Source organism: Homalodisca vitripennis, chromosome 2 (genome assembly GCF_021130785.1).
Source record: "Homalodisca vitripennis isolate AUS2020 chromosome 2, UT_GWSS_2.1, whole genome shotgun sequence".
Lineage (NCBI taxonomy): Eukaryota > Metazoa > Arthropoda > Insecta > Hemiptera > Cicadellidae > Homalodisca > Homalodisca vitripennis.
The window spans coordinates 56,241,193-56,360,719 of NC_060208.1; the positions used below are offsets into that span (position 1 = coordinate 56,241,193).

The 119,527-nt window shown below is 33.0% G+C and overlaps 4 protein-coding genes across 7 annotated transcripts; 2 read left to right on the forward strand and 2 right to left on the reverse strand.

Annotated features, from left to right (window-relative positions):
• The first annotated feature begins 17,882 nt into the window (after positions 1-17,882).
• On the forward strand, positions 17,883-69,942 carry LOC124353991 (putative inorganic phosphate cotransporter). 3 transcript variants are annotated; one of them, XM_046804099.1, is made up of 10 exons: positions 17,883-18,078; positions 41,231-41,268; positions 53,334-53,524; positions 54,851-55,084; positions 61,550-61,637; positions 61,808-62,025; positions 63,084-63,236; positions 66,373-66,505; positions 67,667-67,905; positions 68,951-69,942. In XM_046804099.1, the coding sequence occupies exons 2-10, from the start codon at positions 41,232-41,234 to the stop codon at positions 69,164-69,166; spliced, it is 1,509 nt and encodes a 502-aa protein (XP_046660055.1). In that variant the 5' UTR covers positions 17,883-18,078; position 41,231; the 3' UTR covers positions 69,167-69,942. The 3 variants fall into 3 exon arrangements, with proteins under 3 accessions (XP_046660055.1, XP_046660054.1, XP_046660053.1); XM_046804098.1 differs by lacking the exons at positions 17,883-18,078; positions 41,231-41,268 and adding an exon at positions 44,330-44,454; XM_046804097.1 differs by lacking the exons at positions 17,883-18,078; positions 41,231-41,268 and adding an exon at positions 51,705-51,810.
• Positions 57,682-58,716, reverse strand: LOC124353992 (tetratricopeptide repeat protein 12-like). Its single transcript, XM_046804100.1, has one exon. The coding sequence runs from the start codon at positions 58,616-58,618 to the stop codon at positions 57,866-57,868; it is 753 nt and encodes a 250-aa protein (XP_046660056.1). The 5' UTR covers positions 58,619-58,716; the 3' UTR covers positions 57,682-57,865.
• A 9,250-nt stretch (positions 69,943-79,192) lies between the features above and the next one.
• Positions 79,193-98,936, reverse strand: LOC124353993 (cyclin-dependent kinase 4). 2 transcript variants are annotated; one of them, XM_046804102.1, is made up of 3 exons: positions 98,330-98,936; positions 88,153-88,238; positions 79,193-82,064 (listed from the first exon to the last, which is right to left on the reverse strand). In XM_046804102.1, the coding sequence occupies exon 3, from the start codon at positions 82,022-82,024 to the stop codon at positions 81,053-81,055; it is 972 nt and encodes a 323-aa protein (XP_046660058.1). In that variant the 5' UTR covers positions 82,025-82,064; positions 88,153-88,238; positions 98,330-98,936; the 3' UTR covers positions 79,193-81,052. The 2 variants fall into 2 exon arrangements, with proteins under 2 accessions (XP_046660058.1, XP_046660057.1); XM_046804101.1 differs by lacking the exon at positions 88,153-88,238 and having other exon boundaries at positions 98,330-98,935.
• A 14,359-nt stretch (positions 98,937-113,295) lies between these two features.
• On the forward strand, positions 113,296-115,561 carry LOC124353994 (complex I assembly factor ACAD9, mitochondrial-like). Its single transcript, XM_046804103.1, has one exon. It carries the CDS (start codon positions 113,575-113,577, stop codon positions 115,471-115,473), a length of 1,899 nt encoding a protein of 632 aa, XP_046660059.1. The 5' UTR covers positions 113,296-113,574; the 3' UTR covers positions 115,474-115,561.
• The last annotated feature ends 3,966 nt before the right edge of the window (positions 115,562-119,527 follow it).

Below are 119,527 nucleotides of genomic sequence, written 5' to 3' on the forward strand. Positions count from 1 at the left end.
TGTGTGTGTGTGTGTGTGTGTGTGTGTGTGTGTGTGTGTGTGTGTGTGTGTGTGTGTGTGTGTGTGTGTGTGTGTGTGTGTGTGTGTGTGTGTGTGTGTGTGTGTGTGTGTGTGTGTGTGTGTGTGTGTGTGTGTGTGTGTGTGTGTGTGTGTGTGTGTGTGTGGTGTGTGTGTGTGTGTGTGTGTGTGTGTGTGTGTGTGTGTGTGTGTGTGTGTGTGTGTGTGTGTGTGTGTGTGTGTGTGTGTGTGTGTGTGTGTGTGTGTGTGTGTGAAACTTGAGAGATTAGAACAATATTGCAGTTTGTAACGGTGAATAACAATATCTATGTTCAATAATTCATTGAATGAAACATCTTCAGGTGACAATTTAATGACAGATTAACTTTGAGAATTATCTCAGGAGTCAACAGTTTTTTGCAAAATGAACACTTAACAGTATCTAATCATTCCCCATTGTCTCATTTCAAGTATTTACAATCTCTAGTCAGGTATCCACTTATAACATCTGGGGAAATGTACTGAAAAATACTCATGAAAGTACTAACACAGCATTTTAACTATTATAAGGGAATCCAGTAGGTCAAAAATTTAAAACAATATTTTTAAAATTGTACTAGGTATTGTTGTAATAAGTCAGCTAAGGTGGGTTTATTTTAGCACAAAATATCTACTGATAAGAACCCCGAGCATGGATATTGTCTAAAGACCAAAGGAGCTTGTTCCAAGTTCTAAAGAGTTATAGATCAAACACTGACAAACATAAGAACTATACTTATCATGGAGTTCATCAAATCAAACATCTATCTGATATTGAACTGAATGAAGAGTTTTGGAGCATTGGAAAAGTTTCAATGAAGCGCTGGCAAATGAATACAAATTTTCCAATATTAATTTTATTATTGCAAGGCCTTCCGGAATCAATGATTCCATCATTAGGCAGCTTTCTGATATAGAACTGTTAAAAAATTGTTACATTAACAAATTTAAAATGAAAATTAAATTGTGAATAGTGTTATTTGGGCCAGGATGCCAAAAAATCTGAATTAAAGGTATTAATAGGCCTACGTATCATAACAATTCAGGGCTTAAGAAGCAATTTTTGCATTTAACATAGACCAAATCACTAAGTGCAAGGTTCTAAAATATTCAGGAATATCTGTAGAAAAAACGAGTTTTGGTTAACTGAGACTGGTATATTATGTCAATAAATAAATAATATAATTTTTGTTCTCTGTGTAGATCTGGAGTTGCGTACGAAGTTAGCAGCATCTAGCACATGGCGGTATGTAAACACAGTGGTGAGGTTTTAACGAATGTTGGTCGGAGCATGATTTAGGAGGAGTTGTTAAGTCTCAGAGTCGCAGTTAAGACTGAGGGCTCACCTGTACAGCAGTGTGCTCGTGTGCCGTGGACAGGTGGTATGAGGAGTGCCCATGAAGAGTGGTGTGCGTGCCGCGCAGATGACAAAGAATCGAGATAACTAACGCTAGCTCAATATTACAATATCGTTGCTAGTAACAGCCCCTTCTCATCGTGCACGATAACATCGTGGCACGGAGTCTGGTCGTCTATGGGTGCCTGAGATATCAGCTGATTGAGACAGAATTGCAAATAGTCTTCAACAAGACAGAAATGTTCACTTTCAATAAGTGGAGTAATGTGATTACCACATACATAAGTGGTACGTTCACATGTGAACCACGTTTTGTGAATTAAAATAAATCAGTATTGTTAGAACTAGCGATAATCCTATCAGCCCTTTTGTATATATATATATATATATATATATATATATATATATATATATATATATATATATATATATATATATATACTGTACGTATTCTTCTTCAACTATTTATGTTGACGTCAGTGTGTAAAATTCATGCAAACGTTTCAAATTTGTTAGCTTTGACTTTTGTAGATTATATACTAACAACGCTTTACACCTTACAGATAAGTACTTCTAAATGAAGTTGTCAACAAAGTGAAAAATTCTAAACAAACATACAAACGTTTCTACTATATACTAATTGATGTATTGAATTAACATTACTAAAATTTGGAAAATTGTATTTTTTGTAAACTCGAGATATCTTCGTAAACTATAATAAAACCTTGCACTGAGGTGACGTTTTAGAAGCTTTCTGATGACCGCAAAATAGGGTGGTCGTCTAGGACGTTTCTTTTTACTTTTAGGGCCTAAGTAAACAATTTAATTTTTTTATATTTAGTACAAATTGTTGCTATATTTATTTTTTATGTTGTCGGTGCATTAGGGACGAATAAAGGATTATGGTTATTGTATACAGAAGCAATGATGAAGTGTAAGTTTGCCACACGACCGAGTGTGTTCTGTACGACTCGACCGTCTCGAGGGCCAAAATTCCATACAACCCGCAAAGCCTGCTTCTGATCATATAACACTCAATACAACCCGCAAAGCCTGCTTCTGATCATATAAAACTCAATACAACCCGCAAAGCCTGCTTCTGATCATATAAAACTCAATACAACCCGCAAAGCCTGCTTCTGATCATATAAAACTCAATACAACCCGCAAAGCCTGCTTCTGATCATATAAAACTCAATACAACCCGCAAAGCCTGCTTCTGATCATATAAAACTCAATACAACCCGCAAAGCCTGCTTCTGATCATATAAAACTCAATACAACCCGCAAAGCCTGCTTCTGATCATATAAAACTCAATACAACCCGCAAAGCCTGCTTCTGATCATATAAAACTCAATACAACCCGCAAAGCCTGCTTCTGATCATATAAAACTCAATACAACCCGCAAAGCCTGCTTTTGATCATATAAAACTCAATACAGCACAGCGTTATGGGAGTCTCCTCACTATGGACTTCAAAATTATACCTTGCAATTTTCCTGATGGAAGGAATTTAATAATTTATATAAATGAGTTATATGTGTTTTCCATATTAAGTTACAATCTATATTCTTCAAAAGGAAAACACGAATTCGGAGTTTTCACCTTATATAACGAAAAATGCTGATCTTAATCATAGCTTATAATTTTAAACGAAACCAAACACATCAGTTAAAACACAACGGGTTATAAAGCATAAAAAAAGAAACTGCTCATATTTATACCAAAACATTTTCATACGTAAAGAAATGTTATTTTAAGGAATTATAAATTAATAATTAGTAATGGTATTTTGCTTCGGGTAAAAAATATCCTTAGTTTAGTTATATTTAAAATAAGCTTATTTTCTTCGGTCCATTCCTGAAAGAAATATCGAAACTACTCGATAAAATAGAAGGATTATAATGATAAAATAGCAAGCTTCAAATAAGTTTATTGATAAGTTATTTTGAAATACGTCGACTTGGACTGAAGAGAAGAAAGCAAGTTGTTGATGGAAAAAGTTTTTGGAAATCGAGAATGAAACCATAATATATTCCTATTTGTATAGTTTAAAACGATGGATGATCTATGGATTTTACCATTTTGTGTGGTTTTGAGTAATTAGATTCGATTAAATAAATATGACTGAAATCAATTCAATATGATACTGTAATGATAAAGTTTGTTCGGTTGGAAGTATGTAATAAAATAAGGACCTACAGTGCGGTTGCTACATTCAACGAAAGCTATACATTTTCTAAAAAAGATGAAATTGTTGTAATTGTAGTGGAATTGAATTACAAGCAAAACAACTAATGACAATTACTTTCCTTTGTTTTGCAATCAGGTAATTGGTCTGTAATTGTTAAGGGTACAATGAGACGATTAATAGTACTCATTCAATATATAGGAAAAGAATATCAGCGACAAAAACGTCTGTGGGGAAAAATTTGAAGTTGAATAGTCAACAAGAACAACACTTACTAGCTACTGATAACAAGCCCTTATTTAATCAGCTTTTTTATGAAAATTTGAAGATGAAAGTATTGAAGTGTTTGTCACTGATGCCGACTAAGATTATACAACGTGTGATCGAGAAAACTAACTACAGTTGCTGTTTGGAAAATATATTGATCTGCCGTATTTTTTATACCATTAATACTTAAAGATAAGAATATTTTCTTCAATAACCTACTAAAAAAGTTTAAATACAAATATTTTTGCTTTCCAGTTATTTTTACAATGTCATCTACCATCCTTTTTCTGCAGAGTTTCATTATAAATTCTGCTGTACAATTACAATACAATAAGGGCAAAGATCATCAAGCTATACGAACAGCATATTTCAATCAACCAGATAGCTACTGTTTTGAGAACCCATTATTGTTACTCACGATATAGCATAAAAAAAATATGGGATGAGAAAATCCTCATTCTACGCACGCTCCATCTTATCAGACCGACCTCAACAAATTTCGGTACTCCAAAGATGAAATTGACTTTCAAAATTAAAACAAAGAAGCAGCAAAGCAGCTCTTCTTACAGAGCATACCGTCAGATACAGAAGTAGCTGAAAAACCAATTGCCCCCTTGTAAATGGAGCGGGAAATGTATAAGTAGTGGGAATTTAGAACCTATTTACCACCCTGTCAGCTCTAGCTCCTGACACTGTGCTGCTACATTTTTGATACTGGGATGTTCTGCAAACTAGTTTTTATCAGCTATTAAGGTGCGTGTACCAATGGCACTCTTGAAAATCTTGATCCACAAATATTAATTGTACAAAACGTATGCATACATCTTTTTTGTTCGAAATGATATTTTCTTGAATTACTGAACGGATTTGGACTAAACTTAGTAGTTGTATTTAGATATTTGAGAAAAAATAAAAACTAACAGTAAACTTTGAACCCACTTCTCTTACCTTACTACTCTCCACCAGAGGCATTTGTATTGTTTATTATACCCTTCAAGATGCCTATGTACCAATTTTCAAAACTATTAGAATTTAAGAACTAACAACTTTCCCTTCTATTCTGGATAATTTAACTGGACTTATGTACCACTGAATTCCGTGGGACCATTAGTCAAAAAGAAATCTTGAAGCCCCTTCTTGCTCTCTTTTATCTCAATATTTAGCCACCATGGCCCATTCGGTTAAATGTTGTCCTGTTTCCTTGTGAGAGAGAATAAGGTTCCTGCCTAATAATACCGGTAATGTCAAAGAAACTTTCAAATTGTTCCTCTACAGACTTTTCATATCACTTCAATTCTCTACACTTTCGGGCTAAAAGCATGTTTCTTTATTCGTTGCATCAGCTGTATATTGATAAAATATATGTCTCCTCCATGATCTTTAGTTAAGTTTGAACAAATATTGTCAACACAAGAACTCCCCCTCACCGATATTCCAGTTATTGCATTCTTTGTTGGTTTTAAGTGAAAACTAGACATTACATTCAATAAAGCAGCACATTTAACTGTGCAAAATACTGACGCCAAAGTCCCCCAATATTAAAATTATTGAATTCTTCTCTTTTGCAAATATTAAAAGTACTGTGTCTAAATATTTACAACCATTCGTACTACCTGTGGATACAAAGGTAGTATGAATGATTAAAAAATAATGTTTCTAACTATTTTAAAGATCTAGGGAAAACCATTAAAAATGAGCACTTTAATTATCTTGTTTTTTTTTCAATACTTAAGAAAGAAATTATTCAGACGATATCGCACTTATGCATGATATATTTCTCATTCATAAACTTGTAAAGCCAGATAACAGTATTCATCGCTTTACGTCACTAAAGGACCTCTCAAAATGTTTATTGGAAAAATATTTTACCTGTCAAAGAAAATAAGATGAATAATTGTCTTGTCTTCCAATAATTAGTTATTATCACACTACCTATTCACCTTAAAGATAAATAGAACTTTCAATATCCGCTAAAGGAGTTATCAAATATCAAGAGTTTAAGACCTTGAGTTGATAAGAAATTCTTGACCGTAGTAAATTTATCTCAAACACATAATTACATGTTGCTTAAAGTGGTTTGATTATCTGATATTGTAAAGTTGGGATTCTCTCAAAACTGCCTTAATTTTTTAAATGCAGTTCATTTATATTTCACGCAGAATTAACAGGTATAAATTTACGTCCAACTATTTCCTAGGTTTAAATTGAAACTGTAAAACATGTGCGCTCTGCTGAAGTGCCGTGATCACGTCTCTCAAAATCATCGATTTAACAAATTTGTCTTTTCCACATCCACGGTATTGAAGTAAGTTTGGATTCAAAACATAACAGTTTGTAAATTGTGCCATCCATAAGAAAAGATGATACAGTGAAGTATATGTTATTGCTTCGCAATCCAAGTTCTCTATATCATACTATTTCCTCGGTCCAGTCTAGACATTATATCAGAATTTATATACATAATCATTATCGTAGGACTATACCTCATCAGTGAGAAATGGGTGCGATGTCCCCTCTACGAGACACTGAATACAATTTTTATGACATATCATAAAAATTGCGTGACTTTGTTATTCTACTTATTATAGTCACGGAACAAATGTTTTGTTGAATAAAGCTAATGCGCATTCTCTACGTTTTTGTGTTTTTTGTTTTTTTTTTTTTCCTTTAGCTAATATAAATATGCTGTCCCACAATGTATGGAATCAAATTCAATACGCTACATGTACACATTCTCATTAAGTAAAATCCAGAATATATTAATGGGTTTAACTTGTTGCTACGATTTTGAAATAAGAGGTGTAATGTTTTATAATTTGAGTATTTGTATTTTGTGTAAGGTTTTCACTTAACCCAGCAAGGATCACTTCTGGCTGGTTTATACCTTCCAGTCGAACCTACCACTGGGCACAGCAAAAACCGATGTATCACTTAAATCTGGGCAACCTTATGGATGTCCAGGAGCGACACATCACTAAACGCAATTGTCGAGATTCTGGGGATCAAGGTTAATTCGATAGGTCTAATCTACTGCAGGAGATGACTGTTAGAGTTAGTGGGGTTCGATCCCTAAATATCAGAGGTTCTCGATAGCCTCGACAAGGGTGTGCAACCCCCTGCCTGCTTTGACTGGAGAAGCTGTTTGAGAGCTGTCCTCCTTTTCTTCCGGGGAGACATGACTGAGATTAGAGCTCTAATGTTTCATAATGTATCTCGTAGGAGGCGATACGTGTAGTTGTAAATAATGGAAACAAGCATATTAAAGCACTTACAATACTATCGTAAATTCATTCCAAATTTTGTAACTACAATAATGAATGGAAGGTCAACCAAGTGAGTAAGGATGGGCAGTAGTACGTAGCTGCAACTGACGCAATATTTCACGAGCAGTATCTTCTGACACGGTACCTGTCAACTATAGGGAGGGGCAGTTTAATTAATTACCAACTGATAAACTTTGAAAACTACATACAGTGAGAAATACGGCATGTTTGTGGTAATTTAATTAATGATTGTGTGTGATCTTCATATTTAATGCCACAATTTGTATAATTAAGACAGAGCAGGGAAGTCACTGTCACTCATTCATTCTTCGCCAGTAGCCCGACTTACACTCGCAACAGTTGTGTAACGTGTAACGTGGTAAGTCATTTTTATAAATGCAATACTTATACTAATATAATTATAAAAATCATTTTTATTACTGACACTATTAAATCTTAATCATTCCTAAGAGAACACAATGCACTAAAGTTCTCCTTATGACTTCTGACGTATTTCTTCAATTCTTCAATGAGCTCTTAATTTTCGAGTTTAGTTCAGATTATGAATAATCAGAATCAGAATCATCTATTGGCCACATAAATATTTCATACAAAAATACATAGGCAAGTCACAAATTTTATCATAACTTAAATTCACAGTTATATCTTAAAAGTCTAAGATTGTCCGCTGTCCATTCATGAACTCCTGGATAGAGTAAAAAGTATTTTTTAACAAAAATTCCTCAACTCTTATCTTAAAACTAGCATTGTTAAGCAGTCTTATCTCTAGAGGAATTTTATTAAGGCATTTACTAGACATAATCAATGGGCTCTTATCACTCTTATGGAGTCTAGTTTGAGGCATGTCGACATAATGCTTAAATCTCATATGCATGGATCTCACCTCTTTGTTGTACCCTGTCTCCATTTTTCTGTACATAAATCAGACATTGGAAAATATACAATGAGAACAAGGTTAGTAATCCAAGATCTTTAAATAAATTTCTACAATATTCAAACCTGCCAACTCCAGCTATAGTACGAATTACTTTTTTTAACAAGAAATACATCCTGTGCATGGACAGAGCTACCCCATGCTATCAACCCATTACATCATATGACACTGGAACAGGCCACAGTAAGCTTGGCGGAGGCCATCCTGATCCAACTCACCATACAAACGCTTCAGAGCATAAATACTGCTGCTCAGTTTCTTTTTGAGGCCAGTTATTTGCGGTGACCAGTTAAGTGTGGGATCCAAAGTGAATCCCAGAAATTTTGGAAGACTATCAACCGGGCCAGATTTTTCTTTAATTCCAAAAAGAACTGTGGAAGTTTTTTCTTCATTTAAAACCAATTCATTAGCAGTCAACCAATTTTGAACAAAATTTTGATTGAATTTTGCTAATGCCAATGCTCGACTGCCAATCTTCTGTGTGTTGATGACGGTGGTATCATGAGCATATAGGATGACCTCCGTTGGAACACATGCGCTATGGTCATTTATCATTACTAAAAAGAGTAGAGGTCCAAGGACAGACCCCTGGGGCACTCCACAATTTACAGGTAAAAGGCAAGAATACTTATTACTTAAGGAGACATATTGCACTCTATTTTCTAAGATTTAAAGGATTCAAGGATCTAAGGATTCAAAAAGCTTAAGTGATACATTTTTTATATTTAAATATTTTAACTTATGAAGAAGAAGCTCATGTGACACACAATCAAAGGCCTTGCTGAGATCACAGAACGTTACTGCAGCATAGGCTTTGTTTTCAAAATGACTCCATAACTTAGTCAACTAAACTAATTAAGGCATCAGTGGTGGAGAGCCCTTGCCTAAAACCAAATTGCGAATTGATGATCAGCTTGTTTGATTCAAGGTAATTCATTAGTTGCTTACCTATTATTATTTCCATAACCTTAGATAGAACAGGGACAAGTGCAATTGGTCTATAGTTGCTCAACTGATCTATTTTTTCCTTCTTAAAGATAGGAAGGATTTTTGTTATTTTTAAAACATCAGGGAAAATGCCTTGAGATAATCTATTAACTAAAACAGTGAAAGGATTTACAAAGTAAGCAATGCTGTCTTTAACCAGGGTGTTAGATAAGCCAAAGTGGTCTCTACCTTTTTTCACTTTAAACTGCCTAACTACTTCCAAAACACATTTCTCAGTTACTCATTTAAAACCAAACTCCTGTACATTGTCTGGAATCTTAAAATTAGTCTACAATGGGTTAAAACTTAATCCTATATTTACACTAGCTGACCCGGCGAACTTCGTACCGCCTTAAAAGGTCCACAGCATCCACATTGGTGCTTGAAATGTGCAGAATAAAAGACAAAGTAAAATATAAATCAAATTAGGTCCTATGTGATTTTTTTCCTTCACAACTAATCTGAAATTTAAATAGGAAAACAAAATAAAAAACACAATTCGTAAGTTATCTAAAATAATTTAATTCGCAATAAGCAGCAAAGCCACAGATACATTAATTTATTAATATTGATTCTCTTTCTTCAGTCGAGTACCTTGTGATATACAACATTTTTGTCTTGTTATTAGGTGCAAGAATGAATAAAGCAGATGGTTTGCCGACACGTGAACATGCCACATATAGTTGTCCATGAGAAAAACATGGATTTTCTAAATTTAGTCCACAAACACTCAAAGATTGGCCTTGTGATTTATTGATCGTCATGGCAAATGCAAGACGAATCGGAAACTGAGTTCGTTTAAATTCAAAAGGCATATCGGTAGGAATCATCGGAATCCTTGGAATAAGAACTTCCTCACCTTTAAATTTTCCTTTAAGAATCGTCGCGTGAATCACGTTTATCATTAATTTTTTTACAACCAAACGCGTTCCATTGCATAATTTTGGTGCGAAGCATTATGACTACTGCACCAACCTTCAAAAGTAAATTATGGGGTGGTAAGCCGGGCACATCCAAAGAGTTTAAAAATTCAGTTGGATAGTTAGTGGCCTCATCTTCATTTGTTACGCAATCAATAGATTTGAATGTTTGCAGAGTACCATCAATTTGACTCTGAATTAAAAAGTTTAAGTCATCCACATCCTTGTTCTTAGCTGCCAAGATTGCTCGCTCACTCAACCAATTGTTATTTTTGTGATTAGTGATGGATCAAGAGGGGGAGTCAGTATTGGCAATTTTACTTTGCCATTAAGACAACACAATCCAAGCGACTCTCCAACAAACTTCAATGCACTACAATGCCCACAAACAACATCCATTGGACCAATAAGTACAGATACATGCGAACTGTAATCATAAGTGCAATCATGACTAAATGATGCTCTATTCAAATCAACAGCTGATGTATTCCTTCTTGCGTGTCGAACTTGATCTATTTGTTGATCAGTACGATTAGCTCGCCGATTTCGCATAGCCAAGCGAGCTGTTTCACGGGCTTCCTCTCTTTGCTCTTGAGATTGAGAAGCACGAAGTCGGGCCATACCAACACGACGCTCTTGTCGTCCGATTTCACGTTCTTCTTCAGTAGAATTGTTCACAACGTTACGAAGCCTTCTTGCATTACGGCTTTGTTGAGACAGATTTGATCTTCTGGGTCGCGGCATCTTTATAATAATCCTCTCAATGTTCACAAACACTCGCAAATCGTTTAATTTCGTGCGAAACAAAGTTATCCGAACCGAAAGCAATCGAAGTAATAAGTTGTTTGTCTTTTTTTAAAACCAACAGATTATTGCAAAGGTAAAAAAAAATCACTACATGATTGACTGATTATTAAGTAAAACTGAAAGGACAATCTATATGTCAGTAGCCATGATTTCATTTTGTTTGACTGAGTAACCCAGAAAAATGACACAGGCAGCTGTCAAAGTGTCAATCAAATTTACAGTTGTTTGTTTACATTTTGGAATTCAGGCAATTGTTTTTTTCAAGATACAGTTTTTTTACTCTATGATTTCAAGCTATAGGTGTAAAGAAATTTAAAAATAGTAATTAAATTATATAAACATATATTTCTTTTCTCGCATTATATAATGTTTATAAAGAACAGCTGATTAAATTTGAACAGGCTCTTTCACTTAATAACATATGTTTGCTGCAATGCATTTCTTACGGGTATTTTTGTAACTTTTAGAGACCAGTGGGGCGGAATCCTGAATCGGGAACGGGATAAAAAGTATTCTATGTCCTTCTCCCAGTTCTTAGCGACCTCCCTACCAATTTTCAGCCAAATCGGTTCAGCCGTTCTTGAGTTATAAATAGTGTAACTAACACGACTTTCTTTTATATATATAGATTACTTGATTTTTACTTGGCTTCACTTGCCACATTTACAAAAAAAAGTATTTACATCATCAGGTGTAACAGCATTTAGGCCTACATTACCGTTAGATTTGTTTTTATTTACAATATTCCACAAGGCTCGAGTCTGATTACAAGATTCCTCAATATAGCTTCTGTTTGCTTTCTTTTTAGCTTCCTTATTCTTGTAACGATACAGTGCTTTTTGCCACTAACAAGTACATAAGTTTGTAAGTGTTAGTTGATTTAGCCCTGATTTGGATAACATATATAACAAGTCTAGCCTATTTTTAATATTGTTTATTTAATCAGTGTACCACTTTGTACTGTTACTTTGATTTCTACGTTTGTGCAATGGTAAGTTTGCTTTAGTTTTATTTCGGTTTTTAACAAAGCTCAAATTAAAATAATAAATTACAGTATCTAGAAATAAATTAAAACTAGTATTTGAGTCATTAGATAAAATTACATCTCTCCAATTTTCTTTATTTAAATAGTGTTTAAATATCCTAATGGAGTCGTCATTTATATTTACTAAAACATTATTTACATAACCTAGTTCTGGTTCAGATTTAGGTTTGGCAGTCTCAAGTTCAGGGCTGACGGAAACAAGTTGTCCTAAATGGTCACTGACGTGGAAGTTCTCAACCGAGACAGCAATGTTGTCTTGGAGAGAAGTGAAGACATCATCCAGACAGTTAACCCCTCTAGTTGGCTCAAAAATTTTCATTTTTAGACCAAACATTCCACACAGATTTATAAAAAATTCAGAATTTTTATCCTGACTGGTAAAATGAAGGTTAAAGTCTCCACAGATAATCGAGTCCTTGTTCATCTGTTTAAGTAACTTAAAACTTGTTCCATAACTTTAAGAAAAGATTCAAAATTGTCACTTGGACTTCTATAAACAGTCAAAAGCACTATGTTAAAATCTAAAAGTTCTACACAAGCAATTACAGTTCTATTACTAATTTGTTAAAATTATGCATTACCTTCAAATGAGACGGGCGGTACTTCGTGTAAATGGCCACACCACCATGTTTAGAAGAAGATCTACAAAAGCTAATGGCCAATTTAAGGTTGTTAATATACAAATACTGCTTCAGCTCTTCTTCTGCCATCCAATGCTCAGTGAGGCATAAAAAGTCAAGATTCAATTCTACAGATAATTTTATTAGACAGGCACTGTACATTTTGGTGATGTAAATTTAACGTGTTAGAGTTTACATTTATAATATCCTGTTTTACACTAGATAGGCCGAATGAAGGATTTAAGCCTTGGTCATTTCTTAAGCTAGTTAATTGATAGTGTTTGAACCTTCTCCTTTCACTAAAAAATGTCCAGAAGCACCACTGGACCTAGGCCTATTTTCACTTTGAATTGAAAAGTTAAATTTAGTAACATAGGCTCCATCAGGCCAGAAGTTTTGTGAATAGACTTTGTCCCACAGAGAGAGGGGAATATCTACTTTAAATGATCTGTAACCCGGGTATCTGTTTTTAATTTGGCTTACCTCATAGGAACCTTTAACCTTACAGTTCATGTAGTCCTTGAGAGATTCACAAACAACGTCTTCACCTAGCCTAGAGACGAAAAGGAATTCTTCTTTTCAACTATAGTCAGTTTCCTATCATTTGTCGCAGATCCTATAATAAAATTAACTGATTTTTTACTTTTCGAGTTTATTTGTCGGTCAAACCTAGGTTTAAGGGGTTTCTTAATTTTAACCTCTAAATAATTATCATTTCTAATCTCATTGTTTTGGTTCAAGTTACTATTACCAACTAGGTTATCGCACTTATCGCCGATGACCACTTTCTGATTCTTAGAACTGATCTTCAGTTTTCTGTTTTTCTTGGCAACCACAGTATTCCACCTATTATTACGATTTAGGCCGTCCAATGTAACAGCCGAGTCAAATCCATGAAAGTCGCCGGAGTCGGTAGAAGACAACTCAGCACACGGAGCTGATGCAGTTCTGCTTTGGGATGACGTGGCTTGTACTGTACCATCCGATACATACCGGGTCGGAAGTGGAGAACTACTCCCTCCCACGGAACCGTTCACGAGCACAGAACAATACGATTCAACTGGTCTACTCTCCTTACTGATTTGTTGGTTACAGTTTTGAACAACTTCATTCAACTGTATTTTCATAACCTCACTTTCACTTGCCAATTGAGCAGTGGTTATATACTTTCAGATATAACCAAATTTCAGATATAATCAAATCAAATAACGAGTGTATGATTGGCTTTATAATAATTTTCACTGCCAAATATTCTTATTAATTATTCTTTAAAATAAGTGTGATATTACCCCTTTAAAATTTGGTTTTTGAGTTGTAATGTCTCAAATTAGCAGATAATATCGGTTTAATTGAATCATGACTACCTGTTTATTCCACTACTAAATTAACCGTGGGAACATGCGGAAAGGTTCTTTAGTACATTTTTCAGTGAAGTTGATATAATCTGTTGATTAGGAATTGTGTTCCAACTAAACTCAAATGCCCAGCGTAAGTCTTTTTAGGAATCATTTGAATTACTTTTTCAGAGCAAATATTTGCTAACTGTACAATGAGGGGTGGAGATTTTAGATTGCATACAGCGATTAAATCACGAAAACTAACGGTTTATTCATTATATGAATTAAACGTAAACACCATACCAGGTATTTATGGGTATAAAATGGACAATATGTAATACCTTGAATCGCAACTGTCGGCAGTGAATCAGAACAGTGTAGCCTTTGGTGCGAATTATTAGACCGACAGTGTACACGGTGAAGTTTAAAGTAAAAGTAAGCGAGTACTTTTCAGGCCATCTATTAATTAAGTGAACGTCTTCTTTGTAAATAAAACTCATGATCCTAGTGTGTTACTATGCATTCGGTTCTATAAAATATTCGAATTATTCATATTTTTAAATAACGCCATCTTGGCTTTGACAGCATATTGGGAGTGCCACGCATTTATGGCGAAAAACACATCTCGAGACAGAACCTGTCACACACAAAAACCAACATTCTAGAGGGTCTGTATCACGAATGCCTGAGAGAGCTAACAAAAATAATTTTAGTCTCACTTAACCATAACTTCCTAAAATATATTGTTGTTTCTGGAGCATATGTGTGTGTGTGAGCACGCTGTTTTTAGAGTAAAATATTTTTTTTTAAGATATAATACATGTTACACTTAAAGATACACTTTATATTTATGTCTTAACTCAGTTTTGATCGTTCTTTACTAGTTACTTTAGGCAATGTTCCACTGAAAATGTTAACCCATTCACTACCCAAAAACGCCCCTGATGCAAAATTTAAGGCGTTTCAGTAACGGTAAGAACTTCTTTTACCATAAGAATAAACTAATATCAATATCATATCACCAAACCTCGCCTAGTTGTGTGTATATGCCTCTTGTGAGCTTTAACTTAATGCATGTGTACTTACAATCAAAGCGTGGTAAACAAGCCTGTTATTTGTAAACTCAAGAACTATTTTTTATAATTTAATCCAACAGTAGTATAAAAAAGTCGAAAATACCATTTCTAATTACAATTTACTTTCACAATTTCACTTTAGAGAAAATATTGCAAGTCAAACCCTTCAACTACTAAGCTCTAACGTTTAAGTGATATGGGGCTAATGAAATGACGGGATATACTGCGTCGAATCGTCACTTTCGTTTGAATTCCTCCGTGGTGCCACCCTGTAGCGGTTATTTCACCAGCTGACTGACGACTGAAGTGTCGCCAGTTCCATCTTGCCGGGTGCTTTCTCTCGTATAGGTAAACCATTAATTGGATAATGGGTGAGCGAGGGTAATGTAAAGTAATTACAGTAGTTGTCGAAACATTTGTGCAATTGCGATTTCTAATCCACAACATAAAAGTACCTAACATGTTTTCAAACAACGTTATATTTGACACGTATTTTGAGCAGTTTATTAAAATTAAAGTTGAAACTATAATTAACTCTATTTTAAATTTAATATCGAATTATATACTTGCAAGGTGTAGAAAAGGCGATACCACACGTAATAGGCTGCGCTGAAGGCGCTTGCACAATTCAAGTATATATCTCAAATCATTCCCTAGACTGACAGGCAATCAGACATAAAAAAAATACAACCTCAAGGCAGACATTTACAAGTCTACTAAATGACAGGCTTCAATAACGAACGCTCGGTCAAATCACATGAATGGACATGCACCGTTCTTGTCCATGCAGCACGGAGAACTATTCATGTGTGAGTAAAAATTAAGTTTCGTGCAAAATTAAAAAGGAAAGATGAACAAATTTTCTCGAGATATATTTTGAACTATGCAAAATTCTCAGCCAAATCCCATAGAATAAAAAAGTCAAGGAATGTCTTATTTTAACAGGCGAAGTTAGGTCTAATAAGAACTCTCTAACACTTATCCTGGGGACCAACAGATTGTGACTTCCGAACCACCCCCAACGGCTGGGCAGGCGGGCTGCTTGTAAGGACAACGACCTAACAACTCAGCCATCATCATACACACCTATCATCAAACACGATCTTAGCTATATAGATATGAAGTTACATGCAAAATTCCAAATCCATAGCTGAGTTCGTGCTTGAGATATCCAGCGGAAAAACAGAGACACAATCATCTGTCAGACACAGACAGGAGTTTTTGCCAGAACCCTCCATCTTGCTATCACTGTAGCCAAGCAAAATATGCAGCACTTCAAGTTTATAGCTTAATTACTTCTCGAGATATCACCCTGAGATACGTCCCACTGGTCTTTAAAACTCACTTAATCAGCAGATAGTAAATGTGTTTTTGTAATCAACTGTTCTTCGTAAACAACAAGAACACACACTGATGTGACAACACAATTATATGTTTAATTAAGCTGTAAGCTTAAAAGTAACAGCACGTCGTATCACTATTTAACCTTTTCTGTAATCACTATTGAGTAGAGAGGTCATTCAGATAGTAATACTGGAAGTTTTACAGTACCCTTTTAACGAAAGTTTAGAAAATATTAACTATCCAGTTTCTCGTTCAGTAGTGCAATGCAGATATCAAGACAAAATTACTATCTTACTTTTCCTACAAATTTAAAGAACGTTATAAAACCCATCTTAGTTGTTTTTTTTTTTTTTTTTTTTTTTTTTTTTTTTTTTTTTTTTTTTTTTTTTTTTTTTTTTTTTTTTTACAGAATTATGGTTCTCAAAACTGCATATGTATAAATTTTATAGATCAGGGCAACAAGGCCAACTTTATCATGATGTCAGAAATGTAATTTATTCTTAACAGAACTGCTTATATAGGTATACACAACACTTAGAAATAAAAAGGACAACGAATTTTGTTTAACATCTAAAACTATTACCCACTGCAATAATATGTACCTAAAGTATGCCTACTCCTGTTTAAAAATTACAAAGAGACCCACCGTTCATGACATCATAAGTGCTTTGAATTGAAAACTAAGTTACTTTGACTTTTAGGTTCCTCTAAACTGGGCTAAAATAGTTTAATTATTACTGAAATTGTTGGAACTAATCGATAAAAAGTCATAGAATATTAAAGAGAAACTTAAGTTATTTTATAGGCACTTCTTAAAATTCCTTCACTCTGTGAATAAGAGATAGTCCCAAAAACTGCTCTTTCACGTTTAATCTAAAATAGATTAAAATAGGTTTGAATATCTTTCAGGGACCATCACTTATCTCCGGATGTTTGGAATCTCCGGATGTTTGGAATGTCACTCAAAAAGAATCTTTTCTTGATGTCCCTGAAAATGAAATTGCGTGCGGAACCGCTGGTAACTGGTAGTTACTAAATCGTCCGTTTATTTTAAAACGACGTTACATTTCTTATTTATTCTTTAATTTTCTATTATTATTTGTTCAAGGTTTATTAAAACAATTTTACAAAAACGATATCATGTTATTTTAACTATTAACATTGTAATCTTATTGGAAACTTTTCAATATGAATTAAGTCTACAAATCACCACTATAATTAACGGCCCAAAAGTTACAGATTGGCTATCCTTCATCGAACCTGATATATAGAACCACAGTGTGAACCATATGCATGGTTAGACACAGCCTTCATCGAACCTGATATATAGAACCACAGTGTGAACCATGCATAGAAAATATAAACTCGATTCTCCAGGTGAACTTGAACCAAAACGTGTAATATCCTCCTCTCTTCCACTATCAGTGACATTGATCCTAGGCAATCACGAGATCGTTCATTCATCGAACCTGATATATAGAACCACAGTGTGAACCATGCATAGAAAATATAAACTCGATTCTCCAGGTGAACTTGAACCAAAACGTGTAATATCCTCCTCTCTTCCACTATCAGTGACATTGATCCTAGGCAATCACGAGATCGTTCATTCATCGCCTCCGACCACCTTATCTACGGCGCGGCGTGACACAGACAATCAGACCGTCACGGGTGGGAGCCTCAGTACAGAGGTAGTAAAGCAGGGACAATCTGTCAGTAGTCGGTTTGAGGCCGCCGGCACAACGACACGTCCCCGCGAACCTTCCACTCCGTCTACATCGTTGTGTCGTTCGATAAACTATCATCTCATTAAGTATCAGGGCAGCAGGAGAGAGGTGCGAGGACTTGAGAGGTCGGGCCTCCTTACACTAAGTGAGTAATATTGTACTTCACACTTGCTACTTGGCTAGTCAGCAAGATATTCGTTAAACATCTCATACAGGAGTTAATTAATTATTGAAATCTACTTTCGGATATGTTTCTAATATATTTTACAGAAAATTTACAAAAAAGCTACCTCTGGAGGGTTTTCCTGAAATGCTTATTTCCATCTAACTCCACAAAATTTTGTTGCAAATTTATACCTTAATAATAGTTGAGTCTGAAAACCATAAATCCCAAGCTCTTTCTATTGCATTACGTGAAATGATAAAATTACTTATTTTAGTTCCTTCTTCACCTTTAAAAGGTGATAATTGTTAATATGGCCAATAGCTGGTTAATTATGTCAAAGGTTTTCAATTTTAAAAACATATACATAAGAATGTGTATGATATACATGGTTGGGTAAAATCAGATCGTAACTATCAAACATATACATGTTTCTAGAGGTCATAGAACTATTTCAGTTATCATTATTATTTGATTATTTTGCTATTTCACTATGAGAAGGAAAGTGCCAAAAGTATTAAAATTTAAATCACAAGTTATTCTGTACTAATGGTCTTATTACAAAATTGTTTGATTCAAACATTTGAAATAACAGCCACGTTTAGAAACAAATAAATATTATTATATTTTCCGCTTTTGATATACAAGTTTAAACGACAATTAATACTTCTACGCCGTGAATGTTATTAAAGTATTAGTTATTTACAATACATGAACACATTAAACTCTTGCAAACAGACAAAAGAATAGAGAACTTCAGGTCTTTTCAGACAATTTCTGCTTCATTTTAGTACAATAAGGAGATATCCACAATGTGGATATGATTACAGAAACTTCATTTGACATTAAAAAGAAAACTTTTAAAATCACACAAAGTTACAATGAAGAATGATAAATTGATTCCTTCCACTACCTACTCAACATTGATACCGCTCTTGCGTGGGTATCTCTTTTTATGTTTATGACCAGTGTTTGATCAGTGTTTGATTGACATTATTGGTGCGAAGAAGGTCTCAATAAGAATTAAAATTAGGTGTGTAACAATTTCAATCATACCAACATACCTGTCCGACTACCAATAACAGTAACCATTTTTACATTTAATTATTATGCTATATTAGGGCTTAATTAACGTCTTTCAGTAAACGTATGGACATATGTATTTAAGATTCACCGGAATATATCTCAGCAGTAGGGATAAAATGAATTTAACAAAGATTAGTGTGGAGTGAATTCTTTAAGATTCTGTTTAACAGTTCTGTTAAAATGGGTTTAGAAATTTTCTTCAACTTTGCCTAGATGGCATTGTAGTATTTTGATTTAATAATATAGTATTTTTGAATGATTCACAGCCCTTTTCCTTTCCGTGGATTTTAAACTCCTTTCCATATTTATTTTAGAGCGAACATTTTTTAATAAATCTTATTATTAACTAACATAAAATGTGTTTAGACATTTTCGTCACTTTGCTTGGATTGTAATAGTTAAATCATTACTTCATTTAATTTTTAGGTATAATTTTATTTCATAATTATTTTTATTTACTTGTATTAAGATTTTTAAGACAATAAACATAATAGCCACGATGATAATCTTGGATGTCACAGGTGTTTTATGTAGATTTTGTATAAAAATCAGCCTATTGCAATCGCCCTCGTGGAAGCACTTAAGGACAATTTCTACTTAACTTCACCAATCATGATCCACAGAACCGAAAACCGCTCCCCGTTCAAAATGTGTTATATATAAAATAAGTTGAATCTTAGGACAAAAATTGATCTTATACGTGTCTCGGCTAAGTTCGTTGGCCAGCTTGCTACGTATTTCGTTTCAATATAGCGGCCGATTAAACTTTAAAAAATTCTTAACTTTGGAGAAATTACGTTTAATTGGTTGTAAATAATCCAAAATCTCGCTAAGTTTTTAAGCAATTAATATTTTTCTCAACTCGTAATTCAAACGCCAAGACTAAAATATAAATCGCAGAACACATCAATCAGAAGACAAGAGTTAGTTCTTTTCGGGAATATCCAAATAGCAAATCGAAATATTGCAGTGGTTAATATTGGGTGACAAATTGCTTTACTACCTATGTTAAAAAATTGATAGAATCTTACATGGCTTGTGTCATTCTGATTAAACTGAAGATAATTAAACATTACTACGCTGTTGAAACTGGAAATAAAGTGAGACTAAATTATTTCAAGAAGTTAATTGTGCTTGGAAAGTTGTTTTGAGGAAGGAAATCCTTACGTTTTAAGTTTATTTAAAACATGAAACTATAATTTCAACTTCCCCACACACTCGTGTTTTACATAAAAACCAAGATAAGAAAATCAGTAACGATAAGAAAATAGTCAATGGAGGATACAGATTAGTTTAACAATGTAATTGATACATGAATGTACAGCGTAAAGGCTAAATTTGACCCATATCTACTGATATTATCTGCTTTTCAGAAAAGTCCACGGGTTAAAACTATTTACAAGGACATTGTATATGACTCAAGTGGGAAGCTCAAAAGTAGATCTTAAGACGTAGTAAACAAGGTATCAATAATCAAGTCGACAGACTCGAAACATCAATAATCTTATCAGCTGTCAGACATCCGTAACAATTTTGTACACTGATTTATGAGTACTTTTCGGTATATGTGTTGCGTATTGAACAATAATTCAGATTTGGTCACCAAAAGACAGTTCAGTTCTAGAAATGTATTCTTTATTCAGTGATCTCTATTATGATATCCAGTTTTGAGAACAACAGATTAATAAGCAATTTATATCACCAAAAACCCGAGCTGTTGATCATTTTAACCTAAGTTAACATGGCTGCCTCGAAGAATCGAAGTCATTAAGAACCCATGTTATTGATCAAGTTTGCTGCCACGTTGCTGCCAAATTAGGGTAATAATGAACTTAAATGATATCTTGGGGGCGGGCTTAATGGTTTCGATGTTCATTGGAATTTTGCCTACCAACTTAATCACTTACTAAAAATTTAAAATTAACTTCCCTTTACGTCAATGTACCGTACACATCGGAGGCTCGAAGTGTGATTTCCTCGAGCAGACCAATATCATCTTAACTGAAGTTCGTGTGTCTGCCTTATAAAGGTTCAAAGTCGTGATTCCCTCCCGAGTTATTGATCATCTTAACTACTACGGTTCACAAGGCTGCCTCGGAAGCTCGAAGTCGTGATTTCCTCGAGCAGATCAATGTCATCTTAACTGAAGTTCGTGTGTCTGCCTTATAAAGGTTTAAAGTCGTAATTATTTCCCGAGTTATTGATCATTTTAACTACGGTTCACAAGGCTGCCTCGAAGGCTCGAAGTCGTGATTTCGTCGAGCAGGTCATCAAGAACCCGAGCTATTAAAACTGAAGTTCATGTGTCTGCCTTAAAGGTTCAAAGTCGTGATTCCCTCGTTAAGGCCATCAGGAACCCGAGTTATTGATCATCTTAACTACGGTTCATGTGGCTGCATCGGAGGATCGAAAACGTGATTCTTTCGAGCAGGCCATTAAGGGAAATTAAGACATTACGTTTTTAGGTTTATTTAAAAATTTGACAACTATAATTTCATAAATATGTATAAAGTATGTATATGTATATAAAAAATGTATATAAACATGTCAGACCACTCGACATTATTCAACCAAACGTAGGATTTCTTTGAACGTTATCTCGAACCGAAAGTCTTAGTGAGCATCTTCCGTCGGAACGTTCAGTTTGATGAGGCAGTTAGTCATCTTGATCGCTCGAAAAGGAATCTATAACAAGTATTACTCCGAACATCTTTACACAGTCTGTAACATCCCAGGAACAACATTAATAAGATTCTGATTAAAAAATAAATATATTTCTGTATAGTAAAATTGCTTTCACAAAAAATAAGTAATTCACACTTGTCTTGTTTTTACTTATTATGATAATGCGTTATAAAAAAAACAGATAGACAAGACCTATGAGGTAAAATTTCAAATCTGTGAACATATTGTTTTTATCAGCAAGTTATGAAATCTATTAAATACACAAACACTCAATACATTTTTTCCATGCCACATAGTAATATTACTGTATAACGTTAAACCTTTTAAAGAAGCCGTTTTTTCCTATTACAGAAAACAGAGAGACAAACTGAAATTTAAACAAGATATAAATAGTAAAAATACTGTCATTTTTGTAATCTAGCGGATTTTCATAGAATAGTTTTGGATATCCCGTATATATTTAAAGGTCCTTGAATGTTAAGTTTAAACGTAGTACACCTGATGTTTAATACAATAAATACATAAAAAATACAGTGAAAAGTTCAATAGAACAACATAATGCGATTATGGAATAATAACGGTTTTTAATATAAAAATACAAAATGTACTAGTGCAGGAGTCCATAGTCAACTTGCATTGTATAAGCACACAACAGCTTTTTGTGAAATCGATGAATGAATTTCCTCTAAGAAAGAGATCGCTTGACAGCTGCGATAGTTTTGGTTTAGGTCGAAGTGGGAGAGCCCACTTCATAAGGGGTTTTTCCGAAAAATTTCTAAATAATAACTTTTTCCTTATCTTGATACAGCTAAATCCGACCGTTAAACACACGTAAATAATAGTTATATCACCGCCGAATACCGCCGGTGTAGCTGAAATTTATTTATGTTTTGATGGTTTGGTGTAAAGATAAGACAAATATGATCTGAGAAATACTTGTTTCATATTTTAGCACATTTGATACCCTTTAAATTCGAAAATTCTATTACTTCTAAAACATTTATCTTACTTATTTTATATACATGAAGAAAAACAATTGTACCGTTATCGCAACCCTGTTACTCGTTACAATATTCAGTCTCTTCAGTCAACCTAATTTGCACGAGTAGTTATTTTTTCTCTCTTGATCTTGGTAGCTGAAGATCTTGCTGCCGTGCAACTCCTCGCGCGCCTTACCGAGAGTTTGACTTCGAGTTTCTTACTTCGAGTCTTTGAGTTCAAGTTTTAATCTTCGAGTACTTTTAAATTTCATGTTCTAGACTTCTAATCTTCCTTTTTTCCGACTACAGCTGCAATATCGAGCCAAGATGCTGATGCCGCGCGTGTGAGTCGACATTGACGTAAAGGGAAGTTAATTTTAAATTTTTAGTAAATGATTAAGTTGGTAGGCAAAATTCCAATGAACATCGAAACCATTAAGCCCGCCCCCAAGATATCATTTAAGTTCATTATTACCCTAATTTGGCAGCAACGTGGAAAGACATTATTTCAATTTTACATCTAGAAGTATTGCTTGTAGGCTTTAATGCCCATCACTAAACTTATAAGTAAACTTTGCAAATCGAGTATTTATTTCTACGACCTCGGTGATTTCATCAACCAACCCCATTATTTCATCACCCATTTGGTACATAATAACCAATTGAGTCATCACATTTATAAACAGGTTGCCTAAAATACAATGCATCTAAAAAACAAAATGGAAAAATGCAACCATAAATATGCACAATGAAATTATATAAAACCAGTTATAGTCGTTGATTTTTTAATGTTTTAAACTAGCCTTTTTTCACAGGTGGTCGGAAAATTGTCTTATCTAAACGACATTCATTTACAGCTTAACTGCCTAGCCGTAACTGTTAACTAGTGATTAGAAGGTCTAATCTCTGCTATTTACTTAAAGTTTATTTTTGACGAAGGTTGGTATGAAAGGCGTGATTTCGGACATTCGCCATCGTTGTGTGTTACAATGATAAACGCTATATTTCAAGGATGTACATTCCTCTTCTTCAGGTGTAACAGGGCTTAATACATCGGATTAAGCAAGCACAAGGAATTATGGTGCCAAGTTAAAAATTAACAACAAAATACGAGTAGATATACATAAAAAAATTCAAGTATGCACTTCAGAATTCATAGTTGCGTGGAGAATCACAAACTATGGACTGCACAAATACATTTCTCGTACCACACTATACCCACGACACAAGGCGAGAGACTTACAAAAAATCAATATTAGCGCATTCCGTAACGGTGCATCTGCACTTCGTTTCAGGTTTGGTTTTTTTAGCTTGACACCCATATAACAATTAGTTAGACATGAAAATAATATTTATATAATCTTCAAATAACTATAACAAGACGTTTCATTCAACAAATCCATTAAACAATGATATAGCAAAATTCAAATTATTAACAGTTTCTGTTGTTCAATATTAGATTTATTATTTTTTAAACTTACATTCCACCATTTTAATCCTGAAGTATGCCTATGCTATATCTCCAAGTATAAATACGGCAGAGGCACAAAAATAAATCCCTTCTCTTTATTGCTTGGCTTTAGTTATATGAATGAATTATTGACAGGTTTTAAAAGTTTATTTCTGCAGTTAGGATCTCTTTCCAATGACATTTCGTTCTCGCATATATTGCTGACAGGAAATTCAGATAGTCTAATCGTGTGCTGAAAACACTCGTATTTAATCTAAAATTTTCCGAAAAGAATCGCAAAAACGGAAAACGTGACTTTGTCTTGGTCAATTCCTAATACAAAATCAAATATTATTATTCTAGACCTGTTGTCAACTCTAAGTTCTGCGGCATGTTTTCCGACCTCCACCAATTATAACTCCTAACTAGCTATAATTGCATAAAGTCCACATTACAGAAACAATATTATATCAATCAAAAATCATTCAGAATACCTTGTTTTCACCAAGAACACCTAAAGTACTGAAATTTTATGGATAGGAACTGATGACAGGAAGACGTAGGTTGAAATAGTTTAGGAACCACTGCGTTAGACTATGATGGAAACGTACCATAACACATACTTCTCGTAAAAATCTATCTAAGCTTTTTGTACCTAACTTTCCTTAGTTTGCAATTAAGAAATGTATAACCATTATGGACTGTGCACCAGTTCATGGATTTTATAATATGAACTCTTCTATTGCTCAGAACAGAGAACTTGAAGAAAGTGAGTTTCGAACCTCCTTGTTTTTACCTAGGAATTGAGAGCACACTGACTAATGTACATAGAAGGTTAATGAACTGAGATGCGCATTCAAATCACGTACGCAGCGGGAAAACCTTCTCACTGACTTGACCAGATGCCTGTTGCCTAGCTAAACACTCTAAATCAACGAAACGTCGTCCGTTTAATCGGTTAATTATTTTTTAAATAATAAAATTAAAGTATATTTTGTAGTCTCGAAATGTGAAAATGTTAAGTAAATTACTTCATTTTTTACTCCAGCTACAAGTTATCCAGTGTTGTCCAAGTTATACAATATTATCTAATCTTTTACTACAGCTAGAAGTTGCAATAGCTGTGTCATTAATTTTGTTTTTGAAAAAAATGGAAACAGTTTAATGAATCACAACAATTTAAACACTTTTCCCTTTTGAAGATTTCACTTTCGTCTAGAGACCAGTGCATATTTTGGCTTCAGCTCCATTCTTCCTCCTCAGATTACATTACATTACCTATAGTAAAAGAGATCCCATAAAACTTGAAGCCGTTAAGTTCTCATGAATCTGTGTGAAATTATCCTCTACTGAGCCGTTTACAGTCATATCTGTTAGTTTATGTAACTTACAACCAAAACACCATAAAACACTAGAGGCCGTGGATTACACCCAATAAAGTAGCATGTGATCATTTAAACAGCTGGCTAGGTGTTAGCTATCTTGACACCAACAATGAAGCTTATGGCATTTCGAGATTAACTTTTATTGACTGATAATACTATCTGCCAAGTATTGGCATCAAAGATTGAACTGCGCGTTTATTCAGAAATACTCAGTCCAAATAAGCGATTCTACTTTATTACCAAAAAAGTGAGAGATTTTATATGATAATCTGTTTTTATTTAATAAGTTCATAACGTAAGTTAAAAGATACAGAATTTGTAGCATGGTCCTGACATCCAGCTACCCAGTAAACTTGGAGATTGGTTATATACTAGACGATTGACAAATATTACTATCTATATAGTTCAGATAATCAATCAATTTTATTTGGCAGATAGAACAAACTGGACTTTTTGATTTTTAGTGGTCTCTGAAAAAGTGGGACGTTACAAATTGGGCCTCCACGTAGCTGTTCTTTTTTTAAGGTCCAGTTTGTTCAGGAGGGTATGTTATAAGGCGGTGTGTAGAACTACTACAATCAGTCTTAATGAGTTCCTGGAAAAGTAATCCATCAACAGCGTGGAATCCGGAATCAATAACGTTTAAGCTCGTTAGGTTTTGTGCCAATTAAATATCTTGAAATTGTAAATGATTTTTGTGTTCAGATAAAGTATCGAAACATGTTTAAACATGTTAACAAACCAGTTCCGATATTGTCTCATAAAAGATTTAAATGACAGTTGTCAAACGGCTTTAAATCGTTTCCTTTCCAAATAACTATTGATTGCTGTTGATGTGTTAAAACAGTGAAAAGACTAAATCGGAAAACTTTGATACTTCATCGGAGAAGATCACTAAACGAAATAAGATAAAAATATATAACAAAGACTACAAAATAATTTACTAATGTTTTAAATTATTTGAGCAAATTTTCAGCAAAATTTTTGTCTGTGTTGGAATTTAAAATGTATAATCAAGATAAAATTAACGTCATTTTTTAAATGTTACTAGTTACATGTATAATTGAACGCAGTTGAAGATCTGACAAGGGATATGTAGAAATAAATGTTCTAAAACGAAAAGAGAGTGATTTAAAACTTTTGAAATGATCTAAAAATATAAAAAATCGAGAATTATATCTACTCCAGAGAGTCAGTTTCTCCTAGACCATTGATATCCGCAACAGCTATCGTGACTGCTCCTTTGATCGGTGACCGACGTGGTTGACTTGTCTTATCCTTCAAAGCAGGCAGCAATAAAATTGTTATCAATCCACCTCAATTTGAGTAAATTCTAATTTACTTATCATTGCGTTTTCCATTGTAATTGATGATATTGGTAACTTCCGTCTGATCAAATAAATATGCATTATGCATTCTAGAATTCGCAGCCTCCCAAATAACTGTACTTGGTAAGTAATATTACTAGTATATATTTTCCATGAGAATCACCTGCCAAGTTTGGCCTCATTTAAAAAGTAGTTTCCATAAATTTTGGGATTTCGATAATATTTGGGATTTTGGGATTCATAAATCATGGGATTTCCATAAATCCCATGATTTCAATATAGTATTGGAAGTCAATTTAAAGATTACAAGCACGTTTTTATTCTGGGATTCTGTACAGTTACAGGACATTATTGTTAACTCTCACCTTTTAACACCTAAGCAAATGGACAATCTTTTTGTAGGGATAGGAAAAAATCAGCAAGCCAATTGGCCAAAAAAATAATGTTATCCACACCAATGTACAGGTTTGTCGAATGAACCGGCAATCAATAAAGAATTACATATGTACAGAGTTTAACATAATAGTTTTTCAAAGACATTCAATCAATCAATGTGGAACTTGAATGTCGTTTATGAGACGTTAGTATATTGTTCCTTGAAGGAATCGGTTAGGAAGTGCTAACTATTAAACTAGCTAAACTGTTGAAAAAACTTACAGTATAGTTATGTGCCGAGACATACACACTGCACAGCTGAGATTACCTACCACCTCTAGAAAGCGTCATTAATTGACAGTCTAGTGACACGTACCACCAATTAACTCTTAATGAGCACGATGTTTCTCGACCCAATTGATTAATACTCGAGTCAGTCACGTGACAATGTTCTTTTTACTCTGAAGATAAGTATAAGTATGTTCTTTTTACAATGTATAAAGTGTTTATCTGAAACTTTTCGTAGAGATCAAATCCGTTATTTTCCGTAACACACTATTTGTGCAAGATAATAGACAATAAGAATCGTAATACTGCTAAAAGTCCTATATTGATGATGAGGCAACTTCAGTTAAAATGCGATGACACAGAAACTCTTTACAAATGCAGAATATACAGTTAAAAGAAACTTATATATCTAAGATCAAGATTCTTTTAGATAGACGCTAAGCCAAGAAATTAACATAAGTTATACTACAGGTTCTTCATCTACGTTTGGTGCTACTTCTCATGTATGTTTTCCATGAGAGAATCTCCTGCAAAATTATTTAGAAATTTCATGTTAAAGGTTTCCAAAATTTTACTTCAAACTCAAGATGATTGTCAGAATAATGAGTATATTCCAAGACATTTAGTTTACAGTATAAGATTGATGTTATTGATAAAATATGGTCATTACAACTTTAGAATCCTTGCTTACTCTTACACTGGTCGAAGATCCGGCGGTTTCAGCCGGTCATCGTTTTCCCAAAGGCTGTTAAATTCTCTACTACGGCCAGTCGTCTTAATCATCGTGAAGAATGGTCAGGATGAGGGGAGCCCTTACCGAAATACCTCACCTTCCAATGGTTGGATCGAATCATTACACAACACGTGCCATTAAAGGCCACAAGTCAAGTTTAATCGTCCCGATAAAACAGACGTAACCTAAAAATACATTTCTAGTTTTCCAGTGAGTCAGTTGATTTATGAGTTTAGATTGATAAGACCCAATGGTGGTCCTTCGAGGTCAAATGATATGAGCTGTTGTTTCATTGAAAGGTTCGAGTGCTCTGATAGCTTATCAATCACGAGACCGGTTTCATAATTTACTGCCTTTAATGGCGTACGTAATTTAGTTCCTTGTAAAGGTAACTTCAGATAGGTAACTGCGGAGTGCATTGGCGATAATTCATTTTTCCAGAAATATTCGTTGTTAGACCTATCACTTCGCACTTGGTTACGCCAAATTGACTTTCTTACCTCTGTATTTATCGAACAAACAGACAAACTATGACGCGCCGCGCCGCGGCGTTGACAAAGGCGAGACGTGTCAAGGCAGGCGGCACTTTCTCTGTACTCTGTCCAACCTGTTTTGGATTGCCGATCCGTCTGACTTTCATATGCATATTGAGAGAAGCTGGATATAAGCAGCGTCTATGCAGCTCATGGCCATGACTCGGTTGTTGTTGGTCAATCATATATGCCTAGCTTACAACCGCGTTAAATATTGACCTCTTAACCAATGGGACTGGTGGAGATTTTGTTGGAAAAGGAGAACCGTTGATTATAAACTGTCAGCCCGACTGTAGTCTATAGGTACGTCCGCATATCGTCTGTAATTACATAAAAAGAATTTTTTTTTTTAAATATGTTAGTTTATTGCACATTTTTGAAAGGACGAAAATCTATGATTCTATCTAGCAAGTAACTAACTTATCTCTTTAGATAGGCTGCTATAACAAAATAATTTTGTTTTGTATTTTGATATCAAAATAATACAATTAATTTGTCTTAATAATACAATTAAAATGATTAAAAATAATACATTTTTTAATTCCCTAAGTTTTTGTTTTATTTTACACACTTTTCTCAGTAGAGATGTATTTTGCTCAAAATGTGTTATGTAGCCAGCTTACATTTAAACGCATCATCCTGGGCATTCATTTTACTACTCCACAGAAAGCAAAAAGAAATTTTCTTTATCATGAACAAGGCGAAAATAAATTGTACCACACATTACAACACGTCTACAACTATACCATTCGTAGAACGATTCTCTGAACCTGGTATAAGAACTGTGGTGAACGAATCTCATCTGTGCACACAGAAACCGCATTAGCTGTTCAAATACTGCAAGTTCTCGATATACGTCAAACGTTTCGTCTGAAGCATGTATAGAAACAGGTCTGAAATGTGATGAAGTATGCACATCATCGTATACAACAACCGCATCAGCTGTTCAAATACTGCAAGTACTCGATATACTTGAAACGTTTCGTCTGAAGCATGTGAAGAAACAGGTCTGAAATGTGATGAACTGTGCACATCTGTGTATACAATAACCGATTTAGCTGTTCAAACACTGTAAGTACTCGATATACGTGAAACGTTTCGTCTGAAGCATGTGAAGAAACAGGTCTGAAATGTGATGAACTGTGCACATCTGTGTATACAATAACCGATTTAGCTGTTCAAATGCTGTAAGTACTCGATATACGTGAAACGTTTCGTCTAAAGCATGTGTAGAAACAGGTCTGAAATGTGATGAACTGTGCACATCTGTGTATACAATAACCGAATTAGCTGTTCAAACACTGCAAGTATTCGATATACTTGAAACGTTTCGTCTGAAGCATGTGAAGAAACAGGTCTGAAATGTGATGAACTGTGCACATCTGTGTATACAATAACCGATTTAGCTGTTCAAATGCTGTAAGTACTCGATATACGTGAAACGTTTCGTCTAAAGCATGTGTAGAAACAGGTCTGAAATGTGATGAACTGTGCACATCTGTGTATACAATAACCGAATTAGCTGTTCAAACACTGCAAGTATTCGATATATTGTACTTGAAACGTTTCGTCTGAAGCATGTGAAGAAACAGGTCTGAAATGTGATGAACTGTGCACATCTGTGTATACAATAACCGATTTAGCTGTTCAAATGCTGTAAGTACTCGATATACGTGAAACGTTTCGTCTAAAGCATGTGTAGAAACAGGTCTGAAATGTGATGAACTGTGCACATCTGTGTATACAATAACCGAATTTATCTGTTGAAATACTGCAAGTACTCGATATACGTGAAACGTTTTCGTCTGAAGCATATGGAGAAACAGGTCTGAAATGTGATGAACTGTGCACATCTGTGTATACAATAACCGATTTATCTGTTTGAAATACTGCAAGTACTCGATATACGTGAAACGTTTCGTCTGAAGCATGTGTGAAGAAACAGGTCTGAAATGTGATGAACTGTGCACATCTGTGTATACAATAACCGATTTATCTGTTGAAATACTGCAAGTACGCGAAATACGTGAAACGTTTTCGTCTGAAGCATATGGAGAAACAGGTCTGAAATGTGATGAACTATGCACATCTGTGTATACAATAACCGATTTATCTGTTCAAATACTGCAAGTACTCGAAATACGTGAAACGTTTCGTCTGAAGCATGTGTAGAAACAGGTCTGAAATGTGATGAACTATACACATCTGTGTATACAACCGCATCGATTAATCAAATACCACAAGTACTAGATAATAGACTGTAACATTTATTTCAGACTCATTGATACAGAAAATTGAAATTTATAACCCTACTTCTTTATTTCCAATAGTATTTATTTGTAACGTTTATTTATTTCTTTAGGTGACACTAGTTTCATATAAATCTGTTCATACATAAATGTACTACGTAATACGTATTTAATTCATTACATCTATATGTAACCGAATTGGTTTTGAAGTTGCAGACCTTACATCTGATCTAATTTACGATATTGTGCTTATAACTTATTCAGTCTTCATTGTTGTGATAACTCTTGTCTATGTTTTTAACGATTAAATATACTGTTAACACGAGTTATAAGTATACTGATTACGTCAAGGACAGCAAAGCTTGCATTGGCCAGGGGGATTAGAGCAACGGCTCTCTTAATATTATAAATTACTTCCGGTGGTGCCCATAATATGACAAAATTACATAAAAAATAAAATTTATTTTTAGCTCCTAATACTACAAATCATCTAATAAAATGAGATTTTACAATATGGTTATTTTTCTGCTAGGGAGCTGTGACTCACTCTGTGGTAGCCTAAATCCTGTATAAGTAATTTTTACATCGTATTAAAGACACCTAGAGACTACAAAGTTAAGTATAATCTAGATGAAAAGGTATTCCCATTGTCTCATCAGGTGCACAATTGAGCCCACTACGATCCCAGAGCACGGTGGACGAACTAAGTTTTCTCCTGGTATGAGTCCACATCCGTCTGAAAAGATTTAAAAAAGTCGATGTTGAAGAGCACAAAACGAACATTTTGCATCGTTTCAACATCGGAAAACCTAGCTACGTTATGTGTAGAATACTCTGATGCTGCGCCGTGTTTTTGGGACCGCGTCTAAAACACCGTCGTGCACGTGATGTGACAATGTGAACATCTCTTCATCTAGATTATATTTTATTTGTTAGTTTATGTGTCTCTGGTGTCGAAACCATGGAAAATAGTTCCTCACGAGCTTCTTCGTCGTCGACATTTTTGGTTTCTTCAGACAGATGTGGACTTCAGATTCGAGGTGTGAAATATGTAACAGCGCCAGACTTAAGACGATGTATTAAGCTGAGTTATTGTATTTAGTATAGCGACAGTAACCAACTTTACACTCCGAGTACGTTATTAAGGCGAATATCAATAAAGGACGAATATGTCGAGTTAATGAGGAAACCTTGAAACTAGATAAAATGGACTGTTTGTTATAGTTATTCAATAGCGCAATCATACAGTGTAACCAAGGAAAATAGGTATTTTTAATTTGGAGTACATATCATGGAAATTCTGGTTTTTGCTATATTGGTAGGGAGCTTAAATTCAGTTCAAACTCCACGCCTTCAAATCAATTAAAATGTAATCTTTACTCTCAACAAGACTACAGTATATGGTTAATACGGTTCTTAGTTTACACGAAATTTGGTTATTACTCTGCCTAGCTTTAAACTTTATTCAAAATCTCGCTTCCATCCTCGACACAATTATCAAACAAGCCTTGTAATTTCAATATTATTACCCGAATTTAAAAGAATGGATAACCTCAAAGCTAATTTCCAAGAGTCGTTCTCACATTCTAGTAGTCCACAGATACGTGACACTAGAATACATCAATTGTACTAGTTATTTTACTCCGGCTTCAGCTGTAAAGATTTATAGCTGTCATCTTATTATATTCTTGCTCTACAAGCTGGAAGTTAATTTTACCACTGTATTCCCTCATGAATCATTGTTTTATGTGTCGTCTGTCAGTGGTAAAGGTAGAGATAACGTAGCTTTGTTGAATGTCAAGACACGAACACATAGAATACAAGGTAGAGGTCATGTGGTAGTGTGCAGTAAAGACGTTACTCAAAACAAACTGCCAAGTCACCCTGTTCCCCACAGAATTTTGTTTTACTGTAAACAAGTTTTGTTTAGTCAAACTGTTAGGTGTTAGTAAGGCAAAAATCCATATTCACACGATGAAGCCAGTGATTCTGATTAAATAAATATATATATATAAATTACGGAATGAACAACTATACGAACTGCATAATTAAGATATAGAAATAATACTTCTTAATTTGCTTCACTTACACTATAAATAGTTTTTGTATTAAGTAAAACTAAATTTCTTTCCATAAGACGCTTTTCTTTAATGTGCTGCAGACAGTATTTTTCAAATATAACGTGGATTTATTACTCTATTTTAATTCTATTTTTTTAACTTTCTAAAACAATTTAAATATAAAACATTTAATCTTATTGAACTAATTGTTCGAACAGATAAGGGTATAAGTTCTTTGTTTGAAAGCTACTACGTATTCTGTTCTAAGATTACAATACATTAATCACCATGCCTAATGTTTACGCTACTGCGTATGTGTTTCTAATTTGTAATAAATGTACTGATTTTCTCTTAATATATATTATAACTTTTGTTTGCCTGATGGTAAAGTACAACCTTACTCAATACATAGCAAAAAAGCGAACATTTTGAATATTTCTAGTACAAGTATGTTAGAAAATGCAGATAACCTACAACAATAATACTTATATTCTTTCCAACATAATGACACTTTCAATTAAATGTTGTATTCTATTCGTTGTTTTGAATCTGTTGGTTTATAGTATTATTAATTAATATTATATTAAAATTAAAATACAATAGACATTTGTTTTTTAACCTTATGTTTTACATACACTAAAGTACATTAATTACTTTTTGCGAACCTGTGATGTAAGATCGGTATTAAATTGATAATATTAATTATTACTATCATCATTATTTATGACTGGTAAAATTAACTTTTTCATCAAACACCTTGCGAGTGAAGATACAGCTTCAATTACAATCTTTACAATAGTATTTAGTTGTTGTAGTCCTTTTCAGTAGTTGATTGTTACGAATGTTTACTTAACCTTAATAGGTTAACCACATGTAATAGATTACAAACCATTAAAATATTTTGTCACATTTTATCGAAAACCACGTTTGATAATTTGGATGTTGCAATCAGAGGTTTGCGTACCCAGTCTGAGTTGCAAGTTCAAAAATATGCTATAATTTCATTTGTATTGAATATGGTGTTTCCAATTTCAACGTGTGTTTAGCCATTCCTAGTCATTATTGCATGCAGGCCTAAAAGATGTATTTACGTGAGTAATGACATTTATGGAATGTTAATTTGAAGGATGCCAATATATAAATATAGTTTGTCACGTTCGTTTTCAACAAAAACAGCAACCATTTTTCATTTTACTCTTGTCAGTTCTTCTAATTAGTATTACACATAAAAATAATAACTGATTTGGACAACTATATTTTATATTTGTCAACAACACTTTGTACTTAATATTAAATTCCAAGAACTAAAGAATTAATTCCAAATCAAAATGTGATCTGTTGTTTGTATATTAATTTTACAGAGTTTTATAATAAGATCCATGTTTCAAGAGAAAACAAAAGTCATTTCTTAATTTTAATAGAATTTCAGTTAAATATATTTTCTTAAAATAAAAAGAAAACTTTTCTAAGTTACTAAAAAGTTGAACAGCACTTAACTTATAATTATGTAAACACTAAATGCCAACGATCAACTGATATGAATACTTATATTACATTTATAATAGTTAGTAATTATTGATTGATTGATTGATTGATGATGTACTACAAGCTACTACCACATAGAAACGAACATATAATTATAGTAGTCTTTATTGTCTGCATTACTACACAACGGAATAATATGAAAGTATAATTAAAAGAAAAATGCCTTTGATTACACAAAACCATAGCGTTAGCCTACTACTTACCGTATGTTTAAAATTTGGTATCATCGAATTACACCTAGATATTTTATTTATAATTTTAAATTACTTATGTTAATAATGAAGATTATCACATGGCATGTAATATGGCAGTAATAATTATTAGCATTAAATAAAGTTAGTTAGCATTCCTTATTAAAACATGAAATGTAGTAATTTAGAGTTGATAAATATATTAACTAATGTGATTTTAGTTAGTCTATAAATTGTTTAGAATAATTAAACGTGTTCTCCATAATTAATACAGGACATTAAACCACCATATTTCTATAAACAACCTTACAAAATAATCCTTTGTGATTGTGCTTTAGCGAGCTGTGACTCGATGGGCTAGAAAATTGTCGCTTCTGTATGTCTGTCTGTCCACATAATACCTTGATAACGACATGCACTCTAAACTATGAAAGCTCAAGAAAATAAAAAATAATAATAATAAAAAGCCAAAGCCTGGAAACAGGCTTTACATTTTACATGAAGCTTTATTTATATAACACCATCATCCAGTTCAATGATGGTGCATGTCACTCCATAAGATTTCTCTCCAAATTTGTCATTTATTCCTGATAGTTCCTAGTTCGAACTCGACAATTAGAATCAATAAATTATTTTAGCAAACTTCTCTATTACCGTGACAAAAACAGACATTGACACCACAGCCTGACTCTTTCAACTAACCGTTTTATTTTCAAGACACATCCATTCAATGACCTTTGCAGCAATGACTTTCTTGCTACTTTGCCGCGACGAGGTCCCGCGCGGCGTGATGCCTTGCCAGACCGGAAACTCTAACCAGAGGGAGTGTCGACCAGTGAACAATCGATAGATAAGTTCGATCATTTTATTCGAGTGCTCAGTCGAGTACTATTTAATATCTGCAATAAATCAGCTTATTATTATAACAGACATCGTTTATGAAATATTAGGGATGCAGTCACGTTTTTGGCGGTTGTTATTTTGACATTTGTTTAATTAAATAAGTCATGTTATGTCCTTTGTAACCAGTAGAGTGTTCGTTAGCTCAAGAATTGTATTTGAATATAAACAACGTAATTTCACCTTTTTACTGACGTAAAATTAAAAATAATTTTTGTTAACACTATTATAAGTCTTTTGCAAAATATTGTAACACATTTTTAACTTAGTTAATTTGAAAATAAGCGTTTAAAATAGTTTCACTTCATTCTCTAAACATTACATATAAGACAGCAATTATTACAATGTAAAAAGTCATATATTTATATATTAATAAGTGCAAATAATGTTTCTACCCTTCTATCTAAACATTGAACATTAATAAAGCCTAACTACGGCAACTACTTTTAGTACAAAATCATTTAATCATATAATTCTTTAACTAATAAAAACTTTTTAAATATAATAGAGCTTAGCACAAGTTTCAATGTTTTAGGTCATCCTCAAGTTTTGAAGTGCGAGATTTAATTTAGGGTTTAAATTATGTTTGGTCAGTTACGTTATATTTTCTTAAGATTATTAAAATAACAAATCAATAGTTTTATAAATCATCACATATTGTTGTCACTACAATTTAAATAGTTTTGTTGTATTAATTATACGACAACATGTGGCAATTATGTTGTCCTTATTCATATGTAAAATAGCCTAAATATGATTTTGTAAGTGTAACAGTCATGTTAAACTGAGTTAGTTTCTGTTTATCTGTTATCAAAAGTCATCTACATTGTGTTTTAGACTTTACATATAGACTATACGCATATAGCATTTATGACTCTTACTGATTGATTTTACGGTGCTTATTCAAATAAACATTGTATGAGTGAGTTTGGTTTTTGCAGTAATACAATTGTAAAATTTGTATGGTGTACATTTACATAAATTATGAGGTAATTTATCTGTAGAAGTTTTATATCTTAACAAGTGACGCGCACCTTTGAGAACTCACTGAAATGTTTTCTCACCTCTTCAAGATACCTGTATGTCGTAGTTGAAAGAGAAAAAATAACTCCGAGCTCCATTTCCTTAAAAATGTTTCAAATTACGAGTAGAGATGCACGCAAATCTAATGCAATCATTTTTTCAACATAATAATGACAACAAATACTAGTTCCAATTTTAAAATAGAGTTATTCTTTTGGTATTTCCATTTGTAGATACCATCGGCTTAAGGTTTTATAAATATTATTTCTTAAGGCCTACAAATCAGAGATTGGTATGGTTTGTATGTAAATGCGTCTCCTATGATATTCCAACCAAGAAGGCTGAATAAAACAAATGTGTGGTCTATGTGTCGCTTGGTATTTTCTCACGCTGCATTTTCACAGCTCTGGTTTCTTCCTCTCGTGAATATGTTACCACCGTATCAGACCTAAAGGAGGTAAAACCAATACCTTACACCGTCTACATAATTTTTTTATACGAGTAGCCATATAATCGTAATTTCCAGTTTCTGGTTATTTCCTATACAATGGAAAACAACTTGTAATGGACGTTTTACCAACTAGCTAGATTCAGAAATGTATTAGTTGAAGTTTGGGGTCCTTGGTACTGTAACCCTTGGTATAGTAATATTAGTTATTCATAATCACGTTCTATCTAATGAGTTGATGTACATGAAACAACTGGCTAAGGGGTCCGTATTAGGATTTCCCTACACTGTCATCAGATGAAGTAAAAAAACAACATCTATTATTTAGTGTTCTCTTTCCCGCGGTTAGTTAAGGTTAGGTCGCTGGTAATACGTAAAGATAGCATCTTGGTTTAAAAAAACCCGTGTCGAGAACATTTTTTAATCTTAAAAGACTCAATTGTGAAGGAAAGTATCGTGATAAACGATTAAAAATAGAAATCCCTGAATATTTTACAGGACCAATTAAAGTTTTGGTAAAATTTAAGTACTGGGCCAAATTAGTGGAATTACAATTACAGCTGTTTAGTAGTGAAACATCATAACTGCAAAGATGAGAACTAAGTTTATTAAAATAAAATGCAATGTGTGCTAGAGAACATCATAGATAAAATCGTCTTCGAGGTTCCATTTTATTTTGCATAAACATTCCTTTCTCCTATAAATGAACTTCCTCTACCTCTTCAGGATTTTAGATCTAAAGACTTCATTAAGAAAAAACTGTTCCCTCCAAACTCCAGGCTTGGTCTCCGTTTCAATGGCCTAAAAATAACAAACGGATATATCAACGACCATTCAAACAGAAATACCGTGACATAAATGTGATGCTCGCTGAGAAATGGTACGTATTGCTTTCCAATAACAGGTCCCCAGCTGGCGTTGAAATGTCCAAGACCAACCACTAGGATCTCATAAATTATTCAAACAAACGTCTTATTCCAGTGAAACTCTGTATGTTGTGATTTCTATGTTGAGAAGTCTTCACGACTTACGCAATGATACCGAGACTTAGAAGACAGTGAGAAACCTAAAATTTCTATATAAAATTCGAATGCGTTCGGTTGGACAATTCTCTGAGTTTTCTTGAGTAACAAATACTCAATTCTACTTCCGTATTTTAAATCTTTAAGTAGTTTTACTACTTTTCATTATGTTTCGTTGTGGATTTGAAATTATTTATACACTTTCATAGTAATAAAATCCAAGATAACTGTTGAGCAGACGGACTCAAACTATCAAGGCAGGCAAGCAAAGACATAACATTGATAATATTACTTAACACATTATCTGGAGAAAATCACGCAAGGACTATGGACTGTTCTCGGCCGGAGAGAATCGTTATTGGGCGCCTAATCACGGATACTTTCAGTCCAAATGTGAACAGTCTAGCTTATCTTCCTTGTGTATATACATATTATGTAAGTATTCACTTCCACATTTGTTTTATCTTTGTCTTAGTTCAAGGACACATGGTAAAAAGCTGCTTTTCACTCCTAAATGTTGGGCGAAAATAAAAATATTTAATGAATATTTAATTTTAAATCTGAATTTAAAAAAGCTCTTCCAACAGTGAAGGGAACACGCTGACATGAACAGAGAAGATATCGTTAATTCATTCATGACTAAATGACGTTAGGCTCAATAGGAAACTACTTGACTAGCCTTCTTTCCTTGGCAGGGGTCCCAAGAATCCCCGAGTGGTCAATTATAGTTTATTGCAAGAAATATCTTCTACATATTATCGGTCCTATTGCAACAGGTCCGACAACTCTCGGGTTTAAAAAGGAATGTCGTCGAAAAAAACTTGAAATAAAGAATTGGATAGGAGTAGTTAAGAAACCAAATTGGTAAAATTCTAGTATTGCTATTGTTGTTGGATATTGTAAACCAAGTAGGGCGAAGCCCTGATGTGGCAGACAAAAACACTTTAGAACATAGTAAATTCATTCAAATATCATTACACATAATCAGTGAAAATGTACTCTTTTTAACATTAGAGAATAACAAATCAATATGTAACACTTAGTACCACAAAACAGTTACTGCTGAGAAACAATGTACCTTGTGATGTTTAAATCCTAAGATAACTCTTAAGTACAAACTGTCCGTTTTTAGCTGAAAATTTCTCAAAAAAAATACTAACAGACAGATGCAAAATAGCAATATTTTGGTCTGAAGGTATGTTTTAGGATTTTATTAATTCGTAGACTCTGTCGAAGTACACGAGAATAGTTATTTCTAAATTAAAATTATATTAAATCGATTGTAGTCATTTCCCTAAATTTTTATACAACCTGTATAATAACCTCGTAATGTACTATAAAAATATAATTGATAAAAAATCACTATACTATGATAAAACTCAGATTTCCTATAAACAATTATACTTATACTTTTAATATGTATACAATCATTTCCAAATGTAGCTTGTTTTGTTGTTTGTCTTAACATCAATATTGAGTTCTATATTCTTCAATTTCTGATAACGTCACGGAATGATCGAGCAGTACCTGTAACAGTTCTGAAAACATTATATTATATTATCCAAACCTCATAAGAATATCAAAATCTTGATCTTGATCATTTCCAACCAAATGTATGTACCTTCTTTTCCAGTAACCAAATGAAAAAAATTAAAAATTAAAATAATTAACACTTAAAAGATACTCAATAGCATCTTCGTAATTAAGTTAAACAAATAAGTTAAAGACCAACAAGCTACAGTTGGCAATGACAATAAAACAATTGCATACGTTAAAAAATCGTAATATAAGTATTATTGTTGATCAGGTGTTTTAATGTCTGTACAAAGACATGTACAAATGTTATAATAGATCTTGTGTAAATACCAACCTCTCTATTCCGATTGTAGGACTTCGGAGTTTATCATAGTGTAGTGATTTTTTATCAATTACATTTTGTATAGTACATTACGAGGTTATAATACATATTTCACTAAATGTCATGGATTTTTATTCCTAATTACTAAGAAGAATTCTTAAATTGTATTAAAAACTGTTTTTTTTTTTTCAAATAACTTGTAAACTAGAAGAGATAGAAAGGAAGTTTAGGATTTTTTTAATATGAAAAACTTGCAAAAACGGTCAAACGATATGCCGTTCGAAAACTTATCTTGTAATTTTTCCAACATAAAACATTGACACTCGCAAATTGAATTACAAAAGTATCACAGTAAAAAAGAAAATAATAAAATTCTCTGCCATTTGGACACAACTTAAGATATTATAAAACTTTATGTATTATGTATAAACTATATTTATTATGTATGTATCAAAATTTTCAGCGTTCAACGAACATTAAAATGGCGTGCCACGTGACCTATATTGCTGTTTGAAATTTTCGAGATTCAAAATTGTGAACCTCATTTTCGGGCACGCCCTGTATTTTAAATGTGACAAAATACAATGTTGTGACGTTTGCGGAATGAGATTTATTAGAGGTACATCTTATGGCATCGCTCTATGATAAACGGTTCAACCACAGCAGATTGCGGCCGGGTGGTCTGAAACATAATATTTGTATATGAAATATAAGAGAAGTGTACAAAAAATATATACCACTTTTCTCAAACAACTTTTACCGAAACTGACATGGAGCAGGGGCTGAATTGATGAAGAGACAGTTTGTGATCGAGAGAAGCTTTGAAGGAGTCGAAAAACATTATGCAGAAAAGAATAGTACACGTTAACATAATTAATTTATATCTTCTCTCGTATCTATATATTTACCGTAAAATTACTGGTAATGTATATTAAGGTTTTCTGAATTACCACCGGAAATTAACTTGGTTATAAATATTCCCAATTGTGTTTCAGAATGGTGTCATCGGGCTGCCTGGGAATCCTGCGAAGAGGTAAAGTAGCTTAATCCTTAAATACATTTAAATAAAATTAACAAGTTTATGTTGCCGGAAATATTTATTTAGCCGTATCTACCAGTGTAGTTTGTGAAATGATAATACAAGTATATTAGTCTGTTGTAAATAATTACAATTCAATAGACAAATTGTGTCCTCGCATACTCAGTTGCGTGACTGAAAAGTGAAAGAACAAATACGAAGTATAACCACAGAAAAAAACCGCTTTCACACACACACACACACACACACACACACACACACACACACACACACACACACACACACACACACACACACACACTGTCCCAATAGTCAGATTAGACTCAGTCTACCCTTTAAATAAACGACTACGTTTCAATGTGTATTTACCAGATTTAATTATCATTAGAATTAATTACTCTTATGACAAATATAATACCCGTGCCAAAATAAAGAAAAGAGTATATTCGACTTACTTGGTTATATAATAGAGATTACGTGTTTTTATGTGTAGGGTTTAGGGTAAAAATTCTACTTTATTAACATATCACGTATATACCGTGTTTAAACTCATCGTTATTAGTTTATCAGGGAGTTCACATATTGCACTCAGTTATGTCAATACAGTAGTGTACGTGTGTACGTAAAGGTTCAGCGCCGAACTGAGAATAGTGTAAACAAGTACGGCCATCGGAGTACGCCGCAATACTCTTGTAGAACTTCTGTATTTATCTCTCTTCTATGATAGTTAGTGACTATGAATCCTTCTGAGGAATTCATAAACAGGGCTAATGTGTAGACTTATCACTAGTTACAATCAGCTTAATTTTGAGCAGAAGACGTTAAAACAATAACAAGTGCATCTAAAATAGAAACCAATCCACGGAATACCGGTTTTGACGGTGGTTTAAGCTATTTAAATTACCACATTTCATCTTCATATTTCAATCCAATAGGGACCTTTACTTCTATAAATGTTTTATTATTATTCAACGGGGTGGTGTAGATGCAAGGGCTCATGTCTGACGGATGACACATGTCACATGGACTCCTATGCATGTACGTACATCATTACCTATGACTATTGTGCTACATCCTTTGGTAGCATCACATACGCTAGTGTTTCAGCAACATATCTCACGATGGTCTAATCACCCACGTAATCGAACCACTCTAATCACCCTGTAGTTGCCGTTATGCACGGAAGCTGCCAATTTTCCATAGTTCTAAGACCGGATATTTTATTGTTGCAATTGACAGAGGCATTTAGTCGTTCGAACTATAAAAAAAATCATTTTGTAATTCTTAAGACAGAAATGTGTCCCGATTTTCCAGATATAATATTACTCTATAATTATATTTGTAACACAATTTCTGAACTTAAAGTGTGTTATTGACAACTTACGGATCAAGTTCGTCACACACAGTTCCACCGCTTTAATCTTCCTCTAAAAGGACACAAATAAAACTGATTGATGTTATGTTTGAACTGTTCACTCTGACAAAAAGACCAAATGTCAATCAGTTCTCGAACCTTCATATCTTGGCTTTTTGTGGCACTCGACGATGTATGACCGTATTTTTCACATACTTTTATCGCTACTTCTACAGACATGTGAAACTTCTTGAAAGTTCCAAATTAGCATTATGGTACTTGCCCGTTTAACCTACATTGGAACGGTCTATTTTTTTTAAATATACGTATTCAATAAATAGATTACTGTTGACAACAAATTTTATGCGAATCATAAAACAGTATAAGATGTGACTTTTTTAAATAAAATAAAAGGAAAAGGAACATATCGGGGAAAATATTGGGTAAATGGAGGTACATTAAGAAATTTACCGGATGTTTAAAAATTTACCTTATTCACCCTTTAGATGGATGAATAAAATTTTAGTGAACTACCGAAAACTCTAGTGACAATTTTACTCCACTCATTAGATAGATTGATTGGACTGGGAGGTCCAGGACGTTAAGCATGTTTCCTATGTTGGATATTACATAGTCACCGGCATGGAAATCCGGTCAAACTGTTGAACGCTTGGGTACACGGGAACATCTCGTTATGGGAGAGGTAGGACTGGGGTAGGCCACCAAACCAGTGGACTGACAAAGTTTGCTAGTCAATAAATAGTTCTATCTACAACACTACTCAATCAGCATTTTTACTTATCAATGGACTATATTGCCATCCAGCGAAGAATTCAATAATAAGCAGCCATGGTGCCTTCAAATCATCCACCAGGCTGTCAAAGAACTCATCGGTCAGTAACAAGCTTCAACTACAGCAGCCACGAAAATACCGGGCACTGCGCTAAAGAGAACTCCTCATTGGGTCCCTAAACCCTCTTGAAATGATTTTAGAGGAACCAAGGATGAGAGTAAATATTGCTAACTTTGCATTTACATACTACTGGCTCAAATATGTTTTGCTGTAATCGGTATTTATCATCCATGTGGGTAAAATCCAGACAGGATACCACGGGGGTTCCACACATTATATTCGTATGGGTGACTCGGAATATTATGTAATTTGCGACCGTCCAAGAAACCGGGATGTAAGATAGGCTAATTATTAAAAACTAGTATCTGAGACGGCCGTAGCCTATTCGACGCTACATGATCATAGTCTTTTCTACTTTGTAAAAAGACAACGTTGGACCGGTCTTGTACTTTTGACATATAAACGATTATATAAAAAACATTTCTTTAGAGGCGTCGTGCAAGTCATCTTGAAGGTCAGTGACACGCGAAGAATGCAGTGTCGCATTTGCATAACCATACTTGCGACTCTTATGGCACAGTCCCACTTATAACGAGTAAATCCTTGTTAACTTCTTGTAAAGTTGCGGAAGTTTACTGAACAAATAAATATAAACATTTCCCTCATTAAGATGAAATTAGTTTCGCCTCTAGACAGAAATGCAACCAGATAGTGTATAAATAGATTTTCAAAACCGAACAATTTACTTGTTTATTTACGTCGTAGATATGTAGCTAGCGCCTGCCTGCTGTCGGAACTCGGAACCAAAGATAGCAATTATCATCTGTCCGGCAATAAACAGATGTTTGTTGTTTACTGAGTGGTGGCGCGCGTGTTAGGTTAGGTTTAATTTGTAGGTTATGTTATGTCATGATGGAACTGCAACCTTTGCTTGAGCGTAAAGCACACTTGGAAACAAACGGGATCATTCAAGGTGAATAATCTAATATCATTATAGACGTAGTTTTGAAAAGTTAAAAGCCAGATTTCCAAACTATTTACTTTACATGTTGATAGATGTAATTCCTTCTTAAATTTAATATTAAATAAATGTAGCTCTAAATTTTTGAATTAACTGGGATTTGTTATAAATTCGTTAGTGTCGAGTAGTGGCTTTTAGTGTACAGTTAACAAAAAATCTTATTTCAAGAGAACTGGCGAAGCTCTTGTTACTCAAAGTCAACTTTATAAAGTTCATTTTTATTAGATTTATATTTATCATATAATTAAGTTTAGTGATAATTTGCCAGATTCCGAAGTAGAATTTAAGGACTAACATTAATCTGTGGAATAGGAAGACATTGTGTACTTGGATATAAATAGAAATTTGTTATTGATTATGCAACCATATTCAGATTAGAGTTTACTTCCCAAACAATCGAACCCGTGACCTCCCGGTTAGATCCGTAGTCTAAGGTCGACCCCTAACCTACGGTGATAGTTATTAGTGAGTATCATGGCACCATGTCATTCCTTCATCGTAGATAACGTGATTTGCTTAAGCAACCCCAAGAGGTAATTCAACACTTGGCAATAAATGTCCGCTTTAAGACAACAAGTGCTAGTTCATTTTATAGGAACTAAATTTCTTCTAGATGTGAACCAAATAATGTGAATTTTGCTATAAATTATATCGTCGTGTTTCAGGCGAAGAAGTTTTATTCTTACAGTTAAAGTTGCGAACCAAAATTAAACCAGCACATTTAGAGAAATCTCTAAAGATCATTGTAATACAATATAAAGTAAAGTAGACAATACAAATTGCTAAGACCATTACTTACTAATACAATCAATTACTGTTATAGGCCACATGTACATATTACATATTATGTAAATATATTACTCAAATTGTTATGACGTTATGATAAAACTGACAGAATTAAAAACATCAAATAAAAATAAACCTTTGTACACAAAACAGTATTTTTAATAAAATATATGAGGAGTCTCAAAATTGTTTTCTGTATTCCAGTTTTGTACAGGGTTAACTAATCTTTCAGTTCTAAGCATATAATGAGCCCGGAATTTTACATTTTACTAGTTTTTAAAGACCTGGTGCAATACTCACTGTTTGTGTTGTATTTAGTTATTACGGAACCTTATTACGAACAGTAAGATGTTAGAAATCAAATTTGATTTGGGAGCATAGGTACGTCACAACGGCTGGGTCGTGTCGTTTATGTTCAACCGTCGTTCGTTCAATTCATGAAGGAAGTTCTGGGTTATCCGCCTCACTCAAACAGAATGAGAAAATAATAAAATTTCCTGACAGGGACAATAGTGTACGTTTACTACTTTTTTGTGTCACAGCGCGATGGAGCGCTCGATGGAACAACGGTACGCGACCATGTTTTGTGTGCGGCTTGGGAATAATGTAGTGGAAACATGAAATGATTCAAGAGGCCTTTGAGGAAGAATGCGTTTCGAGATTTCAATGTGGAAAGTGGCACACACAATCTTCTCCCAAACCCAATAAAGCGTGCATGAGCAAATTTCACATCGATACAGTGCTGATTGTCTTCTTTGGCGTCCAAGGAAACGTCCATTTTGAGTTTGTACAAACTGTCAACGCAGCCTTTTACCTGGAGGTGCTCAAGAGATAACGCCGAGTCTCGCGAGTCAGGTTTGAAATCAAAAACTTCTTCAAACTCCACCGCGACAATACCCCCTGCCACACGGCCTTCGTCGTTACCCTACCTGCCCCAGAACAAGACCCCATATGGTTCCCAAGCCTCCTTAACAGTCCAAGCTTGGCTCCGTATGAATTGTTTTGCTCCCCCTACTGAAGAAAGAACTGAAGCGAAAACACTGGGAGTCGGTGGAGAACATCCAAGCTCACTTTACAAGGTTCCTGAGAGACATTCCAGTCGAGAAGTTCCAGGGTATTTTCCAGGCGTTGTAGAATCGACTCATATATATATATATATATATATATATATATATATATATATATATATATATAAAATAAGTCAACAAAGTTCCCAATGATGCGTTATGTTTCGCCAATGACAGTTTCTCAACGTCAGACCGTTGCATTGGGTCTCGCTGGAAAGTGCGTTTCAGTGAAATTTCTGTGGGAGAAATGTTTTTTTCTCATAGACCATCATATTCCACCGATTCTTCAAGTAATATCATGCTGTTCGTACACTTAGTGCAGTATACTAATCTACTCATGGCAGTATCTCTTGAGGATAAAAAGAAACCTGAGTAAGTGGTCAAGCGTGTTTTACATGTTCAACGGTAATAGGCGCAGAGTCCATACATTGTATTACCACCAACGGGATTTTTATGTCAGCGTTGGAAAAGAATACACGAAAAATTTCCTACATTCGAGTACAGTGCTAGTGCTCTCAACTGTGAAATGAGTTATTACCAATTCAGAGTTAATCTTTCTCTTGCCCCACTTCCTTTATTCTAGATCGGAGTGATTAGGCGCCAATCATCTACGTCTGGCGCGTGTTAGAGAGTGAATTAACCGCCTTTCGATTAACCGATCAAATTAATAATACTCGTCGTGACCTCCTAGTAGCGGCTCAGTCATTGTATCAGGACGGTAGGAGTATGGCTGTGCTCCCTGGAAGACACAAGCTTCAACGAACGTTGTCGCCGAGTAAGTAGACTATTAGACATCCGTTATACATAAAAACCCATTTTCATTCGCGTTAAATATTTCCTAAGAAGACATGTTAGATAGTAATTATCTCTATCTGGTGATAATAGATTATTACAAGAGATACTCTCGTAGAATAGTTTCATACTTCAAATTATACCCACGATTCCGTCTAAGTCAATATAGTTCCTATTTCTCGTTGTTATGGTATTTATTTTAAATTGCAAGTATTTTTTTCTGTTTCCGAGTATTTTAGTGGTAGTTTAACCAGAACGTGAGTACACAAAAAAATATTTATTAGAGTTTTGTAAAATAAACTTAATATTTTCATACCCTTGGTTAGTCTCATCAAAATGATCAACTCGTATATTTTACCAATTCTCATGTAGAGATGATGTGCCCAATGTATGTTTGTTAAACATTTATTTTGTTTGTTTCCTAACAGAAAACATACCCCTTTTGTTGATGGGCAAATATTATGATAATTATTTTGAACAACTATTGAAATTGATAAGACTGTTCCAAATTTGTATGAGCTTTATATATCTCTAGGAAACGTAGCTTTAAAGTACAATTAATTAGAATTAACTGTACTTAAATTCTGTGTGCATGGATCATAATGAAAACTGTAGCAGATATTTGAAACATCACATTGTCGATGTCAACTGAAGATTTCTGTGGATGCTATAAAGCTCAACTATGTGTTATGCTAATTTCATTTTTAACAATCATTTAGGACTACAATATAGATTGAGTCCTATTAAGATTGATTTATATAGGAATCAAAAAAATGATTTTTTAATAAAGGAATATAACTCTCTTAATATTTAATAATGGAAAGGGCATACATTTGGGTAATAGGTCTGTATTTTGGTCAAAAATGATTTTGTAATCAATTTTAATTTGTATAGTGCAGGGGCGCCCAACCTTTTTTACCCAAGGGCCACATTGTAAAGCCTTTATGGCCAGGCGGGCCAACATCCCAGGGGATTTGGAACCCCAAACAAAACGGATTGCCCGGGGTTTGTTCCAGAAATCTTGTGCAAAATATGAGTTTTAAGGTTATTTGGCCCTTGTTTCCTGATTATTGTAATTTCTTATTATTTATTAGTTGTTAGGTAAAGGTTTATAATATATTATGTTTTTAGGTTCTTTTAGTAGAAATAAATATAAACCCAGACTTTTGGATGTTTGCTCTAATTCTGAGGGAACAATAAAAAAGTCACCAATAAATTGAATACATTAATTTTAATTAATCCTACTAGGATACTAGGACATACAAATTAGCCTACGTGGCGAGTGGTGACCTTGAATTTGGGTAGGAGTTACGTTGCCGCACCGCGCGCTGTGCCGTGCTTTATTACGCGCGCTCTATTCGCCAGCCGGCAGCCACCACCGTAGTCAGTGAAATCTGTCTGCAACTACTTTACTTCTTTCAACACTCATACTCCACCAAATGAATACGGCTCGTTCTACGTGAAATCGGCTGGACTGCTTGGTTCTCAAAATTTGTATTTATTTAATATTTCAAATGCTTGTAAACAAATTTGATTGTTTTGGCAACAAGGTGGGCCACATAAAACTGACTGACTCGCGGGCCGTAGGTTGGGCAGCCCTGGTATAGTGAAAGAGTTAAAAAAATTAAAATCTAATATTATTTTTTTTCTTTTGAAATTAATAAATAATACATTTTATAATACTGGTGTAATTATTTTAATGCCACGTTTTAGTAATGGCCTACAAAATTAAATCAAAACTATTGCCACATATCAAAACTTTTTGAATATAGCTTTTTGTTGGGTGTGAAATATACACATAATTGGTATAGTTTATTTGTTTCACTTAAATAAAAATCGTATTACATTTATTGAAAGTTAAATAATGATTCCATTTAGTGGGCTGAGATTCTTACTAAAAGTTAATAACAAAATTTCAATGTCATGTGCATTGTAAATAATTGTGGTAATGTGTCCTTCTGCTAGAAATGATTAGGTAATTCTGCGAAACGAAAGAAATTAACTTATAAAGTATCCCATTTTTAATTTAATCATTTACTCTTAAAATATCTTAAACCCTGTGAATTTTGTGCTAATTATTGCTTGTTTCTATTTTAATGCTGTACTAAGACATGATACTTTACTTTTGATTACTTTTGATCATTTGACATGACATAACTGTGATTTTTCAGATGTCTGCTATGTAGTTTTCCCCTATAGTATGAAATTTTGCAGTTTACCAGACACTATTATTTTTAACTGTGTTAACTGTCTGTCATGACTTAATCAATTACATTAATATAACTGATTTGGTATTTTATAAAGATATTGGATGAGAAAAAAATTATTATTAGCTGAGGGTTAGAGAACTTATCACTCAAGGGTTGAAAATTATTTATTTGTGACTGCCACTCTCTCAGCACAATATATTGAAGACAAACTTACCTAAACACTTGAAATTGTGCATGATGCTTCATTTACATGTAGAAAAATTGAGTTCTATGACGATGCATGTCACTCCATGGAATTTGGCTGAGTGTTAGTGAATATTTTTGCATTGGTCTTATGGATAACCATGATTGCGAGAAGAAATTAGCAGAAAAATAAATTTGTAAAATACAGAAGTAAATCATTTCAGCATACTTTTGTGTTGTAGTACCCTCCCTAGCTCACTTGAACTTTTATTATATAAAAATTGCTATGGTTTGTGGCGGAGCTGAGACAAAGATACCGGATGATTGTGGCGGGCGGCAGGGCTGTTCTTTGAATTGTGACTCTGTGAATGGAAGAGTGAATGGAATATTGTGTCAGTAAAGTTTAGTTAGATAAGCCTTTTGAGGACTATTAAGATGATCCTAGTTGATGATGATCCATGTGGTCCTAATTTCACCTAAATAAAGAAGTATTTCTATTCTATTCTAAATCTTACTTCATGAACTTCATGTTAGTTCTCTCGAGGTATTATGTGGCAAGAAATCTTGAGAAGGGTTTTATCTGTAAACTTAAAATTTTGCATGAAACTTCATTTCTTTATAGATTTAGTTCTATGATGCGTAATGTTTGTGTCAATTTTTCTGTATAATTGTCTGTCTATCTGTCCTCAAGACATATCAAGAATGAAATGACATATAAATTTTAAATTTTGCATGCTGTCTCAGCGAAACTTGTTAAGTAATAGTGGTATTTAGTACTCCGACCTTTTAATATAGAAAATGAAATTTGGATAACCATGAAGTAAATGGAGGGCTTTAATTAAACTATCATACACTGTGTTCTAAATAAACCATACTTTATTTCCCAAATATAGACAAGGTAGAGATATGCTTCATCATTTGTTGTAACAAGCTTTCGTGAGGTTGCAAATATTCAAATCTGTAGCTCGTTTAATTCTCTAGCTCATTAGTCCTGTGATAGATAGACAGACTGACAATCATGCAAAAAGAAGTTGACACGAAAATGATACACCATAGAAATCATTCTTGTTCAAATTAAGTTTTATGCAAACTTAAAAGTCTACATATAAAATCTTTCTTGACATGATACAGTCAGATTTTGATTCATTAAATTGGATTTCATGTCTCTGTGTTTAAATCATTTAAATTTAACCACTAAGTCATATTAAAATGATGTTGTATATGGTGGGTTAGTTAGGCTGCATGTGATAATAATATATCACATGGTTCAATCTCTATTGAGTGTATTGAGTTTATTTACAAATTTATTTATTAAGCTATTTTCTCGTTGCCGTCATGGTTAACCAAATGACCGATGTAAAAATATTTGCTAATGCTCAGCCATGGAGTAACATGTACCATCCACTTGGCAAGATATGTCGAGAAAGATTTTATTATCTACCCTGTCTATATTTGGGAAATAAAATATGGCTTATTTAGAATCCAGTGTATGCTAGTTTAATTAAAGTCTTCCATTTATTTAATGGTTATCATTATCTTTATTACAAGATCAGAGTACTAAATACCATGTATCATGTTATAAATGAAGCTTCATGCACAACTTCAAGTCTAGGTCATAGTCATAGGTCAGTTAGTTTTCATGTGAACAGACAGACAGAAATGAAATTTTTCTAGTCCCATGAGTTATAGACTCTTAAAGCTCAGCCAATAAAAAGATTCAGACACAAAAAATAGATTTCAGGTTACTAACAATTATAAAAGGTAGTTTATAAGTGTGATTTCCTTAGAAAAAATACTATTTATCCCTGGCCTCCTTCCTTGAAAAGTTTTGTGAGGAAGTTTCACTTGTGACATCTTTTTTGTGCTTGTTACACTACATTACATAAATTGTACTAATGTTATACATAACCCTTGTAGAAATAAAAACATCTTATACACTGTAATATTATTAAATTTATAAACCCACTTCTGTTACCTCGTATTACCCACATCCATACTGTCCTCTCCCCATTTAATCTCCTAGCTGAAATAATGAAAAGTAGTTGGTATCTAATGTTCTTAACAAAACAGACAGAAGAAAGTACTGAACAACTGGAACACATAGCCAGTAGAGAGAGCTGTTATCAATAGTTCTACTGATAGTTCAGGTGAACATACAATGTCGAGGTAATCACCAGTAATGTATTACCTGCTGACGTGTAAACCAATACTGAAGGTTTCAAAGATTTTTTTTAGAGCTCTCAGATGCAGGTGTCGACAGCTGAGAAAATGTGAGTCAGATTCACTTATGTTTCAATATTAATTTTTTACGTACTTTTCACTATCAATTTCATCAGATTGACAAATAATTGAAAACTTCTATCATCTACATGAACATACATCTAAGTTTTGTTTGGCATAAGTTTTTAACTAATCTCTGGTATTGTTGTTTTCACATTTATAAATCAGTTTTCAACAGTGATTTAATGTGAAATCTGGTTTTAATCTAGAAGTGAAGAATTTTCGGATTTAAATAAGTCTTTGATTTAGGAAATAGTCTATTTCAATACTGTTCTAAACTTTCAATTTGAAGTGTCTAAAACATTATTTTAAAACAAATAATAAGAAAAAAATAATAAATTGTCCTAACAAAACTTATTTTTAATTGAAAAGTTTGTTCATTTTGCTCAGAAATGCCTCAAATTAATGAAAATTGTTGGACTGTGACAATTGATGGAGCTCTTCAGGAATAAGAGAGTCAACCTTCCTTATAAAATAATCAGAGCATAATTAAGTGGTTAAAAGTCATATGAAACTAGGCTCTTCTCAATTTCCACTTCATTTGTTAGATGGTTGATGGATGTAATTAATAACTTTCTTGATAATCAGTAAGATAACACTTATTTCATGTGGACTACTCATGCACACATTTTCTCTACAATTTTAGATCTTGGACATATTAAACTTTCGTTAAATTCTTGGACACTGAAAACAACTAATTAAATCTATTTTATTACTTCAATTTAGCATTGAAACTCTGTATCAGCCTTTTGGACTATAATTGTCCTTTAACCTTGAAGTTCTTATCTCCCACCTAGTGGTTTTACTAATCAAGAACTTATTAATTCTGTGTGGTTATACCTTAAGAAACTAATTGGTAGTGAAAGAATTCATTCATTAGGTATCTTGTTTTTCTAATTTAGATATTTATAATAACATTTTTATTATTATAAGTTACTAATTGGTTTGTACAACTTACATTCAAATATTCACTTAAAAATATGAATGTAAATTGACTATAATCATTCCTTTCTTAAAAATCTATAGTAAATAAAAAAAGTTTATCTATATTATATCTAATATTTAATATTTTACAAAAATGAGGAAGTTCTTAATTAATATTATAATGTCTTATACAATCACAATTTAAACGTGTGTTACAATCATTCTTGAATGTCTACTATCATTATTAGTTTGTTATCAACTTATGAGTAGATGTAAGAATTATCATTTAAGCGTCTGAATTCATCTACTCACATGTTTGATTCAAATCTTCATTAATTCTCAATTCATGGTATATTTTTATTATAGTTTTATTCTCTTATAATGAATAACAATGGCAATGATAATTCTTTTCAGTTTTATTTTACTAATACCTTAATAATTTTGCAGTATTTATTTGATTTGTTGTTGATGTTTATAAGATTTGTTTTCTTTGTCTATTTTTTTTTAATGTAGCTTTTGTTGTTGTTAGTTTACTGTTTTATTTGTCACAATTATATTAATATTTGCTTGTTTCTTTATATGTTAACAGCATGTATTCCCCAGCGTTACGTGCTGGGTGTCATGGGTCTCCTGGGGATGGCCAACGCCTACATCATGAGGGCGTGTCTTAGCATCGCAATCACTGCGATGGTTTCCCACCCCAAGACTACTAGCACATACATCAATGAGGAGGAATGTCCTGTCAGCAAGTCTACCAACACAACTCATAATGCTGTTAGGGTTAGTATCACATATTAAAACTGTAATTTATTGAGGTACAGCAGAATTCATGAATCCATAAATTTTATTCTATATTGGCTTTAAATTATGATATGTCCTTACTAATATATGACAGCCTGTTTGATTTTATCCCTTCTTTATAGTAACAATCATTTTTAACCTTAAAGACTTTCATGCTTTTATTTTTTGTCTTCGAATAAAGGGAGATGTCTTTTATTAAAGATGTGATTGATAAGTATCCAAACCTTTTTAGGTACTGTTAAAAAAATCTTGAATCTTTTACTTCATTAAAATATTACAAATTATATGCTTTACAAGAAATAAATTTTTAAAAAATACATTTAATTGCATATTAATTATATCTTTCAACTAAGACATCTACTACAATTCTGCAACTAAAACATAAAAGGGCAAAGGATTGTTTGTTAACTTGGGGAAAAACTCAAGGTGGTTTCATTACAGCCAGCACCTAAGTGAATTTCAAGGCATTTTCCCTGGAGACTGGTAATTTGTTAGGGCTGTTGTTGTAGATATATTTAATGGACAGAGATTAAAAATTCTGTCATTTGTAGTCATTCTCAACTTAAATACCATTGATTGAAATGCTAGACAAGAAATACTATGCAATTCTTCCTTATAACTTTTATTCAACATGATAGAGTAATTTGATAGACATCAATTATTTACTTGAGCTATTGATGTACTTGAATATATATTTTTTAAATGGATAACGGTAGAGTGTTGTAGTTCATGAGTGAGCTTTAGCTTACTAAAGTCACTAGCAGCCAACTGTTTGAGGCTGAAACAGTCCTATTCCCAAGTTGGAAAATGGCATAAGCCTCTAAGCCTCTTAGGTTTAAGTGCACAGAGTTTACCAGTTTGTCAAAATTACAAAAGTCTGATCCAAGCAATGGATCCCAATAATTAACTGCCAAGTTAATTGAGAGCCCTACAGTTAACTTGGCCTCCAACAGGCTCGTACTCAGACCGGTTTTTTTGGACAATTTTACCAGGGCCCAGCCGAATATCTTTTCCGTGACCCACCAAAGCTGAGTACGCCCCTGCCTCCAGCCTACACTTACATGAAGTATTAGTTACACAGCACTGATTAATTTTGCTATCACCAGCTCAATTTTCTTATTGGTTGAAATTTAAATATCCTAGTTAAAAGACTTCTCCAGAGTACAACTTCTGAATAACAATGATGGATTATAACTAGGAAGACGTAAGAATTTTGTTTATTTACTTTAAAAAATTGTGTTTTGGAGGAGTAAATGAATTCTCTACCATCATCTGTGCTTCATAAATATATTTTATGTATTTTAGGGGAATTTTGATTGGGATGAGCCAACCCAAGGCATGATCCTCTCAGCCTTCTACTATGGTTACATCATCACCCACATTCCTGGTGGTGTTTTGGCGCAGAAGTTTGGTGGTAAATACACCTTTGGTCTCGGCATCTTTTCCACGGCAGTTGTCACTTTGCTGACCCCTGTAGTTGCTGATTATCTTGGCTCCACGGGAATTATCGTTCTCCGCTTCCTCATGGGTTTGGGAGAGGTAAGTAATTTTTCATTATTCCTGTATTCTTATATTCACTGGGTTCTCCCTGTGTGAACCGCTTCATCACATATTCTATTTCCATCTACTGTACTTCTTTTTTCAGGTATGTGATATAACAAAATGAGAAAATATATTTTTATGTGACTTATTTTGCACTCCTGCATTTCTCTTAAAATACCAAAATTTAAAAACATATTTTGACTAAAATTATTTCACACATAAGCCATTTAAAACACTCTGATTTGTTTATGTGCTGTCTATTTATTATTTCTCACTGATACAGTACTATAAAATAATTAAATAACTATTAGAAACATTATTTTTGTATAAAATGTATTGAAACAATGATGAATAGAAAAATAGTATTATTAATTTCAATCACTATGTTATTAAATATAAACCACCTTTCCTAGTTAAATTATAAAACAAATACTTTTGAGTATTTTAATCTTTATTATTTGTACTATATAATAGAAACTTTTACGTGGTTTATTATCTTGTAGGAATAAAATTTTCATTTGAAAAAATGTAAGGTTACATTAAAAATTCTAGGTACCTTTTCACACTTATTTAGGAAAAATATCACTTAATAAACTTTAAAAAGTGGGCATTTATATATATTAGCAAATAAATATTGTGAAAAACACAACTAGTACACATTTTTCAAAGAAGAACATTTTGAATTAATTCATTCAAACTGAAACATAACTTTTTCTGGTTGCTACACAATCAACTTTGTCAGACTTGAGATGGTCTGAAGTGAGAGGTTGTTATCTATACTATACAAGTGCACAGGAGCAGAGTAAACAGATAATGTCAATCCCTTGTTAGACAAGAGCTGTCAATGGAGATAAAGTATGAAAAACAATGAATTTTAAATCAATAGATAGCACACCAAAGTTTTGATAGCAAGCAGTTTTAACAATTTTTTCTTATTTATTTTTATAATGTGAACATTTAAAAAGGCATTATTGATTTATAGTTCAACTGATATTTTTATTGTGTATGTATTTAAATTTCTTCTTAACAGATGAAAAAACACCATATTTTAAGTAAGATTGTAAATAAATAACTATTAAGGATTCTGGAAGTAAAATAATTTTTTGAACAGTTTTAGAGCGTTATTTAGACTAGGAGTCAAAAGTCATTTTGTATTTTGTTAAAGGTATAAAACAATAATTTGTTCTTAGATCATATTTTTTAGCTTGACAGACATAAAACCAATCTTTAGATGATGTGTAGCTTAAATAAAAGTTATATCATACTCAGCCAGCAAGTATCAATATAGATTTACACATTAATTTATTCTTATTTATTTATAGTATATCAATGATTTTTTTATTAAAACTTGGATGTAATGCCTGATATAGAACAGAATGTATAGTTCCTACTTCTATTTTTGTTATCTATCAAATCCAGTGAAGCTGCAAGAACAGAAGTGTTATAGCAAACATTATATATTTCTCCAAATTAACACACACCACCATTAATTCTCACACTATAATGAAAATTGTATTATCATTTTTCCCCCGCCCATTACTAGTTAAATTTAGAAATTGGTATATAAAGTCTAAATAAATAATTTGAAAGTTGTTGCAAGCTTTCAATATATTAAATTGAAGTTTATTTGCTACATATGAATTTTTGCATATTAGTTTCCTTAGTGTAAAAATGGCAGATATCATACAAAAACGTTATTATTTATATTGTCATAATTAAAATTAGTATTTTTTGAAAATAATTCCAGTTTTTATTTACAATACAAACAGATTGCACCTTAAATTATCACAATACTTTATTAGATGGCTCACCATCATGCACATGCATTTAGTCTAAGTGAGGAATATTACAGTAATGATAATTTAAGTAAAAATTAAAGTAAATTAAGTAAAAAAATATTCACATATAATATGTACATTTTTTGTACATGTATGGCAAATTCATAATGCTTCAATGAATTATGATAATTTTGAAAGAATCAAAGAATATTTTATTTATTTTAATATGTTAATTATTATTTTACTGATAGTGAAATAACAAACAAAAGGGGGCAACTAGTTTTCTAAGAGATAACCTCCCCACTGTACCTGCATCTAGCAATTTGGCGTTGATTTGAACTAAGAAAATTAAACTAGACTAAGAATATTATCTATCATCTAAAAAAATTAAAAATTTATAAAGATTGAATTTAAATTCGTTCCAGGTTGCATATATTTACTTTTTGAGCTACAGTAAAATAGGAATATTGTCAAGGAAAGTAAACCTCACTAAGAAAACATTTTTATTACTGTAACCTATCCACATATTTTAGTAACGTACAATTTTTATATAAATTTTATCCATAACAGTAATTGGAATATGGATTTCGGTTATCACATTTGTAATTAATTCAATCATAGTATATTCCATTTTTATTTCAAGAATATAATTCTTTTGTACTCAAAGAAGATCTTATGTTAAAATTATGCTTGTATATTATTTAATAATGTAAACAGTGGAACTTAGTCATAAAATGGTATTGAATGCATCTACAAAATATATTTAACAGACAAAATGTATAAATTAATAGTATTTTATGAATAAATGCAATAGAAGAGTTATCATTTGCAAAGATATTTTGAGACATATCAGCTATTTATTCCAAAATTACTTCATTGATTTGAACAAGTATTTTACGATTACAAATCTAAAAAATACAAAAACACACAGACAAAACATACAGATTTTTTTTGTTTATTTTTGTTCCTTATGTTGCAATAAAAAATAAGGAACATTTTGTTATTTATCATCTGTTGGATTTTCATTAATATACTCACAAATAACATCTTTTGATTTTGGATGGAACGTGATTGCTTGTTGAACACACTTACCTGCTTCTTCTTCTTCTCCAAGAGCTTTGTGAGCTTTCGCTTTATAAAGGAGAGCTTTAAAGTTTTTCTCATCAAAACAACGCAAGACAAGATCACAGTCTTCAATGGTCTTCTCGTACAACTTCAACTTGAGGCAAGTCAATGCACGACTGTTATACAGATGGGTGCTACAACGGAATTCGTTGATGGCTTTGTTATAAAACGATAGCGCTTTCTCGTATTCTCCTTGATTGAACGCAGCAATTGCTCGTTTCTTCAAGGTATCAGAAGCTTCCTTTTGTAACCTTCTCTCTTCAGCTCTCCTTTTTGCATCTGCCTCACAGCTCTTCATGAAGTCTTCTGGACTCTGTGTTTCTTGCTGGCCTTCCTTCTTCATACTGTCAAATGCCTTTTGATTAATAACCGTCTTATTCGTTTTCACTTTTAAAGAATCCTCATTGAACGTCTTTTCGGTGGTGCCTAAATAGTTATCAACAAGTTTGAGTGCTTCACTAGCAACAGATTTGTCATTAGAAGTTAAGCCATCCATGAGTTTCCTGACCTCTTGGACTTTGAGCATGAAATTGTCAAATTCATCATCTTCCACAGCATTCCTCGACTCAAAAGGATTCACTTGTTCAGCCATTTTCAAAACAGAACTCAACTGGTACAGTAGCAACATTCAGAATGAATCAATGAAGGCCTGTTTATTCATCGCCATAGCAACACAGGTGACTCCTGTTTACACCCCATTTATGATAAAGCATCACCAGCTATGGATATACAAACCTAGAAAATTCCAATTGGAGGATAATATCTCACTAGATGTGTTCATGTTGAAGAACAATAACAATTTCTAAAACATATTAACCAGCGCATGTTTTGGGAATGTCAATATACACTTTTGTTATTCTTCCAAAAGCTAATTACTTATTCTAAGCAAAACTCTAGTGATAATGTTTTATTATATAACACTAAAATGTTATAGTTTTAATAAATGACTACACAATGTTTTAATTATTTTATTCTCTCAGAGTAGTTTATAAATTCTTTGTAAACTTTTGAACAAATTTAAGAGATTTTTTAGGAGTTGGAAAAACTTATCTAAAGTTATTGTTTTTGGTTTGAGACATAATCAAATTGTATGTATGTATATATATACCCGGAAAGCAATAACAGGCTCCTTGGTTTAGTCTTGTGACCACTTTTCATACCAAGCAATTCATCATCAATTTTTTTTATAGTTGCTCACTTTTACTTTTCAAAGAATAAAGATTTGAAATTCTTTACTGAAACCGAATTCGAAATTAGTTATTTATACATGTACATGAAAGTGTAAAAATACTCACACTATTTTAACACTAGATTATTTTGTTTTTATTAATTGTTTGTAAGTTGTGAATGACAACATAGGCTATGATTTTCTAGCTATTTCTCTTTGTATATTTTCTCTATTTAAATGCCATGCTACTTATGGTAACAGAGATTAACTATTTATTTTTCAATTTTTTTATATTATTTTATAACAAAACAGTTTTTATTTTGGAATATATGAATGGATATTGCTATATTAGTTCCGTTGAATGAAAAATGTGAACATTTTCAGGCATTTGTGAGGAAGATAACAAATTCAGCCAATCAGTATAGAAGTATTAAAATTCTGTCATGCTTATTTGTTGATAATATTTTTTATTACTTACATAAAATTAAGAAATATTAAAAATGTCAAAAAAATTAACTTTTACTTTAAAGTAAATTGTTAGTAGATTTAACATTAAATTAAGATTACCATTAGTAACTACAAGTTATTTCATACCAAATTGAAAATTACCCTTTTTTACTTTGGATCAATGAGTAACTTAAAGTGATATTCTCTTACTTATTTCAAGTTTGTAAATACTGGTTTTATATTTTTTTACATATAGAACATTAATGCAAATTATCATTAATAACTAATTCCAAACATTGTGTATCCAAGTCACTCAGCAGAATAATTTTATTGACGGTATAACCCAATTTGGTACTGCATTTTAAAATAAATATTTTTGAAAGTTTTAAAATTATATCCCCCACTATCCTCCCATATTGGGGAAGACAGGGTAATTTTGATATACATCAATACAGAGGATTTGGTCATGGATGCTCATGATCACATAATCACACTAAAGCAAGCACACAAGTAAGAACAAAAGGATATAATCAAAGTGTGATCTCGTTTAAGTAGAATGTTCAGATTCCTGATCGCAGAATTTAAAATCAAGTGTATTAATGTCCACTTGTGTTATTGGCAAAATTTGTCACGTAGGCCTATTTGGAAAAATTTGAATTTTTTTATCAATTTGTAAATATTTCTATTAAAGATTTAAATTACATATAATACTAGCAAATTACACCAAGGTTATACAGGAGACAACTTGTTAACATTTGTTCAGTTCTTAGTCACTCTCGTAACATCATCCTTCTTCTGAAAGTCTAAGCAGGGTGTTCAGGGAAACATAAGGAAACATTTACAAATTTTAATTTGTTGAATATTTGGAGGGAAGGGGACATTTGGATAGTTTAAAACCAGTATGTCTGTATAAATTTTGTTTCATTCAAACCATTTCAGTAATTGAAATATCAACCAAAGTTAGCGTTAAAGTATTTAGTTTTCTTTTTTAAATAATTTGAATAGTACCTCTAATATACCCAGTTTTAGCATTTCATTTCAAACACACTACCATTGTAGGCCAATTCAAAAGTATAATAACTTCTTTGACTTCAGTTTCCTGCTATCCGTGATGGCTGAATGTCACACATTATCTTCCAATGTCACTAGAGTACAATGAGAATGTTTCTGTAAAGACCAGGAGTTAAGAGAGTACCTATGAGGAACGTATAATATAATTCCTTTGTTGACAGACAAATTGCTGAAAATTGTTTGATAGTTTTGTTGCACAATCCAGACAATGGGCTAACAACTTCTTACTGATAAATTGACCAAAGGTAATTGTATATGAAATTGTGATTGTACTCATTGTCTTACACAGTAATTGTCGGTGTTTTACCCACATTTTACGGAATATTTTCCATTCAACACTTGTATGAGCTGTTTATCTTCAGGGAGATGTTCAAAGATGTTTTTAAAGTTTTGGTACCATATTTTACTCTTGTTGATACAGTATGGGAAGCAAGTGTAAGTAGTAAAAATACAAAAAGCCAAGTGAGTAATTCAGAGTCCTATCATAGAGCAATTTAAAATCATATTAATGTGAAATTTTTAAAATTAATATTAAGTATTTGTATTGTATATTTTTTTTACTTTGCTTGTCACAAAATTTATTTTCAATGTTGAATTATTTATTCACAATAAAATATGGATTACAATAATTGAATGGAAATTCCTCAATATTTTCTCAATACATATATAATTATAATATAATTATAAAATTGTATGAAATATAATATCATACATATGTTTAGATTATCACACAACTGACCTTTTATATAATACAAGATAAGTCATTTATCCTTTTAAAATATACAAAATTCGTAACAATAAAAATATGATGATTGCAGTTTAGTCATATATTTTGAATTTAATTTTTATCCCTTCATCCAATGCATGTTACAGGGCACAACTTTCCCAGCACTCAGTACCCTGTTAGCTCAGTGGGCCCCACCCTTGGAGAAGAGCAGACTGTCAAGTATGTGCTTTGCAGGTGAGTTATAAATTTATTTTAATGAACAAATTCAATAGATTGTGTTGTGATATTTTAACCGACTATCCTTGGCTTTATTCATTGTTTTTAGAAAGTGTAGAAACAGTATTTATTATTCAATTTTTCAATCATTCAACAAAATTGGTTTTTCTAACACAGTTTCTGTGTAGGGGTCCAGCTGGGGATGATCATAGCCACATCGCTGGGAGGTATCATCATCCAGTACGATGGCTGGGAAAGCGTGTTCTACGTGTTTGGCACTGTTGGACTGGTGTGGTTCATCATCTGGTGTCTCATCTGTTACAGTGACCCTGCCTCCCATCCTTTCATCTCTGAAGAAGAGAAGAGCTATCTGGCCGAGACCATTGGTGGTGTTGAGCGAGACAAGGTTAGCGGTACAGACCCATTTTCTCTTTCCTCTCATAAAGTTGTAAAAATAAAAGATTTTGCTTTCAGCAAAAGTAAAAAAATACTAATTTCTGAGCAATTTCTTTTTTGCAATTTTTCTCAGACTGAATTGTATTAACTTGTATTTATAAAGAAAATAAAGCCTTGGATTGGAATTAAATTAATTTCAGACCCATCCTCTTTTTCCATCAGTTTTAAGAGCATTATTGAAGATCGTAACTACGAATATAGACAGATAGATAATAGATATATAACAAAACTAATTATAGAAGATTTTATTTTTTTCATTTTCAGAATGTTTAGTAATGACAGCAGCTCGACATTAGAATTCAGTAAAAAAAAAAAAAACAAAAATATTGGTCCAAATAATTGTTAATTATGTCTTTTTTTATAAAAAGTGCTTAATAAAGTAAACAAAGCTGTTGGAGTGATTTAATTGTGTAATGTTCGTTTATATGGCAGTAGTCCTCCATGTGTAACATTATTGAATATGTCACCTTCTGTAATCCAGTAAATGTTTTAATTTTGTCTTTATTCAAAAACCAAAGTAGGCAGAAAAGTTCTTAACATAATTAGGTATAAAAAAGTAAAATAATTTAATGAAATAATTTTGATTGTAGACATTATTCTACATAAACAACATCAGTTGTATGGTCTCACCATATGTTAAAACATTGCTGACACAATTAAATTTTTTATATATTTCAGATTCTCCAACATAAGTCAACAGGTGTTAAACTGAAACCAAAGATCTTTTTACATGTTCACTTGAAGTTTCATAGATATATTGAAAATGTTTCTGTAGAATGTGAGGTTGGCATTTCCATTACTCGCCTTCAAATCTTCAAAGACATTAGTTAACATAATTTTACACTACATTAACAGTTAGAAGCACACATTAGACAGCAGTTTGATTTCAATGATTGTAAATTAATAATACATACAAAATTAAATAATAGTTGCTAAGAATATATCTTTAAATGGTTCTATCCTAATTATCTAATAAATACTAATGTTATTTCTTTCATTATCCCATAGGATCTGGCAGGAACGCCTTGGAAGATTTTGTTCACGTCATGGCCAGTCTGGGCTCTTATTATCGGGGAGACAGGGCATGACTGGGGACTCTACACTTTGATCACAGACCTACCTAAATACATGAACGATGTCATGCATTTTGACATCGCTGAGGTAATACCAAAATTCCATATTTTTACTAAGACAATCGTTTCTTCTTTACCATGTTCATACATAGATAGAGACAAGCTTCATGGAATTTATAGACAGTAATCACAAGATTTAACATGTTGCTAATGACTAATTATACATTAAAGGTGTGTTGTGAGCCTAGTTAATAGTACAGCAATGATTTTTTAATACCCTCTAAATATTATCTGGGTGCAGTTTAAACTTTGGAGATGTGTTTAAAAAATCTTCACAAACTTATGGGCTAACAATAACATTAACATTGACTGAAAATCATAGCAAGCAACCAAATGTAATAGTTTAAAACAAAAATTTCACTTTTAATTCTTTTACTTTTTTTAACCACTCCCTCAAGTCTATAACAAAAGAACTCCTTTTTTTCAGGATACTACCAGCAGAAAACATTATGACCCCACAGGTGGGTCATGTATTAAACAGCTAAAGTGTATTAAAAATAAATGTATTGTCAAGTGTTATTACTGTTAATGTTCCATACTATTACTAAAATTATATTTATTTAAAAAAATCTAGATGTATTTCAGATTTTTGGCCGAAATTGCATTGTTATTTTAGAAACTATGATAAAATAAAAATATAAGATATATATTTATGATTAATATGTATAGTTCTTGTGGATCATTCACTCATATTCTACTCCCTACTGATAAAGAGAACTGCAACTTATGTAAGGGGATGATGAAATCTTTTCATTGTTGACAGTGAGATCCAAATCTAAAACTTTCTCTTTATTTCACTGATTACTATAATTTCTTTCAATACTTTGATGGAAACCTTTTCTTATGAAACATTTCTACCATAAACTTTGCACTCTAACTTTTGCCATCCAAAAATTGAACATTGTGTAAAATTACATGCTGAAGAAAATTTTGCATTACTTTAAATTATCCAAGAAGGGTGACGTTTGTGACTTTACTTTAATCACCTTACTCTTTATTACCTGACCCTTCTTACCAGAAAATTGTATTAATTCATTTTTACAACTTTTACTCTGTGACAATTTAAATAGATATTGCTTTACTTCATTGACATTTTTTGGTTGCGGTTCTGAGATTGTGTTATACATCTTTAACTATTTTTGAAAGGTGTGTCAACATGATATTTAATATCTCGACATAATATTTCAATATACATACCAGAACTCCTGTTATTTTTCCATGAAGAAAATTTTGTTAATTCAATAATAATTTGGTCATATTTGTAAATCATTTATCACTGTCATAACCATTATTAAATTACAATGTTAATGGCTTTTCAGATCAGAGATAACTTTTAAATGACAAAAAATCTTGGTCTACTGAACTAATTTCAGAAAATTAGAATTTCTGAATCCTTTCCATCTTGCTGCAATAAGCAGGCTTCTGCTTGATTAGGATCCACTTCCACAACACAACAATAAGATTGTAAATAAAGATATTCTCATTCTCATTCATTCCACTCATCAGTTGTAGACAGTTTTTGGGTTCACCAACCCTGTTTAAGATAAATTGTTTTTAATTGATTGAATCTGACCAAATCCAATCCAGTAGAGGACACTTACCGAATTAACTAAACTTTGCATTAAATATCATAAACATCAATCTCATCTTGAATTCTTTAATCCATCCTGCATCCAAAAACTGCTCCTTGTAGTTTTGTCCATTGCATGGTTATAAGATTACTATTTAATGTAAGTTAGCCGCCTTAGCATGTGCCGTAATTAATGCTGTCACAATAAAAACTTTACATTCATTGCACAAGTATGACAAAGGCCTTTGTACTAGAAACAATTAAAAATATAAGTTCTACTCCCTCTCTTATAGCTGTGCTGAAATAAGACCACTGTTCTTTGATTGACTACAATTTAAGGACCTCTAACCAATGTCGCCTTATTTAAATAAGCTCAACTAGTTCTTCATTCTATGGAAGTTTCTTTCTCTAATAGAAGGAATAACTAAGACCTCGGATCAAAGATGACATTGCTGTTCTGAGACAGAGGACCAATAATTTGTTGTATAATGTGATCCAACCCCAACTTTATTTTATCAACATTTTGACTATACACAAACATGTCAGATTTTACATTCAAACCACATTCCAAGATCTTGCTCAGTTAACAAGTTGTTTTCAACACCTATTTGACTAGACTCATTTTAAATTCTTCAGACACCTCTGCGATAACTGCTTTGGAACATGTCTGTATTTGCAGACCTGGAACCACCAGTTTTGTGAATTCCACTAATGTTCTGAACTTCATTTCCCACATTTCAGTAGGAAAAGGATAAGTTTAATGTTTTTAAAGTGAAGTCTACCCATTAGTATATACCTTAGTGAATAAATAAATTGGTATAAGTATAATTTGGTTTGGTGTTGGTATGGTGATTTTAAATTGATTAGATTAAGATATAACTGATAAAGTCTTTTGCAATTAGACTCATAATAAAAAGAGCATTACTTGACAAACAAGTCAAGCTGAAGATAATTGCTTCCATGCCATAGCTGTCTGGTTCTACAATTACGTTCTTCACTTTGCCAAATGAATCTCCATCTTGGAGAATCTTCGTCTTTAAATATGCACTTTTGATATTTGATCTAACGTCTATTTATTTTATAGCAAACTTTCCATTTTTGACATTAGATTCTTTCTGTTCATAAAGACAACACTTATATTTGATTCATATGTGGAATTGATGTTATAAATAACTATAGCCTAAAGTGCAGCTATTGTCTCCATAAGTAATTATTTTTAATGTACTAGTTCTCTTGCCTCTAGTTGGTGTATGTAGATGCAAACAATTCCGTACTATTTACTGACCAATCTCTGTAGCTAGATTGAAGTTGTATTGTGAGATACTGATTTTTTTACTCCTGGATATTTACATTTTTCCATTACTAATCTGACACCAATAGAACAAAACATTAGTTGTCAACACCAAATTATTGTAATTGATTCACATCCAAAAACACTAGAGATTTAGTTAACTTTTCTATTTTATTCTACACGAATATTATAATTAACATAAAACTACAAGACTCGTGTTCATCAGTTTATAGTTAGTTCTAGTAAGTCACGTCGGTTTGTTGGTTTTGGATAGAAAGTATGACTTAAATCTTGTGTTTTCAGAACGGATTAGTCTCGGCTATTCCATATCTCACTATGTGGATTTGTTCTCTCCTCATTGGAGGATTGGCTGATTGGATGCTTACTCGTAACATTATGACTATCACTCCATTGCGGAAACTACTTGCTTCTGTAGGTAAGACTATGTCAAAATTTACCTAATAATTTCCCCATGCAAATGACAGTTTTACTCAAGTTTATTTGGTTAATTTAATTTTAAGTAGACTCCTTAGAAATCTGCCTATTACGATCACCTCATGACAAAATTTAAGGGCGACCGTCTGCATTTTCTCCGACTATGGTTCCCAAAACGATAATTTGAAAATTAATGTGCCAATTTTATTAATATGTGGTGTGTATCAGTATTTATGTATGAGCTTATGTAATATAATGGAAACTTGTATACATGATAACTGTCATAAGTTTTAATAGATCTAGACTAAACTTGATAAGGAGACAGTATTCGCACATAGCTTGGATGAATTTGTTAGCCAGAATTAACCAATAAAATGGTTCGTTTGGACAGAGTTTTCTAGATCATTTATGAAATATTTAAAATTGTTTGGTATATTAATATGCCTTAACGTATGTTTAGTTTAACATTTCAAGATGACAGCCAGATGTGAAATCTACCTTTCTTTCGACTAACCCGGAAAGGAAATTTTTTGTAGCACTGTCTTTAATTTTAACTATAAGGTTTTTTCTGTTCAAATTCTTATTACCAAGGATGTCAGTATTTAAATTAAATAATTATGGATTGTTTTACTTTGTTTGTGGTTAAAAGACGGTGTAATAGGGCAGAATATAAAAATTGTGTTTAATGCAGATAGCCCCAATGTGCATTAGTGAAGCTTATCTCAGGAGGCTGGTAAAATTTATATTTTCTCTGTCTGACTTCTCGAGAACAAATTGAACTATAGACTTAAAATGTTGCATGAAACTTTATTTCTACATAGGCAAGATAAAGTTTGATAATGGTGCAAGTCTCTTCACAGATTCCCCGTTCTACCCTTAGCAAAGCTTGCTATGTGACATGGTCAGGTCTTTTCCAACCATTTTTTAATGTATAAATGAACGTTTTTAGTTAGTTTAATAAACATACAACAGTATATTTTTATAAATTAATTTATCTTGTATATCATAATGTAAATTTATGAGCAGTAGGAAGAAAATTGTAGTAGAAAACTATCAGATTTATTAACTCTACCTACTATACACTTGCAATGTGATAAAATTTTAAGCCTGAACTGCTTTTATACATGAGATTGATCCATGGGGCATGATCGGGGTGTTCCAGGAGCTATAGGGCCAGGGGCAGGAGCTGTGTTGGCTTCATACGCAGGTTGTGACAAGCTCCTTGTTACGATCATGTTCACCATTGGGATGGGGCTGATGGGTTTCTGCTACGCGTCCTTGCGTGTCAACTCTCTTGACCTCAGTCCGAACTACGCAGGATCCATCATGGCCATCGTCAACGGCCTCAGCTCCGTCTCAGGAATGATCACTCCTTATCTCATTGGTGTACTCACACCCAATGTAAGTAATCTGTTTTAAGCTATATTCTTCAGGAAAATTTTGAGAAATGGGATGGGTATGTTACAACTTAAATTCAATGAATACCACAAATTAACAAAAAAAGGTTAACATGATTAAGTTGACAAGTATTAACTAAGATTTCTTGAATTTAATTGTTGCAAGAAGACTGAAATCTTAAGTTTTGACATCTCTAATGGGCGTCTGCTTTTAATCGATATCTTCATATTTTGATTACTTATATGATTATTTTATAAAATGTTGACTAAATATAGCTATAAAATTAATAACACCATGAATAAATTTTGGGGTAATATTTTAAAAGAAAAGTGGATATTTTGATATCAATGAATTAAACACATATACTTGAAGAACACTTAAAATATCTCAGTAGTGGGTTTTATTTTTAAATATTAAATTAAATTTACATTCCTTTAGCACCTAATTTGAAATAGATTTTTGTTAATATTCCAAGCAAATACTATACAGACACCTTTGTAGCAAAATGTCATTCTATTTATCTAGACAAGTGCCAAGAGCAAACACACTTTTGGACAATTAAGTGCAACTATCACCCTAGGAGAAAATTAGATGAAATTGTAATCAGGGATGTACTTAGACTGGTTTTTTCGGACAATTACCTGGGCCACATGTCCATATCGAAGGACGAGACAGCTCAATCTAATAACTGTAACTTACTATTGAATGTTACTATCACTTACTAAATAATAATATGGTGTCAATGGAATAACGTAAAAAAAACAACAACAAATACAACCAGAGAGTTATAATGTTAAATGTTCAAAATTTACAAAAGTAGAACTAGCAGTCATTATTGTACTATAGGATATTTCTAATGTAATTTTTGTTATTGAAATGTCATTAATTAAAAAACATTTTGTTCAAATCTCCAAATCCATTTTTTTTTTTTTATTGAACATACAACGAGAAACTTTGAAATAAATTTAAACTATTCAAATCATATTTTAGGTGTAATATAAGTGGTCAAAGATGAAAGATATTTCTAATAATGTAATTTTTGTTGCAGAGGTCATTGCGGGAGTGGCGCGTCGTGTTTTGGATCATGTTTGCCGTTCTGTTCTTCTCCAACTGCGTCTTCGTCTGGTTTGGTTCTGGTGAGGTGCAGCCCTGGAATGACACACGGAAAAGAAAAACATCCCCCCAGAATGGAAAAGAACGACATGGTGCTGACCATGAGCAAAGTGATGGTATTACTGCATTTGATGAAAGCAAAACACCTTGATTTATTTAATGTAGCATTTGAAATATTAACAAACTTTTATTTTAATTATGCAAAAACAGTCATGCTTGTCTTCCATAAAGAATCACAAAAATGGAATTAAATCATATTTTTTATGCTTTAGCATAAATACATCTGTCTGTACGTAATTTTTTGATGCTGCCTAATTAGAATTTTAAATTCTGAATTATACCACCATTTATGATATTATAAAATAATATAGAGTCTTAAACCATTTACAGTATTTATTTAGTTAAATGCATATTTATATTTTTCTAGAGAATCTAAATTTAATCTTTCTTTCTAAGAACTCAAAGACCTGTAAATAAAAGTAATTAGTTGTAGATGTAGATAGTATTGTGTAAATAGTTGTAAACTATTTAAAACTAATATTGTATTTAAAGCTATTGCGGTTTTATGTGTATACTTTATTTTAACATGTATTGTCATATAGAATTATTTGAGCTGTGTTGTAACTATTTGAGTACGTTAAGTTGTGAATGGTGTTCCTTTAGATGTTTTTTCTAGTCGGTATTGAATTTATTCTATTTACTTTATATGGAACCAAGTTTCGTAGGCAAAATATATTTTTCTTCTACATGTTTGCTTTTACAATTCTCTTTAGTTTACACACCCAGTATTGATGACACAGTTTATATGATATTGAATAACAGTTTAAATGTCTCAGAATGTGTACAGTGTAAATAGTAAATTCTAGATGTTTTCTGCTGCGCAGAAATTTGTGTACAAATATCATTTAAATAAATATTTTATGTATTTTCAGACTACATTATTTCATTAGCACATAAATGGACTTCCTGGGCATCAAGCTCTACAAAATATAATGTTATAACTTAGAAATGTTGTTCTAAATCCTAATGCTGTAGCCATGCAAACTTCCTAAATTGGTGTGCCCATTTCAGATAGTTTGCAGACCATCACAGTAAAAAACTTAAAAAATAATAAAACTGAATTATATATAATTTGTTTTCAGTAAGAAATTCTCTTTTACGAGTAGTAACTATCACTGAGATATTTTTCTTGTAGATTTATTTTCCTATGTCAAGCCTGGAAAGCGGCATAAAGTTTTTGTTACAAATTTTACCTTTAAACACTCATAAGAAATAAAAAATTCAAAGTAGCAAAATTGTTTATTTTCAATAACATGATATGTAGTACGAGGGCTGTTCAAAAAGTATCTGACTTTTGTTAGTTAAAAGTGCATTTATTGAACTAGAGCTACAAACTTCTAATCCCCTTCAAAGTAGTCTCCTTGGTGATGCACACACTTCTTCCAGTGTTTCTGCCACTGTTCAAAATATTTCTAGAAGGCATCTTTTAGAATGCTGTTAAGCTCGGCCATTGTATTCTGTTTAATGTCCTCTCTTTCTTAAAATTGAGTTCCTTTCAGGAGCATTTTCAGCGTAGGAAATAGCCAGAAGTCACAGGGAGCCATGTCAGGAGAGTACGAAGCTTGGCGAACCAGACATGTGTGTTTTTAGTGAGAAAACTGAATTAGATGTGCAGAGTGGGCAGGTGCATTATCGTTATGGAGCTGCCAAGTTTTGTTGCCCACAGATTTGGTCGTTTGAGTCATCGAGCATCATGTAGGCAACAAAGATAGTATTCTTTTGTGATGGTTTGGCCGTGTGGTGCGCACTCATGATGCACCACTCCACTGGAGTCAAAGAAGACTGTCAACATGACCTTGACTTGGCTGTGAACTTGCTGTGGTTTTTTTGGTCTTCGAGATGTTGTGTGTTTCTACTGCGATGATTGCAACTTGGTTTCTGGGTCATATCTATAAATCCAGAATTCGTCACCAGTGACCACTGTATTCAGGATGTCAGGGTTACTGTTTGCCCTGTTCAACATGCCTTGTGCGATTCCAAGGCAAAGTTGTTTTTGCTCCATTGTTAGCAACTTTGGAACAAATTTTGCGGCCACTCTTCTCATTTTAAAATCCTCGGTTGAAATTGAATGTACTAACCCAATGCTGACTCCAATTTCTTCTGTTAGTTCTCAGACTGTAAGACGAAGGTCCACGGTTCACTTGTTCAATAACATTCTCATTCCAGCCTGTAGATGTCCTGCCTGAACGCGATTCACTTTCCACTGACGTGTGACCATTTTTGAATCGCTTGTACCAATCTTTTATTCCAGTACTGCTCATGGGAGACTTCCCAAAAGCCTGTTGAATGTTGTGAATTGTTTCCATTTGCGAAACACCAAACTTTTGGCTAAATTTAATGCTATAACGCTGCTCAAGTTTTTATGCTATTTTATAACTTGATAAAAACTGCTGAAAACAGAGAGATCTACACTAATAGGCTGACTGCCAGTGACTGAAGCTTTGTCATGATACAAAACAGTCCATGCATGCACATGACAGTCTCCTCCACACCCCCACTAAGCTTGGCCACCAGCACTTCATTTGTTTAAGCGGATAGAAGGTCCGATACTGTTTGAACAGTCCTCGTATATTTTAATTGAAGTAAAATTGTATTTATGGCAATTTTTCTTTAGTAAATTTGCTGAGCTAATTTGCATACTCACAACTATATATTTTATTTGTAACAGTGTTTTTACACTCAAAAGAGTTCACTATTAGAAAATAATATTATTTAACAACAAAAAATTTTAAAACAATTTTTTATAAACGTGCAAAATAACATTATTTCATGCTAAAAATTTATCCTTACACTCATTTTAATAGTACTTTAAAATACTGATTCCCTAGTATCTACAACACTGGTTGAATGTAAATGCAACAAAAATTGAATACATACTTACAAAAATAACAGAATTATAACAAAATATGTAAATTTTCGTACATTAAATAAAATTTGCTTGAAAGAAGTTATTACTTGTAACATACAAATAAATTATGAAAACACTTTTAGGATTTTTTTAGATATAATATTATTTTAGACTATAATCTTATAAACAATTACATCTAATATTTAATACAATGACTTATTTTGGGATTTCCCCCGTTTTGATTGAAGGGTGGATTTCAAAAGTAGTTACTATGGTCATTACATCGCATCTACAGACACAAATTATAATGAAATATCTTTAATCGATTAGTACAAATATCATTGAGAAAACGTGTAAAATAACAACGCAAATAAACAATTAGGCTGAAGGTGACTCAGCTATCTTCTCTGCAGTAAAGCAATAAAAATCTGAAAGTACCTCCTCTCCCTTCTCCACAGTTCTACAGTTAATAGAACAAAGCCCGTCATTTTTCTAAATCTTATAAATAAAAACAAATCACAAAATGTGTTGCAAAGCACTGATCTCGAGAACGACTGGACCAATTTGGATAATTGTTTTTGTAAAATATTTATTGAAATCCAAAGAAGATTTATATGAAGAAAAAATTAGAAAAGTTACCTGACATAAATTGGAATCCTGAAAAAATGGCAGTCCAACAAAATCGAAATTCAACCAAAACTAAACAGCTGTTGATATTTTAGCTGAATTTGGAAAAATTGGCTGAAATATTTGTTTACATTTAATGTTATAAAATATTATTAATTGTATAGTGCTTGATCAGTGGTGTGATGCAGATATGAAGTAAATATCTAACTTTTACTCCAGATTGCACCAGTAACAATTTTAAAAATCTAATGTATTTTTAAATACTGTTATAAAACTAACTTAAATGAACAAAGCTGTGAATGTTTTCACATAAGGTACTCTTAAAGTGGTGGGCTTCTTTAACAATGTGATATGGCTAAAGGGGAAACAGAGAAATTTACACCAACATGCCTCAACGATCCATTCCTCACAAGACTACACTGTTCGACGAAAAACAACAAAACTTCACAACGCAAAATCTTATAAATGATTATTTTGAGAAGTTGCATGAATTTAATGAGAATATCTCCCTTATACCGGAAGTAGTTAAGATTAGGCCCTAGACCATAATAGCCTTCTCAGCCCTATGTATATATGTATATTTTTTTCATCAGGAAAAGAACAAACGCAAATATGGCACAAAATACCTTAGACCGAAAGTAGATTACAAAGCCGGTAGTCGCTTTTTAACCAAAGTAGATTTCTGAGAGCTACATACGTTTATAGTTTTTTTGGCAATAAGGCAATTGTAGCAACATGAGTGATTTTACACGGTAAGAAGTAAACACTTTTTAACTTAAGTAGGCTTTTCAGATCTACATATATACATTCTTTTCTTCGTTAGGACAACAAGGCAAACTCTACTACTAAATAGAGAAAAAAGCCATGCAGTTTTGAATAATATAGAGTAGTAACGTTGCAAAAATAGTGGTGAAATACCGTATTTTTAGCCAATTCAATTTAAAATTGGTACCAATTAAGTATTGTCATACTTAAACATTACTTGGATTGGTTCTCCGCCAATAAATGTTTAGTCTCTCAACCAATAGAAGATTTTAATATAGTGACTATACGCATTTGTAAAAATCACAAGTATCAAAATCCAGTTAACCTTTCAAATCTTCCATTAAATCTTCTGTTAACCATAGTCAATAATTAATTTGAAACAAACAGTTTTACGCTTATTTTCAATCTTTGTATGTTTCAAGATTATTAGAAGATTAATCCAATGGACAGAGAAATTTTTATTTAATACAGTTGTTATAAAAATGTTTAAACTATATCAAGAGGTCAAATTTCCCTTCTGGCTTAATTGGACGAACGGCATAATTGGAAGAACAGCAGATTTCTAACATGGCTGATATCTCGAATGGTTATAACAATTCAATTTTCTTATATACTTTTAAACGTTTTAACGGCCAATATCTTAAAATTTTAAGTTTTAAAAATAAGAGTGGTTTTAAATTGCTTGAGAATTTTGTGTTGATTCTGATTTATGTTATGAAAAATATCCCAGATCAAAATTTTGAACAAATGCAAATGCAATCCTTAAATTTTATATTGGTTGAGATTAACTAAAGAACTTATCCAAGCAATACATAAGTTCCATTTGAATTGGCTATAAATTATGGCAATCATGTATTCACCATTATTCTCACAATGATATTGTAAATTATTTAGAAGTTTGTACCGTCATTATCCGAAAAACTTAACTGATTTACAAAAAATATATAAAACATGTTACAAAGGTTGTGAATAACCTGAGAATGTCATTTTTGTGTAGGTTGGGAAATAGTGAGTTAAAACAGAGCAGTTTTTGATAATATACAATAACATTTTGGAAATAGTAGTGAAAACTACTATTCCCATATATACTACTGTATAGCCATAATTTCTAGTAAATTCAAACTAAAATTAATACCAAGACAATACTCACACATTCCTTGAGTAAGTTCTTCAACAATTAAAAAAAAGGTTTAATGATAGCTGCTATTCGCATTTGTGCAAAATTGAATTCTCAGGTATTTTACAAGATAAATCAAAATTAACATTTCCTTAATTTTCAAGCATCATTTTGGTTATTTCTACATATTCTTTTATAGGTCTTAAAAGCTTTAAGACGGTGGCTATATAAAACATGGAAAATAAATGTTCATATCTCAATTTGTCATCCATTATAGGCCAAAGAGGCTTAGGCCATTTTCAACACTTTGAATCTGGGGCTAAGATGTCAATAATGTTATAACTGTCCGATTTCGTTTTAAGTTTGGTATGTGGGTTTGCAACACTTGTACATTTTTTGAAGAAGGGCAATACCAATAGCTAATAAACCGGAGTTCGAGTTGGATTCTACAACACTATAGCATTAAGGAATATAGTTTGCTTTACATTTATAACTATTCCAGTAGACAGGGACAGTTTTTATTACATAAACGCTTTTTATTAGACACAGTTATGAAACCGAACACGATATGGAAGTAACCTACACTACGTGCGTATGATAGAAACAGAATATTTGAGCTATTGAATATGATATATAGCTATATAATTGAAATGGAACTGAACTTAACATTCGCATTGAATCAATATTTCCCACCATAGCTAAGTTATGCATACTTAACTGCTGTCCTTAAGTTATTGCTCTGCCATGCTTTGGAATATTGTCTAAAACATCGTATTGCACTCAATTATGTACTTGATGAGACAACGATAACACCTCTTCATCAAGATTACACTTAATTTTGTCTAGCTGCCGCTTATGTCAAAATGATGCAAAGTTCGTTTTGGACTTTTTTATCACCAACTTTCTTGTATCTCTTCAAACGGACGTCGACTTCCAATCCGATTCTAGGATTCAAGTGTGTGACAGGATCAAATTTCTGACACTGCACTAAGTGGAAGTGAAATGGAGCTGAGCTCAGCATTCACATTGAATTAGTCCTTCCTACCACGGCTACATTATGTGTAGGTTAATGATATTATTAGGTCTTCACATTAAATAAATCAATACCATATTTTTATGGGGGCTACGTCATATAGGACATCAGATTTTTTAAGTCTGCTAAAAGTGTTTAGAAGAACTGAAAAAATTGTATGTAGTACAATAAGGGAATAGTATGCCAAATGTCACGTAATAGGCTTTACTCAAGCCTATAGCTCCTCTCATTCTAGAGATGTCATGCAAACAGACAGACAATAACAAAATGTCTACACCTTAAGGCTGACAGAAGAGAAAATCTGCCAACCCATAAGTTCAAAGATGCTTTGTAAAATTCGATGGATAGACATGTACCTTCATTGAAATAATTCTAATGTATAGAAATAAATTTCATGCAAAATTTAAAGTCTATAAATTAATTTCTTCTTCAGATATTCAGCAGGAAATAGACATAGACAGAAGATTTTTTCCAGAACTCTTTGGGGTAGCTTGGCAAAATATAAAGAATTTCAATTCATTAATGATATATTACCCTTTGCTAACGCTCAGCCATATCCCATGGAGGGATATTTACCATTATCGTATATGTACTTTATCTTGCCTATATATGAACAAGGTAGGAGTACGCCACACCACGTGTCTCATAATATGCTTAACTGAGCTTACAGTCAAATTTTCAAGTCTACAGCTAGTTTCACTCTCAATATACAATAACATTTTTTAGTTTATTAAGTTAGGTTTCATAGCAGTGTTTAAATAATCAAAGTCTACACACCAAGCCACCAAAAGATGATTTATGTGTTGGGGTAGTTAGGCTACATATTTATATGTCACATTTTAAAATCCCATCTCATAATGAGACTCAAGTCAGCTTACAAATTTGGTTATTTTATAATTTTCTCGTAGCCATCATGCTTACCTGTCAGACCAATGTTAAAACGTTAGCTACTGCTTAACCATATCTCATGGAAGACATTCACCATAATTTATTGAACTCAGTGTTGCCTGTATATATAGAAATGAAGCTTCATGAAAATTTCAAGTACGTTAGTTCGTTTTTGAGACATCATGCGGACAGACAGACATAAATGAAATTCTCTAGCCTCTGCAGTTACTGACTTTACTAATGCTCATTCAATTAAAATTAAGCTACAGAGTATCAAAGGACCTGCAGAAATGTAACAAAAGCCTTGACTAATCCAACAAATATATATCACATGTTAAAGTGCCATATGAATGAGCTCAGTCTATTTAAAAATTTCTTTATTCTATTATTTTCTTGTTGCCATCATAGGATACCCATAAAACTAGGGTGGTACCAAAAGTTTGGCCACTAAGGTATAAAGAAAGCAGGCTTGGATTATGTATTAGACTGATTTCTTATTTTATCTCTCCAAGAGAATGCACTCCTAATATGAAAACCTCATTTCGTTTAGTTCGAGTTCTGCAGCTGCTCAACAAACAACCTACGGTCGTGGAGACTGACCTAGATGCTGAAACCCTCATAATGGAAAATCTGCGGATAGTCTCTGAAATTTCTATTGAACTAAATGTGTCCTATGGCATTGCATTAACAATAATTCATTATGTTCTGGGTATGTCCTAAGTGTCAGCCATATGAATGCCTCAAAAACCTCTCCATACATCATCGTCCTCGTGGGAGCTTCTGCGCCTCTATGACTATGACCCAGAAGACTTGATGGCCCGACTAGTGACTGGAGACGAAACATGGCTTTACCAATGGGACCCTGAAACCAAGCAGCGATCCATACAGTGGCGGTGTAAGGGATCTCCACCACCGAGGAAGTTCAGAACTCAGTCAGAAAAGTGATGGATACAGTTTTCTGGGATTCCAAGGGTACACTGATGATTGATTACCTTGACAACAGAAGAACAATAGCAGGGGAATATTATGTTGAACTACTCCAGAATTTAAGATGAGCTATATTGAAAATAGATGAGGGATTTATTTATTTGATTTGCAAGCCACAATACAGGTAAAAAAATCCAATTACATTGGGGCAGTTATATAATCCCATACTCCCACCACATTTAACTTCCATGACTTTTTCAATTAAAGGAAGGTGATTTGAGGACTTGGGAGTGTATGAAAACTGCTACATAACTGTAGTTTGCAGACCAGGAGATAACATTTTTTTACGAAGGCATAAGTAGTCTTGAACCAGTTGACCAAGTGTGTTAAATTAAGGAGTGGTTATATAGAAAAGTAAATTAGTTTCATATTTTAACACCTTTCTTTATACCTTAGTTGCAAAACTTTTTGATCTTGCCTCGTACCAATTAGTCCAAAAGAAACAAATGCTCGTCAATTCCTAAATTTCTACCATTTATCATTTTAATTAAATAAGGATGCTCAACTTACACCAACGGTTATGATAAGAGCTGAGAATGGACACAGCAGCAGAGTGAAGGAAGGAACTGAAGGTAGGTAGGAGGGGTAGTGGTGGGCAAGGGGACTGACAGTGGTGGGGGAAGAGAGAGTACCCCTTCTCATGCCTTCACGAATAGCCCGGCAGAAAACAGACAGAAAATCCGAAGGCACAAGGTGTCTTTTTAAAAATCAACACAAATTCTACATGAATAATCTTTTTTACAATTTAACTAATGTCAAATTTTAGATATCATTCTCTAGGAAGTAGGACGTTTTCAATTGCAAAATAAATACAATTAATATTTTTCCATAACATTATATACATGGTTGAAGAAATAACTCGTGTTTTACAAATAAAAAATATGTCATACTCTCCGGTCATATTTCACATACCTACTATAAAAATTTGAAATCTTTATCTTCAGCCACTTTTCATTGGGCCTGATTGTAAAATGGCCCAAAATGCCTACTTCAAATGTCTATTCCCCATGAAGGGACCCAAAAATGCTATTCTTTTCCTGTCTTCAGATTGAATATCTTGAAGGTTTGTGGCTAAAACATTTTTTTTAAATGTACTAAACCCAAAATCGACTGCACCACCTAATTATTTGTGCAAAGAGGCTGGTTGAACTGATCAATTAATTTCTTTTGAGCCTCAGAAAAAAATTATTAAACAACCCATAGTACATAAACAACTGCTAAAAAGTTATCATTTAATTATTCATTGGCTAAGTTTGACTACTATCCATTGCAGTTGTCTACTAGATGACGGAAGAAAGTAAAGCAATAGTAACTTCATGGTAGATGTAAAGAAAACGACAAAATCTAGTGAAAATAAATCCAGTATAGTAGTTAAATAGTGGAATATTTTTACAACATGTTATTTGAGTTTATTCTGACTATATTCCTATAAAAGACTTTATGATGTGTGTGATTTAGTATACCGTGTTAGACAAAAAATGTGTATTCAGAAATTACAGATATTTTTTCTAATGAGTAGTACAAGATTTTATCAACAAGCAAATTTTGACGAGTGAATGTAAAAAAGATTACAAAATTAGACAGACAACCTCCTTCCCACCAGAATGGGTTTTATCTTTCTGCAGGTCCGTTGTACAAAATTATTTTATCAGACTATATTTTCAACAATAAAGACAAGTAAGTTTTATAACAAAACTAACAAAAAATATTAAAACTTATTGCTTTTCAATATGGATTCTACTTTGTTTTATAGGAGTCCATAATTATAATGATATGGGTTTGTTAATCACTAATAAAATTAGAAATGAATGGTGGTTGTTATAGAACTATAGTTTGAAAGAATAACATAAAATATTTATAAATATATGAATAATTTATTGTATACAGTGGCAGTCCTAAAACAAATTACAGTATACGGCAGTTACAAGTTATTAAATTGCATTGTTGAACATCATACAGTAAAAACGCTAATCACAATCTTCAACATAACAGTAATAGGCAGTATATTCAAAAATTGCTCTTCCACAAGTCTCTCAATTTTTAAATTTCTTATGATACGAAATTAATACAAAGTTTGAATTACCTATAAATTACAACCAATATCAATAAAAAATATTGAGTATAAATATCATGCACAATAATTACCAACTAATTTATTTTATAAAGGTAAAGTATTAATGCAGGAATATCATCACAACTACTGTATTAACAAAAACAGAGTAAGGTATTTTTTTGCTTATAATAAGGCAAAAAATTAGATTTGAAAGTATGTAACCAAAACAATTTTATTTACAAACCTACAGCAACTAGCTCTAAACAAATGCTACATAAATGCACACTTACACAAAACAACAGTAGACATAAATAATAGATAGATCAAATATAGACAAAGCGAAATAGTTGATACATCAAAATGTAATAGCCTACTAAACATCACAAATACCTACTCAAATATATTCTTTAAATTAAGGAAAACTTATAATATGAAATAGCTACGGAATTTAACAGTTTTTCAGGGTAATGTATGATATATAATATTGCTGGCACGGTTACGTGTTTAAAAAAAATAAATTAGTATAGCTAAAATTACCATTTCTGAATTTATGGAAACTATTACAAAAATTAAACCTATTACACAAACAACAAATATCAACAATAAACTATCAAAGTAACACATACAAATAATGAATTATAAAACATCAGTGGCATTCCAAAGTTACACTTTTACAATATACTGGTTTCTAAAGTTTGGCTGAGAAACAAAAAAATGAATAAACAAATAATCTTATACTTTGTAGTACATATTATTAAAATAAGTGAATAAATCTGAAGATTTTTATGCAATTTTAGAAATATAAATAATGATTTTGATTTTCATAAATTAAAAAAGAAAACAGGTTTAAATGTCTCAAAATTGTCAAAATTATATTAAAAATATACATAGCAATGTAGAACCAAATCTAATACAACTGCTTAACAAATTATGTCACCACCTTTTACTGATCTGATGTATATTTTCTAAAATTATAATTGGTCCCAGAATTGGATAATACCAGACGTGCAAGGTACCAATAAATGTACCGATAAGGTACGAATAAAGGTTACTATTTTAACATTACTTTCTCTTGATGTTTCTTTTGTCTACCATGCTGATCTATTTTATTTCTAGCAATTTTTATAGTAAATAAATCAGTTATATTAACAACAGATTTTATAATCACACTTTCTTTACAAAATATTAACAATTTCACAAAAATAAATAAAACCATCATAACAAAAGACTGAAAGAGGGTTGGAACTATGTCAGTTGAAAGCTTTTGAACTGTCATGATAATCATAATAAATAGTTTAGCAAAATATAAATCTTTTCAGTTAACTGGTCTGAGTGGTAAAGTTCACGTCTGTTTTCAACTATAAAAGCCTTCTTAATTTGAAAAGATTTTGTATTTGATGATTTTGAAAATATGAGTACATACAACATTATTCTTTGAACATAACAAATCAAAGTTGATTTACAGCAAGTCAAATCGTAAAAATCTCTGATGACCTACCTTGTATAATCATTTACCATACTAACAAAATTAATACATAAAAATCATGCTTCTATTGTTAACCTAAAAGCACAAGAAAAGTGATAGAGAATCCTTTGAAACCTAAATATCTTAAAGTAGTTGGTTGCAGGTACTCTGTTCTGATAGGCACTAATGGACTTTCACTTACTGACATTAGCTTCCTCGTCAACACTTTGACTGAAGAATCCGTGCCGCATCGCTAATCGGGCACTAATCCGCTGTTTAGGGTTGAAACGCAACATCTCTTCCAGTAAACTCCTGCCAGCAAGAGATATCTCTGGAAGAATCCGTTGCAAAGGAATTTTCGAATGACGTTCAAAGGATGACCACATTAATGACACATTTTCCGGCCATTCACACTCAGTAGGAGTGCCCATGATTTTGAAAATTTTGTCCAGCTGGTCGCCTTCAGAAGTACCACAGAAAATAGGTGAACCCTTGTACAATTCGCCCATGATGCACCCACACGACCATATGTCAACAGAAGATGCGTAAGGAACACCCAACAAGACTTCAGGTGAACGGTACCAAAGTGTGACAACCACAGTAGTCAATCTCATCTCATAATCATAAGTCTTTGCTAGACCAAAATCAGTCAACTTGACCCGTCCATCATTGGCCACTAAAATATTTTGTGGTTTCAAATCTCGATGAATAATCCGGTGAGAATGGAGAAAATCTACACCAGAAAGAATTTGAAACATCAAGTCCTTAATCTTCCCTTCACTGAGGCCTGGGGGTGGGCATCGCTCCAAATATCGAGACAAATCTTGGTCCATGTGTTCGAAGACTAGATACATGGCGAGGGATCTCTCCTTCTCCAAACGCTGCCCATGACAGATGTCCAAAAGTCTAACAACATGAGGATGTTCATACTTATCAAGTTGCTTGAGCATCGCCACTTCACGCAGTGTCGAAATGGGAACACCCTCCTCGGTGCTAGGAACAATTATCCTCTTCAGAGCTACAGTTGCTCCATTGTTTGACAGGTCCCGCGCCTTATATACGAACCCATGTGATCCATTTCCTATCAGGTCGAGGCCTTCATATTTATTGTGAAGAAGGATTTCATTCTCGTGGTCGAACATGCCATCTGACTTGGATCCAGGCATTGTGAACGTGATATTCAAGTTATTCCAATTCAGAGTGATTCTATAAACAAAAAAATGAACAGCAAATTACTACAATTCCCATAACACTGTCGCTTTTTAAAATTATGATTATTATTAAAACTTGGACTACTAGGAAAGATAAGAAGGTAAAATCTAAGTAAAGTAAAGTAGCCTTATTTTACCAGGGGAAGTTACGGCTAAGAAGCCCTCTCTAACACAACCTGGGGACCAACGGCTTAAAGGTGACCTCCGAACCACCACCAATGGCCGGGCAGGCGGACTGCTTGCAAGGACAGGATCGCTCAGCAATCACCCACCCAAGCAGCATCTACGCTCGACGTATAAAAGTTCATGTTACTTCTATCAAACAAACATCACACCAATTTGACATCCAAATATTGGAAGACTACTCTGATGTCACGGTGGCTCCATCAACAATGTTCTAAGCATTTACTGGGGCCACTTGGAGATCTCGTTAACCTTTCTTTTCACTCGGGGACCTTTCTCTCCTCTTTCAAAAAAACCAAAGTCAGGCCAATCTTCAAGAAGGGCGACCCTCTTTCTATTCAAAATTACCGCCTAATCTTATTGCTGCTTTTTCTTTCCTGATGTGTAAATTTTCTGGACAAGCACCATCTGCTATCTGCTAACCAATTCAGATTCCAAAGCGGTAAATCGAAAGTGGACGCAGTCACGTGTCTGGTCGATGCAGTGGTAGATGGAATTGAAAGTCGAGGGGATACTTTGAGTATATTCCTTGACTTATCAAAAGCTTTTGACTGTTGACCATGTAATCCTCACTCACAAACTGGAGCATTATGGGATATGGGGAAGGCACTCAAGTGGCTTGAATTGTATCTTAGTAATCGAACATGATTTGTAGGCATTTCAGGCGTTAAATCGGAGGAGCTGGGGCTGAGATATGGAGTTCCCCAAGGCTCAATACTCAGCTCTTTGCTCTTTTTGATCTACATCAATGATGTTAGCTCATTTGTGTAACAAGGGCGGCAGCCCAGTATGCAGATGACATAACTCTCTGTCTCAACTCAGAATCACAATCTGAAAACAAATCCATTGAAATCAACTTTCATCAAATTCAGTTTGCGTAAAACAGATTCAGATCATAGTCCAACAGTCATGTTGGATGAAACTGAAATCACTGAAGTCTACACTATGAAATTCCTAGGAATACACTTAGATCGAGGTTTGACTTGGGATTCTCATGTAGACCATGTTTGTTCTAAGTTATCCTCAGGCATTTATGTCTTGCGGAAACTGTCTGAATACTGCCCAACCCAGGTACTATTGACGGCATATTACAGACTAATCTACCCCCACCTCTCCTACGGAATGGCACTGTGGGGAGGTTGCACAAGCGCAAACTTTTCCAGAATTTTCATTCATAAAAAAAAAACAGTCTGAACAATTGCAAAACTGCAATGGAGAGAGCCTTGCAGACCAGCTTTAAAAAACTTGAAACTGTTGACATTTCCTTGCCTCTACATCTTAGAAACCTGCATGTTTTTCAAGTCTAAATGCGAAACCATAAGAGGTAGTGACATCCACCCTTATGCAACGAGAGGCAGGGACGCCCACCGATCTGTGAGACACAGAATGGTAGTTCATGAACGACTGCCTTCAGGCAGGAGTTCGATTGGTCAACAAACTGCCAAGCTCGATTAAAAGTGCCCCAATGCTGAAGGCATTTAAGACTCGTCTAAAAACAACACTTACCACATACGCATTTTACAGTACAGATGAGTTCATGGCACACAATTGGGAGACCTAACAATTGGTTTACTGACTGGGGAAAGAGTGAATGTCAAAACTGTATGTTTAGAAGGGACTTTGATACAAGAATATGTGGGAAGTTTTAGCTTAATTATGTTTTCTGACGATTGCCATAACATGTACTATATTTTTGCAATAAAACATTTATTTATTTATACCAAATCTTTGTGGCACGCACAAGTCAGGATCACAACCACCATGTTGTGTGTCCACTTTACTAACTCTAAAACATGCACTTAATAAAAAACAAAACACAACACTAATTATTAAAACTGAACTACAGAATACAGGTCACAATAGGTCTGCATTCGCCAACCAACCACTTGCAACCGTCATAGGTGGTTGGTCGGTGAATGTAGACCTATTGTGACCTATATTCTGTAGTTCAGTTTTAACCCTTCCCACGCCATTGACGGATATATTAGAATGGTAGACTTTGACCAAAATGTCAAATACAGTTATATCCAATGGTATTATAGTTGTCACTTGGAAAGGTTTTAGTTCAAAGACGGCCTTCAAAATGCCCGGTGTATGGTCCTGCTTATTGTAGTTGACAAAGGAGTATTTATAAACAGCCTTCACTCTACGGCCGTTTATAATTATGTGTTAGATTAGATATTTACCTATAGAAGAGATCAGATTGTAAATCTCAAAACGTAGTGTTACTGATTTTTTGTATCGCTGAAAAATGGCAATCCTGTTTCCTTCACAATCCTTACACCATTAAAACAAATTTCAAACAAAGTATTAATATGTCATAAAAGTTTACAGAAATAATCAGGTATATAGAAAAAGATTCGTAACTAGTATAGTATATATAGATTGAAAGAGCCTGTTAAATTAAATAATTTAAATTTTTGGAAAATATACACTTTTAACTGTACATTTTTTTAAATATTAAGTATGTAGAGCTTGGTCAATATTGTAATACAGATATCAAAGACAAAGTTATAAAACCCATCTTAGTTGTCTTTTGATAGAGGTAAGTTTCTCAGACCTGTATATTTATATGTTTTCCCGATGAAGGAGATATATAATATATATATTTATATTTATATATATCTCCTTCATCGGGAAAACAAGGCAAAAACGAACAACAATACTAATACTGGAATAAATAAATTACAATGGCTATAGCTATCCACATGTACAAATATACTTTTTACGTATTTTATTCATCAGGGAAAACAGGGAAACTTAACATTGATGTTAGAAATATATTTCACTCGAATCAGAAGTGTTCATACATGAGCAGAGCCTAAGAAATTGAGTGCGAAGTCGTGGATAACTGCTAGTGAAGCTCGTAATGACAAAAAAGAAAAGAAGAACATGTATATACTGTTGATTAGAATCAATACTACTGTGCCCAAAATATAGTACATGCTCTCTACTACAGGAGGAAATTTCTGTTCAAAACTTTGTTATTTATGATGTAAAAACACAAAATGGCTGCTGCTATTTGTCTGATTAGACAAAAGGCGAACTAACTGCCACTGTTTGTAAGTAGCCTATTCTAAGCCATTTTATTGAACTCCAGTTACACCTCCCACAACAATTCAAACAAAATATTAATTTATTAATAGTGATGTATGCAACATAAATGATTAGAACAGAAGTATCACAATGAGCATATTTACATTTAGGAGTCAAACACAATATCACTATTGAAAACAAATACCTTGAAAAAGGTCATACTCAAATGGACTGTGACTCCATGCATGCAACTATAGAGTGATATTTCAACAAACAAGTATCCTGTACCAGTAGATGTTTGCAAAATTCAAGGAGGAATCCTAGACCGTATATAATTAAGTATTTAGAGTACAGTAGAGTCCCGTTAATCCGACCTAATTGGGACCGAGCCCTATTCGGATTATGTGATTGTTCGGATTAGCCAGAATTACAGAAAAATACGGTTTTAAACTTGAGAATGGGTCTATTTTGTTATAGAATTATCAACATTGTTTATTAAAACATGTTTTTTGACTGTTGCATTGTATTTCTTGACAAATAAACGTGTTTGCAAATACTAAGCACATTTACCGTATTTAGTGTGAGGGTTCTATTGTTAAGCAATGTGAGCGTACTGGATATTGTAGGGGTCCACGCGTTCAATAGTTGTACGAAACTACGCGTCATCCAATAGACTCTCTTTAATGCAACAGAAGACAATAACTGAATTTGTCTTTTAACAATTAATATTGTACTCAATAATAATATCAGTACTGTACGTCCAATTTTTGTTTGATTTCACTTCTTAATACAGTAATTTAACTCATACTTAACCTATAAGTTTCAATTTGGTACTGTATTTAACTTCATTATTTATGTACTGTACCGTACACAATTTGTCTTAATAAAATACTGTATGTCTATTTAATTAAAGTTTTCTTTGTTTATGCACCCATTTTTATTTTTTATGTAATTAGTTCCTATAACTGTTCATTATCGTTATAAATAATTCCTCCTGGACCTGTTCGGATTAACCGACGTTCGGATTACACGTGTTCGGATTAGCGGGACTCCACTGTACTTATTTCTCAAGAACTTAGTGGTTGATATCCAATGTCTGCTATACACAGTCAATTGAAACATTTCATATAAATTAAACAGATCTGACAAGTATGAAGTTATTTCAGTTTGTATCAGAACAAACTGATGAAAGTTTGAGGAAATAAAAACGAAAAAGTATTGGTCTTCAAACTGCATTAGCCCTAAAGAAATTAAGACCAGTTTCAAGTAATATCAACAAACTAGTAACAATTCATGAAACAAAGTTTTTAAAATAAATAAGAATGCTATTGTCATTAAGCTTTACATTCAAGCAATAGAAAAAGTCAAATCCGCTATATTAAATTACATTATGTTATTAACTCCACATTACAGGGTTATCTTTATGTTAGAATGGTGAATGGTCAACTAAAACCCTTTATGAAAATTATTTTATTTCATTTTAAATAGCAATCTACAAAACAAGACAAACCTAATCTTTGAACATATTAAAATATTAAATACAGAAAATTAATCAAAATTACAACTGTTTCATATAACTTTAACATCTGTTTAAATGGTCAATTTGTGTACATTTAGTTGTTTGTTTATTATTGACTTAGAGGTTAATGTTCATACTGATGATGGTTTAATACTGAAACACATGTCTGGAAATAAAATAATTTTTAAAAAGGGTTTTAGTTGACCATTCATTATTATAAATTATAATAATAACTTAGGACAAAGCCAGCATTAAATAAAATCCAGAAAATAAAATAAAAAAAACAACTCTAAAGACAGACAAAATAATTTAGACCAACTTTGGTAACTATTGCAAAAGGTCAATCTATAACAATCTAACATAACAAACGTCTTATAAAATATCACATTGATAGTTCTTTGGATTAAAAGAATTCCTGAATAGAATAAAATGGTAAATTAACCAAAAGCCCAAACAACTTGTTCTTGAATAAAGCTTTAGGTAGTTCTGTCATTTCTGAAGGGAGTGTGTTGAACATTTTCACACCTAGTACCTTATAACTTTTTTGAGATTTTAAGTCTACAAAAATGTGTATCAATACATTTATTATTCCTTGTATTATAATCTATAATCGTGGATGTTCTTGTCTTAATTGATGGGTGGATAAATTACTTTTTGTAAATAGTCATATGTGAAAAAAAAATAGCTTTATGACAAAAATTGTAATTTATTTTAAAGAGGTATGCAATGATCCAATTTGTGAGAGTCTGTGATTACTCTAACAACCTTTTTATGAAGTAGCAATACCCTATTAATTTGATTACCGTTACTCCAGAGTAAAATACCATAAGCGATTATGTTTTGAAAGAAAGCTGAATATGCTGATCGTACATAGTTATTTGGTACATAGCTTTTTAAACTTCTGAGTAAAAATATAACTTAAGACAATCTAGCTGAAATGTACGCTACAAGAAGTTCCCAAGAAAGTTTTTGAGCAATATAAACACCCAAAAACTTGATGCTTTCTACACTATCTTGTTGTCTGTAAAAGTTTGAAAATCAGAACTACTATTGAAAAAAGTTGTGTCGTCCGCATAAAGTATTGTATGACTGCTTAAAACTAATGGTAGATCATTAACCATCAAAGATGAATAACAACGGCCCGAATACAAAACCCTGCGGTGTTCTATGTTTGATATAGGCTATATCTTATTTTTTTCTACCTGCACACAACTTGTTGACGATTTTCAAGAAATGATTTAATTAGATTCACGTTTATTCCACTAAAACCATAATAAGCCAACTTATGAAGTAATGTTTTGTGATCAACAATATCAAACACTTTACTCAGGTCACAAAATATTACCTGTGCAAAGAAAGTTCTTAGATTCAAAAGTCTGGATGACCTTACTACCCAAGGATTCCATGGCATCTACTGTGGATCGACATTTCCTAAAACCAAAATGCTGGCTACAAATTATATTTAAATTATCTAAATAACTAGACATCTGATTGTAACTGACAGTCTCTACAACTTTTGAGAAAATGGGGTCAAGGAAATTGGCCTGTAATTGGCTGGAGAATTTTTATTCTCTTTCTTAAATATAGGTACAACCCTAGACAGTTTTAGGATACTTGGAAATTCACCTTCTTTTAAACACTTGTTTATACAATAAGTTAATAGTTCAATTATATTGCAAATAATGTTTTTCAAAAGATTACAAGAAAATTCATAGATATCAATACTATCAGAACTTAAACTTATAAACAATACTGAAAACTACATATCTTTTCTACATTATGTGAGCACTTTGCCTACCTATTTGATAGCGTACTAATATTCTTTCTTAACCTTACGGTAGAGTAATCTAGTTAAATCCGTTTTGTATAGCCTATACTTATCTCAGTATGCCATTAATTTAAATCACGAGTATACCATTTCTTTTGGGAAGTTTTTACAGAAAAACAGTGCTTATTTTGACGAAGTTTAGAAATAGGTCTAACATTACACTTTTTCTTTGGAATGTACAATGTCAAAATTCACTAAACAAATGTTAAAAACTTTTCAAACAATTTATTAGCGGAAATTAGTTTACTAATCTTGTAAAAATGGACCTAATTATCATTCTCAGCAGTTTTAAACCTTGACAATTTATTCTCATCAATTGGTCTGAAAACCACAACTTTACTTTCTAACTGATTGTCATAAAGATCCACATTTTCTGTATATATCTAAACCAATTCACGGTCAGTAAAAGGAAACACATAAATATCGGAAAACCATGGTGACATATCAATGTTCGTAAATATTTTATCAAGATATGCATGTCCTATAATTAATTCTCTAAATTTTGCTTAATTTTGGAAACATTTAGTGTAAGAATTATATTTTTTGTAATTTAATATCTTAAAATAGAATATTTTCATTACCAGAAAGAATGTTTAAGTAGTTACAAACAATATATTGCACAATAATAATAACATATCTTTCAAAGTTATGTTCCATTAGAAATTATCACTTTAGGGAACTGAGGGGGATCTGGGTGGAGGGAGTAGCAAAATAATGAGCATAGGCTTTGGAAGAGTGGAGAATAGGTTACTAATTGCATATGATGGTAATTAAGGAGTTTTTTGGCACTGATTTCCTGTTTTTCATCATTTTGACCACAATTCATACCTCTATGATGAAATTTACTCATAATTTTTCTTTTGATATTTCAATCTTCTTTGCCATTGAGCAACTTTTATGCGCATTTTGGTGTTGCAGCTCTTTATTTTTTGGCCAAATCGGTTGCATAAATAATTTAAAGAAACAGATGTTCTTTCTCTTTTGTGATGCTTTGGAGTCAAGTTTCTGCAGTTTCACTGTTAAAAGTAATGTCTAGAAGTTACTGTTTCAGAATAGACAGAAAAGATGTGTTGTTTTCTTAACTGTGTAATGGGAATTAAGTTCCTTTTTGACGATTGTCCTGCTTTAGAATAATAATATGGTTCCATATGAGATTTTAAATTCTTAATCGTTAGTGATCAGTTTCTTCATTCACTGCCATCAGCATTGGACAGTGGTGCTGCTGCTCATGTTAATGGCCGGAGATATTAATATCAACCTGTTCAACTACTAGTTCTTTTTGCAAGGATTGTTTTCTAGGCTTTCCAAAAATGTTTTTTAATTTACTTGTTAAACATAAAACACAACATATGGAATGTTTTTTTAAAACTTATGATAAAAGTTTGGTGGTAAATACATATATCATCAGAGAACGTTTAGAGGTCTCTATGATTTGAAACTTCTAGTTATTAATTTAATTTTTATAAATTAACAGTTTAAGGGTTACTTTTAAGCAATTAAGCTAAAAATTATAACAAACTTGCTTTAAATAGGCTTAATTAATTGCACCAATTTCACCTACTTTATGTTCAACAACTTTCACTTGTGAAGATCCATTATTCTTACACTGGGATGGTAAATTACTCACAAACATTGAGGGGAGAAGGGCACTAGAAAGTTGACAGAGTGGCGATTCTTGTTACTGGATACGGGGTGGAAAAACTTATGGGAGTCCCAAAGAATGATCATGGGACTGGACAGGAACAAGTTACATCTTGCCTAAACGCTCTGGATGATATGAAACTGAGAAAAAAGTGTGTGCTTTAGTATTTGTCACAACAGCTGCCAACACAGGGTTGAAGAGTGGTGCATGTGCCATTCTTGAAGACAGTTTAAATTCTAGCCTTGTGTGGATTCCATGTAGACACCATCCTCAGATTAACAAGGAAAATTTTTCCCCCGGTAGTAATGATTTGTTTGAAGCCAATGACCAAACAAAAAATCTCAGAAAATATACGATAGACTATTATGGTGCTATTTTAGAGGACCCAAATCAATCACTTATAGTTTTTTTTCTGAACACTTGATTAGATTAGTACTTTTTGATTTCCGCGTCAGTATCAACACCAAAATTGCGATGGTTAAAAACCTACAGCGCCCCCAAAAGAGACCAGAGAGTAAATCATGTAACTATGAGAGTTACCTCGAAACATATGTTACACAGCGGACAACGGAACTGTTTGACATCCTACTTAAAAATGGTAAAGAAAAAGCATCTTCTTTCCTTTGCAAGGATCCTGTGTTGTGGCCTACTGATCCGAACTTTATTGGCTTTCAAGAGAAACCACAGAACATGAAAGTAGTGAACGACTGTGCTGAAAGAGGGAGTGCTATGATTCAAACATAACACTACTTTTTTTGTTATTGTACTTTTATAACAAAAAATGAAGAACAGTTTCAATGCCTTCTTCAGTTAGTACAACTACACAGAAAACATTTTCAAATGGTGATATGGCAACGCTGAAGGCTGATAATGTTAATAAGCTGTATTAAATAGGGACCTCTAAATATTGACCTATTCACCTTAAAAGTTTTTCTGTATTATATAATACCAAATGGAACAAGGGCATGAATGTGGAGAATGCGTTTTCTAACATTTTAGTTTTGGGACAACCCTAATACGCATTATGATAAAATGTATGTATTTTGTCTTTTAACTTCATGGTAGATATCATTAAGTTGTTCTTTTCTTAGGACAAGAAGCTTATAAATTTCAATTAGTCCTGTAAGAACCTTTGCGTTGCTTCCGGAGTGATGGGATATTCAGGATGGGTAAGGTTAGGGAGTAGGGGTCACCTCCTATCGAGATCCATGGGGAAGAATTAGGGCACTACATCTCAAAGTCATGGAAGAAGGGGAGGCCAGTTCTGAACCAGCCTCTCCAGTCAAAGCAGGCAGGGGGTGGCACACCCTTGTTGAGGCTAGCAAGAACCTCTGAGGTTAGGGAACAAACCCCACACCAACTCCACCAGTCATCTCTAACAGTAGACTAGACCTATAGAATTGCCCATGAACCCCAGAATCTCGACATTTGCGGTTAGTGATATGCCGCTCCTGGATATCCATGAGGTTGCACTGATTAGTGACACATCGGTTTTTGCTGTGCCCAGTGGTGGGTTCAACTGGAAGGTATAAACCAGCCAGAAGTGATTCCCGCTAGGTAAATATCAATAAGTTACATGTATACTCATAAACATTTAATACTCTGTTTGAATGTTTTGGTGGCCTGATAAAGAACTGTACCTAAATGTTTAAGCAACACATTGATATATTGATTTTAAAACATTTATATTAAAAGTAATTAAATGGATCAAATTAATTTATAAACTTAACCCTTTCAGCACTACACTACTTATCCCACTACTTCAACTTGACCGCCAGATGTTTCACTGTCGTACAATACCATGACCACCACAATAACAATTATTGCTTTTACATGCTCACTTATTAAATTGCATAACATTCGTAAATATTGAGCTGGCACCTTTAGTTTTTGTTTTGCTTTTTAGGTGTGTAATATACTTTGAAGTAACTAATCAAATTGTAGTTTTATTCAGCTTCAAAACATTTGTTAACTTTATAAACATACCAGTCACGATTGTGACGCATTAGAGCACTGCCAAAGTGGTAAGAAGTGAACGCTGCTGAAGTGAAATCGTAATTAAGTTATCAGCATACCCAGCCATCAAGGTAGGGTAGCTGTGTGGTCCCCTGCACAACGTCTGGACTGGACACCAAACAGCTTTTGAACCCTTTTCATTCCTTTCTTTTCTTCTTTCTGTTGTTTGTTTTTGCATGTATTAATACCTCCTGGCCTGACGAAGAGGATAAATTTAAATCTTTGTGTTATACCTTTTGTAACATATAACGATGGCAAACATAAGAAATCTGGTTATCCTTTCAAACCTTCCACGTCAATAACAAACTTTAACAAAAATAATATTTGAAACGGTAATAAAGAAAACGTAATTTCTTTTGCCTTTTGGCTGGCCTTATATAGTTTACAATGCGGCCCCGATGTACACCTGCTTTACTTTTCTTTTGTCTATATACTTTTATTTATCAATTTAATTTATTAATTGGATGCCTTGCGGTTACCTGTAACATTAACCCTTTCACTGCCAACGTCCTGTTTTAAGGACGTTGTAAAACTATACCTAAACTGCCAACGACCTTAAAACCGGACGTCGGTAATCTACGCCTAAACTGCTAGCGTCCTTTTTTCCGGACGTTCGTAAAATAATTAATTAATAATATAGAAGTTCACATAATTGTCTTTTATTTGTGTTTACTGTGTTCAGAATGAAGCACAGAATACGTAACACATGTTGTAAAGTAATATTCTATTAACAGATGATTTACATCAGCTGGTATAGTTGGCATTTGTGCCGCTAGTAGCGCTGAGTGAGTAGTCGTCAGCATGGTAGTAGCGCATCAGCATGGTCACCGAGTGAGCTTTGGTTATCGTGTTTGTATACATTTGAATCAGAGTAATTAATGTGGTTTATTTGTTGTTTACGAGTGTAATGTGATAATATATTGAATATGAAGAGGTCTCGATCTCCCGTAAGTGAGGGAACTATCAGAAATATTATTGAAGAAGACTATTTGAGTGACAGTTTTGTCAGTGACATTTCTAACCTCGGCCATTCTTCAGACAGCAGTTCTGATGTTGATGATACGGATGTAGACCCCGATTTCGATCCCAATGAAGCTGGAACATCATCAGGTAATCGTGGACTAGGGCTAACCCATAATTTCAGTCGGTATATTTCTGATTCCGATTCTGATGGCAGTGACAATGACGTCCCAATTAGAAATAGGCAACATATGCAATCTAGGCCTAGGCTACCCGCTCATCCTATTGGCCTAAATGAGTCAGAAATGCCCCCTAATGAAGAAATAAACACTTCTAGTGAATCAGAGGATGAAATGGGATGGATTGAGGTTACGGAAGCTAATGATCATTTGCATAGACCAGACCAAATTTTTAGTTTTCATGAACTTCCAGGCCCAAAACATTGCCCTGAAAAAGACTCACCCCCATGCTCTTATTTCAAACTGTTTTTCACGGCTTCTCTAATTGACATAATAGTTCAGTACACTAATAAGTATGCCAGAGAATTTATTGAAGCTAACCGTGACAAGCTAAAAAGGCACAGCCGAGCACAAGTCTGGAGATCAGTCACTCCGTCAGAAATATATGCCTTTATTATCGTTTTGATAAATATGGGAATTAAAAACATGCCTAGTATTGAGTCCTATTGGTGGACCTCTCAAAGTCAAATCATTCCCTGGTTCTCCCGTATGTTCACCAGAAACCGCTTTCAGGCAATTTTGCAATTTTTCCACCTTGTTGACACAAGAAACCTGCCAAAACCAAATGAAAATGGATATGATCCCTGTACTAGGTTCAAACCTTTAGTCAATCACATGAATCGTGTTTCAAAACTTCACTTCACACCTGGTCAAAATATATCAGTGGATGAGAGTATGATTGCCACAAAATCCCATTCACAACTTTTACAATACATGCCCAAGAAACACCATCGCTGGGGTGTGAAGTTGTGGATGCTGTGCGAAGCAGCATCACACTACTGTTTTAGTTTATTTGTTTACCAGAGAGCTGAAGGTGAATACAAGAGTTTGATAACCAGGAGAGGTTTGGGGTTTTCAGTTGTAGACACTCTCATGAAAAAAGCTAATCTTTATGAAAAAGGTTACCACATTTATATAGATAACTTTTTTTCGTCTACTAAACTGGCAAAATATTTATACAAGAAAGGTACATATGTAACAGGTACACTACGTCACAACCGAAAAGGCATTCCTGAACAAATGAAGACAAAATTTTCAGTTGGTGAAACTAAGTACATGAGGAGAAATCCTCTGATTCTACTGGGTTACCGTGAAAAAAAGAGCCAAAAAAAGCAGGTATTACTACTATCAACCAGTGGCAAAGCTGAGTCCGTAACAAAATCCAAGAGAAGAGGTAACAAAGTACATATTTCTACAAAGCCTTCCATTATAAGAGCATATAACTCATTTATGGGAGGAGTTGATGGTGCAGACCAGATGCTGTACCAGTACCAGGATGACCGAAAAAATATGAAGTTCTGGAAGAAAGTAGCCCTCAACTTGTTTGGTAGAATGATGCTCAATGCATACTTACTGTATAAAGTAAACACGACAAAGCCTTTAAGCCATTTAGATTTTATAGCATCAGTTGTAGAGGAAATGGGCAGGGAGTGGATACAAGATCAGGAAAGCAGACATGGACCCAGACTCGGCCCTAATCCGAGAGGTACTCCAACCAACCGAGGTGGTGGTGATGCAGATTCAAGCAAGTTTTTTGAAAAAATTGAAGACAATAAAGAAAAAAACTTCTGTGTGTGTAGTGCTGCCAGTACAAAGGCGGGTGGTAAGAGGAAAAAGTCTACGTACCAGTGTACAAAGTGCAAGAAGGGATTGCACACTAAGTGCTTCCTATTTCACTCGTGCTAAATTTGCTAACATGGATTCTTTTGTAAATATGACAAGAATGATTGTAAATAGCCTAAGAAAATATTCTAAGAACTATTTTTAAGTTGAAAAGAATAATAAAACAGTTTAGAATAGTTGAATAAGACAATAACTTGGTGAAGCAGTTGTTACAGTGTGGTTTTTCAGATTGCCTTTAAATTTTGTGAGTTTGTAATAAGTCATAAAAACACTCATAAAAACTATAATTTTAAAGATATTTACATAATTTCTTTTTTAATTTGCTTAAAATAGTATTGAGCTTCAAAATAAAACACTTTAATTTATATTGAATGAAGTTTACAAAATATAATCTCAAGTCAAACTAAAAAAAAAAATTATATAAAAGGTAAGTACATATTGTGTTCCAAAAATATTATAAGTTTCTGAATTGTACATTTAGATATTGTATTAAATACTACATTTCTTGAGGAAAAAAACAAAGCATTATTTAGCTTTTAATGACTATAAATAGCAAAGCTATGAATTTTTATGTGAAACATTGCAAAATGTCCAAAATTGGCCTGGCAGTTTGGGTACATGCCCATGATGAACAGCCTGGCAGGTTGGGCGCATGTAGTAACAAAATTGTCTGGCAGTAAAAGGGTTAACTTAAATAGTTTAATTATTGGCATATTTTAGTTACATACAGAGTGGGTTACCATGTTGACAGTTACACATTATTTGTCATGCCAATAACAGTACATAATGAAAATTGTCAGTTAGAATTTCTCCATGGAGTGGTTGTTTTTTTTCCAATTCACTGAAATAATGTTTTCCCCATGTGTGACCTTAATTTACAATTAATTATTGCAAGCTCTATTTAACGGATATTCAACTGCCATTCAACGGATATCCGTTGTTTACTTTCGCTCCTTAACCCTCCGAGTGGTGAAAGACGCTGCAGCGTCTATTTATTTTCTATTACCAGTGGCAAAGACGCTGCAGAGTCTATTTATGTAAGCCTTTTTTGCTAAGCGGTTTATAAAAACATTCCGCAACGTATCCGCGCTCAAGTGGTATGGATAGAAAGAACAGATTCCAAACTTTAATTTCATATAGTATTTTATTGTACTGGCTATACGTTTTTTTTACTGTATGTCGATTTTAAACGCCCTTGGCGAGTCGCGTTAATAGAACAGTCGCGGCTGGACGCAAAGAAAGGTTATGTGTTGTCCTCCTCCGTAGACTAATTGATATAGTCTCGGCTCTCTAACTGAGAGATCACAGGTTCAAATCCCGGGGAGGGCCCATCAGGAATAAAATGAAATAGCCAGTGTTCAATGAAGCCGTCATAGCTTAAAGCTGAAGCTTAAAAAAGAGGGAAAAAAGACTATGTGCTGTATGTGGACCCACAAAAAAAAGAGGTAAAAGCCACTTTTGGTGTCCAGCCTGCAATTGTGGAGTTCACAGAGAGTGCTTTCTCTACTTGGAACATTATTGGAGACCTCTAAGGCCTGTAAGAAAGAGGAGGAAAGAAGATGGCTCAGATATAGACTAAAATGTCATAAAAACTGGTGTACATAGTTGTTTCTATGTAATTAGTGTTAGTGTATTTTTTTAGTTCATTCAAACTGTGTGTTTTTCAAATTAAAATTAAATTTAGAACAAAACTGTTATCAAGAATAGTTTATTTTAGCTATTTTTTAATTTCATAATTGAAGCCAAACATAAAAATTAAAATTTTCAAAAAAATATTTTGGTTTTTCAACTTATCTACTTTTCAACTAAACCAAGGTAAGTAAATTATTTTAACATTGTTACATTGTGTGTTTTGTGCAGTTTAATTTTATATATAATATGTCATATTTATATAATTTTTAGAGCTAAAAAATATGTATATATTGGTACAATACAAAATGTGAGAAAAAGTCCCGCCACCTGGAGAAAAAGTAGTTACCACTGGGAGGGTTAAATGCCAATCAACGGATATCCATTGATTTGGCCAGTGGGCCTGCTTAATGTCATTTGTTATCATACGTAAACAATCTAGTATCGACATGATTCATATACCATTGGAAAGGTAAAGAGTTGCCAAACACAGCACTGATTTTTGTATTGCTCTATGACAGCTGCGTAATAGAATACAATACTTTTCCCTTTGCAGAAAAAAATAGTTTTACCAACTTTTTTTGTTTTATAATAAAATATTTATATTTATATAAATAAATATATGTATATATATATAATGTAGTTCAGCTATTTTTATATCTGAAAAATAATAATTTAATGATTAAGGAAAAAGTATTTAAACTATGTGTATTTATAGAATGTAATAAACAAAACATTTTATATATAGTTATATATATATATATATATATTATTTTTTCAGATATAAAAATAGCTAAACTACTCTGTAATTTGAAATACCTAAAACATAATTTCATTTAACATTTTCACGACAACGGCTTATCTGCAAACTTTTTTATTTGGTGCCCATTTTTTCTATAATGGCCAAAAACCGTAATCTTTTTTAAGTAAACATCTAAGCATAACGAGAATAGTATGTAGGCATATTTTGCCTAAAACAAATTAGCTCCTTATTTTATTTTAATTTTTCTCCATATACCCTAAGGAGTATCTAAAATATTTATTTACCTTAATAAAGAAATCGTGTGCCTGGTGGGGTATATGATAGTCCGAGATATTTACAGTACAGAATAAAATGTAATAAACCAGTCAGGCAAACAATAAAAACGCAATAAGGTATTGCATAGCAATGTATGCTCCATCAGGCGCAAGATGCCTTGTATAAATGGGGTACACAACAGCAGTTGTGAAAGATCTTGTGTACCTGATGGGGTACATACACATCAACGTCAATGTTTTAAGATAATCATGAACATCGATGATTTGATTAAAGAGGTGGCCACTTATTACACTGCAGCATTATGTTCAACAGTGCATTGGACTATTAAAATAATTATTTAGACACAATATTAAAAATGTTTTTTATAGTAAATGTAGTACTATATAATAGACCAGTGTATAGTTTATGTATAGACCTATTATATATAAAAAATAACAGGCCGATAACACAGTTCACAGGGCACTATACCCATGGCAGTTAAGGTACCTTAAACCTCGAGCCACTATAGCAGCTCATGTCAATCAAGGGTTAAACAAACCGACTTACCCATTTTAACAAGTTGAAACAAAATTGGAGATAGGCCTGCTATCAATAATCACACATTACCAACTATAAAGTTATTGGGAGCCCAAAAGCTATCAAATTGCCTTTTTTAATATTTTTGAATTGATTTGATGCTTAAGCATATGTCTTGTTTTTCCAATTACTATAACCCCCAAAAAGAGGTTAAGAACAATATCAGGTTGTAATTACAGTACTTAGTAAAGAGTAGCAACCTAATACCATCCACTATTTTTGTTGAATATGAAATAGTTTGTTAACAAAAGAATAGTTAGAAAATTAAACCTCAATTTATTTGCCACTAAAACTGAAATTTTGAAGACAAATGGCCCATGTGGTTTTAATAACTGAAATTTGACATCGTATTTTATTAAGCCCAAATATAAGATATATGCTTTTAAAGAATGGTAGGACGAAATAAGTTTTACAATTATAAAGAACAAAACATAAATTAAATTAAAATGCTATAAAAGCAATGACAGCTCTCAGCTCCCACCCTAACCCTAACTAATCCAACCCTTTGAACTGGAATTGGAATCCCGATTGGCCGATACTCGTACTCAACCCAACACCCGTCCCCGTCCCTTTGTGTAAATGCCTGAGCCACCTGTTGGGTCTAAAAATTAGAGATGGGAAATACCGTTATTGTCAATAACCTACTACCAAAATAACGTTGTTACTTGGTATTACGTACGTTCCAGTAACCAGTTACCGTGGTAACATGTTACCAGCAGACTACGCTCGGTATTAGCATTATGCTGTTACTGAACTAACGTTGCAAGTGAACTGAATCAGACTAAATCTACATGTGAAGGACTATATAGATACAATACAATTTAATTAAGTTATTACCATGTATCATATTTAATCCTCCTTGGTTAAATTCCTCCAAGGTAGTAAGTGATTCAACTCCTTGGTTGTTGGATTATCTTGATATATACCAATTATAAACTAGTTATTTAAAATTTTCACTACACAATACAATTATTGTTTAGGATACAAAAACTTAACAAATCGCTACAATGTAATATTTAGATTAGAAAATTTACTTTAAAATAAGACTACTTGTAATTAATGTTAACTAAGAACAAAAGATTTGAATGAATTAGAAGTTGAGTTTTTTCATTAGTCAAAAAACAAGTCATGTTTCTATTTTGATATATATTTCATTCATTTATTGTTATTTATTTCTATTTGATATTTTATTCCTTGTCCCTCCCATATCCTTGTCCCTCCCATATCATCCACCTCACTCCACTACGTTATTGGTTTCTGAGTAACCTAATACAAGGAAAGCGTTTAATGTTTCTGTGGTATTAAACCTGCATAATATTAAAGTGATAAATAATAGATCTCAAAAAGATACTTAAACGAATTAGGTTACTAAGAAACCAATATATTGTATTTTTATTAATCTAGAAACCCTCCAACGACTACGAATACAGCTCTTGAACGTTTCATTTGAATAATAGGTTTGAATTCGATTCTTCCAGAGAAATTATTCACATTTCAAAGGTCGAATATGTGAATACCTGGGCTGTATTCGGTTCTCCCATCGCTATTTTCACAGGCAGTAGGCTATAAAACCGAGTGTTAAAATGGTGACAGTACCAAGTACTGTGTACTGGTGTGGCAGTACAGGTAGTATGATCACTGATCACTGTCTGTAGTGTTTGGGTAGTCGAGTGGCAAACCTTTGGATTGGAGACGTCGGGATTCAAGTTAAGGACATAATATTTTTGAGATAACGCGGTTTTACCTGTTTTACTATTCTTCCAATCCGGCTTGTCGCTTGCTACAATTAACAATATGCATAAGTGTCAGGATTACAAATGATCAAAACTCCACTTACGTAATTAATTTGCAGTGATAATTAATATACCTATATCATACAATATCTCATTAGTGTTTAAGTGGTTAGTATTAGTTTAACTATTACCAAAATATAGTTCATATCTGAGTCGACCAATTCCAAAACTCACTAACTCCAAAATTTTTGAAATTGAGGTTTTTATAGTATTTTGGCAGTATTTTGGGGAGTTTTATAAGGTAGCAAAAGATCTTGTTCCAAAACTCTCTAATTCTTATGGAAATATCAATGTAAAAAACTGCAACTGCAACAAAACTCTCTAAATCCAATCCCTTTACTGAAATAAAACTCGCTAATTCATCTTCCTCCATTACTGTTTCAAAACTCTCTAACTCCAGGCTTCAACTAGCACACTTCAAGGCAGTACTGCAACAAAAACTGACTAATTCCTAATCATATGATAGTCATTGGCAACATATTCTTCAAACAGAAAGTGGGCAGTTCCTTCAAATAGTTATTATTTTGTGTTTTATATATTGGCTACACTGTACAGCAGTGCATCTTGGGAAATTGTTTGTTTACTTCATTAGTTATTTCTGTTTTGTACAATATGGCTGATCCAGAGGTAACCTTATTACAAAGCGGTAATGTTTGAACCAATGCCTGACAATTCCACGAGAAAGAGAAAAAGAAGAGTAGATAACTGGAAGAAAACCAAGGACAAAAAAGAAGAGGTAAGCTAAACTATATTTATTACAGGACAACATAATTTAAATTTGTAAGTTTATCCAATGATGACATAACCTAAAACCCTTTAACTGTACACTAACATTTTCACACAGCATTGATTGTTTTTTATGATATCGGCTTGTATTTTATTTCTGTTTTAAATACTGGTTATTTAATTAGCTTACGGAATATGATTTGTTTCAGACACTCCGCTCAAGGATTCCCAAATATTCCAACTTGTGGACATCGTGAAAGAGCTAACGGATCCAAGCACTGTTATGACTGTTCCCGTCTTAATATGCAGGACATAAGACGTTTTCATCAGGGGTTCTACAAATCTTGCAATAAAATTGACCAAGATCAATTTTATACTGAGGTACGCCAAAGGAAAAGTTCCAAAAAGACATCGGCTTCAAGGTCCTCATTCTTCTGAAAGAGGTATGGCTATTGAATATTTCATACCATCATACCGCAATGAAGGAGGAAGTGAATTGGTAAAAGTTTGCCAAAAGGCTTTTTTAGATATTTTAAATATTTCAAAATTTAGAGTACAAAGATTGAGCCGTCTTGTGTTTCAAACTGGCGAATCGCCAAAAGAACTTCGAGGTGGAGACCATCGTTCTAAAAAGTCTGAGGAAAAACTATCCAAAGTAAAAACCTTTATTGAGGCTCTACAACCTGTAGAGTCACATTATTGCCGAGGGAAATCCAGACGGCAGTACCTAGCAAGTCATTTAAGTATCTCTAGTCTGTGGAAATCGTACAACAACACTACTGAAAATGAGTTTAAAGTCAAGTATGAGTACTTTAGGAAAATATTTGTAGAGAATTATAATGTAGGGTTTGGGTCACCAGCAACAGACCAGTGTTCTCAATGTCTTAAGCTGAAAGAGAAGATTCTATCTGTGGTAGATTTGAAGAAAAGGGGAAACTGAAAATAGAATTACAAGTTCACAAAAAAAGAGGTAAGATGTTTTTTGAGCTATTGCAATCTGAAGAGGCTGGGACAATCACGTTTTCATTTCGACTGCCAAAAAAAATCTAATTTTTCCTAAGTTGACTGATCAAGCTGCTTATTTTCTTACGACAGTTTTATGTATATAATTTTACAATGTGTCTCGGTTCTTCTCTGTCAAAGCAGACAGTTGAAAACACTTTCATTTATGCTTGGACTGAAATGGAAGGTGCGAAAGGTTCAAGCGAAATAGCTTTCTTGTGTTCGCCATCGATTATCAGAAACAGTCTATCCAGAAAATGTACATACAATTAGATTGTTTGCAGATGGTGCTGGAGGACAAAATAAAAATACCATTCTTATTACAGCTTTACTAAACTGGTTATTGACTAAAGCACCTCAGCACATTAAGACAATTGTAATTCACTAATCCGGTTCCAGGACATTCTTACATCCCACCCGATATAGTTTTTGGGGTAATAGAGAGAAAAGTCAGAAAAGTTTGAAAGCATCACCCATCCAAACACATACTTTAGACATTTTTAGAGAAAGTGGAACGGTCAATAGAATTAGGTTTGGACTTTGATGTTGAAAACTGGATGGAAGTATGCAGATCAACAGTAAAGAAGCCAGGGTCAATGGCACTTTAAGTTTTTCCACTTGTAAACGATTCATATTAACAAGAGGCAAAAAAGGAAATGGATTAGTAAGGGGTGAGGTAGCCTATAAAAACGATATAGGGAGCGTCCAGAGGAATAGCCAAGAAAGGCTGTAGTCTGAGAAACATAAACCCCCAGATGAAACCAAATTCTGTTCAGGTTTAATCCTGCAAAAGTTAAGGATGTAAAAACACTACTACTACGAAAACATTATGGGGAACAATGGGATCAACTGGAGTTTCTTAGGTACTACGCTGATCTATTTACTACCAATGATGGGGAAAACCAGGAACTTAATCAAGATGATCCTAATGAACATGAAGATCCAATGGAGGATGAAGTTTTAATCTTAGAGGGCAACTTTGCATTGTAAAATGAATTTAAAACAACAAAATGTATTTAAGTTTAATTGCATACAAAATTGTTTAATTTAAATACATATTTTTTCATTATTACAAGTTTTTATAATATTTACCCAACCTTGTTGCCCTAAAACACAATGTTGCAACAAAACTACCTAAATCAAAACCCGTACTGCAACAAAACTGTCTAATACCAATCTCCATTTCCAAAACTCTCTAACTCCAATATTTAACTGTTGTTTTCTAGTTCAACAAAAGAAATACATTTAATTTCTTACTGTTTTAAAAACCAATTAGTAGTAGGATTTATTATTCATAACAATAAAATAATTACTTTTGAGTGTTATACTTTAACCACTATAGTTTTTTTGCTCATCCTGTAAAATTTAGGAAAGTGGAGTTAGTGAGTTTTGGAATTGGTCGACTCATCTGTAGCCTATGTCGCTCAATGTGGGTAAAGTTGACAGTAAAATTGGATTTTTGTTAGGAGACATGGTTATTTTTAGCAACAGGACTTATTAATCGTAGTTAAATCATACTTTATACAAACAGGATTTATAGAATTTAAGTACATGATTTGCATTCAGGCAAGACTAGTGTTAACTTTTTTTAGCTGAACTTGACAATTATGGCTCAGATCTGAACATTACTATAAAACGCAAATTTAAGGAATTTTTATTACTGTATTTTAATATATGAGGAGTCCATTTTCAAAATGGGTCTTGTCCAGTCAACTTGATTTTGCGTTATCGATCAAAAACTGTTTCGCCATGTAACAATGATGTGATAGCATAGGTTATGTACTAGGTATTTAGGTTAGTGTCATATACATTCTTTTTATAAACAAAAATCATTAAAACATGCCAAATGTATGCAAAAAATAAACAAAACGAAAGGACAAGACCCATTTTGAAACAACGCCAGGTACAAGACTCATTATGCTGCAAACAGTAGGGGACAAGACCCATTTTGAAGAAAAAATAGTAGATAATGTTTTAAAAACAGGGGCTTCATTAAAGTACTTGTTCTGTTTATATTAATTTGATTTATTAACACACATTAAAATAATTATATACATGAAAAATAACATTTTTATACAATCATTTCCACGTCATCCATGGGTTCATCTTCTTCTTCTTCAGTCTCCTCTCTTTGTCCTTCGGTGTGTAGGGAAAGTTTATAAAAGTCCAAATCTTGCCTATCATTCCAATTAGGCCCAAAATGTTTTCCAGGAGTTTCTTTACATCATTAGCTTTTGCAGGCTTGGGGTGAAGACCTAAAACAATTTTTTCTTGACTGATATGACCAGGATTTTTATTTGGCTGTGTTACAGTTTTTGGTGTGCCTGTGTCGCAGTTGTAAGATAACTCCCCTCGAAGTAGAATGTTTCCACTTTTACTTCGAATTAAAATAAATCGTTTTGTTGGAGCAAATTTAAAATGCCATTTTCCTGGTTTTTTTCAAAACTTGTGCGACAGTGTTTTTCCATCCTTTGTAAAAACTGTAAACCATCCTCTGGTTTTTTGACTGTAGCAAATTCAGAAAATACTTTATGATATTCTTCAGATTTAATAATAGTTTCAATTTTGTTAACACGTTTTTCAATGCGGCCAAACACCCTATCTGGGGGCAGGTAAAAGTTACCTGGTGTTGGAAAACATATGGAAACACTTTTGACCTGTCTTGGCGCTTCTTCAAGGAGCCACTTGCGTAACATCCTTATTAATATGGAGTTCTTGTTTTGGCCTCCACAGCCATCCGCAAACAGTCTTAACACCTGACTGTCCTGGTTCAAAATTTGTATTTTTAAGACGATCATAGACATAAGATACAATCTCATTAGACCCCTTTCCACTTTGGATCTCATTCCAAGTATATGTGAATGTGTTTTCTATCTTTTGTTTGGATTTTGAAGAACCCTCACACTGGTGAAATTATAGACATAAAACTGTCTACTAAAGTAACATTGTTGGTCTGGTATTTTTGGTAGCACCATATTTTTTGGCAGTCAAACGAGTAAGTTACATAGGTGCTAACCTCTGTTTTAAGAGCATAAAAAACCTTTTGCTCTCAGTTTGTGCACTCTCAAAGAAATCATAAGATCATTTTTTCCTCTGCAGTTTCAGCCACTGTTAGCATTTCATTAACTGAATACAACGTGAGCACTTATCAGTAGCTGGAGTACCACAGCTGACATTGTAGTCATATACAAAAATATCTCTAAAATAGCCATACTTTACCTTCAGAGCTACATCTAAGTTATCCTGATTATTATACATTCTCCAAAGTTTGCGTACTGACAAGTCACTTTGAAGGTACTGGCGCTTAGACTTTGCCCTTGTGTAATGTGACTCGCATGCTGCAAGTTTTTCAATAAAGCTCTTAACACTTTGTCATTAAGGAAAAAAACAGTTTTTCGGTCACCACCTCTTTTTTCTTTAGGGGTGGATCTCATGTCATTCATCTGATTTTTTAGCAGTCTCTGGATTCGTAAGTTGGATACATTTGATATAGAACGAAATGTTTGTTGACATACCTGAACTAGACCTGTTCCTGCTTGTTAGCGATATCGTGGAACATAATACTTAGCTGTCACATTTTTACTAGATCCATGCTGAGTCCTAGGTCTTGACCTCTTTGGAGTTTTGATTTTTATGTATCTTAAAATATAACAGTCTTGTCTTTCCTTGATATCCGTTTCATTTTTGGCAATTTTATAATACTTATCATGAAACTTTCTAACGTCTTGCATGTTGAATTGGTTGCATTCGAATTGATGTGTCCCTCTGTGGATACAGACAGGTTTTTTTGGAAGTCCTTTTGAAGAGTATCTGAAACAATAGATTCAATTCACATGATGTAGAATGTCTAACAAAGCATACTAGAATATGAAGGTTATAGTTAGGTAAAGTTTAATTGGAATAGGTTCTTTACAATATTATTAATGTTATGTTAAGACAGGTGAAGTTATCAAAATACCAGAACATCAAAACAGTACTCAACATGTTAATATGTTTCTACCCAAACTACTAAGGCCTAACCTAAAATACAAGCACAAACATACCTTTTTCTTTTCTCAGTAGATCGCTTCCATTTTTCAGGGTTTCTCTTCCTCTTTCTCCCCGATCCAGGTGGAACAGGTTTCACAGTATTAGTTTGATTATCCATTGCTTCGATAGTAAACAATATTTAACTTAGTTGTTTTGTAAATAAATAATCACCAGTGTCCACTTGGGTTGATGATGGGTAAATGTGTAATGAACAAACAAGCAATATCACCTGTGAAGTAAACAGTCATGTTTGCCAAACAAACAGTCTTTTAAACTAAAATATTTCTAAACTATATAAACCTATTCTGAGTTTTATGACGAAAATACAGCAAGTAAACCAAGAAACTACAACTTGGACATGGTTCAATTTTGATCCAAAACAACCATTTAGCCATCTTTGCTAAATAGGACAAGGTTAATATTGCTGCAAAACTAGACACAGTGGACATGATTCTGTTTGAAACAACACAGTTCAGGACAAGACCCACTTTGAAACAACATGTAGTTCTTAATAGCAAATTTAAATGGGACAAGGATTTTTTGAAACCAAATAATTTTCTTAAAATGTAGTCCGTTCCTAATTGTAGAATCCAAATCTGTGCATAACTCAAAAAAAAATTTTCGTGGACAAGACCCATTTTGAAACTGGACTCTAGATATTATTTATATTGGATTAGATATTATTAGAAATTACTTCAAATTCTATCATAAATTTACAAATAATTTAATTTAACAAAGTGTCATATAAAATATGTTACTTCCCATAACTTTATCAATATACCAAATCTGTAGTATCTACAATCAGTTTAGACAAACATCAGTTCTTAACCTAATAGAGCCGGTGTCAACACCTGAACTTTCCGATACACACCGTGTCGAAACAGAGCTTACAAAATTACATTCTTGAAAAACCTCGGCCTTTCTGTAGATAGCCATCTTAATCAATACATGTAAAACCGAAGCATCTCGAGCGAGGCCAAACATTTAATGTGTAATTGTATAAAAACTGTTTCAACATGCCTTTTGTTTAATATAAACGCGCCAACCAGACAAGCAGTCACAAACATCTTGACCAACACACAACTCGTATTGTCCAGATGAGTTTTCCATGACAATAAGTTACGAAGTCTTTTCAACTGTTTTGTCTTTTGTGGGGCACTGGATTCAAATTTCAAGTATACTGCTTGTGGGAGGCCAGCTTCCAAAAATACATTGTTCGTACTTTTTTTGTAATTCACTTTTCAATATATATTGAAAAGTATACGATTCCGAAGATAATTACAAGATATGTAGATAAATACATACAGTTTCCTTTAAAATACACTTAGTGTTATTGGAAATGTATGTATATATATAAATAAATGTGTGTGTGTGTGTGTGTGTGTGTGTGTGTGTGTGTGTGTGTGTGTGTGTGTGTGTGTGTGTGTGTGTGTGTGTACAAATATATGTATAAAATTGTGTATTATATAAAATTGTACATATGTATATATAAAATTGTGTGAGGGTTTCATGAAACACATAATTCCAGACTATGTACCCAATGTTAATGAAATGCAATGCATCGAAATGAAACTACCTATATAAATCAACAAATGGCCCTTTAGAAACAAACTTTACGTTAAAAGAGTTACAACTAACTATTAAGAGTAAAAATAGAACACATCACCAGTTATGTGGTCACCATGCATATATTGTATCACTACAAACGCGCGCGCGCGCGCACGCACACACACGCGCGCGCACACACACACACACACACACACACACACACACACACACACACACACACACACACACACATCGATGCATTGCATTTCATTAACATGGGGTACATAGTCTGGAATTATGTATTTCATGAAACCCTCACAGAATTCCTCGCTGTTGTTTATAACAGCGTCATTATGATTAATACTACCTATTGTTACCTTTTAAATTCTTCACTATTTTCCAAGCAAGGGTACTTGATCTTTTTTCCCCAATATCTTGGCATAATTTTTCCCAATTAAATTTTTTGGCCAACTGGATTTCTTCTCTAGCCTTTAATTGAGTTATTTGATATGCACGGTAGTTAACTGCATTCATTTGTTTCTTGAATGTAGTGAATGCTAGCCGTCTATGGCCAACCGCCCGGGAACAAATGTCTAACCATGGTTTTGGTGAAAAAGCTTGCCTTGAATTATTTATGGGAGTTTTAACTTTGGGAACAGATACTTCACCAGACTGTGTAATAATATTATAGAGTTCACTCATTTTATGTTCAGGAGAGATTGGTTGTAGCTCCCTACTTTTTGTTTCGATAGTCTTAATGAAATTTACCAGTTTGATTTTTTAAAATTAAATTTATTGTTATTAATATTACTGAAATCGGACTTAAATGTAAGACTTTACATATTAAATTGTATACTTATAGCTAAGTGATCACTACCCATAGAGTCCTTACATACTTCCCATTTTTCCAGTAAAGCATGCATATTTGGTGATGCAAAATATGAATCAAGGGTAGAAACTTGATGATTTTAAGAGGGCATTGTAGTGTGACTGTGATCATTAAGTAAACTAAATAATGAATTGTTATACTCATGAAAAATATCATTTCCTCGTGTGTTAGGAGTAATTGCTCCCCAGAAGGGGTGATGAGCATTTATATCCCCACATAATAGTGTAAAACCTCGATCTTGATTGAGTAAGTATTGTTGCTAAACACTTCTTTCAATTTTATTTGAAGGTTTACAATACACATTGTAAATGTAAATAGGTTTCTTAAAATTAGTTATTTCAATACAGATTAACTGTATTACATTGTTGTTGTAGCTAGATATTTTTGTATTTATGTAACAGACTTATGTAAAATAACTGCAACACCACCGTATCCATCAAATCTATTTTCCATTTCAATATTGTACATATTATCTTTAATGTAATCTTGATTTGTTAGCCAAGTTTCCTGAATCATACACACATGGATGTTATGCTTTGTAATTGTGTGCCTAAGTTCTGACTATTTATGTTTAAGTGATCTTGCGTTCCACTGAAATACATTTAACTTATTTCAAATGTTTAACAGTTACAGAAGATTAACTATGTCCGATAATGGCACTTTTATTTGTGTTTTGTTTCAAAGTTCTGTCAATGGAGATATTAGTCTTTGTATTTATATTATTCTCCCGCATTTTAAAAGGGACCAAAAAAATCATCAACTTGTTTTTATGACGTGAATGAAATAGGTGTGGTTTCAAGTTTCATTCGTATTTCCTCTATTTTTTTATTCACCTTCTTCTTCAGGACTTCTAATGTCAGGACTTCAATTTTGCTGGGTTGAAAACCCGTAGGTGTTTTTGAATTAGCTACTGTATTAGTTATGCTACCACTAATACGATTAGGATGTAAGTCCTTGGGCTAATAGCTATTATTTTTATAGCCTATCCTATGATTTTTGTTGGCCTATCTCTGAGGGATTATATGTAACATTATAGTTACTCTCACTGTTTTGGCTGTTAAGCTTCTTTTGACTTTATAAACCTTCAGTTAGGGGCGAGAACATGTTGGCGGTTTCTAATAGGCTATTTGATTTAAACTTAATCAATGGAAGCTCTATCATCAAAGGAAAGTTAGTTTAATATGTGCGGATTTTGGTGGCAGTAGCGTAAGAGTTAGGTCTTACAATATTACCTCTGATTTTGTATATGTCATGGGGACAACTTGCTAGACGTGTGATAGTCCTCTTTCATTGAACTGATCCTATCCTTAATGTTCTTTTGACGGGTATGTTCTAAGCATATTTTAGAGATGCTGGTGTGTGGACCTAAGCAATGAATACATTTAAAGAGGTTTGACATTCATCTGAATGAAAACTCTATCCACAGTTTCTGCATAGCCTATTATTAGTACAGGGAGTACTTGCTACATGTCCATAGGCAAAACACCGAAAACATTGCTCAACAGGTATAATGTAGGTACCTACCTTCATTCGAACACAATTAAGTTTAACATACTCGTGTAGTCTGTCCGTGTCAAAAGTAACCTTTACAAAAGATGTAGGAACTAGTTCGCCTTTAATTCGTCTTTAAATCCTATGAGCTTGAATAATATTCACCTCACTTTCTGTATCTGCAAGGATTTCACTCGCTGATATTTCTCGCTCTACATAAATGGCTCCTATAGAATATATTCTAACTGAGGGTACAAAAACACTGTAACGGGACAAATATTGATAATCTACTACGATATTAGCTGCCTTATGGTTTTTACATATTACTAAAAGATTTTTTCCTGAACGCTCTATGTGTTCAATGTCTTCATTAATGGTTCTTGATTATTTTACCTATTGTAAATGCGTTTAATTTACGTTTTTTCTTTATCTTGAATGATAATTTCAAAAGGTCCTTGATTGTCAGGTTTGTAATATCTCTTGATAAATGTTTGTTTAAAGTTTGGTAAGGTTTTGTTATTGTTCTAATTCTCAAAAGGGCTATATCTCTTTTTCGTTTATTTTCATTGCGTTCTAAAGTAGAACTATCCATGTAATCATGATAGGGTACAATAATAGTGTGGACAGCTCTCTGTACCTTCATATTTTCCGTCTCGGTGGAGCTCAGAAGGCCCCGTACACAGAAGGAAATGAAATCAGAAATACATTAATAATTTACAGTAATACAAATCACTGGGAAATCTACAGCAAAGAGCTCTAGTTACTTCACCAAAGTTCGACCGGGGTAATGACTGACCACTATAACCTAACCTCTCACTAAGCGACCAACTGAAAACCAGACAAAATCCAATAAGAAATCCAAATAAACTCACAGTTTGTCTCTCATTAACAGTTTGAATGTGAAGTAATGCATCACAATAATTAACACCAAAAACGAAACTAAATTATCAAGTTTAATTCACTTGACATGTGAAGTAAACATGACAACAACAATGACTGACTTATTACACTTGTCTTTGTTCGAAACGATTGAAGGTGGCACAATTGGCGAGATCTTGCGGTGCTATAGGGTAGGCCTAAAGTTCGGTCCTCAATGAGTGAATATGGTTTGTCCGTGACTCAAACATCGTGTAACATTCCTTTATTTAAGTGAAAAAATATATCCAGCTGTTTACTAATTTAAAAAAAAAATGCTCTGTTAAGCCCAACGAACTATACTACTGGAACGCGCACTGCCCATAAGCCACATGTTGTGTTTTCCGGTCGCACACAGCTGTGCGTTACTGGTGTATCCATGGATTTGCAGGCGCTTAAAGTGGGCAAGAACTCACCGAGTTCTGTACTCCATGCCAATGATGCTGATCTTAGAACACATTAACTGTTTATTGATTTTAAATCTAAGGGTAAATTAAGTAGATCAAGTGATGATGTACGGCATTGAAAATTGTAAAATATTGTTATTTGCTCTAGTTATCTCAAACAAATGCGACCACTTCTAAATTGACGAATTTACTGGAAGCCACGAGTTATTTTTAATTAAAACTGGGACTAAAACTATTTTTTTAAATAATATCTCGTTACATCGAAAAAACAGAAAACTTTTGACATTATAAAAAAAATCCAACTTAGAAATAAGGCAAAAATTGGTCAAAATAATTTTATTTTCTAACACATAGATTAAGTATGTCATGCTTGTAAATTTTATGTAGTTTAATTTGAAATAAAATACTGTCAATAAAAAGTTGTTTTTTTTCACCTGGGAAATATTTTAATGCCTGTAATCTTTGTTTCCGACTTTGAAAGAAAAATAAAAGTCAAAATCTCAGTTATTTTGATATTGTACAAAAATCAGTTTTTTTAACTAAAAATAAAAATCCACGGTAAAAAGCAGCTACTAACATTTGTAATAATAAATAAATTTTAGTATTTAACAATTGTATTAAGTCTAGAAGGCGTTTTAAAATGATGTAAGATCATTACTATAATGCCTGCCATATGGACGGAGTTAGTTCTTGCCCATTTCCAGCGCCTGCAGGCTCGGAACGCAGCCCAAGATTTCGGCTCAGTTTCTCCGGCCCAGAGCGCGTTCCATTATTATAATTCGTTGGTTAAGCCTCAGCTCTTAGGCGATGCTGTCTTGTTTTTGGTCACTGTGGCTATTTTCCCACTCAGTTTACTGAATTATTAACTGACTTAAAATAATTTACACTGTCATTTTCGGTAACTTGATGCATACCTGGCTAAGTACTGGCTCTGCTTTCTATATTCCGATTCTATATTCCGGCTGCTCAATACTTAGTAGTCTTAGTCATTAAAGATATATTCCTCGAATTATACAGCCGAACTAACAGCAATTTTAAAATGTATTGAATGTATTTATAATTCAGACTTTACTGACATTGTTACATTAACAGACTCGCAAACAGCAATAAACAACATTATAACAAACAACTTCGAAGGACATTTGAAACAAAATATAATCTTCTCAATGTTATTGGACTTGAAGAAAATATCACCCTACAGTGAATTCCTAGTCATATAGGTATTGCTGGTAATGAAAAAGTTGACAAATTAGCAAAAGAGGAAATCAAAGATGGCACTAAAAATGAACAATTACATATTTCAATTGACGATTTCAAAGCATACCATAAACAGTTATTCTACTAAAAATGTAAAGATCTATTTATAGGAGTAAATAAAGATCGATGGTATAAAAAAGATGTTGACTCGACGCCAAAATATACACGGTTCAAAAATATTTAAATCAAAAGATGAGAAATAACCAACAGTCTAAGATGAAGAGTTGGTTACGCCATTATAAATAAAAACCTATTAACTATTGGTCAATACACAGTTCACTCTATTGTGACTGAGATGTACTTTAGGTCATAGTGAGATTTTAGAACATATTATGACCATGCAAGAAGCCAATGTTTTAAATTAATTAGATATAAGTATAGGATGACTGTTTAAAGCTTGGCTGAAATCTTCCAGTCAAATGATTTAGAGTTTTTTAAGAATTACTTGAATGTTCAATTAAGAAATGTATTTAAAACAAAGTAACACTCTGCACACTCAACATAAATGTAACCTGGGTACAGTGCTTCATCCGAGATCCTCCTTTTCTGATTAGGAATGCTGGATTAGGGAGCCCTGACGAGAAGTTATCCTAAATCCTTACCAGACTCTTACATCTCTTCTTTAAATAGACCCCGGTACTCTCATCTTTCCTGTCACGAACATTACACTGTAGTTTAGGAAAAAATGTTTGTTTTCTGTCACATACTAATAATACAATATCAGTATTATATTGCCAAAACTGATAACTTTTACATTTTATAAATTTTACAGAAAGAGTTAGCACAGCAAAAATTAAGTAGTACGTTAAAGCAGCATGAAATTTCCCAAAGCCTATTAACTTAGAGCAAACAACTAGAGAAAAAAAGAAAAACCAATGTTTTTGTATGTTATGCATGTGCATTTGAGAAGTTTGAGGTTAAAACTGTTTTATATGAAGATGAACGTTTAAAATATAACCATACATCGTTATTTTTTATTATTGAGTGTGAAGTAAAATGTTTACAGAGTGAATCATTTTATTCAAATCAAATTCTTTTAAGAACATTATCTTACTCAAGTATAGGGTTTCAGTGTTATGTTATGGTTCTACATAAATACAAGTGCAAAATGTTATAAGTTAAACTACTTGGTGACTCTTATACTGAGCTGATTTGAAAATGTTGTCAACAAAAGGAACTATTAGTTTAACCAAAATAAACTCACTAACCAGGAACATAATAAGATGTTTCTCAGACCAGTCGCTTGTAAAAGCTAAAAAGACAGGAGCATCTCTAAAATTTGCAAAAAAACCACAAAGGCCATCATTTATGAAAAATGCTTTTCTTGGTATATTTGATATAGAAATGTTAACGTATCCTGAACTGGATAAGGAGGCTCTTATAGAACTTAAGAAAAGAGTTCAACCCTGTAAAGATTACTTTAAGAATAATGTTGACTCTAATGCACTATCAGTTTTAAAAATGGTCCCTAATGAAATAATGGAAAGTTTGAAAAATTTAGGGTTATTTGGCCAAACTATTCCTAACTTATATGGTGGTAGTGACCAAGGCGCTGTTGAAAGTGCACTAATAAGTGAGATCATTGCTAAAGATCTTGACATAGCTCTCATGTTGTATTCTCATAACCATCTTGGTGTTCAGGCTTTATTAATGTATGGGAGTGATCACCAGAAACAAAAATACCTGCCTAAATTAGCCTCAGGTGAATGTATTGCAGCTTTTTGTATGTCAGAGGATGTGAGCAGTTCAGATATATCTTCATTGTCAGTTCATATAGCTCCATCTGAAGAAAACCCAGAGATCTTCCTTCTCAATGGTAAAAAGAAATGGGTTATAAATGGGATAAATTCAAACTTATTCATAGTACTAGCTAGAAGTTCACTTAGAGTTCATACAGGTGTTAAAATACCTATTGTGAGGTTAATTTTAGTTGAGAGAGATGCACCAGGTGTAACAGTTTTAAAGTCACATGATCATATAGGCTTGAATGCTTCAAACATCTCCGAAGTTCATTTTAAGGACACCCCAGTACAACAGGAATGTTTTATTGGAGAGGAAATGAGGGGCTTTGAGATGTGTTCTCAAATTTTAAACAGTGGGCGTTATAACATAGGTGCTATTACAACATCTTTCTTGAAAAACATGTTGGGCCTAGCTTCAGACTTCGTTACTAGTAGAAAACAATTTGATAAACCACTAATAGAATGTGAACGGATTCAAGATAAGGTAGCAGATATCGCTACAACGATATACACTTTGGAGAGTATGACATTCCATACAGCTTTAATCTTGGACCAATATGAGAATCCAGACTGTTCACTCGAACTTGCAATCATTAAAGTGTTCAGTTTTACAGAGGGGCGTCGTTGCTTAGACTTAATAATGGAACTCATGGGAGGACGAGCTTTTATGATTTCCGAGATCACTCAGAAGTATTTCAGGGATTTTAGAACAATGGAAGTGTTTGATGGAACTACCGATATTGCCAATCTTTTCATATCACTTAATGGTCTTCAATATGCAGGTATGCCTATGAATGAGACAGTGGGAAAACTAAGAAATCCTTTTGATCATCCTAACTTTAATTTGAAGCGCCTTTTTACACTTAGACGACATGCCAATGACAATCCTAAGCTAATTTTAAAACTGTATGAACAGCTTCATCCGTCTTTGAAAGATTCTGCAAATGAACTAGAATACTGTGTTCTACGCCTTCAGTATGCAGTCACTGTAATTTTCACACGTTATGGAATAGATGTTGTCAACCAACAAATTGAGCTTATGCGACTTGCTGATGCTGCGATTAGGATCTATGCTATGACTGCTGTCATAGCAAGAGCTTCAAGATCGTACTGTATTGGACTTAAAAATGCACAGTCAGAAGTGAAGTATGCTATCAGGATCTGCTCTGCCTATAAGAGAATTGTTCAAACTGAGCTCAATGACTTGATCAATGGACTTGTTATATCTGGTGATGTGTATTCATTAAATTTTGGCCCTGACATTTTCCGAAATCATGGCTACTTCTTGCAACATCCTCTAGAGCGAAGTTTCTAGTTTTAAACTGTAAGTTGTAGCACTACAACACGAAGAACACCCGTAATTTATTATTATAAAAATAAAGCTAGTTATTATTTGTTATAAAGTTGTGTTATTTAATTATAAAACACTTTGGTTCTTCCTTTGTTAATTTTATTGGTGGTTATTAATAATAATTTTGTATTGGAGATTAAGAAATTTTGAAAACAAGTTGAAAATTAATCTGCCTGACAAGATAAATTGATTAATTCCTGAATATTTTTTTTCACTATTTTTACTATGTAGGCTAATAATGGTACTTCCGTTAGTAAAAAATTTAAGTGTAAGGTTATTATAAATTGAATTAACCTACCTAGAGTGGTTATTTAAGATGTGAAACAAGAAATTGTAGGTGTTGTAAAGTAGAACATTAGATTTTCGTCTTTTAACTTTCTTCTTTTTCTAATACATCCATTTTCAAAAGTATTTTTATTAATGTAATGAAAGAAAATGAACGGTACTAAATAAAATTAGTATTGAAAATAATTGTAGAATTTAGAACAATTTAAATTTGTAAAATGAAACTGCCAATCAATGTACGGCAGCTAGTATTTTTATATTGTTCTTAAATTGTAACTGTCAGGTAAAATCTTCTCTGCACAACAAAGTGCAATAAAAGGGTAATTTTTTAAAATATACTTTATTATTTATTTATAATTGTATATAAATATAAAAAAATAGGCTATGCATGTACTGAAAACTGGATGCAATTCTATTCTGGATAAATGTTTAGGATACTATAGTAATCAAGAAACATTCTGTCTTTTACCCCAGTGTGGTCAACAACTTGTGGAGGAGTCTAAGTGGAGGATGTTGCACTCTTTTTCTGGAGTGAGAACCATTTGTGACAAAACTTTGTAACCAATACAATTTATTTGTGAAAATTCAGTTTCAAAAAGGTCATTACTAACATCAAACATAACACTTTATTTTACAGTTTACCTATAAACACACTTATTTTACAGTTTACCTATAAAAAGACAGATTTCATTGAATAATACACGTCCCACATTAATTTGAATTTAAGTAAGGTTTAATTTTGAGATTTTATTATATAAGAGCCTTAGAAATAATAAAAATGTCTTAAATACACACATTGTTAATTGTACCTATGACATCTATTTTTCCACTATATTTTTGACTTTAATTGATGTTTAATTTTTGTTTTTGTTAAAAATTTGCAAGCATTAAAAAACTCTAAACAAAGTTGTTGGAATTAATATATAATTTAAAGAAGTTCTGCATAAAGTTGTTATTAAGATTTCAAGAATATGTAATTAATTTTAAACAATGTTTTTGCTATAAAGCATAGAGTCCTGCGTTTAAAGTTATTAAGATTTGAATAACATGTAATTAATTTTACTATTATATTACTTAATATAGTATGCATATAAATTTCTGTTACGAAAATGTAAAAATATAAAAAAGTAGCAGTTCCTCGTGGCTTCATATGCACGGGCTATGAGCACTTCTTGTTCGAGTGAATTATATTTCTGACGCCAGTGTTAAGTTTATCTTGTTTTCCCAATCAAGAAAATATATACAGAGGTCTGAGAAGGCCTACTGTGGTTAAAAGACAATTAAATTTACATGAGTTTTATAACGGTCTGAAAATTTATTGTAAAAGTTTGATGGTAGCTTTATTTCTTATATCTGCATTACAGTACTGACAAAGCACTGGATAATTAATATTTGCTAAAATGTGCAGTCAAAAGTACATTTTTCATAAACAACATTTTCTTATTTTGATAAACTATGTGCTCAAAAGTGATTCTAGAAAAAATTTAAACAAGAACTTTTTTCACTATCAAACTTATTTGCTTAGTTAAATTAAACATAATATGGTTGTGCTGTCATAAAACAATGTGTACATAGACAGTTTATTTAATTTAACAGACTATTTCAATTAATAACATTTGTTTGCTGTGATATATTTTCTATTGGATTTTTTCTAACTTTAGGGACTAGTGGGGTGTAACACAGAGGGATCTTTTAAATAGGAATAGCTCCATATGCTAACCAGGGACCCTAAGAATGTCTATGTAAAATTTCAGTGCAATTAGTTCAGTACTTTTTACGTGAGATACACAAACAGAGATACCATTAGATTTTGTATATAATTGTATAGATGAAAAGAAAGATTGAAATCCATATTTTAAGTTTTCATCTGTACACAAAGCACATAAGAGAAAAGACTCATAACGCTATCTTACATTTTTAATTTCTTTATAATGTACTATTAATACATTTTTAAATATTAAACATTCATTACTAGGTCTCTATAAAACAAACTGTAAATGTAGTATCAGGTAATTTTATTGACATTCTTCTAAACAAATATTTAGTGCAGTGTTTTTATGCAAGTAAGATTTTGAAGTAGATAAGATAAGAAATTGCCTATAATTTCATTTATGAAGGTAATGAAAACAAGTGCTTTTGTAATGAAGCAATAACTCATTATGTCAAATAATATACCAGTAATGATGTAAATTTTCCTTTCTTTCAGAAGAATCAATTGCCTTCTCTAATGTAAAGTTAGTGAGTGTATATGACTCCTACATACTTCCATAAAATGCATCTTGGGTATAAGAGAAAGTTAAGGCTGTGTACAAAATTTGGGATGCAGGTCATTTTCTATCACTAAGACTGAGATGAATGAACTATAAGGGTTAGTATTAGGGGTTCTAGCACCACCCAAATTAATAATTTTCTGTATGTTTATTATCTTTTTATCCACTTGTTTTCGTTTTATACTGCAAATAATACCAAAACTATTGGTATAGTGAGGCTGGGTAAAGAGGTGGCAGCAACTGTAATTGAAAACTTCTAAACAGCTGTAAACTCATTTAAATAATGTGTAGATTATAAATGTTACGGATTTGATCTTTTTTATTTTAACATTCAGTGAAGGATCAAATAGAGATGATTGAGCTTTTTTAGATTCAGTTAATTGCAGTATTTTTAACATTAATTAAATGAACACTGGTAAGTTGAAAACAAAAAAATATATTCCTTGAAAGTATGGCTTGCTTTCATCATATAGAATTGATGACCTTTAACAATGTTTATTTTAAATGCTGTTATTTTACAGATTAAGAGCATTTAATATTTTTAATCAATTACCATTCTTATCATTGCTTAATATTGTACTCGTAAGTCAAATTCAGACATACTGAACGTTTTAATCATCACTATACTTTTTGATAAATAAATTTCAAGTAAGTAAGGCATTTAAGTACCCATCAAATGAAAACTTCATAAACATGTTAAGAGTAGCTGACTTAATTTCAAGAACATATAGAAGAGGACCATGCTTAAAAGAACGATTTAAATAACGGTAGTAATTTCCTAAAAACAAACCTTGAAGTATTTTAAACCTCAGGGACTCAAGCAATTTGAAAAGCAACAGGTTAATTTTTTAAAACCTAGTGGCTGAAGATTCATTGCAGGAAAGTCCACATCATCAAATCTTCTCTTACAGTTGCAGGGATTACGTGTTACCAGACTTTCAACGAAGCAGCCAAGTTGACTTGGTTTACATCTACTTTGCCAAAGATTTTATCAAAGTTAGCCGTGAAGAATGTACTTTGTGTTAAACTAAAAGCATATAGCATCTTAAACTCTCTATTAAAATGATTCAACGAGTACTTGATGGATCATTCTATAGCAGTTAGAGAAGGGTCTATACAATCCAAAAATTTCATTCAGTTGTCAGGAGTGCCTGAAGGCTCCGTTCAAGGACCAAAATTGTTTACACTTTATTAACGATGTAGTGAAAAGTCCAGGTGTAAGCTCTTATGTTTGCTGATGATGCAAAAATCATACAAAGAGATTGTTTTAAAAATAGACCACATGTGCCTCCAAAAAACTACATTAAAACATGGTGTGATGAAAATATCTCAATAAAAGCAACTAAATACAAGGGCTATTCAGAAAGTAGATTATGTTTCGCTATGTAGCCATTAGGGACAGCCATTTCTCTGTTCAGTGGCTATCCAGCTGTGCTAGTAAGCAACTTCTATTGTAAATCAAG

Excerpts from the sequence above, each read along its gene's own strand:
- LOC124353991 (XM_046804097.1), top strand. The coding sequence starts at position 51,720 with ATGTATTACCTGCTGACGTGTAAACCAATACTGAAGGTTTCAAAGATT. Across the intron at positions 51,811-53,333 it reads GTGTCGACAGCTGAGAAAAT|CATGTATTCCCCAGCGTTAC; the intron begins GTGAGTCAGATT and ends ATATGTTAACAG. Across the intron at positions 66,506-67,666 it reads GAAACTACTTGCTTCTGTAG|GAGCTATAGGGCCAGGGGCA; the intron begins GTAAGACTATGT and ends GGGGTGTTCCAG.
- LOC124353992 (XM_046804100.1), bottom strand. The coding sequence starts at position 58,618 with ATGTTGCTACTGTACCAGTTGAGTTCTGTTTTGAAAATGGCTGAACAA.
- LOC124353993 (XM_046804102.1), bottom strand. The coding sequence starts at position 82,024 with ATGCCTGGATCCAAGTCAGATGGCATGTTCGACCACGAGAATGAAATC.
- LOC124353994 (XM_046804103.1), top strand. The coding sequence starts at position 113,575 with ATGTTGTCAACAAAAGGAACTATTAGTTTAACCAAAATAAACTCACTA.